At 38.4% G+C, this 144,179-nt stretch overlaps 5 protein-coding genes, 1 long non-coding RNA gene and 1 pseudogene across 12 annotated transcripts in view; 4 read left to right on the forward strand and 3 right to left on the reverse strand.

The window, feature by feature from the left end:
• Nucleotides 1-2,443: 2,443 nt before the first annotated feature.
• LOC104593976 (uncharacterized) lies at nucleotides 2,444-4,899 on the reverse strand. The gene is made up of 3 exons (XM_010254105.3): nucleotides 4,738-4,899; nucleotides 4,571-4,649; nucleotides 2,444-3,869 (listed from the first exon to the last, which is right to left on the reverse strand). The coding sequence occupies exon 3, from the start codon at nucleotides 3,785-3,787 to the stop codon at nucleotides 2,576-2,578; it is 1,212 nt and encodes a 403-aa protein (XP_010252407.1). The 5' UTR covers nucleotides 3,788-3,869; nucleotides 4,571-4,649; nucleotides 4,738-4,899; the 3' UTR covers nucleotides 2,444-2,575.
• Nucleotides 4,900-28,500: 23,601 nt separating this feature from the next.
• On the forward strand, nucleotides 28,501-62,791 carry LOC104593986 (Protein kinase superfamily protein). Of its 3 annotated transcripts, none has more exons than XM_010254111.3 (23): nucleotides 28,501-28,952; nucleotides 38,778-39,032; nucleotides 39,129-39,253; nucleotides 45,145-45,189; nucleotides 46,014-46,095; nucleotides 46,208-46,276; nucleotides 46,531-46,701; nucleotides 46,788-46,853; nucleotides 53,881-53,949; nucleotides 54,069-54,140; nucleotides 54,279-54,340; nucleotides 54,468-54,746; nucleotides 57,592-57,728; nucleotides 57,848-57,942; nucleotides 58,013-58,051; nucleotides 58,129-58,188; nucleotides 58,743-58,844; nucleotides 58,990-59,041; nucleotides 59,147-59,202; nucleotides 60,569-60,633; nucleotides 60,737-60,788; nucleotides 62,095-62,216; nucleotides 62,304-62,791. In XM_010254111.3, exons 1-22 carry the CDS (start codon nucleotides 28,779-28,781, stop codon nucleotides 62,164-62,166), a joined length of 2,199 nt encoding a protein of 732 aa, XP_010252413.1. In that variant the 5' UTR covers nucleotides 28,501-28,778; the 3' UTR covers nucleotides 62,167-62,216; nucleotides 62,304-62,791. The 3 variants fall into 3 exon arrangements, with proteins under 3 accessions (XP_010252413.1, XP_010252417.1, XP_088756841.1); XM_010254115.3 differs by having other exon boundaries at nucleotides 54,471-54,746; XM_088900715.1 differs by lacking the exon at nucleotides 58,013-58,051.
• Nucleotides 62,792-65,514: 2,723 nt separating this feature from the next.
• LOC104594003 (uncharacterized) lies at nucleotides 65,515-67,919 on the reverse strand. The gene is made up of 2 exons (XR_734668.3): nucleotides 67,571-67,919; nucleotides 65,515-66,012 (listed from the first exon to the last, which is right to left on the reverse strand). It is a non-coding gene; the product is annotated as an uncharacterized LOC104594003 (long non-coding RNA).
• Nucleotides 67,920-70,592: 2,673 nt separating this feature from the next.
• Nucleotides 70,593-75,566, forward strand: LOC104594009 (zinc finger matrin-type protein). Its single transcript, XM_010254130.3, has 6 exons — nucleotides 70,593-71,184; nucleotides 71,295-71,498; nucleotides 71,601-71,680; nucleotides 74,632-74,707; nucleotides 74,819-74,941; nucleotides 75,045-75,566. Exons 1-6 carry the CDS (start codon nucleotides 71,035-71,037, stop codon nucleotides 75,177-75,179), a joined length of 768 nt encoding a protein of 255 aa, XP_010252432.1. The 5' UTR covers nucleotides 70,593-71,034; the 3' UTR covers nucleotides 75,180-75,566.
• Nucleotides 75,567-77,840: 2,274 nt separating this feature from the next.
• Nucleotides 77,841-85,332, reverse strand: ERCC1 (nucleotide repair protein). 4 transcript variants are annotated; one of them, XM_010254144.3, is made up of 10 exons: nucleotides 84,898-85,332; nucleotides 84,681-84,789; nucleotides 82,812-82,915; nucleotides 82,092-82,191; nucleotides 81,807-81,883; nucleotides 81,331-81,430; nucleotides 81,083-81,154; nucleotides 80,381-80,449; nucleotides 78,112-78,465; nucleotides 77,841-78,025 (listed from the first exon to the last, which is right to left on the reverse strand). In XM_010254144.3, exons 1-9 carry the CDS (start codon nucleotides 85,179-85,181, stop codon nucleotides 78,136-78,138), a joined length of 1,245 nt encoding a protein of 414 aa, XP_010252446.1. In that variant the 5' UTR covers nucleotides 85,182-85,332; the 3' UTR covers nucleotides 77,841-78,025; nucleotides 78,112-78,135. The 4 variants fall into 4 exon arrangements, with proteins under 4 accessions (XP_010252446.1, XP_010252443.1, XP_010252437.1 ...); XM_010254141.3 differs by having other exon boundaries at nucleotides 77,841-77,883; nucleotides 84,898-85,331; XM_010254135.3 differs by having other exon boundaries at nucleotides 77,841-78,465; nucleotides 84,898-85,331.
• A 31,553-nt stretch (nucleotides 85,333-116,885) lies between these two features.
• On the forward strand, nucleotides 116,886-119,508 carry LOC104594033 (AAA-ATPase At2g46620 pseudogene; annotated as a pseudogene). Its single transcript, XR_016084382.1, has one exon. The product of XR_016084382.1 is annotated as an AAA-ATPase At2g46620 pseudogene (transcript).
• Nucleotides 119,509-126,812: 7,304 nt separating this feature from the next.
• The window catches only part of LOC104594040 (Metal-dependent protein hydrolase), a 23,259-nt gene continuing 5,892 nt past the window's right edge, over nucleotides 126,813-144,179 (forward strand). The window contains exons 1-5 of the mRNA XM_010254159.3: nucleotides 126,813-127,083; nucleotides 127,195-127,341; nucleotides 133,845-133,943; nucleotides 140,832-141,023; nucleotides 141,386-141,505. Of these exons, the coding sequence (XP_010252461.1) occupies nucleotides 126,835-127,083; nucleotides 127,195-127,341; nucleotides 133,845-133,943; nucleotides 140,832-141,023; nucleotides 141,386-141,505 (807 nt within the window). The 5' untranslated portion in view covers nucleotides 126,813-126,834. The remainder of the gene's footprint in view (nucleotides 127,084-127,194; nucleotides 127,342-133,844; nucleotides 133,944-140,831; nucleotides 141,024-141,385; nucleotides 141,506-144,179) is intronic.

The raw sequence follows: 144,179 nt of genomic DNA on the forward strand, positions 1-144,179 counted from the left end.
AAAAGTCAAACAGGGAAAAGTCACCAAACTCAGAGTGGACTGCTAATGCCTACTATGGTACTTAAAAATTCACTACCAGAAAGGGGTCGTACTTCTTAAAGGTTTGTTGAATTGCTGTTATTATTTGTCATTTCTTTCTTGATGTTATGACTGCTTGAAGCACTGTTATAGCAGTATATCAGAACAAACTAGAATTCTATGACGTATTCAAGTTGGATCTTTCAATTCACCTCAAATATCTGTGTTAACTTTTTGCATATTCGCTTTGACTAAAAATGAAAAGTTAAAGTAGTTAAAAAAAATCTATATTTTAATCTAACGATCATTTTCTGGCAAAGTAGACAGGCTTTCTGACATTTAGGTTTATCTGGTTTAGCTTCCAAAATTCTAGGTCCATTACCCTCTTTACATCATGAATAATGAAATGATATATCCTGCTGAACAGCCTGCTGACCAGTGACCACTAGCTACTAAAAGTAAATATGTTCTATTTGTTTTTTGAAAATCCTCTAAATTGGCTGATAATACATATTTGTTTTATTTTTTTCTGATCAAGTGGTGATTGCTTCAAATACGCCCCCAGCTGCATGTAAATCTTGTGACTGTTACAATCATTATAAGGTTCTAAGTATGAGTTTATGACACTAGTAGAAATCTTGATAATTCACCAGTTTTTCTACCACTTGAGTCACATATGCATCTAGACTAGCCTGAGCTTTACCTATGGTCAAATATACAAACAGTCATGATTTTCTTTTCTGCATGTGAAGGGCTTCGTCTGCACAAAACATATTAACAGAGGTGATTGAGTGCACAAAACATATTAACAGAGGTGATTGAGTGCACAAAACATGTGAAGGACTTTGACTGCACAACACAAGGAACCTTATATTCTAATAGCAGTATTCTGAAAAGAGGTGATTGAGTGCCTTGTACTGCTTTGGGCCATCTTCTGCTTTATCAAGTGAGGATGACTACAAATATGAGGATATAGAAAACCTTCAAGCCAACATGAAGAAAGGAATGGGAGTGAATTATTACATAGGGTTCTTACATATTGTATGATATGCACTGATATGTTGTGATGTTTTGAACCTTGATTGCAACCTTGCTTTCTTTTGTTTCATTTATATATCTGTACAAATTTCAGTCCTAAAATGATGGTTCAATAGACTGTTGGTTTAAACTTTTAGGTGATGATATTACTGCTTCAAAGATTCTGAGTTTTAACTGATAGAATGGTCTTCATCTAAACAGTGTTTTTGGTATGACAAAAATGCGGCAAGCACAACCCATAAGTTCTGTTCTATATGCAAATCAAGAGCATCTATGAAAGAAAATCTCAATGATCAGATTGACAAGCATTTCATGTTTATGCAGCTCTGAGGAGGTGGGGAAGGGTCAATTACTGATAAGGTGCACGCATTCAATCCTGGTTCAGTTGGATTTAGCCCTAGTAAGACTATGATCATACCTTGGGGCCCATCAAATATTTTTTTTTTGGATAAATACTCATCAAATGTTGATGATGGAAAATAAAAGAATACCCATCAAATATTTTCCATCATCAACATTCTTGCACCTTCGACATTAGCAACCTAAGTTTAGGTTAAACCAACTGATTTTGTCAGTTTTACTCATAATGAGATAGACTGATGACTGAGAACCCAACGTCACAACTCACAAACAAGCTTGGGGCTTGAAATGTTGCTGGCTACCACTGATTTTCAGACGTCAGTAACAACAGCTTTGGCAAACTTGAATTCATACCTTGAAAGGATATAGATGAGCGTCTTGATGCAAAATGAGGAAATAAACATTGACTATGAAAAGATTACCAAATTGAAGAGGATAAAGAAGCATAGATCTAGCATTTAAGTCAACAAATAGAGGTCAGCATCAGATCAATTTCAATGCTGTTCATTGGAGCCAAAATAACCCCCAAATTTGAAGATTACAGAGGGAAAATCAGGCTTGCGAAATTTGAAGAGTTGTTTTTATTGGGGATACAACTGTACTGTTAGGATTCAGTTTATATTCAGATAATCTTATTTAAGTGCAGACAGGTTTTAGACTTTAAGGTAGCACTAGAAATATAGAAATTGTAAAGAGCTGCATTGAGAAGACAAAAAGAGTAGGAAGAAAACAGAGGTAGGTAAAGCCTCACTAGACTGGAATTCTCATACAATTATAGGCTAGAACAAAAAACCAAAAAAAAAAAAAAAAAAACATAATGAGAGAGATTACTTGGTTGGCTGCAAATTTCAGAACCAATTAAAATTAGATTTCACAATCTAGCAATAGTATGGCATATGGGTTAGAAAAACAAACAGAAATTATTTACATTGGAGAATGATTCCCCAAGATGGGAATGTATAAAAGAAAATCAGAGAGAATGTTGGTGGAGACCAGACCAATTTTTGTGGTGCTTGGAACAACATCATTTGTACATCATTCTTTTATGTATAATTTAATAGAATCTTCACTGTTACAAATTAAAAAAAAAAAAACAGATCTTACATACACCTCAAAATCAGACAAAGTGATTGGGGAAACAAAAAAACTGATTTACAGTCTACATAAAATGAGAAGGCGAATTAGCATCAGATTTTCCAGTATCACCTCCCAAGCTCGCAGGGTGCTGTAAATTCTGCAAAACTTGAGGACCCAGAGCACCGAGACCCCCACCCAACCCATCATTACCTGGCCCAAAAAACTGGCAAACAAGCCGGGCCAATACCCCAAGAATCTGCAATTGGTTATGACAAGCATGGGCATGCATTTGCATCATTTGTTTTTCATGCTCAATTTGAAGACCAACCATCCTCTCCCTCCACTCCATCTCCTCTTCCTCCCTTTTCTCCTCCATTTTCATCCTCCGCCGCCGCTCCTCATCAAATTCCCTCTCAATTCGTAACCTCCGTTCATATTCTCTCCTTGCCCACATTCTATGCCTTTCTTCCCACTCAAATTCTCTGCTCTCCATCCACTCATCCCTCTCTTTCAACCTCTCTTCCCTCTGGCTCTCCCTCTCTCGCTTATCCTCCTCTCTTGTAGCTGCTGCCTCCTCTCTATTGAACTCCCTCTCCCGGTGTTGCTCTTCTCTTTTTTCAATCATTTCCCTCAATTCCAAAACCTGTGCACTTATCAGGCCTAAACTATTACCACCTCCCCAATCTCCAGCAGGACCCGCACCACTCCTCTTCATCTTCTTTACCCGAATCAGACCTGAATCTTCCCCATTTTCTCTCTCAATCCCGAATTCACCATCACTCCCTGCTTCTACAACTCCAGCCTCATCATCATCTCCTTCCAAATCCTCACAATCAAGCCCCAACCCAATCCCTAAAACATCCGACCCATCACCACCATCAACAAAACCATCATAACTGAAAATGCTATCCTCTTCCCCACCACCAGCACCAAGTCCCTTATCCTTCACTTCAAGTTCTACGTCACCAAATACCTCTTTGTACTTCAAGAAGTTCTGCCAGTGGTCCTCCCCATCCTTCCAGTTGAACTCATCATCAGAAACCCTAATTTTCTGCTTCACACCAAGGTACTGATGTCGCATGTTTTGGACCTTGATGGAAACATCTCGCCATGACCATCGAAAGGGGAAGTTCACTGGGTCCTGGAGATGGTGGACAGAGTTCACATGGTCTGCAATTGGCTCAAATTTCTTCACTCTGGTTTTGAGCTTAGCTAGGGTTCCTGAGTTCTGGAGCTCAGCATACTTGTTGATTAAGGTTTCTTCTTCTTCCTCTGTCCATTTCTTGCGCTTCATTTCCTATGATCTTCTTTGCTTTTCTGATTCTGAATTCTTGGATTTAGTGTTCTGGTTTCAAGTGATGCTTTCAGAAAGTGGGCTGCAGAGAAGATAGGTTACACCATGATCAAGAATTAAATGATTGGAAGAGATAGTAAGAACTTGTTGAAGCCTATGATTTAACTTTATTTTTTTATCAGAACGGTTTAACTTTATTTTTTATTCTAACAAACTTAAATATGCAAATTAGATAATATTAGATTTACATCTTTATATTTAAAACTTCCCCTTTGCATGTCGTGTTAACCGGTGTCTCAGGGGCCTAGTTCAAGTTGCAAATAAACACCACTCCCAGCATCTTCCGAGCTCCAAAGAGAGCAAATTTAAATGGAAGACGCCAGAATTGGTGAATCACTTCATTCAAAACCCAAAAGGGTGTGCCAATTGCATCTTAACCAGTGCCCTTAGGGTAGCACTTGTCCAGACGGGCCATATATCTGTTAATACCAAGATGTGTCCATAGATGATGAACTTGGGCTAGAAAAGTGTAGGAGACAAAACACAATGAAATCATTTAATCCCGCATAGCAACCAATCGAGCTCTAAGTGATCACTGAAGTGATTAATTTACTCAGGAAAGAAGTTAACAAATCTAAATCCCATTCTTGACATGTTAAATCAAGAAATCATTTCAACTACTAAAACCTAAGCAGGGTACTGTGTTTCCCAACAATATTGTAGCATAGCTAAAATTATAAGAACACAAGAGAGAAGGAAAAGAAGAATATAAATTGGAAATACCTATAAACGTTGAGAGGGCAAGTCAGTACAGCGAACTGGTCATGGACTTCGAAGTCTCTGCTTTCTTTACCAAATGAGCCTGACAAAAAAAAAAAAAAGAAAAATAAATTGAGATCTCTCCGTCGTGTTGTTTTTGGTAGATTATAAGAGGAGGTACTTATTCATACAGATGAAACATGAGAGAAAGCCATTTCGTCGTCAAATAAGAGGGAAGAAGTGAATCAGAGGAACAAAAAAAAAAGAGAGAGAAGGGTTGAACTCCGGAGGTGCAAATCTCACACATTCGCACTCGGCAATTCCCCCTCTTCCCCTTCGGAGACATTGGTTTATTGGCTGTGTATTATTTAGGATAAAATATAAAACCCTCTCCTGTAGTTTCTGACAATTATAAAAACCTACCCTAAATTTTTAAAAAAATACATACCTCCTCTCAGTCACTACTCACTAATCACATAAAATTATGGTTTTGAAAATCGGACCGAACGGTCAAACCGTTTGACCCGAGAATTAGTCAAATAATTACTTCCGTTTCTTTTTGGTTAAAAATCATTGATTTGGTCAGCATTTCACTGAACCGAAGCATTGAACTATCAATCCAAATAATGGTTTTGGCCATTTTATTTTATTTATTATTTTAATTTTTTATTTCAAGTTAAAATGGGCCATTTGTTCAAACTGAACAGTTAAATCATTTGACCCGGGAACTGGTGGCAAGAATAATTCTATTTTAGGTCCAATTTTTAAATCCTTGCATAAAACGCTCAAATGATGCATTAGTTTTTTCAAAATATCTATTTTACCTTTTTTATATGATTTTACATAAAATTTTGGATAAATTATAAATACGTACCCTATACTTTGGAATAGTAACAGATAGGTACCTCAAACTTTTGGATGCAACACTTAGATACCCTAACTCACATTACATTGTATTGTAAATTTACCGAAATGCCTATATATTTTAAAATCATAAAATTTAAAAAGACCAAAATAACCTTATTTAAAAGTTCTATTTGGTTCGGGCATCACTATTGCTCATTGTGGGGAGAAAAAACCTTTGCCACCGCTTGAGAAGAAAGCAAGGTGCCGCCCCTCCCCCTTTTGTGTTTCCCCTTTTCGTGTTGCTTGGGAAGAAAAAAAAACATCATCATTTGAATCTCTGCCTTCGTATCTCGTAATATTCATGCTCCTTCTCCAGCACTGGGTGAAGTTCTGCCTATGTATTAGCCATGGCCTTGGCTGCGGCCTCGGCATCAACTGCAATGACTCTAATATAAGCTTCCATCCTTCTCATCAGGATACCGAATGGCAACCACGAGACAAATACAGTGATGCATGCAATAATCACTAGCGCTGCCAAAGCATCCCTTGCTGTTGCGCTTCAAGGCACCGAACCCTCGGTGACCTTGGTGGTTACGTGCCCATCAACAATGAACATTGAAGGACGCTTATGTCCAACTCCATCAAAGGTCCTGTCCTTCGATTTTGAATCACTCCAGTCGACTCTGACAAGTCCAATGAAACTATCTCTTTGTTCCAGAAGGACCAGGAAACCAATTTGTAAATTGAAAACCGATGTAAGGGTAATCTTAGACCCTATTTACTCAATAAAATGATCCCACGAAGCCTCAAACGCACGAAGGGGAGGAAACCGTACATATTCTCATAGCTCTCGGATGTACGAAGGCTCTTGATAAATAGGAGCAGAGATTTTGTCTGGACATTATTGATCCCATCGGAAACCAGATCAGAGCGTGAGTTCTCTGTAATAAATCTGACGCTGGTTATTGCCAAAATGACAATGAAAACGAGCACAGAGTAAACTGCTATTGTTCATTTGTTCGTACTCCATTGTTTCTTCACCCATAGTATCTCACATGCATTGATTCTCCACCGTCCACACTCTTGTCCTTGCAACGAAGATAAGAGGGAAGTATGCAGGACTGAAAATGAGAACACTGGAGAGAATTTTCACTACCTGGGTTTTTTGAATCATCAAATGCACCTAGGCAGAGGTAGTTTTGGACGGTTAGATTCAGTTGGGTCTGTTGTGCATGTCTAAAACTATCAAAAAGGTAATTTTGACATTATGAGTACCTAAATATTGCATATGAAAGTTTCAGGTACCTATCTGTTAATACCCCAAATACAGGATGCCTATCTATAATTTACCCTAAAATTTTATTAAAATAACTTTGAAAGAAACTTTAATTTGAATCACCCACTTGTTCTCTCACACCTGAGACTCCATTAAGAAACATTTATCTACTGTAGACTTTCCCACCCCTAAAGCTTCCTTTGGTTCAGAAGGGAGGCAACATTCACCCACCGAGACTTTGCCACTAGGGGTGCCCACGGTTCAGTCGAACCGTGGGGCTGTTTTTGGAACCGAACCAATATTATCAATTTTTGGAAAATCGGTAATTGGAGCTAAATCGAAGCCAGTCAGTTAATAGATTGATCAGTTCAGTTTGTCGGTTTTTCAATTTTTTAATTTTTACAATATATATTATAAAAATATATATAAATATATAATAAAATATTATACATATATATAAAATATTATATTTTAAATAACAAATAATATATCATATACTATAAATATATATTTATATATATCACATATTTATTAATTTATAATATATATAATATACATAAATATATTAAGATATATAGAAATATATGTATATTAGTTGGTTCCGTTAACCGCCGACTTTTTATATTGGTTAACTGAAATCGAACCGATATCTTCAGTTTTTTTTAAAAAACAACGAACTGACCAATTCAATTAATCGATTTTTCAATTCAGTTTCAATCGATTTGATTTTTCGGTTTTTTTTTCCTCACCCCTGTTTACCACCCCTAAAACTTCATCCAATGGAGAAGAGAAGCAATGTTCATAGTTTACCCATTGGAGAACGCAGATAAAGTTCATCTCAACTAAAGATAGAAGCCTTATAATTAAGATTTAACGGAAGTCAAGCGAGTGAACGCACCCCTGAATATGATTTTGTTAGGGTTATAACACGGGAGTTGTTCGATTTTTATATGTGCTTGAATTATTGGCTGCATACGTAAGAAAGATGACACGTTGCCCGGGTAGCTTTCTGTTTTTTTAGGGTAAAATACAAAATTATCCCCTAAGTTTTATGACAATCATATAAACTTCCCTTATATTTTGACTATAACAAAAATCTCCCTTGTAGTTTTGGAAAAAACATACAGTTACTGCCCTTTTCTTATCTTTCCAAACAAATAAGCTAAAATAATACATTTATTTTTTCAGGATAGCAGATTTACCCTTTGTCCTAATCATTCAAAGAGCACCTTGTCGGAGTGTCTCGGTAGTGCCCATTCTCATACGATGTTAGAAACAAAATCGGTTAGGTTTTTATGGGGAACCCTAAGCATCAGCAGTCATCAACAACACCCAAAACTAATTATCGATGACCAACCACTATATAAAAACATCAGGACACACCGCCCAACCAAGACCTAAAAATCTTCATTGCATCAGTTCCATCTTTAGAACCTGATATGGCCAAAACTGACTACCAGTTAAGTGACAATATGTTGGGGGCAAAGTTGTCAATTGATGAGCTAATCTGTCTTGGTGAGCTGACCTAGTTTTGACGAGGTATAAGCTGACCTGGTCCTAACAAGTTGCTCTAACACCAACTCATAACAAGCACAAGCAACATGTGGCTAAGCTGATTAGAACATCAATAACAGTGCACTCCATGCAGGCTCATTGCCTACCATGTGCACATAGCATGTCAACTAATAGTGTGACAATTGGACTAAGTGGATGAAGCCCCTCTCCTATAAATAGGTGAGTCCCCCATTCATTTGGACACAACTGAATTGATAGTACGCTACTATGAACAAGGCACACTGGACACCTTGGCACATGGAGCTCTCAAGCTCCCCCTACGAGCTCTTAAATTCATCACATGGAGCTCTCAAGCTCTCCCTACGAGCTCTTCAACTCATCACGTGGAATTCACTAGCTCTCCCTACGAGCTCTTCAGCTCATTGCATATAGCTCTCCAGTTCTCCTCACGAGCTCTCTAGCTCTCCTCACAAGCTCTCTAGCTCACTTTATTTTCCTTTGGTGATTACTGAGTTAACCATCGGAGTTCACGCCCCTGGGATCACCCGGGACCTCTAACATCTCTTATGGTTGCAAGTCTCTCTTAGTGGCCGAGGTGACACCCTACTCCAACAACTTTCCATCCTTGCCCTTATGGTCAATTTTGATCATCATCAGAAGCCATACATTGGTTTGCGGTTCTGATTACAAGGTCACCCTAGTCACATAAAGATACAAAGAAAGGGAGAGAGGAAAGATTATTTCCGAGGATTGAAAATCTTGGAGAAAACATTGGTTCTCAAAAATCTTCCATTATTGTTTTTTATTATTTGGAGATTTTGATTTTCTCAGAATGCTCGACTATTTCATTAAGGGGGCATTCTTTTTTTGGATTTTGAGAGGGGGAAATTGGTCAATGGGATTTTGGTTCCCATTGACCAAAAATCCCATGTCCTTTTTTCAGATTTATGTGGGCACCAAGGAAAGTTTATTTTCCTAGGTATCACTTACCCCTCCTAGGTGGATAAATAACTTTTCCACCTAGGGGGGAAGTTGCCAACACTTGAATGGGACAAAAATACCCCTTTTAATAATGAATTTTTATGGCTAAAATGGTCATTGTCTTATTTACATGAGAAATAAAAGAACATGGGTAAATGCACTTACCCGTGTAAGTGTTTCCCAAGAAAAACTTACCCAAGTAAGTTCCTGTTTGATGATTAAGTACTCGTTAAAAGAAGTACTTATTTTAACAACCCTTTAGGTTATTTGGTAACCCACTTTTTCAAATCACTTATTATGTTTTTAAGTACTTGTTGGGGTGGGAATGTTTGGTAAGCTACTTTCCCAATAAGTGCTTATATTTATATAAATAACAATTTTAGCCCTCTCCATCTCATACTTCCCAATAAGTCAAATTCCCTTTCTCTTACATTCGGAGCTCAACTCCAGCCAATACTTAATCCATCCATTTCATAGACAAAAATCATTTTTTTCCTTTCATCTCCTTTCCTCTTGATCAGAATTATTGCTTATACTAGTTTTTTTTTTACTGATAATCGTTCGATATTTTATTAAAATGACCCTCTTTTGTTTTCATTTCAGAAATTTCTGTCCACTTTGTTTTCTTTATTGCAGTCAAATATCTGAATCTAAGTCCATATATAGGAAGGAATTACTGGTCTGATGAGCAGGTACACAACAGGATTGACAGGCGCTGATTTGAGAGTTTGTTTTGGGGGTTTGGATTTATGGACCCAATGAACCACTGAAGCAAACTGGTAATACACTTTTCTAAGTTCAAATTTCTAAACTTGGATTTTGATCTTGTTGTTGGGTTTGAGAAACAGCCAAGAGAAGTGCTAAGGAATAATTCAAGTTAGTATTGGAGCCCCTTCCTATAGCCGTTTTACATGTATTGTAAGAACCTCCACCGCTTTTTTATTCCTATACTGAGAACAGTGTTGGGTGTTGCCATATCTCCATCGGTTGTATTATACACCCAACTTCGCCGGCAAGAATGGCTGTATTATATTAAGAACAGTATTGGACCTGCAAGAACGGTTGTATCATACACCCAACTCCGCCGGCTGGCTTTTGCTCACCGTTGAACGTCGCCGGTGGACTTGCAACCAAACGCTGCCGCTGCTTGTTGTTGTAGGGTTTCAAATGGAAGAAGAAGATAATAAACTCGAGTGGGGGTAGTTTTGTCATTAAAGAAAAAAACAGGGACAGGTTTGTCCCATTCAAATGAAGAAGTACTTCTTCAAAAAGTGCTGAAAAATAAGCCACATCCATGTCACTTTTTTAAGAAGTACTTCTTACCATCTTTTTTACCAAACGCCTATAAGTACTTAAAAACCACTTAATGTGTGGTCCAATGTCTTTAAAGAAGTACTTGTTTAAATAAGTACTTCTTTCAAGTGTTCTCAAACAGGGCTTAACTGTATTTACCTGGATAATTAACTTACCGAAAAGCGAATGAGGCCTAAAAAGAAAACAATGCTTGGCTGATTTATTCCCTTTACCAAATGAAAAAAAAAACATGTAATTGATAAATGTGAAAGAAGTAAAGCGTTGAGGTTCTTTTACTATTATCGTTAAGTTTATTCTAAAGGAAACCCAGATTTGATAGAAACTTGTGAAAAGTTTGATTGCCCCACTGGATGCCATTTAGAATTTTAGACCAGCTGACTAAATGGAAATAGGTCCCTTGATCACAGAAATTGGAAGGAAAAGAAAAGCATGATCGTATTCTTGGTTTTTTAGGTGTTCAAAGTTTGATTTGGGCCATGTGATCTAATGAGAATAATGGTGCTCAAGGTGAAGGCAATGTTGAACATTCATATTAAACTTGAAACAGGTTTGATAATGGTAAAATAGAGAGAAGAAAGAAGAAAAGAAGGAAATGCGGGGGAGAAAGGTTGAGGGAGAGAAAAGAGGGGAGGAATAAGCAGGTGTAACTAGTGGTATTTGTACATTTTCAGTGGTTTCGACTGCATGAGAAGTAGAAAAAGGAAATGACATTTTAGTAACTTTGGTGTTTCCTTTACTGGAAAACCTCCCAAGGAAAGTTTTTGTACATTTTTCCAAATATCAGGAGAGGTTTTTGTCAAGATCAAAATATAGTGGAGGTTTATATGATTGTCGAAAACTCAGTGGATTTGTATTTTACCTTTTTTTTATGTAACAAAATCTATAATCACTAATGGCAATAACCAAGAGGCTCCCCCCTTTCCCCATAATGTATGTCCATGCTCTTTTCCCACTTGTTATGCTAAGGTTTACATCAATCTTCATTATAGATTCTTAAAGGCGATACAACGCATCAACATAGTGTGAATCAGTCACCCGAAAGTACTACAACTTAACCAAACACCAGTGTCGTAACTTTTTACACTTTCTAATAAGGTTTTTAAAATCGAATTGGACAGGAACCCTTTTGGACATGGTTTCTGGGTTGAATGGTCTGATTGTCCAATCAAATGAATGACCCATTCTGACAAAAGAATAAAAATAATAAAATTTTAAAAATCCAAAAAATATTTTTAAGTTGAACGGTTTGACTGTTTGACCATCCGAATTAGTGGTTTGTTAATCAAATCAATAATTTTTGGCCAAATAATGGTTTTAAAATAAAATAAAACCTGTTAAATGACCAGTTCCCGGTTATTCGATCAGACCATCCGGTCCGATCCGGTTTTGAAAACATTACTTTCTAATGCTATTGTTGAATGTTGGGTGAGAAACTCAACCCCTATGTTGACTTAGCTAGTGCTGACAAGCAAAAGGCTACAATAGAAGACAAAGACGTAGAAAAGAACATTACAGATGTGTAGCCAAAAATATATGCTAAATGAATTGTATAAACACAATAAAGATGGTAACTATTCAGTGTGACCACACTTATTGAATGAACACCTAAATTTTATATCTAAGTGCTATGCGTGGGGAGACTAGGGGGTGGGTGGTAGTCCATTCATACACAAATCTTCAGCATCTTCATTGAAGTACTTTCTTTGAGTGTTTGTACAAACACAAGAAATACTGTTGTAATTTGTTTGAAGTGTGATTCAAAAGCTTAATAGGGTTAGTTTTGTCATTTTAACATTTGTCTTTTGTCTTTATTTGCACACACCCACACAAGTCACAAGTTCACTTAAGCTATGACCTTTGTTAAAATTTTCAAAATTTTGTCTCTCCACTCTTGAGTCTAACTTTTCAATCTCCTAGTTTGTTTGAATTCCATATTGGAAAATTATAAGGGAAGTGTTAAACTTATTATTAGGATATGGCCTTTTCCTTATGGAGACCCATATAGTCTCATGGCTTGGGGTGGTTGGGGATTCTATTTCACACACGTGAGCCTAGCTGGGCCTGGGCATGGGCTGTAGGTGTGGGTGTGGGTTATCCACTTACTTTTTTGACTGGTTTTCTTTTAATTTGAAGAGTTGTGATTTTTATTTTAAACTTGTTTTATTTTCGAATTCAAGCAAGTGATTGCTCATTTTCTTCTTTCTAATCAAAATTGTCGGTCTTGACTTAGCATCTCTTCATTGCAACCTTTAATGGCGTCTCTCAAAAGAGTCGCCACCTCTTTCTCTTGCATTAAGAGATCCATCACATTCATTCTCTACATACTGCATTCATTTTCCGAGTTGAGAGATTGCTACAGTTCGTGTTACTCAGTATTCCGAGTGAACGGTTACTAAGTGTCTTGAAGACTGTTGAATCCTATTACAGAACGTCAGGTTTCCTGTATTGCACTAGACATTATCCAGAGGAGGCAAAATTCTGCTTAAGAACAGTGCTACAAACACACCTCAGCCGATAAGTCTTCAAACTCCATTTACCTTTATATCATCTACACATCCACAGTAGATCTACTTTCATGCACAACAAATACATCTATCTAAAGAAAAATGAGACTAAAATTTAAACCAACAATATATTCATATCCTAAACCATGTATCAAACAACGCCTATTAACGTTTAAAGAAAAGTCTTATTTCACAACAAATGACAACAACGGAAGCTTTAAAAAAGCAACCTCTTTGAAACACTATAAACCCCATTAAAATATCTTTGAGGATAAAAGCCATTAAAACCAAATAAAACCCATTGAAACACTAACCTTTTAGAGAACAAACCCTTATTTGGAATGATGAAAATGAAACTGTCGTAAAGATACTATTGTTAGTTGATCCAATGAAGAATAGTTGCCGATAAATGAAAATATTGGCTGGAGAACAGAAAATATTCTCTAGCGAACGGAATATTTAGACAAATGTTCGGGTGTTTATGGTTTACAGTTTACTCTATGCAGTTTGGAAAAAAAAAAAGAAGATAGATTAGTATGCTCTTCTAAACTCGAAAGTTGAGTGAATCAATTAAAGGGCATTTTTTATATTTTAAAAATATGTTGAAGATGCCTTGATGATTAGCCAGGGGCAAATTCATAACTCATAATTTGACAATTTTTAGTCTGGGTGAATGGTAGAAGGGAGGTATGTGTTGGGCTTGCCAAAAGTTCAAGGGAGGCTTTTTTAAAGTGAAACATTATGGGATGTTTTTATGATTGTCAAAAACTTTAAGGGAGGATTTTATATTTTATGTACTATTTAAATGGAGAAATTACATATTAGCACATATACTTTGGGTAGTAGCAATTACCTCTAACTCTTATTTGGAACAAAGACCCATGTGCTTTCTAATTTGGACAAAGACCCTTCTTTAGCATTCCATAAGTTAACTTTGAAAAATATTCTATGGTTACTACTCAGAATTTTCTAAATCCCTTAACTATCATTTTCTTATGACTTTTTAACATTTTTTTTTCGATTTCCATTTGTTACAGTTTTAGTTGATATTAATTGCATATTGTGTTTGTTGCAATTCCATGCTTTCATAGAAGTTTATAGGTTTTTTTTGCACTTTCTATTGTATTGAAGTCTCTTGGGAATGTATTTTAGTAAATTAACTTATCCCCTCATTCAACTTAATAGTAATAAAGAGGGGTCAAATGAAAGTTAAGGGGGGTTTAAATAGGGTAATCTATAATTTACCCTATTTAAAATTCTCAATTTACCCAGTAGGCTCAGTTTGGAAAGATTATAAATGCAAATATGTAAAGTGTAAAACCTTGTATTTTGTGTATACATTTGTACTATGCATATTTATATGTGTGCTCCTTCCAAACCAAGCCTTAGCTACGAAATTGGAGGGTATTGATCAAAATACCTAAAAATCAAAAAGGGGCTTGGGATTGAATCCCAACTAGATTCATTCATGGGCTAGGTAGCCCGATGGGTTGACTTGGCTCGGGCTGTTCTTTGTCAAAGTTGGACATGATTTTAGGTCCACCGACTCAGGCTTGGGCCCAAAACACTAGGCTCGACTTTTTTATAGTCAGGCTTAGACTTTCTCAGAACATCCCAACTTGAGTCCAACCTAACCCAATAATATTTTATATAATAAAAATGTATAATATATTTTTTTCTTTGTTTCTCTTCCTTTTTTTTCTAAAGCCATAGTGAGATCTTTCAGTATTTTTGAGTTTTGGGATTGTTTAATATAAATAAATAAGTTTTGTCTTTGATTAGAAAAAATCTTCTTGCCCCAAGGCTTCGGGCTTTAATATGAGAGATGGGTTTGAGTTCAAGATCTAGGCCCGATGGTTGGGCCAGCATAACTAGAACCAGCCCTTAAATATGTCTAATCCCATCTGGCTAGTTGGTAAGGTCTCTAATTGGTTGTAGCAGAGACTTGGGATCAAATCCCGCCTACACTAGGATTGGGGGTTATGGCTTATGGGTTTGAGCCTTTGGCTATTTGGGGGATGCGCTACCCTAGCCCCATGGAGAGAAAAAAATATATATCAAATAGGGTTGTATAACTAAACAACCTACAGTAGGAAGATGTTGGGTTTTGGATCGAAGGCCTTAATCCTAATCCAATTTGTAATTAATTTGGAAGCTCTAACCTAAATTTTTAGAGTTAATTTTATCGGGCTAACCTTACCTAGCTTCACCCTAACAAAAAAAAAAGAAAAAAGAAAAAATGGAGAACAATTACAAATAAAATAAAAAGAAAAGGGCAAAAAGTATCAAAGAATGTTGTGTAACTAAACACGCTACCTAGGAAAACAAAATAAAAAAAAAAACACTAAACAAAGCAATGAGGGTTCCATTAATCAAATTCACATTGCATGATAACCCATAGTCATAGTCACTAGGTGAATTCCACAAGCAAATCTAGCAAACAGGGGTTCACACAGTGGGCCTTTGATCATTACTAATTGCATATATTATTAAGGATCCATTAAATCCATCCTAGACAGTTTTTTGTAAATTTGGTCTTAAAATTAATCTTCACAAGTTAACTATTCACTTTAGCTCAAATACTTCTTGAAAATTCAAAAGAATCATAACTAGAATTCTCAAAATACAAGAAGCTTTAGGAAGCATTAAAAATTTGGACTTGCTACTATAGATAGATAGAGGGAAGCAAGAAGTTTTAAGAACACCCTTGACTGTGCATCTTTGAAGCTCCAAGGGTGGAAAAGATCTCTCCTAAGCCAAGCAGGTCATGAAACCTTAATCAAGTCAGTTTTTCCTACGACTTTGGTCTACACCATGAACCATTTTAGGCTGCCTATCAACATTCATAGCAATATAAATAACAAATGTGTTGTTTTCACGTGGGGAGCAAGAGAAGGATAAGAAGGAATTTCAATGGGTCATATCGAACATTATTTGTGGAAGTAAGAACCAAGGTGGGTTGGGTTTTAAATATTTACTCCTAATAAACAAAGCTTTGCTAGCTAAAGTGGCTCGGACCTTGCCCGAAATTATGATTAATTATGGGGGAATGTTTTGAAGAGACTATACTTTCCTTCCAACTCTATCCTTGAAGTTGTCAACTAGTAGGAAAGAAAATAGTAAACCAAGAAAAAAATAGGAAGAATAAAGAAAGTACCAAGATTTAACGTGGTTCGGCTTAATAGAATACATCCACGGGAAGAGGGCGAAAACATTCACATTTCACTATGAGAATAAGAGATACAAGACTAATCTCTCTATACACTCATAACAAAATGTCAAATCTCACTCAATCATAAACACACACAACGAATGACTTAAATAAGCAAAAGACTAAATTATATCAGAATTTTATACATGCCCCTCTTCCTCCCATTAATACATACAAGTCCCCAAAAATTTATCAACATTACAAATATATCCCTATAATCTCTAACATTCTCTTTAAAAGAAAACTCAAATACAATCAAATACAATATATCTCTCTACACCCCCTCAAATGGAAGGTGAGAAAACCAACTCGAATTTGCAAGCGAGGATGTTGAAATAGCTTCCATGAAAATAAGTGTGTTGTAGATTAGCAAATTTTGATATTAGAAGTTGAATGAACTCGTGTCAGAAAGTTAAAGTAAAATGAAGTCATGATTTAATAATCACCAAATTAAAGTTGGCCAACAGAAAGCTAGCACATATCATGCAAAAGAATGTTTACCACTTAATGAGGCATGGGAAGTGCAAAAGAATCACTAAACTTTTCTTGAACACAAAGGGAACTTCACAGACTTACCAACAATTCACCAATACACCATAAATTACCACACACTTTACCATATTGAAGACTAAACAAAGTTGCACATCTACAAATGGGTTTGGTGTTACCACTATAGCACCCTTTTTTACTTGGGAAAATCACCAAAAACACCATTCTCTTACTTGAAAAACTAGGGTGGATTTACACACCACCAAGATACCACCACACCACATATCACTACACATCAAAAATCAACCACCACAAACTGAGACATCATAAAGTTGCACTCTTTGAAATGCCAAGAAGAAGGACCTAGGAAACACACCACAAACTGAGGCATTGCAACCTCTTACACACTTACTATTAATAGTAGTCGGTTGTTAACAATAGCAGTCGACTATTTTAATGAACAGTCGGCTCTTGGACAAGAGGAAACTTATGTAGAAAAAAACTTTACCTTCTCAACATTTAAAACAATGTTTGTTGCAAGTTCAGATGTACTATATTTGATACAACTACCATCAACTTTTAACACATTCAACTCCAATCCCAATTTCATAAACTTCATCTCCCAATACCCATAATACAAAACCTAGAAAAATCCACTATAAACAACCGAAAAATTTGCCTAAAATGACCACCTTTGAACTTCAAAAACCACACTTATAGCTTCGCTACTAAAGCCACTCTCAAGTTTTTCCCTAACTAGATCACCTTGTAGATTGCTTTAGAGATTCAAGCACGATAGACCTCAAGAGAACAGTAACTCGATTGCTAGTCTTCCTTGGTTTACCAAACTAATTTCCACGCAACACCTGCTTTAATACCATGTCAACCAGTGGTAGGGTTGGCACTGTATGGTCTTAGCTCCAGAAACATAATTACGATGCATAAGGGGAAGAACTACGAAAAGCTTAGAAAGGAATATTTTGACCTCTGATATATCTGTCCACTCCCTATTCATAGACAAGAAAGGGAATCGGTTTCGTGTACACATTTATCAAGAATTCTATAAATCTCACTTGTCTATTATGATGGATTCTTAGCTCTTTAAGATGGTAACACATGTTGGGCTGCGATTAAAGGAGTATATTGGCTATTCCATGCTTGCAAGCTCCTACCACATGTCACATCTGTGGGGACATGGTTTTTCATTCGTAACTATCATCATAGTTGCTTGTACCCCAAATTTTGTCTCTTATGAATATGGTCTGTATATACGCTTTTTACATTTAGTGAATCTCTATTTTGTTTGTCTCTTCTGTCTCATATGTGGTTGTAGTTTTATTTTAAAGGGTTTTCTCTTATTTTGTTAAGTTCGCAGACTTAGTTTGTGAGGCTTTAGTCGTTGGTCTACGGTATTACTTACACCAGCAAGAAAGAGAATAGTAAACCAAGAAAAAAGATAGAAAGCACCAAGATTTATCATGGTTCGCTTAGTAGCCTACTTCCATGGGGGAGAAGAAAAACATTCATTATGAGAATAAAAGATACAAAACTGACCTCTCTATAGACTCACAACAAAATATCTACTCTCACTTAACCTAATCTCACACAATCAATGGTTTAAATAAGCAAAAGACCAGATAATATTAGAATATCATACATGTCCCTCTTCCTCCAATAAATACATAAACTCTCTCAAAATTTATCAACATTACAAATATGTACCTATAGCCTCCAATACTCTCCTTGAAAGAAAACCCAAATACAATATATCTTTTTACAAAAGCTATGTTGGGTTATCATCCATCATGGGGGTGGAAAAGCATTCTAATGAGCCTTAAGCTCCTCCAAGAATGCTTGATATGGAGGGTTCGTGATGGTCAATCTATTAATGCGTGGAATGATAGCCATTTTCCCATGTTACCTTTAGGAAGAACTCAATCAACCAAACTAGAATAGTACAATGTTCTGAAAGTTGTAGACCTAATAATCTTGAATCTTAATAAATGAAATACTCCCTTAATTAGATAACTGTTTAGCCTAGAGGAGGTTCACTCAATTCTGAATGCATCATTGAATAAATCCAATTGTAAATACAAACCAATTTCGAAATACTCAAATCCATAATTTATTCAACTAAGTATTGATATAAGATAGCTTGGAATGCATTGATGGCTGATGAGGGGTAATTTGGCATGACCCAGTAAGTAAAGGTCACATGGATGCAATCTGCCTGTAGAATGACAACTCAGCAACGGGAGCCTAGTCAATAGTTTATAGAGTTCGGATGTTCGGACGCCTCGGCATAATGTCACCTCGGCATAAGGTCACCTCAGCATAATGCCACCTCAGCATAAAGTCACCTCGGCGCCAAATCAAGTTCAAGGCCCAACAACCGAAGTGACATGTAATCGATTTCAAAAGCTTCCCAGCAGACTCCAAATATCACAGGATCATGCCCGTAATGACAGGCCTTATCCTCTCCCCACCCGGATCGGACGGCGACAATAAACTCCATTGACCGGTACGTTACTCCCCGACTAAAGCGGAAAGGGATCTCATCCACTCAGATGCAGATCCCAGAACCGTTTTGGGAGATCCATGATAGCTTAGTTATATAAAGGCATCAATCCCTCCAGGGCCCAGGTATGCACGATTACTTACATTCAAGCTCTCTAGCACTCAAACTTTAGCTCACAACCGAAACAAGAATAATGACTTAAGCATCGGAGTGACCTCCCTAGGTCATCCACCACGGTCTCTCTAATCCTTGTTTTGCAGTTTGATATATCTCACCACGCGAGTACGTCCAAGCAATCCTCCAGCTAGGAGCTCCCAGATCGCACATCATCAATTGGCATCGTTTGTGAGAAAACGATCGAAAGGTCATCCCAATTCTATTTACAGTCTCAAACTCAATTTCAACCCTAATTGCATCATCCAGCCACAATGGAAAGGGTAACATGAACATTATTGGGAGGCAAGAGCAGCAGATAGTCACTCCCCAAGGATCCTCAGTGACTATCGGCCAGTTCACCATTCCTCTAACTGCCTCCAGGGTCCCATCATTGTCTATGCCACACACTACCCAACAGGTGAGTGTCCCGCTCCCCCAAGTGAATGCCGCATTCTCGGAGCCTTTTGTGGTTCCCCATGGGGTCGGGCACTCCTAGTTCAACGACCTTGTCCAGAGCGTTCGAACGATGCAGATCCAAATGCAACAGATCCATCAGTTCCAACAGTTTCAGCAATACTATTTTTATCAACAATATCAGCAGCAGTTCCCACCACTACAACCAAGCCAGCCGAAAAAACCATCATCAAGGGCAAATCCATAACCAAAATCAGCATCGGGCTCACCAGAACGTCCACCAGTCTCTCCCTGTGGGGAGAGAACTTCGCAGGTACCGGTCCCTCCCTCGGGACGGACCCCACCACGGGGTACAGTAGGCGACTGACGTACTCCCCCTAATTCCCGAAGAGAGAGCTCAAAGGATAGGCCTGAACCCAACCAGCCCGAGACGCACAGTCAACAAGTTTCTCATGGAGATCGTCAGCTCGGGGCCCGAGGCGTGGGCTCGAGAAGAGACCCCTCGGTTCCGCGCAATAGCCAGCATCGAGAGTGCAACAAAGAGGAAGCAGTGAGGAGAATCTCTGAACCACCTCGCCCTACTATTCAGAGTAAGCTCATACTTTGCGATATCCATGAAGGTTTATGTGGAGGACACTTGGGGGGTAGGGCCCTCACCCAAACGGCATTAAGGCAGGGCTACTACTGGCCCACAATGAAGGCAGATGCACTCAAGCTCGTCAAGAAATGCGATAGATGTCAAAGGCATGCCAACATCCTTCATTAGCCTGTTGCCGATTTGAAGTATTTTACTAGCCTGTGGCCCTTTGCGCAGTGGGGAATCGATATCCTCAGTCCCTTTTTGCCGGCAACCGAGCAGAGGAAGTTCTTGGTCATGGTAGTAGACTACTTCACGAAGTGGGTGGAAGTTGAATCATTAGTAAGCATTACAGCCCAAAACGTGCAAAATTTCATTTGGAAAAACATCGTGTGCCGTTTCGGACTACCCAAAGTCTTGATTTCGGATAACGGGAAGCAATTTGAAGACATCAAATTCCAAAACTGGTGTGTCGAGATGGGGATTCAGTAGAACTTCACTTTAGTAGCACATCCACAAGCAAACGGGCAGGCCGAAGTGATGAACAGGGCTATCCTCCGTGGACTGAAACGCGAGCTAAAGGGTTATGAGTGGACGAGCTGCCTAGTGTTCTCTGGGCCTACCAAACTACCATCAAGACCACGATGGGTGAGACCTCCTTCAACCTCACATATGGTACAGAGGTGGTGATCCCGACAGAGATCGAAGTACTCACATTGCGACTTGAGGCTTATGATGAGGAAGCAAACAATGACGAGCTCCGTACCAACCTGGACCTGGTAGAGGAGGTGCGAGACCTGGCCTACATTTGGACTACGGCATACCAGTAGAGAGTAGCTCGGTACTATAACGCCCGGGTCAAGAAGCAGCAGTTTCGTGTCGGCAATCTAGTCCTCCGGAAAGTTATGGTACCTGAGCCCGACGTGGGTAAGCTCAGACCGAATTGGGAAGGTCTGTACCATATAAGACGGATGTACGGGGAAGGCACGCATGAGCTCGAGACTTTGGAAGGGAAGTAGGTACCTCGAGCATGGAACATCAACAACCTAAGAAGGTACTACGTATGGGTCCACAACTCCAAGTATAGATTACTCCATGGGACCACCGAACTGGTCAAAAAGACGACGAACTGGAGAGAGGACTACGAGTCACTCCTAGAAGCCTAAGGGCTATGGTGTCGAGTTGACAAGAGACCTCGGCATGATAGAAGTCCCAGTCGCCTCCTCGGCATAGGCAGCTTAAGACTCGATCGCCTCTTCAGTACGGGCTCATTAAAACCCAGTCACTTTGACATGGGCAAGGCGAAGTAACCAAAGCACAAACAGGTCGGGCATGTACCCTGCAGTTTCTGTTCACCCTGGCATACAATGACGATTAGATTATTCCTATTTGTATCGAGCTTGCCATCTCAGGAGTAATCTACACTTAGAAAAAAAATTGCTCCTATTTGGTTTAGCTCGCCAACTCGGGAGTAATCTATACTTAGAAAAGCTTTTGCACGTAGAGGGTTTTGCAAAATACTTGTATTCCATTGATAAAGAACTTTAAGTACATAGTAAAAATAAAAGGAAAGAGAGAAAGATTACAACTGTTTAAAGCCGAGCTTGGAGGCTCAGAACATCAAGTATTACAAGGGGGGTCCAAGAAAAGAGGCATCAGTCAGTTTGGGGCTCCTCATCCTTAACAGAGACTTCAGTAGGCGGATTTGTCTCCATACGGTCCTCGGCGGCATCAACCTCCTCTCCCTCGTCATTGAGCAGGTTGTCATCACTCTCTACCTCGGAGTCGGATCCTTGGCGGTTTCAATGGCCATCTTCTTGGTGATCTTGGACGTGGTGATGGCACTGAGGTCAAGGTGGGGAAATTCATGCCGGGTCAACCACCTACTGAGCTTAAACCCCTTGCGGCAGCCCGCTGTCCCAGCCTCGGCCAATCTTTTTCGAAGCTCCGCTGAAGACTTATACTCCTCGACCGCCTTGACCTTGGCCTCCATCACCTGAAGCAGGATTTCAGTCCATTCCTTCACGTGCTCCTCGAGCTCCTTCTTCTCCGTCATCAGCAGAGTCAACAACTCATTCTTAGATCACGCGTCATTTTTTAGCTGGTTGATCTCGTTGTGAGCTAAGTTAAGTTCGGAGTGGGCACTTCGGGAAGATTCCTCGGCTTCGAGAGCTCGCTTTAAGTTCACCTCGGACTGGTAGGCCAAGGTGTGGATAGAGAAGTTCACCTGCCAAAAGAAGAAAACAAGCATCAATATGCAGAAAAATCTAAGTATAAGGCAACTTGAAGGCTAAGTTTAAGTACATACCACCATATAGTGCGTGGCCGCTCGGGCCCTGAGCTGAGCAACCGGCAAGTCAGCCCAATGAGCGACCTCCTCGGCAAACACCGCGTCCTTGCTCTTAAGAAGGCCAAACTTTGGAGTCAAAATTCTCCAGACTAAAGTATCGTTGCCCGAAGAGGTGGCGGTCGTTGGTACGGGCTTTGAAGACGTGGTCTCCTCGGGTATACAGGGTGGAGTGGCCTTGCTCGGGTCCTCCTCAACCAAATCAATTACGGGAGGCTGTTCAGAGACGAGTGGGTGTTCGGGCGCAGAGGCGGCGACCTCGGTGGTGGTAGTCTTAGTATGGAAGCGAGCCTTCTTGGAGGCCCTCTTCTTCTTCTTCCCCTTGTGCATGCTCCCGAAGAGCTCATCGGCAGGGATGTCATCCATGGCAACTGCGGAAAGTAACGAACTAAGTCAGATACAACACCGAAGTAAAACAGACGAAAAAAGTACAACAATTAGTGACCTACCAGGAGGGCTTAGGCCGGCTTGCACGAATTTCTCCTCGGTCACAAACTTTTCAAACTTTAGACCGAGCTGCGTCCAAGATCGGACCTCCTCCCTTGTCTTCGGGTCCAATCTGACACCAGGGTCTTGGATGACTGCCCTCTAGTGAGTCAGGAAAGGCCACCCATCGGTGTTGCGGACCATGAAGTAGCACCTCTTCCAGGTCGGGACCTTGTTAGGGAGCTCATGCAACAGTTGTACTCGGGGGCGAGGAGACAAGTAGTAACTTCGCCTGTGCTCGGGTAGAACACAGGATGAGTTCTTCTTGATGGAAATGATCGAAAAGAAGATGTCGAGGTCTAGGGGACGATTGTAATCATGGAAAAGGGAAATGGTACCTGCGATGTTACGGATGGAGTTTGGGTGTAGCTGGTCTATGGCAATGTTAAAGAATTTAACGACTTCAACTATAAAAGGGTGGAATGAAAGACTCAGACCGACTACGAGCTGCTCCTCAAAGACTATGATCCCAAGGAAAGTTGCCTAAGGGAATGCTATATACGAAGTCATTGGGGAGTCTGTACCAAGATACTAAGGATAGGAGCCTATCCACTGTCATTATTGATGGGCCAAAGCTGTCCGGCAGGCAACCACGATGTGGAGGCCGATTTGCCAGAAGCTTTCTCGCTCTCGTCGAGGTGAGTCCGCCTCGAACGGATTGGGGTTCACATCCTGTGCCGAAGTGCCCACCTCGGCAGGATGAGGCTCCGCGGTCTATGCCGAGGTACCCACCTCGGCCTCAGTGGACTCGCCGCTCCCATCTAGAAGACTATCTAAGCTAAGGCTAGACATGTTAACAGAAAGGACAATGGAATCAAAAAGTAAAGGGAGATGGACTCACCAAAAGAAGACCGAAGAAAACGAGACGAACTTAGACCTAGAAATAGCTGACACCGAACTGGGATACTTGAACGCGACCTCAAGGATTTTGGATTCGTAGATTTGTGGCGAAGAAAATGGGCCCTTTGGCTATTTATAACCAATATATCCATGAATCAATGGTCAAGATCAACACGATCCAACAACTCCTAGGAAAACCGGTTGTATGCCCCCCAAGTTTGAAATTAGTTTAGCGCGCGTTTTGACGTCCGCGGAGAGTATAATCTGGGTCACTTTCTGGTTGAGCCAAACGGTCGAACAAGTCCGACCAACGATCCGCCCTCCACATCACCTAGACTTTGTGCCAAATCCACGTAGGCTCGTCATGAACTCCCTGCACCGGGTCAAGACCCCTGGCATGAGGAGTAGGGGCAATTGATGAAGGGTAATTTGGCATGACCTAGTAAGTAAAGGTCACGTGGACGCGATATGCCTGTAGAATGACAACTCAGCAAGGGGTCCTAGTTAGCAGTTTACAGAGTTCGGATGTTTGGCCACCTTGGCATAAGGTCACCTCGGCATAACGCCACATCGGCATAAAGTCACCTCGGCATAACGCCACATCGGCATAAAGTCACCTCGGCGCCTAATCAAGTTCGGGGCCCAAGAACCGAAGTGACACGTAATCGATTCCATAAGCTTTCCTGCAGACTCTGAATATCACGGGATCACGTCACGTAACAGCAGGCCTTATCCTCTCCCCGCCCGGATCGGGCGACGACGATAAACTCCATTGATTGATACGTTACTCCCCGACTAAAGCGGAAACATATCTCTTCCACTCAGGCTGCAGATCCCGGAACCGTTTCGGGAGATCCATGATAGCTCAGCTATATAAGGGCATCAATCCCTCCATGGCCCAGGTACGCGTGATAACTTACATTCAAGCTCTCTAGCAATCAAACTTTAGCTCGCAACCGTAACAAGAATACTGACTTAAGCATCGGAGCGACCTCCCCGGGTCATCCACCCTAGTCTCTCTGATCCCTGTTTTGCAATTTGATCCAGCTCACCATGCGAGTATGTCCAAGCAATCCTCCAGATAGGAGCTCCCAAATCGCGCATCATCAATGGCTAATTCGGGAGACTGTAGACATCAACCTAATCCAAAGGTGTGGTGTAGAATCTAGAGATTAGAAGCTCCTCCTAAAATTATTTCCTTTCTCTAGCATTGCTGTTAGGGGGCATTGCAACGAAGAATGAATTGTTCAAAATATGGTTAGTTGATAATCCTTTTTGCCCAAGATTTGGAGACAAAGAAGAATAAATCGCTCATATTCTGCTCCATTGTAAGTTTAGAACTGGATTAGTTCTTGGGATATCTTACAGGAGTGCATTGACCCAACTTTCGTGGCAATCACGTGTTGAAACATGTGGAAAGCTATGAATCCTTTTGTTTCTAAGGTTATGTTTGGTTTGAAGAAAAAGGTAGAGAAAGGTAGGAAAACCTTTACGATCCTTGTATAAGTTTCCCCGTCTTTTCCTTTCTTTCTCTACTTTTTTTCTTTCAAACCAAACATAGCCTAAAGGTGAAGAAAACTCGGCTTCATGAGATTGCAACAAGTTGTAGGATGATGCATGAGATCACCCAACTCTCACTACCCTATACCTATTCAAATTTGCAACCCCCCTAGCAGGCTAGCATGCGAGTTGGGAGTGCCCTCCTTTAGGTGGTTTTAAAGCTACGTATGATGCCAGTTTTCATGGACATGATTACAAGGTTGGAATTGCTTGTATAGAACTCAGAAGGTTGTTTGGAGGCAGTGACCGAGGAATCAATGCTGTGTGAATCGGTTCTTGATGCTGGATTGCTGGGTGTTGGGCCTCCAAGTTCTGACCATTTGGGTATTAAGCGTTTATGGCTGGAATTTGATGCTCTGGAAGCCATTCCGCTCGTCAAGAACTATGAGACTTATGGTTTTCATTGTCTCGACCTTGTTGTGAATGATTGCCACAACTTGAAGAACCTCTTCCAAGAGCTTAATATCTCATTTGTCCCTTGAAATACCTAATTGGGGATGGGGTGTATAGCCTCTTTCTCGCCCCACCTTGTTGTTACTTAAGGGATATTAATGGACTCGGAAAGTCCAATATCCGATTTGGCTTTAACTCTGATTATCCTGAATTTAGATGTTAGAAGGTGCATCGGAGTAATAATTGGATTTAATGCTGATTTAACCTCACCCAATCAATTAGATTAAAATCCCAATGAGAAAGAGAGAATAACTGATACGTGTATAAGTTAAAAGGGTTCGATTATGATATGGGATAGATATGATATCTGAAAATTTTTTGACTAATTAAATGAAATCATAAATATTATAGCCAATCAGGTGTTACTTATCGATTAATTTTTAAGACTTAATTTTTTTTGTTATTTTGAATATAATAAATCAGATCCAAATCCAATCAAAGGCCAATGCATAGGAATTCGGCTCGAATTCAGATGAAATGGTTCTATAATTGTAGTGCATACGAGTATACAGATTCTATCTGAACCTTGTCTATATATTTATACATCTGGATTAGGGGTATCAAGAGTATTCGAAAATCTAATTTTAAATTCAAAATTTAACTATCGAATAATTCGAATATCTAATTGATTGAATTCAAATATAATCTGATTGGATTCAATAAATATCCAAATTTGATTGATTATTTAATTATTATATATAATATATAATATCGAATCGAATTACTCGCGTTGCCCATGCTTGATGCTTATTAACATGTAAGAGTGATGTTAGGTCGCAGGTGAGATGGATGATAATGAACATTAACTATTTAACTAAGAGAAATACGATTTTCACGTGCTCCTTCTCAGGTTGGGAACTGCTTGTATTCATAATTAATTGTATCCGTACACGTGGCACATGTCATGATTTGTGTTTGTGGTCTACAATCGTCGTGAACCTTCACTCTCTCTATTCTATCGTCAACAAGCATGCAAGCATATGATACGACTTACGACTCACAAGAGCTGTGAAGCATTAAACAAAGCTGTGATTCGACCTCGACGTGTGCGGGCTTACTCTTTGGTAAAGCAACAGAGGTAGAATAACACCTACACCAAAAAACAAAGGTAGAAGAACATGCGATAAATTGTTTGAATTTGAAAACGACGATAAAGTAATTAGGTAAGAATAGAAAATACTAGTCGTGTTGGAGGTTTTTTGGACTGTAAAAAAACCTCGGGATGAATTTGAATTTTGCCAATTTGGAGGGCAGGGGGGATCTCGTGCGTGCAGCACTGCAGCGTGTTCAACGGCTCGGGTCTGGATCGGCTTCAGTGGAATCAGTCCCGAACCGTTTATTAATCGAGATAAAATCGTAGTCTGTAGACATCCGAATAATTTAAAATTTAAATTTTGATAATGTAATTTTAATAAAATTGATAAGAAATATTAATTTATTTATATATTAATAAATTAAACATTTTTAACTAATATTATCTTATATATTTATTCAAACATAAAATGTAATAAAATTATAAAAGATAAAAGATATTATATATATTTAATAAAATAATCAATTATGGATCTGAACCACAACAGACAAGAGCAGGAACCGATCCAAGTATTAATTGGAACAAAATTATAAAATGAGAGCCATTATAATTGGTTCGGTCATTCAAATGCATCGGATAAACCCGACCCATTGTGCTCATGGAGAGGAGGCGTGAAGTGTGAACTCGATCTTGTCTGTTCTCTTTCCACTTTACTTGCCGTTGTCGCCGTCGTCGGAGGTGCAACACCTTCGAAGTTCGAATGCTAACAAAGAAAACTAGGCTGGATGATCGCCCTTCCAATTTGCAAAATAAACAAATGCGAAATATCACGTGACGCGATTTATTTTAGTCTAATTCAAAACTAGTAGTAGAGCTGAAAGAAAATATATAATATCTTCGCAGTGTTTCGTTTTCAGGGTTACATTGTCATTACATACTTGCAGAGTTGCAGTCTCGCAGTTTGAGATGAAAGAGGCCAAAAATAACCCAGTCCTAAATTTATCCCTGTGTTGGACGGGAGCGACCTTGAGTCTGTAGAGAAAGTATGGCAGTGGATGGTGAAAAGTGAAAACTGCCATTTTCCTGTTTGTGATTCCGTGTGCTTTTCGCGCACGTTAGCAATCTTTACGGTTCCGTATAACCGTAAACTTTTCTGCCACATCCAACGTTTTGGCGCCGATACGTACATACATACTAAGCCAGAACGAGAGATGAGGTATCCTCCCTCCTGGAATCCCGACTACAGACCCGCAAAAAACCAACGACAAATTTATGTCTTTCTGAGGAGAAAGTGATTCCTAACTTGTGGGTCCAGCCGTCCAGGCGTCTCGGATCGGTACAGTCGACACGTGGCAAACATCCAATCACGGAGCACCTCTGCCATGTTTGCAATCGGCATCTCCTTACCCAACTTCCTTTCGCTCTCTCTGTCCTCTCCCCGTTTTTGATGGTAGTCAACGGAAAGATAAAAATGTTAAAAGAATCAAAGAACCCAAAAAGAAAAAATAGGGGAAATTAAGGACATCGGGTCATCGAGATTTTATTTTATTTTTTTTATGGATAGACACCGAGATCGTCGTTGCAGCTAAAAGGGACAATAAAAAGGGGAAAAAAAAGGAAAACTGGAGGAGCGGTTTCCGACTGTTTTTTCGCGGTTTTCCGATCTTTTGTTCCGTGGCTTTCTCAACTTCTTTTAAGGCGGTTGTCAGGATATGGGGAGGATGGGAAACGGCCGGAAAAGCTATTCTGCCAACAAGGACGATTACAAGCTCCTCGAAGAGGTCGGCTATGGCGCCAGTGCCGTTGTTTATAGGGCGATCTGTCTTCCTTTTAATGAAGTTGTCGCCGTTAAGTGTTTGGATCTTGAACGATGTAACAGCAATCTGGTTTGTCTCTTCACTTCCTTTTACCGACTTCATTACTCCGTATACTGATTTGATTACTACTTACTACTATCCAAGCTGGATTACTTGGTATTGAGGTTCGATTTTGGTGCTTAGTTTCTCAGCTAATTGGGAACTATGCTTCAATTGCTTTAGTTTAGCCGTAGAGCTAGATTCGACTGTCTTCAGTTTCGTGTTTGCGTGTCCTCAATTTTATTTATCAATTTAAAGTGATGAGATCTGAGATCACGGGGCCAGGGTTTACTTTCTGGAGTGAATACCATTAGGGAGGATTCGAACTGCCGAATTTTGATTCCGTCACTGAGTGTGGTTGATGAACTGAAGGCTCTAGATTCAATTTTTTTTTCTCTCTCCTTGGTGGATCCGACTCTCGCTTTCCATGGGACCTGCAGGCATTAGTGAAATTAGTAACATCCGCTTATTTATTAGATAAAGCAGATGGACAAAAGGCTCTAGAGTTCATATGCCAATACCTAAAGCTTGACCGAAAGGGAAGCATATGCTAAAGAGCAAGCAACTTACTTTTAATTGAATGAGATACAGATAAATGAACCATAACCATAACCATTTGCTTTTGCTCCTCTGTGCAGATTTCTTTCTAATTCAGGCTTCTGCAGGCTATCCAAGAGATGCACTTTGTTGCTCTGTGCTTTACAAAATGCATGCTTACAATCTTTTCCACTTGGTTGGATATATTAGGGTTTTACATCCATCTGTAAAATTACTGTCAATTGGACTTCTGCCTTCAGTTAAAAGCTGTTTTTTTAGCTGTATTGAAAGATTGTGTGTATAAATAAATCAGAATGGCTGCTTAGGTTAGGTTTTCTTTGCTTATTAAGTGTGTCTCTCTTCTAAGTTGCAAGTGAATGTAAGAAATCTCGGCATATCACAGGTTTGTCATGCACAAAAATCGTTTGATGTTATAGAACTTGCTGAAACAGTGAGCAGATCAGAATCAAAAGATTAAAAAGTTATCCAGGAAAGAAATATTTTTATAAGATCCAGAAAGTTTTACCTACATTGATATTTCTCCCTTCTTTTTTCATCTTGAGTGTTTGGAAAGAAATATTGCTAATAAAAGGATAAAAGAATACCAAAGGGTTATAAACCTCAGATTTATCAAATATTATATAAAAAGTGGTTATAAATCTTATAAACCTCAGCAGGAGAGGATCAAGATGCCCGCGGGGGGGGTTGGTGAGTGGGTAGTTCTTATCTCATAACATCCCTCTTAAACAGATCTGTCCTTAACAAGTGAGTTAGACAACTTATTGGCCGAGGCAACCATGAGAACTAGATTTTTAAGCATAAAAAAAATCTCTTATAAGGTGGGAAAGGCTCTAAGACTTACTTTTACATGATAGATGCTTGTCTATGAGATTTCGTGCCATCCTGGATTCAATTCTGAGGTTCAAACTGTATCTTTAAATCCTGCATTCATTTTAGCCGCTGAAAAATTACATCTGCTGCAGCTAACTGGGTCATCCATGTGTCCTAAGTCTGGCTGCTGTTGGTTACCTTCTAGGTTGACGTCAATGGTAATATCTATCTGATTTCTCTATATTAATTCACATGCAACTTTGCATGTTTGCTGGGACCATGGTCTGATACCTCTTGTTTAACTGTATGTGAGAAAGATAATGCCATTATGATGAATCAGAAATCTTGTATCCTTTGACATGTACTCTGTCTCTTTAATTTCTTTTACTGGGGTAGATTGGATGGAAGCAAGATTATTTTAATGTTGTAGGTGGTATGTCTTTCAAAACGGCCACAGAATAGATTTATCTTACTTTATAGAGACTAGAGAGGAAAGTTGATATAGAAGCAGTGAGGAGGATGGCAGCTCATAGCAAGATATGATGTGCATGCTAACTTTGTTCTTCTCGATTGTTTTATAGAAATCAGTAGTTCATTTAGATTAACCTTTTCATACATTTGCTCTTGTATTAAATGAATTGGTTGAGTTGCAAAACATGTATCTTGATGTAACATATGAAGTGACAGTGTCTTCATTTTGTATAATTAAATAGAAATTCCATTACAGAGCAAAAGAGGCAGAGGCACTTCAATACAAAGATACAACATAAGAGAATAGCCAGTCAAAGAATCCAGTTATAAAGGTAACTCCAACTAAAAATAAAAGCCAAGAGGGCTGTGAAATCTCTGGGAATAATTTCTAATCTCAATTCTCAAATTAAGAAAAGGTAGCTAATACTTAGTTCCAAAGTATTAGAACTTTGAAAAGAAAAAAAAAGAGGATAATCATTTGGAGCTCTGATAAAAAAACAATGAGCCCACTATGACATGGGATAGGATTTATAACTTTATCCTGGTAAAGTTACTAACCCCTCTACCTAAAAACAACTGGCTAGTGAATCATCATCAACAACTAAAAGTGAGAAAATAGATATCCTAAAACCAATTCAAACTCTTTTCTGCTATTCTCTTCTATTTTTTAGATGGAGTAATTGAATCATATATTGATGGAGGAAGATGAGCGGATCTACAGATTGGCAGTCAGTCCTGATTTGGTAAGCTTATCAACCATGGACTGCTACCCGCCTATTGGCACCACTTGATTGCACTCTTGGAATCACCCTCAATTACTAAGGAAGAAATTTGGGTTCTCTCAGTTTATGTTCTTCTGACCTCTTAAATACATAATTATCTAAAACTCCTATTTAAACCATAAAACCTCTATGGACTGCTGCCTACCTTTTGGCACCACTTGATTGCAATCTTGGAATCACCCTAAAATCAATTACTAAGGAAGAGATTTGGAATCTCTCAGTCTATGTTCTTTTAACCTCTAAAGCACATAATTATATAAAACTCCTATTTAAACCATGAAAGTTCTGGGTAAGGTTTAAAGTATTGGAAACACAAAGCGTATTAGAAAGGCAATTTTAAGAGACATGTCAAGATACGCTTTGAATACACATGGATACAGACGAAAAATCAAGATATGCATGAATATGCTAGGAAACTTAAATAAATCCTAAAATGTATATTAATAACAATAAATACAAGCAACATAAGACTATAAATACGTTATTTAAACATAAAAAAACATACTTCAATGGTTTATATAAAGTGTGAGATATCAAGACACAATTGGTAACCGTTAAAAAATGATGGAAGAACTAAAATGTGTTATGTCTATACCTTGATTTTCAGAAAATCAATATAATTTGTCTTAATATTTATTAATATATAAGTTTTTAATATTCATTTTTAGCATTTATTTGACAAACATCTACTAAGAAGAGAAAATTTATTTAGGAATCAAAATGCATACAATTATAACAAGCAAATAGAATAGGGCGTAGTGATGGACTTAAAGCTAATGAGCAGGGTTTAAACCTTTTCTATTGCCTACTTCTAGTTTTTATACCCAAAATTATAGGTATTGGGCGCTAGAATGGTGTGCCAAATTTGAAATCGAAAATTTGTCTCAAGTGTAGAAGTAATAAACAAGAAAGATTAATGAGGGAGAGAGTAATTAATGAGAAAGATTAGGAATAAGAGAAAGACTAATGGTAGAGACAAATTTGAATTTGGGAAGGAGGGAGAGAGGCCCGTGTCATAATGTATTGGCCGATACACTTGTATTGGCCTGTAACGGTCAATACAGACCTGAAATGGTCCGATATGGGCCTGTATTGCCCCAATACAGACAAAAAAAGAGTAGAATGAGTAATTTCTACATGTTTTGTGTATCAGACCTTTGTCAGAATGATATGTATACGGGCTGATACATTGCGAAATTTTGAACCTTGGTTCTGGGTTCCTGGGATGAGCTACCTTGTGTACTCAGATCATGCTACACATTTTGTGGCTTTCCCAAAATGATAAATGCAATCTCTACTGATAAGAAAAGCCCAACATATGTTAGTATCCAACATTGCTTGTGGGGCAAATTCAAGATTAGACTTGGTCCCCATGCATGGTCTAGATGTTTTTGTTATTAGTAACTTTGAAAATTTATTAGATTGAAACAAAGTATATATGTACATCTGCCAAACAACTATCACCTAGGGAGACAATATTTGTGTACTGTCATGTTCGTTGGCTGCCATTTTTTGACCAAACCACAATAACTTTTGAGTCCCCTTTTACTGTCAAGGTTCCGATACTAAGTAGCATCTCCAATTGTAGACCTTGTAAAACTGCCATTAGTTCAGCTATTGTGAAGTTCCCATTACCTATTAGTACTGAAAGACCCATGGAAATCCCTAATAACTCCTCTTATGCCCAGCAGTTCAGGATTGCTCAAGCTGCACGTATCAAAGCTTAGTTTGATCTCTGTGTCATGCGGTGGAGACAATTGCAAGGATGTATTTTGGGTGGTCAAGGGCCTGCTGGGATTGGTGGCCTCATTGGTAAATTGGATGGTGCTGCCTTATGGGCTTTTAGTGTGCCAATTGGTATTACTGATGTTGCTGAAGCCAAACATAGAGCTCTCTTGATGGGGCTAAGAGCAGCTAGATCAATTCAAGTTAACCCTTTAGTTGTGGAGGGTGAATCTAGAATTGTTATTGGGTGGGCTTCTAAACAGGAGGTAGGACCTTGGAGATTGGATTACTTACTCAGTGAAATCAAAGAGCTCTCCCCTTTTTCTTTCGTGTTCCTTCAGATGGATTCCTAGAGATCAAAATGTCTTGGTTGACTCCTTAGCTAAATCTGGGGTGGATGGGACTTTTCTGTATAGTGCTATCATTTTTCCATTGTAATTCTGTTATGGGGCTTTTGGTTTTGTAGAGCCTCCTTTTATATCCCCTCTCTCTTTTTGCCTTTGCTTAATGAAAGTAATGAAAGTCTCTTTTTCAAAAAAAAAAAAAAAAATGCAAGGATGTATTTGATTTGGAGGTTGATGAAGCAGTCACCTTGTGCCAATTTCTAGGAATGGCGTCTATAGAGAAGGGATCAAACTTCGTTGTCTTGAGAGGAGATCATGGAAAACATATTAGTGAAAGTGGTTCATACACTACTTTCCTCCCTTCCCACATTGTCCAAAGAACTGCCTTTCTAGTATGTCTCCATAGTGTTTTCCCTCTCTTCCTTTGTGGAGAAAAGAAAGAGGGTTTAAACAAACTCTCTATCTCAATTCCTATAACAAAGGTCTCTATCTCAAGGGGAGGAGACCACCTACACCAAAAAAGAGAAAAGAAACCCTCCCAAATTCAAGCCACAAAAGAACATGATATTAGTAGATGATAAACAGACTCTCCAGTCTCCACTAGCAAAACAAAAGAAAGAGAAGACCTTGCTGGTGCATGGTTTAGATGCTTTAATGGAAAAGAGATCCTAGAGTATGACTTGCTGGGGGGATGCTGTGTTTTATCAGGCAACTTAGGGTGGATTTCAACTAGATCCTATTATTTATTTTCTTGGTGTATATATATAGCTGCATATAGCTGCTATCAAACTTGAACCCATATTTTCATGCTTGTCATCTCAAGATTTTGCCCTTACACAAAGCAATGCCCCCTACCTTATATGTGAAATAAATAAAAAAGATCAATTAAGTTTTCTTTATCTTTACTATCAAAAAAGATCAAAAACTTCTTCTTCTTTTCCATCTCAGTCACTGCAAAGGTGGAAGGTATAATCTTTTCTTGGGCTTCCACCTTGCAGATTTTGAAGGGCTGAAATTTGTTAGTGTTTTCTGTTTTTTTTTTTTTTTTTGGGGGGGGGGGTGTATAATATATATGAGGTGCAAAGGCTATACTACATGTAATTGTTTAGGCTGTAGGACCCCTTTTTAAGGAATGAAACAGGTCTCATCTGGATTGGGTGCCGCCAAATCCAGATCTGGATCCAGGTGGGGAAAATGAATCCAGATGTGATTTTGGATCCTGTAGGGTGGATCCATTCTAGTTCATTTGATTTATGTCTTTTGGTTGGACCCTAAGGCTGCATTTGGTAAGACTGCAAGAAGTGAATGCAAATTTGTTCAAATAGAAGGATGCAAACCAAGTTTGGTTTTGCACAGAGAAATTTACAGTGTTTTGTTTGGTTGTAATGAGTGCAAACATGAATTTCAAGGCTGGAACCAACCTATTTTACATTGACCAACTTTGAGTACAAAGTGGAAAATTTGCTCCCATTTTGAATGTAGAAACAGTTAAAAAACAAATTTACTACATTTTCAGTATGAAATGCATTCTTACCAAACAGCTGCAAAAACTGAACCAGAGTGCAAATTTGCTTTGGTTCTGCATTTGCACTTTTACTAAAAGCAGCCTAAAGGAATATACATACATGATAGGGTCCATATTCCATTACCTTGTCTACATTTTTCTTGAATCCTTTCAGATTTGCACTGGCTTTGTTTTAGAATATAGATCTTTATGAGAATCCAAACCTGCTAAATACAAATCTGGATCTGGATAGGATTTGGGTACCACCCACTTCATCATATTACCATACCCCTTCTTTGTTTTATGCCATCAAATAATAGTTCAGTCCTTGCTAAGGAAGTTGAAGGTGTCTTTCAAGAAATGAAATGAAGACCCAACCAAGCCTAGGAAATTTTTGGATTGTTGGGTTCTTCTCTCTTGGTAAGTTGGTAGATCTGGTATAGGTATAGGAATGGGTGCATAGGGAGTGAGACCTTTTCTTCTGATGCCAAAACAAAAGGGTAAATCCTCCTACAGGTGCAGATCATAAAGGATTAAACCTTACTTAACAGAGGAGGAAATTTTGTTATTCAATCAATGGAAACTGTCTAGTTAGGGTTTTCTTTAGTGTGATCTCAAGGTTTTTAGAGTTGTTAAATATAGGAGAAATTGGTATTGATATTTTTTATTAAGATATGTACCTTGGTTAGGGTTTTAGGTCATAGAAGCAAATAAAAAAGATTTGGGATGTGGGTTCTGTGGTTCAATTATATGGACTTAAAAAAGATCAAAGAAGAACTACCTAATATTTTCTTCTTTTTGGTAAGTAACTACCAAATTTCTTTGAAGAACGAGGCATCGACACCTTATTTTGGATGTTCAACAGTTGTACACTGTTTAATTTTAGTCTTTGAAAAGTAACCATTTTCAATAAAAACATTCTTTGAAGTTCAACCAACAAAAACATTCTCTTCCATCATAATTAATAAAAGTTTTAACAGTTATTGATCAAAAAACAACAACAATGTGCTCCCTAAGTTGAAAAATCATACATTTTGTTCTGAATTCCTCTTGTGTGAGCTCCTTTCATTATTAAGAAATTGCCAGAAGAATATAAAGTATTACTTCTGAACAATCAATTCAATTCCTATTAGAAAATTAATACCCTGTTAAGTCGGTCATAATTCTTGAAGTTCATATCAGATCCATAAAATCCTGGGGTTGTTTTGAAGATAATTGAATTGTAATGATGTCTAATTAAGTTAAGCAGTTAAAATTTGATCTCTGAAATAATGGTCAGAAGGGAAGTGATGAACCTATAGTTTTCTTACCTAAAATAGTTGACTTCAATGAGAGTCTGGAGTCCTAAGCGAAAACAAAACTTAAAAAGTCAGAATAAAACTTTTAAGTTACTTAGTCATAAAGGTAATGAACAATGTTTTAAAACGCAGAGGCGTGACACGAGGCGTTCCACTACCTAGAGGCATGAGGTGTAAGCCTCCTGAACACAAGGAGGCGTAAGCGCCCTAACTCAAAAAAAAAACAAATTGGGCTGCATCGAAAAGGGGGGCGAAGCCCCCCAGTCGAAGGGGCAGGGGGCAAACCACTTTCTTTCCCCTTATCTTTTCTTCCCTTCCCTTCCCTTCCCTTTCCTTTTCTTTTCTTTCCTTTTCTCTTTTTTTCTTCTCTTTCTTTTTCTTTCCCTCCCCTTTCTTTTCATTTCCTTTCCTTTTTTTTCTGTCTTTTTATATAAAAAGAAGGCCAAACTACTGCTTTTCACCCCACGTGTGTAGCCTCTGCTTGGCCTGTGGCGAAACCATTACACACTTATTTATATCCTGTCCTTTTGTATCCTTTGTTTGGAATTGGTTTTCCTCTCTCTTTGGATGCAAGTGGACCCCTCCTTCGGATGTAGTAAGACTCTTTGATCCGAACTTCTTTAGAACTCCAAAGAAGGGGAGAGCAATGTGGAGAGCAACAAGAGCAGCTGTTTTGTGGTCAATCTGGGAAGAAAGAAACAATAGGATCTTCCAGGGTTCTGAAAGATCTAAGGAGCAAATCATTGACTGCATATCTACCAAGGTCATTCATTGGCTTAAAGCATCCCCTTTATTTAAAGATTATTCAGCTGATGATTTGTTTAGAGGATGGTACACTGTGGCAAACTCTTCTTCATTGAGGTCTGTGTTAAAGGAGCAATGGATCCCTCCTGCACATCAATGGGTGAAGCTGAACTTCGATGGGAGCTCCTTAGGAAACCCGGGTCCCTCTGGGGTGGGAGGAGCCTTCAAAGACAGGGAGGGCAGACTGGTTGCACTATATTCAGGTCCGATAGGTGATGGAGACTCTTTGAGAGCAGAGATTATGGCCTTGCTACAAGGTCTAAGGCTGGCTAAACAATGGGGCTTACACCAGATTGCGGGCTTGGGTACATCGACAATTCATGAGGGAAATAAACTGCTTAACAAGGGAAGTTGGGGCACTGTTCAAGTGGACAAGGAGGTCAGCGAATGGACTAGCCGACACCCTTGCAAAGCAAGGAACTTTCAGGGAAAACTTGTTTTGGGATGTTCTGTAATTAGAAAGTGCTTTTCTTGGGGTAAACACCCTTAACTGGGTGGTGACAGTGTATTCTCTTAATCTGTCTAATGAAAGTTACCGTTTATGATAAAAAAATATAAGATGTGCACGAGGTACATGAGGCGTATGCCTCTAGCACGCCTCATGAAAAAAGCGCATGAGGCGTACGCCTCTTGCACCTGTGTCAGCGCCTCTGGCATATGCCTCAGGGCGTTTTGGGAGCGCCTCGCCTGGAGGTGTGCCTCCAGGCGTACGCCTCCCATGCCTTTTAAAACACTGGTAATGAATTATTAATTCTGTTGAGCCAAATGGAGAGATAAAATATTGAAGTCTCTGAATCACCTTATGAGTGGTTTAAGGATGTGAATATTCATATTTCTGATTTGTCACCCTTTGTTCACTATTTTCATTGATGGATCTGTGCAAGAGCAATAATTTTGGAGGACTGGATTTAGATGGTGAATGTGTCAAGGGTCAGAAATGAAAATGTGTGGTTTTGGACCAATTTTGTCAGAAATGGACAGGACACAGAACCATTTTAGTGACTAGTCACAGGTCTATCTGGTTCAACCGTTTGACGCATTCAAATAAAAAATGTAAAAAAAGAAAAATTTTAAAAACAGAAAGCAATTCTAGAATATCTTTTGAAGCTATTTTCTATCAGAATAAACTTGAAACAATAAATATTTTGGGGTATGAGAAAGTTTATCCTCCTCTCTGTAATTCTTTTGTGATTAAGTAATGAAATGTTATTGATAAAAAAAGAAAAAAAAATGGGGTATGAGAGGCATTTGAACATGTATTTGATCAAGCCAGCATTCCTGAGAACTAGGCAGCCCAAAAACCATTTTGGCTGCTGGTTCTCATTTCTGGTGGTCCAACTGTCTGGTCCAGTTTAAATCTGACAATACTGGTTTTGACCCTTTTTTGATCAAAAAAAGAAATTTTATTAGATGATGATTTTTGATTTAGTACAATACATGTTGGTGTATTCCAACAGCCTAAATTTTATTATAGCCCAAAACAAGTGCTGGTTTTGACCTTGTTATGCACTATATTTCTTTTGGATGATTCATCTGAAGGGGATTTTCCTTTGTTGTAGGATGATATACGTAGGGAGGCCCAAACAATGAGTTTAATAGATCATCCAAATGTAATAAGGGCATATTGTTCATTCGTTGTTGACCGGAATCTCTGGGTGGTCATGCCATTCATGGCCGAGGGTTCTTGCCTGCACCTTATGAAGGTAGCATATCCAGATGGGTTTGAAGAGTCTTTAATTGGTTCTATCCTTAAAGAAACCCTTAAGGCATTGGAGTACCTCCATCGACATGGACATATCCATCGTGATGTCAAGGTTAGTTAATTGCAATTGACATAACATCTTCAGCAGCCTTATTTATTTCCTGGACGATCCGCATAAGAAAAGTTTTGGTAACATTTGTCTTTTCAGGCTGGCAATATCCTTCTTGATCGTAATGGGGTGGTCAAGCTTGGCGATTTTGGTGTTTCAGCTTGCATGTTTGATAAAGGTGATAGGCAACGCTCAAGAAACACATTTGTGGGAACTCCATGTTGGTGAGATATTACCTTTCCTTAATACTAATCCATTTCCAATTAAATCTTTTCTTCTCAATGTGATTCTTATAGCTTCTAGTCCAACTAATTATAAAGTCATGCTAATCAGCAACAAGAGTGTTTGCCTCCCTGAAGAAACAAAAATCTAAACCTGAAACCAGCTTCCATGATTTTCGTTCCTCTGGTAATCTGGTTTGACAATTAAAACACAGTTAATCAGAAGATACATCTAGACCCACAATATACCTAACAAGTTTAGATTAAGTTGACATTCTATTTGTTAAAAGGTAGATTGTAATGTGGAAGGAAGAACTTTAGTAACAGTTCTAACAAAGGATATGAATGTAGCAATCTTGGTAATGCTGGATCAACCTCCTGGAGATTGATGTAGATCAAGGACCTAAAGGGAAGTTGGACCTGCAAAATCTGCTAAAAAACTTTTCTTCACAAATGATGATGCATTTCAACTCAAATCAACTCAACTAAGCCTTATCCCAACTATATGGGTTCAGTTACATGAGTCCTGTTTTATAATTCTGCTCTGTTCAGTGCCATGTCTATTGTTAAATTATTGGGCCCTTAATCATTTCTTACTACATCAATCCTTGTCCTTTTTGGTCTGCATGTAGCTCTTCTAGATCCTTCAACTTGTAATATAGATCACTTCTTCTCATTAGTGCTGTGGATGGTCTTCTCTGCATGTGACTGAACCATTTAAGTCTACTTTCCTTTGTTTTTTTTGATAAATGAAAATGCTTTTATTAAAGAACAGATCAAGAAGTTAGGTCATTACAGGATACCCATGGAGAGGCACGAGCTGTTACCTCTCCTAACAAAGTAATACATCAAGCTAAAACAAAAAAAATTACTGTGCTGCCCAAAATAATTGTTCCCTTGAGGCCCCTTGCCTAGCTAACCCATCCGCTAAGGTATTTGCTGTTCTGTCCACCCAAAGAGGGGTAATAGTCATACTCCTTGAGATCCAATTAACTTTCCTCAACTGGTCCCTGTATCGCCATATAACTGAGTCTGGATTTGTCAACCATCCCACAACAACTTTGGAGTCTCCTTCAATTACCAGATTCTGAACTCCTAATCGGTCTGCAGTCTGAATTCCTTGTACTGCCGCTAATAACTCAGCTCTGTTAGAGTCTCATATTCCCACGGGGCCTGAGAACAAGGCTAAAATGTTGCTGTCCTTATCTCTCAGCACCAATCTTATCCCCGATGGGCCTGGATTTCTTTGGCTACTGCCATCGAAATTCAGCTTTACCCAACCTTCAGAAGGAGGCACCCACACTGCTGGTATGCTGTCCTGTCCAGTATGATTGTTTGCCACAACTATCCAGTTCCTCTAGATATCATCAAAAGAAAAGGTGTGAAAGGAGTCCAGAGTTCTCAACCAGTGGATTGCCATAGTCAAAATGCAATCCTCTACAGACTAAATGCTTCTTTCCTTCTCTTGGAATAATCTCAGGTTTATTTCTTCTCAAATTGTCCACAAGGCAGCTGCTCGAATGCATCTCCACATAGTTCTACCTTTTCTTGTAGGCCGCACAAAAAAGGAAGGATCAAATAGCTGACTTACCTCTATGGTCAGATTCCTCCTGCACCCAAACAAAGCAAAGATCCAATGCTAAATAGCAACAGAAAAAGAACAGGATAAAAGTAAGTGGGAGCAAATCCTCACCACTAGCCCTGCAAATTACACACCAGTTAGGGGACAAACACATGAAAGGCCTGTTCTTTTGCAAGCAGTCCAAGGTATTGATCTTTCTATAAAACACCTCCCAGCAGAAAATAATAATTTTAGGTGGAACAGGTCTAGACCAATTCTCCTTAGTCGAAAAACCCAACTGTCCCAGGAAGAGCAAAGGGTCTTAAAAAAGGAGGCGCATATGGAGTAACCTTTTTGGATGAGGGGACCATAATCTCACATTCAACCTAAGAGGGTCCAAAAAAACTGCACCAAGAATTGACAAAAGGTCTGAAACACAAATAAGTTCATGATCCCTCAAGCCCCTACGAAATCCAAAGTCCCAACTCAAGGAGGAAGGTGAGACAAGTGTTGGAAGAAAATGAGAGATAGCTTTTTCCTTGTAGAGTGAAAGGGAATAGAGGAAAGGAAATCGATCCTTAAGAGCAGAGCTACCCACCCAAATGTCTTCCCAAAATAAAACAGAGTTACTAGAGCAGACATCATACCTGGCAAAATTGAGGAAATTAGGGAGGACACTCTGAATTGTTTTCCAAGGAGTTACCAATGTAGCTCGACGCGATACACCGACATCCCATCCATTTTCCAACCTACCATGTATACTAGTTATCACTTCATGCCACAATCTCTCCCTTTCTATGGGCCACCTCCACAACCATTTTCCTAAGAGAGCTTTATTCTTGAGAACTAGCCTTCCTAAACCCAAGGTAGTGGTGAGCATACATGGGCTAGTGGCAAATGGCCAGGACACTGGAATTAGAGCAAGGACTACAAAAGCATCTCTGTGGAAATTCATCCAAGCTATTCTTCCTTTGTTCTTGCCTTGGATCAGGTATAATGTATATTCTGGAAACTCTATTAAGTTTTGGGAACAAGTATGGGTAGGGGACACCCCCTTGAGGGATCAATTTCCTTCGTTGTTTGCATTATCTTCGTACAAAAATGAGCCTATTTCTACCTTGTTGGTTCCCTCTAATTCTAGGATGGGGTTTAATTGGGATCTAGGTTTTAGGAAGGCTATTAGGGATTCCGAATTAATTTGTACCTTGTCTTTGATGGGCATCCTTGATGGGGCGTATTTGGACCCTTCTGATAAAAGAATCTAGACTCCTACTCCTCATGGGTTGTTTACTTGCTCTTCCTTTTTCAATGCCCTAACCCTTTCGGTAGCTAGTGGGGGTCCATCCTTCCCTATTAAAGAGGTGAGGAGTAAACCTATCTTGCCTAAGATTGGAAGTTTCTGTTGGGAAGCATACCTGGAAAGAATCAACACTTGTGACTTAAAAAGAAAAGACCAGAGAGTTGTTTGTCCCCTTTTGCTGGTGCTATCTTTGTAAGGTCGATGGTGAGAATTGCTACAATTTACTAATCTCATGTACTTTTGTTAAAGGTTTATGTGAATGGTTTTCTTTGTTGTTTGGATGTAGGTGGAACTCGCCACCAGATGTGAAAAGGTTGTTTGCACCTTCGTTTTTCAAACTGCCAAAGAAAAGGGAAAGAATGATGTGGTGTTGTGTAAGGGCTGCTATCATTTGGACCATTTGGGAAGAAAGAACTTCCAGAATAATCTTTGGTAAGGAGAGGAGCAAGGAACCTATTCTAGAGGTAATTTGTATCAGGGTAATACATTGGCTTAAATCTATGGAGCTATTCAATAGTGCGTCATCGGATGACCTATTAAGAAAGTGGAGAGAAGTTGCTTTTTTAGCCCCGAGTCAAGAAGTAGTAGTTCCAGTCCCCCCCCCCCCCCCCCTTTGATGGGAGCAGTTTTGGCAACCCAGGGCCATCGGGTATTGGGGGTGTTCTAAGAGATGAGAAAGGGACAATAATTGTCTTGTTCTCGGGTCCAATTGAACCTGGTGACTCTCTTAGAGCTGACATCTTGGCGGCATTGGAAGGTGTTCAAAGAGCTAAGGAGTTAAATTTACAAAAGTTGATCATTGAAGGGGACTCCAAGCTGGTGGTGGAGTGGCTGAAGACAAAAATGGGGTGTGGAGGTGCAACAATGAAAAGAAGAGATTCAAGTGGTTAACCAAAAACATGGAAATTGAAGTAAATTGGGTCAAGAGGTGTGCTAACTCCTTTGCTGATGGGTTAGCAAAACAAGGGGTAAACAAGGATACATTGTTTTGGGAACAACTGTAATGTTTTAGCTTGTTTTGTTTCTTGTTAGGGGAGATAACCTTGTATCTTTATTTGTTTCTTAATGAAATCTTTGTTATCGATAAAAAAAATGATTCTTTTTTTCCTCCTCCGTCTCCCAAAGAAAATTTCTCATTAATCTTTCTAACTTCTTAGCCTCCCTAACAGGAATCCTAAAAACAGAGAAGTAATACACCAACAAGTTTGCTAGGTGCAAGTATGGTGGTAAGGCTAGGTATTGGTGGTCTCCTTGAAGGACGAAGAAAGGTTTGGGTAGCAGAGGTTAACGGAGTTGTCAAGGTTGATGGAATTGTGCCCCCATTACACTTTATTCCCCTTTTTATAAGGGGAGGCTCCGAGGCCCTAAAGAGGAGCCAAAAAGGGGTTTGATTCCTACTTGGAAAGGGAATCCTTGATTCGATGTCGATTGCTAGGAGGACACTACCAGGGTTTCACCACGTGTCGAGTGAGATCTTCCTAGGATGAAGTTTCCTTTCATTCGAGGATTCTCATGACACATGTGCGTACTTCCTCTTATGGGTCTCCCGTATTTACATGGCGCGGATGACGTCAAAGCTAGTCTGACGTGTTTGCTTAATTGCTCCGTCATCTGCCGGATGTCTCATCACAAGTAACTTCGGCTTGTTGCAGGTCCACGATGGCTTTGAGCTCATCGCAAGCCTGTGATGAGTTATGGATGGGTTCACCACAAGCCCTTGGTGGCTTCCATGTCGCCACAGGTGTTTCTGCTGTTTTGGTTTGATACCTTCATTGCATTCATAGACACGGGGAACCACATGTACTTACACTAGGGTGGCTCTCAGTAAGGTTACTCTACCCCTAATGAGATATAGTTTACAAGAAACTAATCTTTTCTCAAACTTTTCCAAAACTGGGGTCCAAAAACTACTCTCCTTTGGGTTGGCACCTAAAAGGAGACCTAGGTACTGCAAGGTCTACTTTCCTTTATTTTATCATCTATTGGAATGAATCATCCTAGGTTCCTTCAAAACTGATCCTATCCTTTCTAGTTTTCCCACTCATTCATGTCAACATTTGCATTTCTACTACACTTATTATTATTTATTTTGACATGTTTCTTTGACTGCCCACCATTAAGCTCCATACAAAATTGCTGGCCTTGTAACCATTTTATAAGATTTTCCTTTAGCCTAAGTGGTAATCCCATATCTTGTAGGACTTTGGGTGCATGCTTCCATTTGATTTCCCAAAATCTTATTATAGATTCAGCTTAGTAATTTAAATTTTTTGATAGGAGCTTAGTGATTTCAGTTAGTTCCCTATAATCTGGAATGGAAATAGAGGAAAAGAGGACCTTGGATTTAGCATACTCTAAACCACTACAAGTTGATATTACTAGCATGCTACATTATGTATTCTACTTCTTGGTTGCTTTATTAGACTCCATGTTATCATTATCTTTTTTTGTGTGATTTGTGGATTAGAAGGCAAGATGCTATGCTATCTTGCCTTGCCTAGTTTCCTTGATAATATGCTTTGTGTGTGTGTGCGTAGTAGTAGTAGTAGTAGAAGTAAATACTAGAAAAGATTATCAAAATGTGCATTGTTAGGGTGTCTAATGCCGAACTAAATATGCACTAGAAATCCCATCCCTCAAACAAAAACTTTAGTAGGTGAACAGTTATTACCGTACTAATAAGTTGTTCCTCAACCTCACCAAGTTACTAGTTGTTGGAGTTCCAGGCATTCTTTCTAAAAAGCAAAATTCCAAATATTATAAGAAAACTTAGTTTTAAAAATAACACTGTTTTGTTTCAATCTTTTAGGTTCATCTTAAGCAACCATCTCTGTTTTTGGAGATGGTTTGCTTTGAGACTTCAACTTAGAAACTCAATACATGATACACCCTATTGTAGAAACTTTTTGTGAAACTGTGTGGGATGGTTATGGTTTTTTTTTTTTTTCTTTTGATTGGATGTTTTAGTTGTTCTCTATCATACATCATCCATTATTTACCTGATTTGCTTTCCAAATTATCTTTATTCTGCAGGATGGCTCCAGAAGTGTTGCAGCCCGGAAGCGGATATGACTTCAAGTGAGTATTGTACCATCTACAAAATAAATAGCATAGCTGGAGAACTTGGAGTCATGCCGCAGATACCTGTAGAAAGCCTTACAGCTCATGAAGCAAAGTTCTTATTTTTTGGCAACTTTAGAGAAATAATTATAATTATAAAACATTTTTTATCAGTAATGTATATTCTATTAGTCTGATAAAGAATGGTGGTTATATACAGTGTACCAAGTAGGGCTGTCAATGGATTCCAAAAGACCAAGACCCAATCTGATTTTTTCAGATTTGGATACTTCACATTTTATGTTTCTGTAGAATTATTCTATATGTATGGTTAAAGATAATTAATTTTTGGTTTTTATTTATTTTAAAAATAAAGAAATAAGCTCAGATCGAATCCAAATCTAACCTGAGACCCCTAGATTTGACCAGATTTTGGATTGGCTTCAGATGTGGCCGGATCCAATCCGAATCTGACCCTGTTATTGTGCCAGTGCCAAGCACCTCTCATGGGCTAGTTTCAACTGCCCCCTTGGGAAATTGACCCCCGCCCCAAGGTTGATTTCTATTCATCCTGTCTTGCCAACACACAACCATGCTGTTGGCAGATCTCTCTCTCTTTCTCTCTCTCTAAAGTTTGCCCCTAGTTCCCCTCTTCCACCTCTATGTTCTAGTAATTATCATTCCAAATAATTAGTACTTTATTATGATTTTTGATATTTTCCAAATGATTTTACATACACAATATGTGGTTTTTGTTAATATGATGTCAAAATCAAATTATTTACTACAGTTTTGTACTATGATTTTTTATAAATAATTATCATTGTATAAATATTTTGCAGAGCTGACATCTGGTCATTTGGGATAACAGCTCTGGAATTGGCTCACGGTCATGCTCCTTTTTCAAAATACCCTCCGATGAAGGTATATACATCCAATGTGGAAATTGCAGACTGTAATACATTTTAAGCATGTATTTTGGAAAGCTTTTACATAAATGAGCAAAACATCTAATTCTTTTCTACTCTCCTGCCAGGTTCTCCTCATGACCATCCAGAATGCCCCTCCTGGACTTGATTATGATCGAGATAAAAGGTTCTCCAAGGTATCAGTGGTCTTTTTGGCTAGTTAATGATTTTGTGTTAACTTTGCCCTTCACACGAGCAAAATTTTCATCTTTATAACTTTTGCTTCACGTGAATGCATGGCAAAGATTAAGATATAGATCAACAAATTTATGTCATAACTCATAATATGTTTTATAAGTTAGGTTACTTAAAGCATATTTTCAATTGGCTGTTATAGTTCTCTTTTAGCAGTGAATAATATTCTAATTAAAGGATTTCCAGTTGTGACCAGTCTTTCAAAGAAATGGTTGCTATGTGCTTGGTAAAAGATCAAACAAAGAGACCTACGGCAGAAAAATTACTGAAGCATTCTTTTTTCAAGCATGCAAAGCCCCCAGAGCTTTCTGTGAAGAATTTATTAACCGACTTGCCTCCACTTTGGGACCGTGTAAAAGCCCTCCAGGTTAGCCACCTAAGCAATGTGCTGCAAAGTTCTTTCTTATTCTCTTCCTAAAGTTTTGCTATATTGAACTTACGACCTTCTTGCAGCTCAAGGATGCAGCACAACTGGCTCTCAAGAAAATGCCTTCAGCAGAACAAGAAGCATTATCACAGGTTGGAAATACCTAGTCATAGTTATGGATATACTTGTTTTGAAATTTGTTTTCCCCAAATAATCAAGGAATTTATCTCGTCTTTTTTGATAAGTGATCAGGGGATGTATCTAGCAACCTAACATGTGAAAACATGTATTTTTATTCATTTTAGTTGGGAAAATTTTCCTTGTCCGAATTGTCAAAAACAAAAAAAAAAACCTTGTCGGTCTATAAAACTGATAGGGATACTTATCTGTATTTATTTCTTAACTATACATCCATAATTTAATATATTATCAGCATATAAAAAATATATCCCAATTTAACCCATCTCAAAAATATTGAGATTATGATTTAAAATGCATCTCTATAGTGTCCTTCCTATTGGCAACATCTTGCATCTAGGTTACCACATGGGGAAGTTTCTAGATGTTCCTGTTGGCAACAGGTTGCATTTTTCTTTAAGAACCTCTGACTTGCACCAAGTCACTCATTTTCATTGGTACATTGATCATCACTAAACCATTTCAATCAACTTTCTCACATTGTCTACAAGTAGCGCTATCTTTGTCTTTCCTTAGATTCAGTTTTAGTTTAATTCCCCTCATTACTCCACCCGATTTTGTCATCCATATGTCCCTTCATCCTTATTTCTGTGAACTCTATACATACTTTTTCTTGATTGCACAACCTTCAGTTCCTTGAAGCACATTGAATATTGTAGGTTCCTTATAAAAATTTCCCTTCAGTTTTTCCTTTTCCATAGGTAGCTCATAGTTTTATATTCTCCACCCAATTTTCCTTTGGTTTTATTGGTAGGTGTCATTCATATTACAATCCAAAAGCATATTTCTACTTCATATTTGTAGTATGCTTAAAACAAGTTCTGTGAGTAGCATCTTCAACCCTCCCCAGTTTGGATAATTTTTTTGATAAGTAATTCATTATATTAAATTAATAAACTGATACAAGTATTCTTGGAGAGCTGCGAGCTGCGAGCTGCATACACTGTAAGGCAACAACAAACTACAACTGTGCCCAAAATAAATGATCCCTGGCTACCCCTTGCTTAGCTAGACGATCAGCCAAAGCATTGGTTGATCGCCCAACATTGTACTCTTACAATCAGACCCCTTGTTAACCACTTGAGCCTCTTGGTTTCATTCTTATAACACCACACTACAGACTCTGGATTCTGTAGCCATCCCACTACCACCTTGGAATCTCCTTCACTTAAAAACTATACCATGCCTAACTGAATTGAACTGTACACCTTGAATTGCAGCTAACAACCTTGGAATTACATTTCCAGCTTCATCGCTTGTAACCCCTCCCAATCCAGAAGGATCTGGATTATCTTGACTACTTCCATTGAAATTCAGCTTCAAGACACCTACAGGAGGAGGTACCCAGCTTGCACTTATTCTAGCCTTTAGGGAAGAGCTACTTAACACTGCAGCCTAATTTCTCCAAAAATCATTAAAGGGGAAATGATGGAAAAGCTCCAGTATTTCAACCACTGGACAGCCCTGTTCAAGATACAGTCCTTTAGTTTTTGTATATTTCTCTCATTCTCTTGAAACACTGTAGCGTTCATTTCTTCCCAAACAGTCCAAATCAATGCTGCTCTTGTGCATCTCCACATTAATCTCCCTCTTCTTCGGTGCCAGGCAAAAGTAGAAGGATCAAAATGTAAGCTTACTTCAGCTGGCCTGTTCCACCTGCACCCAAACAACAAAAAGAGTCAATACCACAACTCCGAAGTAAAAGATCATGAAATTAGTAAATGGTAGCAGTCTTCACCATGGGACCTGCAAAGGATACACCAGTTAGGAGAGAGAAAATGAAAGGTCTTATCTTTTGTAAATTATCCGAGGTGTTTATTTTCTCATAGTACACTTCTCAACAAAAGGCCATAACCTTAGGGAGAATGGCCTGCACCAAACTTCCTTAATAGGAAAAGACTATTGAGAGGGAGATTGACAGAGAGACCTGAAGAAAGAACACAAGTGAAGGACCCTTTAGGCTGTGGTGACCAAAACAGTTTATCTGGTTCAGAGGGATCCAAACATATTTCAGCAAGAAGACTCAACAGCCTAGTGAGACACTCAGGCCATGTTTGGTTCATTGCTCTGGGCCTCATTCTTTTAATTCTTTCTCATTCTAGGCAAGAATGGGCAAGAATGAATGACATTAGTGTTTGGTTACAACATTCTTGCCATGGGCCACATTCTTTTTAGAATGAAAAATCAGCCCCATAGCATAAAAATTGAGTAGCCTGCAGCATGAAAAATAGTCATGCCCCATCTTGCTCATTTTCATTCTTTGAGGAAACTCTGCCTACAAAACTACTGCATAGATGTTTACTCTTGCAAAGCACTTTTACAAAAGTACTTTTACATGAATGCGCTTTTATGAAAACACTTTAGTATAAGTACTTTTATACAAAAGCACTTTTATAAAAGTAAATTTATGAAAGTACTTTTGCAAAAGTAAAGTACTTTTATGAAAGCACTTTTATAAAAGCACTTTTATGAAAGCACTTTTATAAAAGCACTTTTATGAAAGCACTTTTATAAAAGTACTTTTACTAGAGCACTTTTACGAAAGTACTTTTATGAAAGCACTTTTATAGTAGTACTTTTACGAAAGTACTTTTATAAAAACACTTTTATGGAAGTACTTTTAGAAAACATCTATGCCAATTGGTAAACATTGATTGCCGGCCATCCATCACTAAACATCTATGCCAACAGTTTTGGAGACCTAGGCTAGCGGTTTATGAATACCGACAATTTTTTATTTTTTGAAGAATGAAAATGAGCAACGTAGGACACTTGTCAATCTGAAAAGAATTTGATGAGGGGTAATTTGGTCCTCCAATGATATCATGACACGTGGCATTGCAAAACAGCAGAGTGACACCTCGGCACCACCCCGGTAGGCCGAACTGTGAACAGCTAGGCCAGATCTCAGGTCGGCATAAGAGGCAACTTGCTTCCACCGATCTGACCTGACTTTGGTTAGCGACTTAAGCATCGGAGCGCCCACACCAAGTAAAGCAGCCCGAGGACTCTGATCTTTTCTCTCTTTCTTTACAGCTCGACCAAGCAACCTACCTAGTCTGACGTCCGAGCTGTCCGCCAATTGGGAGCGTCAGATCGCACACCATCAAAATTTATTCTTAGGAAAAAAGTGTTAGGTTCATAGCAATATTTTCTCATTCTGCCTATTTTTACCCATTCTTGTCCATTTTAGAATTTCGTCTTGGGTAAGAATGAGAAAGAATGGGAATTGAACCAAACATGGGCCTTAGTCTCTTGTAGCAAGACAATGTCAGGATTTTCCCTTTTCAGCATATCCTTGATTACCCTTCTTTTTCTTGCACTCCCCAAACCTCTTACATTCCAACTAATTATTTTTTCATGACTTCAACTTTTAACCTAAGCCCTCCTCCTTATATCAACCTCCCTACTTAAGGTGTTTCCTTCTATCTCCTTTCCCACTAAACTCAATGTCACTTTCAGCATCGAAGATAAGCCTCTCTACCTCTGTCTTTTTTTCTTCTTTCTTTTTTCTTTCTTCCTTTGCTCTTCCTGGAGTACACTCTGATCTGTTGATTCCCTTCCTCATTTTGGGCCCCTTGATTTTGCCTAATGACCCCTAAATTTGGATCCATCTTATCCTTCTCCAACAATTCCTCCATTGTACTGTCCACACCTTGACTCTTAATTCCTTCATCAGCTATTCGTTCCTTTCGTTTAAGGTCCTTGACCATTCACAGATTAACACCAATCTTCTTTCTACCTCATTTCCATCCCCCTCCTTCTGTCTTCTTACTTCCACTTCTTCATCACCGTCCCCTTCACCTCCTTTGAACTGGGTAGCTGGTGTACTTGTTACAAGCAAAGCGCACACACATCAGTAACCAAAACTGAAAGGACACATGTACCTGGAGTGGAAGGACCTGGAAAGTGAACAAGGGGAATGGAAGACTCAAGGTTGGAAGTCAGCAGCATCAGCCCTCTCTGGCACCCCAACGTAATCCTTCATGGTGATTGATATCTTGTCCCACTGCCCGTACACCTTGTGGTTGCTGAGAGGTTGGATGAAATTTCTCTACAAAAGGAGGGGATGCAACCTGCTCAATTTTGGTTGTCTGCAGCCTGCTCAACTTCCTTTGTTTCCTTTCCTTGAGTTAAATCTTCTTCCTTTTCTTCTAGGAGCAACTATTCCGTTCATCTCATTCAAATTAATCTTCTAATTTGGATCCACACTGCCAAAGCTCGAGGATTCAAAGGAGGAAGAATCACTTTCATCATTGCCAAACATTGAGTCTTCATCTAAAACTACCTCCTTCCCTTTGCTATTATACTTGTTGAACTTCAAATTGTGCCTCTCAGGAGAAACAATCAACTTCCCTTTGCTAGGAATTGATTGCATCAAAGTTTTTGTCGTCCTCTTCTCGCTGCAGCCTCCAAGGAGCCTTACTCTGATCATGGAAGAAGATGATGGACAAAGGTTATCGTCTATCATCAGACCTCCAATACTAGTCATGTGCCCCTTAACTTGGTCATGTGTATCTCTGGTGTAGGACGGGAAGGGGTCCTAACCAACTTAGGATCTGGTGGTGGGTTCTGTGAGGGTAAATGAGGGCTGTGGGTGATTAGAGGTGAAGGATATGAATGGAGAAACAATCAGAATGCTTGCTGTTACCAAAGAATGAGAAAGAAATTAGAAGAAAGAAAAATTCTTGCTGTTAAGGTAAACAGCAAAGAGGCAGATTGCTTCAAAGAAGAAATAAGGGTTCGGGGGGGAGAGAAACTTCTGGCAACAACCAGAATTCACTAAACCAATCTTTATTTCATCATATCACTCTCCTTCAACTCCAATTACAAGGTCTCTATCTATAAACTCAACTTACTAACTTGGATGTCCCCTTTCAGAGTCCAATTTGGACTAGGAAATTGAGCCAATGCAACATTTTTTTAATATAGAGCCAACACAACTTGTAGTTCTTTAAAACAAATCCATAACTAATCCATTAGGACACTTAAATAAGGACTCCAACTTCTAAAAAACTCTAATAACACTTTCCTATCCCACTAAACTAACTTACTTTAAGACACCAGAAATTACTAAGAATAGTAAACCGCGAGTTTACTAAAAACAGTAATTACATGAATTACTATAAATAGTAACATCGAAAGTTACCATAAATAGTACCTTCAAAAAAAATAAAAATATATTGTTAAGCCACCCACAAGTAGAAAATAAATAAAAAACTGAAATAGTGCCAATATCCTATAACCCAAAAATTCTGAAATTGGTACAGTAATTGGAAAACTAACTTAATTCTCCATTGCTTCTTTCCTTGCTTCTGTCCACATCAGTAGTTGTGGCATTTGAAAATTTTTCACAGATAATAATACCCTTCTCTATAAGATACACAATTTAAATGTCAAGTTTGTGATCTATTGCAGCAAACTTCTGCTCAAACTTGTCATCTATTGCAGCATTTTTCTGCTCCAAACCATGAAGTTGATCCTTCTTTTCTTCATGGCTACGAACCAAATCATCAATCTTATCATTGACTTCTTTCATTGTAAGGTCCATCATGTTTTTTCATGACACCTTTGGATATGGCTCTGATTCTTCTTGATATGAGACTTATCATCTTCAGGTTTGGCTCTATTACCAAACTGATGGACAGGAAGGGGTCTTATCAACTTAGGGTCTGGTGGGTGGGTTCTGTGGGGGTAAATGAGGGGTGTGGGTGATTAGAGATGAAGGATATGTATGAAGAAACAATTAGAATGCTTTCCATAACCAAAAATGAGAAAGAAATAAGAAAAAAGAGAAGAACACTTGCTGTTAGGGTAAACAGCAAAGAGAAAGATTGCTCAAAAGTAGAAATGAGAGAGAGGAGGGACAGAGAAAAACTTCTGGCAACAGCCAGAATTCATCAAATCGTTCTCCTTTAACTCCAATTACAATGACTCTATTTATAGACTCAATTTATTAACTCGGATGTCCCTTTTCAGACTCTAATTTGGACCCGGAAATTGACCCAGCACAACTCCTAATTGCTTTAGAACTAAGACAAATCCATAGCTAACCCATTAAGACTCTTAAATAAGGACTCCAACTCCTAAACAACTCTAATAACACTTTACTAATCTCACTAAATTAACTTAGTTTAAAGACACTGGAAATTACAAAAAATAGTAAACCATGAGTTGACTAAAAATTTTAATTATGAGAATTATTTTAAATAGCAAGTCCAAAACTAACCATAAATAGGAATTTTTTTAAAAAATAAAAATCTATTGTTAAGACACCCACAAGTAGAAAATAAATAAAAAAACTGAAACAGTGTCAATATCCTATAACCCAAAAATTCTGAAATTGGTATAGGAATTGGAAAAGTAACTTGATTCTCCATTGCTTCTTCCCTTGCTACCATATCTGCAATTCCGCATTACTCTCCCTCCTCGGGCCTAATAAGGCTATTTGACTGATTGCCTGAAGGCCTCTCTCTTGTGGGTCTTGAGAAAACATGCCCATCTCTATATAACATTTTTTCAGCTTCCGAGTGATCATTTGAAATGTCACTCGATGGTTTTAGTCCACTCAGTCCAAAAACTTTGGTTTGATTTATAACTGAAACCTCAACAGGCTGATCCAACCTCTCTTCTGATGAGTATTTATTTATTTATTGTTGATTTATGTTATAAACTGTTTGCATTTTTCACACTGTACTAGTATTTATGTGCTTGCATTTCTGCTGTGGACATTTACCTTGGTTTTTCTCTACTCAATAATTTTTTAGTTATGACAATAAAGTAAGTACCTGGATAATATTTTTATGCACTTTAAAACTGCATGATCTATATTTTTGGGGAAATAGCAATAATTGATCATGTTTCCATTAATTAAGAAATTCTGTTGCATTTGGAAGTGCTTAATCTTACAACCTTTTTTCTTTATTGTGTTTGTATGTTCACCTGCATGTGCCCTTGTGTTCTCATTTTTCTTTTTATCAGAGTGAATACAAACGAGGTGTTAGTGCATGGAACTTTGATGTTGAGGATTTGAAAGCCCAGGCAGCACTGGTATGGCAGATTTATCTCATCACAACTACCAAGTACCATTCTATTCTATAATTAGAAAAAAACTGAACTGAATACCCAGGTTGAATTGTTTTTATGGATTTCTCCTATCATTCCGGTAGATTCAGGATGATGATGATGTTCCAGGAATAAAGGAAGAATGTGAAAGCATGAGGTTGTTTGTTGATGATAAGGTTAGATGATTTAATAGCTTCCTCAGATTTCAAAAATATTCTTTGTGCTTCTATAATGAGCATCATTTTATTGTCATTACTTTCTTAACTTAATTTTATATAAAATAAGGTATTGATAGACTTGGTTACTATTGGCAGGATACCTCTGCTTCTGCATCTAGTTTGGGAAAATCAATTTCTACAAATGACAATGATTGCAGGTGTGCCTTGTTGGACCTAAATTTGTTAGTCCTAAATATCTTGTATGATTTTTAATTATGCCAAATGAACCTATCGTGATGATGATAATGATGAAATCAATCACGTCCTAGCACATTTTTATTACAGTAGAAGTATAAGAGGTGCTGAATTATCACAATCTCAATACTTGGGCACAAGAGAAGTTTCAGAAAGTGGTTTGCTTGGCTCCAACAATCAACATAAAACCGAAGGGAATAATATAGAAGAATCGAGCAGTGAACCACTAGCATCGACCTCTCAAAAGGACATGGTGAATTCTCATTCTAAAAGTCAAACAGGGAAAGGCCGTCAAACTCAGAGTGGACCACTAATGCCTGCTATGGTGCTTAATAATTCACTACCAGAAAGGTGTCGTGCTTCTGAAAGGTTTGTTGTGATTGCTATTATTATTTCTGTCATCTGCTTGAAGCACTGTTACAGCAATTTATCAGAATAACATAGAATTCTATGATGTATTCAAGTTCAATCTTTCAATTCACTTCATATTATTGCTCCAGGGTTTGCATACCCACTTTGGCTAAAAAGGAGAAGTTGGAGGAGTTAAAAGAGCTATATTTTAGTCTAGAATCATCTTTATGACATTTTTATTGCTAGGTTTATCTGATCTAGCTTCCAAAATTTTAGGTCCATTACCCTCTTTACAACATGAATAATTGATGTATCCTGCTATACAGCCTGCTGACCAGTGACCACTAGATACTGATGATGCACATTTCTTTTATTTTTCTGATCAAGTGGTGATTACTTTGAATATGCCTCCAGCTGTATGTAAAATAGACACCAATCTTGTGACTGTTCGGTTATTATAAGGTTCTAATTATGATACTAATAGAAAGCTTGATAATTCACTAATTTTTTCAGATCACTGGTTTATCCCTACCTCTTGAGTCACATATGCATCTAGACTGGCTTGAGCTTTACCTATGGTCAAATATGCAAAAAGTCATGATTTTCTTTTTTGCACATGAAGGACTTTGTCTGCACAAAAACATATTTAATAGAGGTAATTGAGTGCACAAAATATGTGAAGGACTTTGATTGCACTAATAACCTTATAATCTAATGACAGTATGTTAAAATAGGTGATTGAGTGCCTCTCTCTTTTACTGCTTTGGGCCATCTTCTGTTATCAAGTGAGGTTGACTCTAGGAATAGAGGGAGGATGTAGTGAGAATGGGCCGAATGGGCCTTAGTGTTTTTATTTCTTTTAAGTAGTATTTAAAAGTTATGTTTCTTTTATTTTCTTTAATTGTTTCTTTAGTGCTGGCCACCCCATTAAGGGCATCCAAGTAGTTGTACTTTGACTTAGAATTATTAATAAAAGTGATGAAAGTGGGCTAGAGAGAGAGGTTTGAATTCTTCTTTCCTCTCTTCCCTTCTTTTCTTCTTCCACAACCTATTGCTGAAACTTCTTTCTTCTTCTTTCTCTTTCCCTCTTTTCTTCTTTTCTTGCACTATCTGAATTACTGTAGGTGTAATTTTCAACTGAGGATATAGAAAATCTTCATACCAACATGAAGAAAGGAATTGGAGTGAATTATTTTTGGGTCTTATCACTTAATTAGTAATTGGGAAACATAAACAGCATGAAGAAAGGAAGGGTAGGACCGTAGGAGTGGGGCTATCACCTTTTGTTCTTTAGATTGGAAGAAAAATTAAAAGAACTGCTATCCCAGTCTGATGTGGTTCTCATGGTTGTCACTTCTCTAATAAGAACACAAATTGGAAGAAAACCTAAAATAATTCTTCCACTTTTCCTCTTTGATTTTTATATCTTGTTTTGTTTTCTATATTCTCACTATGTACCTATCACATACACATTTATGCAACAACATAAAGGCATAATAGTACTATCTTATATTTTATATATTGTATTGTTTTATAAAAGAGGGGAGAACTGCCCCAAGATTTAAAATGTCGGTGTCAATGGAAAGGTTGATCGTCCAAATATAGGAATATGTCGAAAATGTTAGAAATATTATAAAAATTATAGACATTGTGGAAACATTGTAAAATATGCAAAAATATAAAATGGTATTTTGTGAAATGATAAAAGAAGCACACCTTTTTAAATAGTTATCTTGTTCTAAATCATTAAACAAAGATAAGAAACTAAGGTTATAAACAAAAAAAAAGTGTTTTGAAGTTGTCCTGTAAACCTTAAGATTCAAAACTACATGATATAATGAGTTAAAGAAAAACTCATAAAAAATGCAAATCGTTCTAATAGGTGGGCAATAACATTGCAACTCTACATATCTACAATATTCACCAACTTATATTATAATACTATCTCTTGTATTCCACATAGTGCTAGTATTGTTCACTGGGGAATATGTCAACTCCGGTAAAATTTCGTATCACTACCCATGGAAATGGAAATATGTTGTCGAAACTATCTCATGTACTCCACATTGTGCTGGTAGTGTTCACTGGGGAATATGTTGATTCCAGTAGAGTTTCCTGTCGCTACCCATGGAAATGAAAATATGTTGTGGAAATATTAGGAAATTTAGGGGCATTTTAAACCATGAACTGCCCCAAGTTATGGGGATTTGCATGGTTATTGGGTTATTACATGTAAACTCCCTTTTACACATCAAAAAGAGAATTGAGATAGTGAAATCTTTTCAATACTGCCAAAAGTGATCTTGGCTGGTTGAAGCCTACAAAACCCCTTAAGGGTCAGTACTTAGCAAACCAATATTCTCTCTGGTTTCCCAATTAAGATTTCCACTAAAGAGATTTTATCAAAAACTCTGCTTCTCTCTTTCCATACAAACCCAACATAGAGCAAATAGTAGCAAATCCATAGGATGACACCCCTTCTTTTTTTTTTTTTTTTGATCAGCCATAGGATGGCGATGGCACCCCTTGCACAAAAATCTTTCGCCGCCAGAGTCAAATCAGCATATGGCCAACAATATAGCTTTAGCAATTGCAGCAAGTGGTCCAAAATCTCATAACTTGCAACTTGGTAGATATGTGGGACTGTTTCTTTTTCTGTCCACACAAATTACAAATATTATTAGTGGGCCCCTACCTATGGATACTAGACAGTTGAGGATAAGCATATTATGTAAAGTTGCAGTATGGCCAACTACTACGAGTTTGTCAACATGTTATTCACAAGTTAATGCATTGATAACACTATCTGATTTTTTTTCTCTTGGTTGTACAAAACTGAGATTTCTAGATTCATTATTATCAGGTGTGAGATTGAGAGTCAACCAGCAAATGAGAAGGGTAAGCACGAAGTACGGAGAGCACCCAGCTTTAGTGGTCCATTAATGCTTCCAAACCGAGCTTCTGCAAACAGTTTGTCAGCTCCTATAAGATCATCAGGAGGTGCTATATTTTAGATGATTTCACAGGAAAAGCTAATATATTTCCATGCTATTTCATAATATGCAGCAGTATATAGCTTATGCAAATATTCTGCTACTTATTCTTTTTCTCTCCTATAGGATTCAGGGATTCCTTTGAGGAGAAGCCAAAGGCAAACGTGGTTCAAATAAAAGGTCGCTTCTCAGTAACATCTGAAAATTTGGACCTTGTAAAGGTATCCATCATTCTTATGATGTCTTTTCCCTATATTAAATTACTGCCACTGAATTAAAATATGCATGTAGGATATTCCATTATGTACTGTTTCAAGAAGGACTTCACCGGTGAGTAGATCAATCTTTGTAAACTTTTTTTCTCAATTGTAGCGACATTTCTGTTTTTCATATTTTGTGGCTTCCAGGGATCACCTCTGAGGAAGTCTGCTAGTGTTGGTGACTGGCAAGCTGATGCTAAAAAGTTGGTTAGTGTACCTGCACCATTTCTTGTTTATCAATCTTATTAAGGCTTTGATTAAGATGGTGTTTTATTGGTTGAGAAAACCTATGCTATGGTTAAAAGTTGGTTACCACTGTTCTTAAACTAGTTGTTCTGTGAAGTTATCTTCTCGGTGTGGCTTATGCTTTGTAACCCTTCTATGTCTGAACGTGTATTTTAGTGGTGTATGATTGTTTCCTTGAAGAGTTTGTTTGGGTCAGGCTTTTCCTCACAGGAAACGTTTTTTTCTGATTTTCCCACTGTAAACATGGAAAAATAGAAGGTTGAACAAAAAGAAACTAATCCATCAACCATGAAAAATGTACAGTACTTATTAACAAAAATGAAAAAAAAATGCAGTCATGAACATGTGTGTCTACTGTAAAGAGAATATTGATTATATGTTATTGAATGTGGATATTTGAAATCTTTAACAATAATCAATTTTACCAAAACGTATTGCATTTGGAATTTTTTTGTGTCTTAGAACCTTAACCTTTGTTCAATCTTATTAATATTGATTTTTTCCTGTTTTGTCAGCCTGTCAATTCATCACCTAAAGAAGTAACCAACAGTACTGTACCTGCATCAGTTCTCATGCCTTATCTTCAGAATCTTTTCCAGCAGACCTCATTCCAACAGGTAAAAGAAAAAAAAAAATTATTTGATTTTCTACATGATAGCTTTGAGGGTTTTTTTTTTGGTAGACAATTTAATTTCTTCAAAAAAACTTTGCCTTTCCATAATGCTGATCTTCCTTTTCAATATTATTTTGTTAATTTGCCAGGATCTTATTATGAATCTTCTGAATAGCTTGCAACAAGCTGAGGTAGTAGATGGTAAGTAAAACAAATCTGCCTCTGTATGTGGTCAGTTGTATTATTCTAAGGTAGAAATTAGAAGTGTTTGACAAGTTCCATTAAAGTGCTTCAATTATGTTTCAGCTTTTCAAACTGGGAAGATGCCCCCACTACCTCGCAATTTGGATAATGATGCAAATGTGAGTATATTTTGATGCCTTCATCTGCAATGTTGAAATGGGCCCAATGTGCTGGAAGGGGCTGTCTCATGTTATTTGACAAGTTTGAATTGGCTTGCTTTGGTTCTAATAGAAGTGCTTAGTCTAATTCTCATTAATTTGGCCAGCGGAAAATATTGGATGAAGTTAATTGGCAACTGAATCATAACAAAATGGCAAAGCAACATTTCAAATGTAAACAGTAAAGCTTGGCTTGGTTCTTGGATGAAGGGATAATCTCCATCCAAAAGATGATAAGATTTACATGATTTGGCTTTAGTTCTTAAATAAGATGATAAGATAAAACCTTTTTGGATGGGACTTTTAGAACTTTCAACCTGATCAATGTCACTAGATGACTAGTCCATTGAAAGATGCTACATTATGACAGTGACAGAGTAGAGAGCTTTGGGGAGAGGAGACCAGAGGTGGTAAACTCTTATTGGATTAGTTCAAGAGAAAGGACAGGCAGCCATTTTATTCCTCATCTCTCTCTCTTTTTCCCTTCCTGTATTTATAGACTTTCTTTTCTCCTTTGCTCAAAAGTGACCACATCTCACCAACTAATGTTGGACCAAGGAAGCATGCGAATGAGTCTTGAAGTGAAAATGCACCTTGTAAGGTGGCATGATTGTGAACATGCTTCTCAAGGCACCATAAGATTGGGTTCCAAATGACCTGATCCATTGGTCAACTGGATCCCAGAGATCAAACTTGACTCTGCATACCCCTTTATTGTGGAAAAGACTACTGCTGATTTGTTGTTCTAGGGTTCCACATGCTGTACATGTGTCTCCTCACTAAAAACACACACCAAGGGAGAATAATACACATTTTTTGTGTCTAATTCCCAATTACTGTGGAATGGTGATGGTACTGCTTCTACCACTCATTCTTTCATGTAGAGTAGTTTTAATGCTTTTCCATGGGATGAACTGAAAATGGAATTTTTGTACTTCTTTTCTTCCAATTTGATTTCTCTATCTTCAGAATGCTCTTTGTTTCCCTCTTGTATATATTTTTTAAGGTAATTTATTCAAAATAAGAAAAAAGAAATAACAGAAGCCCCAAATCAACTAGAACCCATCACCTGTCACCTGGTTCTCCTTGATGCTTCATTATTCAAGAAATTATTTTTTTTACAAACCCGCAATTCTTTTGATAGTTAACAAGTAATTTTATTGCATAATTTAAGGATGAAATACAAATACCCAACACCCCAAAGAAAGAGAGGTAAGTAACTTAAATTTAGACAGTCATAGCTGACAACGTTGCACAGTTTCTGTTCCACACTAGAACAGTTGCTGACTGTGTTCTTTTATTAAGTCTATGGCTGCTGTTTCGACAGGTGGAAACAGCTGCTTCTGAAAGGGAGCGGTTATTACTTACCAAAATTTCAGAACTGCAGACTAGGTCAGGCATTATTAGCCTCTCTCTCTCTCTCTCTATATATATATATATATTATTATCTTTCTCTATCTATCTATCTATCTTATTACTTAATTATTCTGTGTAGGATGATTAATCTGACTGATGAGCTGACTGCTGCAAAGTTGAAACACATGCAGGTAAATCATCAATGATCATTTTCATCTAGGCGATTTACATTTTTAGTAAGAAACTATCCCGATATTTTATAAAACCAGTTTCTGTAGTTTATCTTGAAGACTGTAGCACCAGTGAGAAAAAGTGTTACAAGTTGAAGGATCTAGAAGTAGGGGAAGACCAAAAAGGACATGTGTTGAAGTAGTGAGAAATGATTTAAGGGCACATAACTGACCTGACTATTTCTTATGCATGCTGTAAGCATGTCTTTCTAAGGTCTACTATAAATGTGTAGTTCAGTCACCAATGCTAGAAGCAACACAAGGTATGAAAGCATATAAAGCTTTATTCACATAATGCCTATAAATCATTACCTCCCCTTGCTCCTAGTTCCCAAGATAGATATGAGGCTCAACTGTGTTAAGTAATTTTTTTTTTATCAATAACTACGTTAAGTAAATTACATTCAGCTGATCTTTAGTTGAGTGCTGGAGAATTAATTTGCAGGTTGGATGAGGTAAAATTTTGCACCTTAGGTTCCTTGAGTTGGATTTAGATTGGTTTTAGAAATCCAACTCATAGTTATATTGAACCCATAGTTGTCAAGGTGATGCCTGGGCGGGCGCCTAGGTGACAAGGTGCCCTTGGAGGCTCGCCTCGCCCAGTCACCAAGCAGTTTTGCACAGTGTAATAAAATACTTTTATATTGTTTTTTTTTAGATTATAATTATAAAATAGACATTATTAAAGAAAAATATTCATTTTTTGTGTTTATAAACTAATTTCTTTTTATTATTTTCTTATTTGTTAGGGTTTAATCAACACAAACATTGCTAACTGCTGTATTGAACCCTCAATGACTTCAAACACTGCCACCTTTTCTTTTCTTCTTTTCCTATAACAAAAATAGGGGTTCAGCCCCTATATTTTTTGAATTTTCTTTCCTTTCTTCTTTTTCTTCTCATAAATATGTTGATTTTCTAGACTTAAACATGAAGTTTATAATTTTCTTATGAAAATTATGGATAGCTATTAAAGAAAGTTGGTTATGGAACCTAAGGAACTACCCTAGGATATGTGATTTTTACTTTAAAAAGTCCATCGCCTAGGTGACTAGGCAACAAGGCACCCCCCTGTTGCCTAGCTCGCCTTAGCGTCTTGAATACTATGATTGAACCTGGTGATTTGTGGGGCCATAGCCACTGTATATTCTCCACATGTACTAGGAGAGTGAACTAGTGCCTTGGATGACTCGTTTAATTATCACAAGAAGAATTTCATTGTAGTAAGATGTTTGGTTTCACACATGGATTAATCTGTCATTTACAGTTACAACAGCAGTTAAATGCTGCATATGGTCGGGAAGAAGATAGAAGCAGAAGGGGCGAAAAGGACTCCTGAAAAACTGAAGCCTGAAACTGTAGAAAAGAGCAAGCACCATGTAGATTCAGGTACTACTGGGTCTTCTAATGGATAATCACTTGTTAATATTGACATTCTTCTTTCTGCTAAGCAGCTACCTATTTGCTTCTTAGCAGCACTTTTAAGAAGCAGATGCAGGCATCATGGTTTATCATATCATGCTTCCCAACCATTTATCAGAGGAAGTCCTTTTAAGGATTCACGGCCTCAGATGAAAAATAAGGAAAATCAGATCCTTCAGAAAATGTGCATTGCTTTTCATTCATTCAAATGGAGAAATGAGCCCTTCCTTTAGCCGCGAGTGCCATTTGTTTCACTAATTGGCCAATTATTTTGAATAAATCGCCACTGAAGAATCCGCAGTTGTGATGGTGGTGGTGGTGGTGGTGGTGGTGGCAGGAATGATAGTGTATTTTGTGGAGATTGCAATTGTCGTGATCTTGAATATGTCAATATTAGGTTTTTTGGCCCTGGTCCCCCTTTTTAATTTGCTTATTTTTCTCTTTAATCATCTAAGTTGAAAATCTGTATTTCTGACGCAAGTGATTGTTCTGGAAACCAGAGCCTTGGACCCCCAGTTATCATATTGGTTTTTGTTAGTCAATTTCGGTTCTTAGGGGCCAAGCCAGAGAGGTTGGATTGCTCAGGCATTGGGGTTGACGTATTTGGCGAGGTGATCATCTACCTATAGAACATGAGTTTAAAATATATCTAGCGTGCGTGTAATGGATGTGCAATTTGGGGAGGATGAGCTCTATCTGTCCTGGCCCAATCCTAAGCATCGGGCTCAGGACCCGAGTCTTAGGCCGAGGTTGAGCACTATCTGTCCAGCCTTGGCCCAGCCTGAACTGAAATTTGACATGCTCGGTCTGGGCCCAGGCCTCGACCAGGTTCATACGAGTCATTCAGGCTTAGGCGGGTCTGTAAGTCCCAATGTATTAAAAAATTGCAATGTTACGTGAATCTACTTTGTATCAATTGTTTAAACTTTTTAAGTAGGAAATTTTGGCTCAGTTTGGAAGGAGTACAAATACAAAATTGTGCAGTCTAAATACGAGATCAAATAAGTCCCCCACAAGAATGCGCCTCACAACGTCTTACAGCACATCCCCACCATGTGTTGGTAACATCTCCTGATGATAATACCAGAAATGATGATATCATCATTGGGAGATGCTCCCAATACACACGGAGATGTACTGTGGAATGTTGTGGGGCGCAGTCTTGTGGGGGACTTATTTGTACCTTAATAATACAAAAATACAATATTTAGCACTCTACATATTTGTACTCTTTCCAAACTAAGCCTTGTAGATTTTCCATATATGCATGTACGAATTTATCTGTATATTTGTACAGAAGGGGTTATGTGCTAAGGGCTAGTTTGGGCCCAGCTTGAAAAATATAAAAAGTCGGGTTTTGATCCTTCCAATACAAGGACTAGGTGTGGCAATTTCTCACCCAACCTGCCCATTTACTTGGTGGGTTGGAAATGGGCTGAAATCAACACAACCCGAATCCTGATCAGATTAGCCTGGTTCAAATATGAACAAACCCGCTCACCTTGGGTTGATCCGTTTGGATCGGTCAGAATGAAACAATCTGAACCAACCCAGATTCAGATCAGTTTAGGACAACCCAACCCGTCTCAACCTGAATTACGTGGCCCACTCACTTTGACCAGTTTGGATTGGTTGAATCGTCCCCAAATCCGTGCACAATCCTGATATGGATCAGTTCAAGTCAATTTGCCATTTGCCTAAACCAGTTTGGTCTAGTCTGACCGAATTGATCCAAATCCAAATGGTTCAACCTCAACCGCTCTTGATGTGATTAGCTCGAAGATAAATCCGGTTAGATAGTTCAAATCGGTTTGACCAGTTTGAACCTAAGTGGTTTGGTCAAACCCGAACATAATCAAATGGCTTCAAGTGATTAATTGCCTTTTATTCTCTTTATAAAAACAATATGCATGTAATGTGATTTAAACTTTTACCAATTGTGTATATAACAATTACTATTACCACCAAGCTATGACCAATTTATTTGTCAAAAGGGAGTTAGTTTTTAGTTTTAAGTACATATAAATATAAGATTAATGGGTTGGGCGGGCTGGATTGGACCAAGGTGGATTTGGGTTGAACCTAACCCATTTAATTTTATATAAATGGGTCATTAATGGATTAACACGTTAGATGGGTTGGGTTGAAACTCACCCCAAACCACCCAATTACCACTGCTAATGAGTAAGGGTGTATAATCGGTCAATTCAGTTCAAATCAAGGTGGATTTGGGTTGAACCTAACCCATTTAATTTTATATAATTGGGTCATTAATGGATTAGCATGTTAGATGGGTTGGGTTGAAGCTCACCCGAAACCGCCCAATTGCCACTGCTAATGAGTAAGGGTGTATAATCAGTCAATTCAGTTCAAATCAAGGACCTAATTGATCATTTGGTTTTACCATTTCCTCTAACCAAATCATATTTTAGAACCGAAACGACCCTAACCGACTTTGGTTCAATTTTCGGTTCAGTTGGACCTTGGTTCCACATAAATGACAAGCATTTAATAAGTATTATTAATGAAAAGTTAAAATGGCCCCAAAACCCAATGGTTTTAATTAATTAACTATTATTAATTAAAATTTAAAATGACCCCAAAGCCCAACGGTTTTAATTAATTATCCATTATTAATTAAAAGATAAAATAGGCCCAAAGCCCTATGCCAATGGGGAATTGGCATATTGGTGAATTGGCCATTTTCAAAAATAATTAATGTTTAATGAACAATTAATGACTAACAAACAATTAATAATGAGTATAGATTTGGGAAATATAATAACTAATTAGCATAAAGTATTAAATAAAGCATTAATGTTTAATATACTTAACTAAGGAGCCATTTGGCAAGTCTTTTTTAAAAGATCTTTCAAAAACACAAGACCTCAAAAGACCTATGAACTTTCGCAAATAGATCTTTAAAGACCAAAAACCGTTTGGTTGTAGATTTTTCCAAAGATCTCAAAAGCTAAAAAGATCGAAAGACAGTTTGATAAACATACTTGTGAGTCCCTCTTACATGCATGCCAAATGTCATGTGTGGAACTAACATTCAAACATACAAATAGTACTTATGGGTCCCACTTACATATTTACCTATGCAAAATATTAAAGGGCCTCACTCATACATTTTCCTATACAAGATATCAATGTAGTCCCCATCTATGCATTGACATATGTGATCATCACCTATGTGGCCCACTCACACATTCACCTATACAAAAAATCAATGTGGGCCTGATATAATACATCACATAATAAGTAATTATTTCAATACAAGAAATTAGTTTAATATGAATACTTATTTTAACAATTAATTCAATACAAACAATCCAATACATGTTATTACAAAAAAAAGGAAATTTATGGTTTGTTCCCCTTCAGAAAATTTATTGGTTTTTTGAATGTATTGTCCCAAACCCCCCATTGAATTGTGATAGATTCTCCCCACTTGTCCTTGTTCCTAACCGTACATACTCATAAAATTTTCTGAGGTGGAGAAAAACACGCAAATTGAATAAAATGGTTATTCAATTAAAACCATAAGTGTTGGCAGCCAAGTACAGATGATCAATGTTGAATCTGGAACACGATCCGTAGATTGAATCAACACTGCCCAAGAGGCCCCATAATCATTTCATAGCCACCAAGAATGATGAATGTTTTGTTTTGGTTTCTTCACATTGCAGCTAATGATTGCAGAATGGAAGGGTGATGACTGATGGCAAATTGCTTTGGGTCTTACTTTATTTCATTTGTACTGCAATAAAACAAAATAAGCTAAAATTTGAATTAAACAAAAATAATTCAGAATTTTCACCCAAATCATTTGTACTACCATAGTTTTACAAAGCAATAGATTTTGTAGAAGAAGATGTTACATATATCATAGGAGAATCATAAATAGTAGTATATCATATGCACAAAAAGAAGGTTCAGGCCATAACAAAGCAAAATGGTAGATTTCAGGTCTGGAAATTTAACTCGTAGTAGCAAATTCTTTATGGAATCACATGAGAAATTTTAGATATGAAAGGTAATTAATAGTAATATTTCTTAAATGCGAATAAAGCAAGACACAGACCATGTTATAGAGCAAAACAGGATATTTTAGGTCTGAAAAAAGTAATTCATAGTACCAAATTCATGAGGAAATTACATGAAAATTTTCAGATTTGAACACACACACACACTTCAAGAGCATTCCTTTCCTTTCTTCTCCTTTTGTATAAACTTGCATGGTTTATCACAATCCATAGTTAAGGCTGCAAGTTTTTAAGTTTTCAAAATGCACAAAGCACCAATTATAAATTATAAGAGAAAAGCATATAAAGGATTTATCACTTTCATTATCTCTCTTCTAGCTAAACATACTTACAATATCTCATTTTAAAAGGTTGTTTGTCTGCATAGGAAGCCTCTAGTTTATCACATCCATAGGTTCACCGATTTAAAGAATGATGAGTATTAAGCCTAGATATAGTTACAATCTCTTAGACAGATTATTAGTTTCATTATGGACTCAATAATTAAGACATGGAATTAACTATTAGCCAAAACTAATAGGTAAATAGGTAAATAGATAAATAGAAACAAATTTAAGCCTTTAAAGGAAACCAAAAACTCTTGGAGTTTCAAACCACCAAAATTTTAACAATTAAATCCTATATATCAAAGATGAACATAATATTTGAATCCCATGAGATAATAGGTAAAAGTGGTTATTCTTTGCTCCAACTTCATGGATTCCATTTCAAAATAGGCTATGCAAACTCTTATTATGGATACCAGTCCAGAAGTTGTTTAAATCCAAGAAAAGTTTACATACTCAAGTAGAATAGAAAAACATTTAATGCAACGTTCAAAATGACATACACCGGGTTCAATATTATAATGCAAATAAATTAAAAGGTTCCAGATATCAATTTGGATTGGTCCGAGCTGCATGTTGATTCATTTGGAAAAAGTGGAAACAAGTTCTGTGAGCTAGTCTGATACGGTGGAAACAAGTCCTGTGAGCTAGTCTGATACGGTGGAAACAAGTTTCACCAAAATTTTAAAGCTTGAATTTTAAAGAGAAGCATGGTTTTGGACGGTGGAAATAAGTTTAAAATGGAATTTCAAGATGAAGATTCATTCTGTCATTCTAAATATTGTACTACTCGACAACCCTAAAGGGTATCTAACAATAGTTGTTAACTAACGTGGTAATCGGAAGATCATTTTGATAAAATTCAACTAAAAATAAGAAGCAAACTAAAAATTGTTCCACAAGCAAATTAGGATATCATATCACTATCAAATGATGGAGATCATACCTGGTTTTGAATCAGATTTCTTGACTTCGGACAGAGAAAGTGAGAAATCAGATCTGAACGGAATCAAGGTACGAGTGGAGATTTGGATCGAAGAAGAAAGAGAAAACTGAAGGAAGAAAAAGGAAGAACGAAGAAGAAGGACTCAATACCTGGTCCAGATTCGTTTAGCCAAAACACAGAGGAAACGAGGGTTTTTCGAATGCCCTTCCTCAAACGAAAAGATTCATATGCTCAAAAAGACCTAAAGCTTCAAATGAAGCACTCAGGTCTTCTAAGCTTTGAAAAGCTTGAAAGACTATTATAAAGACTTGTCAAACGCCACCTAAATAACAATATTAATAATTTATTCGATTTGGTCCAGTTCGATTTTTGATTTATCAATTGAATTTGAACATCCTTAATCTGTGTAAAATTGTGGGTTGAATTGGTTCATATTAAGGTTGGGCCCACCAAAGTTTCATTCCTTGTGTGTAATTATGGTTTCTGAGTTTGGACCTAACCGATCTTTTAATTGGGTTGGGTTAGGGTGGAATGCGGATTAAAGATTGAGTTGGGGTTGATCCAGTAGGATTGATGGTTCAGGAAATTGGATCAGGGTAAAAGTAACACCACTGTGCAAACCTTCGAAAATGCAACTGTAGTGAATTGCAGGGTCTTCAATAAGGGGTAATCTTTGACCGGTCCAAGCCAGGCTTTTGGAATTATTATTTGCTAAATAAAAAACTGGATAGGTCAAACCTCTTACCCTACCCACATCTTTCAAAATTGCCTAAAACTAATTGTATGCAGATATAGTTTTCAGGCTGGGCTGTGCCGGATTGAAAGTATTGGACTCAGTCCTGGTTCATAATTTTTGTGTCGATATAGATCCGGGCCCGACTAAGAATTATCACTCCTAATGTTATCTAGGAGCGCAAATGGATCGGATCATGATTTGATCTGATCTAGAATCCAATCCTGTTTTGTCATATTCAGATTTTTTTTTTTTGGATTTTCGGATCAGATAAGGAACCAATTAATAGTTAAATCAAATTCACATTTTATAATATATATTTATATATGTTATTTATTTATTTATAAATATGTTTACATTGAATTTTTGTACATTTTTATATTATTCATTTCTAGAAAAAAAAACACATATATATATATGATGAAAATAGTTGAAAAAACACTTGTATTTTTATATAAACTATTATATTTTATTTTCCTTTTAATAACTTATTGAATTTTTTAAAATTAAATCAGATTGGATATATAGCATCCTTAATTGAGTCAAATTTGGATCAATGTTTATGAGATCCGATCAAATCAGATTTATGATTTATAGTATCAAATTGGAGTTGGATATAATTTGGTTCGAATCCAAACCGATCCATTTGCATCCCTAATGTTATGCAACCTTGTCTAACGAAATAAGAATGTACATTGGACCAAAAGGAGTTCATATTATCCTTTCTACATATGGAACTCTTTCATCCTTATCTAAACCAACTCCAGATACTAGGGGTGATTATGGGCCGCGCCGGACTGGGCTTTGCACTTATAATAAGGGCTATAGCTTATGCCTGGCCCCAGCCCGGCCCGGGGTTCTAGGCCTGAAACATAAGCCCTAGCCCAGGTCTACATGGGCCTAGGCCAGGCCTGATTTTGGGCCAATGTCTTCCATATATAACACATATATCCATAATATTTTATATTAAATGACATAACATGCATATAAACTTATTTTATACATTATATAATATAAAATATTACATATAATATAAATTATACATGTCATGTTATAATATTTATATATAAAATATGTAATCTAATGTAAAATAATATGTATACATTATACACAAAATGTGTAAGTTTAAATACATGCAGGCCGAGCTTAAAATATTAAGACCAAGCCCGGCCCTAAAATTTGTGGGCCTAGGCCCAGGCCGGGCCTGAACACAAAACTTAAGCCCAAGCCTAGAATTTCTGGGCCAGGCTGAAATGATCACCCCTACTCAGTACTCACTTATAATGGGCTACATATTCAATTACAAATGAATATGCTAGTGCTTCATACACATGGGAATCACACCAAGTAACTAGTGTACTCACTTGTTATTAGAGGTGTAAAGTGGGTTGTGTCGGCCCGGCACAGCACGATGCAGGTGTAAAGTGGGTTGTGTCGAGCTAGCACGGCACGGCCCGCGCAAAGTGCGGGATGGCACGTACTGGCCCGTGTGTTGTTACGAGTCGTGTTGCCCTCCCCAATGAAAAATTTCGGGGTCAGTTCGACATGGCCCAGGGCCCAGGCCCGTATGGGCCCGTATCGTGGGCCATGCATCGGGCCAAAGCTATTTATTTAGAAAAATGACAAAAAACTTAAAATTTTAATTTTATATGAATTTTGTGTATACAATAATTAAATAAATTAATATAATAAAATTAAAATATTATTTATTTTATTAATATATTATTATATAGATATATAAAAATATATATATAAATAATATATAAACCATACCGCAGGCCATACTGAACCGGGCTGCGAACTGGGCCGTGCCGGGCCCGATTTACACCACTAGTTGTGATCGATTAAATAGCGAGTTATACAATTTTGCAAGCAGCAAAACTTGATTGCTTAAACCACTTGCCTCCATAATTCAATCCCAGTCCGAATCTTTTATCCGAATTGGAATCACCTGCAAACAAAACAAGTTCCAACAACATCTGACACGGCACATTTTGAGGCCCACCAAATGAGATCCGCCATGTATGAGATGTACAGTGTCAGATGTTGTGGGTAGGGTGTTGGAACTTATTTTATTGACAGGCGATCCTGACTCAAAGCTGATTACCATTTGATAATTGAAAATATAAATTCAAATATATTGATTGCAAAACCTTATATTTTATATTATTTTGTATGTATTTACGCTGCATTTGTACTCGTTCCAAACTGACCTTAAGAGTTCACATCGGCGTCGCACAGGGCGCAAATGTGCATATAGGGCGCTGATGTGATATCATTCGCTAAAACCTTTTGCAGATCAAAGTATTCACTTCTTGTTGGAACCTGCAACCCGTCATTATTATCATTGAGAGTCTTGAGACGTGAGGTGAGAGTCTCATTCAGACTGGTTTGTGCCGATGTCTTCTTCGGGGATGGCAACAGTGGAAATCAAATTGTTTATTTTATTGAGCATTCAGCAATACTAACACGTTTCAAGATTTCCTTTGTACTATTTACAACCGCATCATGTACCACTGGATCATCTGTCCTCTGTGCTCTGTTGCATAATGATCTAAATGTGTGGTTAAGATGCAATTTTAAACAGTACAGAGTAAAAGGTTGTGTCCTATACAGTCGATCTGTAAGAACGAAATGAACATTAGCCGGTCTCTCTCTCTCTCAACGCGTTGAAGTTGAGACTTGAGCTTGAAAGTTGAGATGTCTCCAACTTAGCTCCTCTCTTAGAACCATGATTTGCGTCGGTCTGGGTATCAGTCTTACCTCACCCTCTACTGCCCTGGCCTTGCTTTCGAGCAAGCCCCCGCTTCTTCGACTTCGTCGCTTCCCATCTCCGTTATCGAATGTTAGGCCTCTAGATTTTAAGAAGAGGACGAACCAGGTAAGGTTAAGACCTCTTCTCTCTCCCTCTCCCTCTCCCTCTCTCTTTCTCTTTCTCTTTCTGTTTCTCTGTTTTAAATTCTCAAAACCCTAGTTTTGTTGTCGATGCAGGGGAGGTTCAGAAGTTTGAAATGCAGAGCGGAGTTTTCCCAGGACGCACCTTTCGCCATTGCAATCGGAGCTTGCATCCTCAACTCACTGGCTTTCCCAATCGCTAATGGTCCGGACGACGATAGCAGCTCTGCTATCGATTCCACTGATGCGAGGTTTGCAGTCATGGGGATCATAAGCTTCATTCCTTATTTCAATTGGCTGGTCTGTGATTCAGTTCCTTTTCCTTTCGAAGTTTTTAACCCTAAAATGCATTCTTCAATTTGCATCTCTTTGATTCTCTTTTGAAACTCTTCCCTTCGGCAGAGTTGGGTTTTCGCGTGGATGGATACTGGCAGTCGGCGCTACGTCGTGTATTCCCTCGTTTATCTGGCCCCCTACCTGAGGTTCGAGTTTTTCTTCTTTTACAGTTCACATGTTTCAAGTTGTTCATTGCTTCTCTCAACACTAATTTTTCTTAGTGTTACTCTCACAATAAATCCTGCCGTGATAGTGAGCTGTTTATCCCATCTTTAGTGCATTAACTTCAAGTCTGATCGTTTGTGGCTGTATAGAATTGGATAGTTTCACATTGCATGCATTTCTCATAGAAGTTGCCTGTTTAATTCCTTGACTCCTACCCGTGTAATCACTCTAGAAGACTTCATTGTTGAATCTATATTAGGGCATTTTGCCGTTTCAAGGTTAAGCCTAAAAATGCCGTGAGAGGTAGATCCATCGGTCCGTCCTTAGGGCCGATGGAGGATGCTGGAGAAAGCTTGCCTCATCAGTCATCAACCCAAGTGAATGACCTACTAAAATCTGTTAGCCCTTCTGGTGATTTATTGGGGACAACTTTATGCATTCAACACTAAGTGGTTCCATCCTTTATAAATTTCTATCAAAGGAAATCATGGTTGACAGAGACGTATTCAAGTTTGTCTGTTTGTGGAAAGCCACTTTTATTTTTATCAAACCAAGAGGTCGAAATTCGAAAAGATCCAGATGTCATGGTGGTGGATGTCACGGCAACTAATGAGCCAAAACCAAACTGCTCTTGCAAATAGACATGAAGACACTAAATGCTGTGTTGATTCAGTTTGTTCTTCACATTCCAGATGGTTAGGGATTTCCTTCTACTGACATTGCTTGGACTCCAATTGCTCACAAGAAGCTTAGCATTTTCATTAGAGCTTTGATCTTCCCCAGCCCTTTTCAGAGTTTCTCAAGCAAACTGAAATGCTCTTCCAAACTAACATGCTGTCCTGCCAACTGCCAAGTCTGTTTTCTAGTTTAACAGAGGTCATATTAATATAAGGGATAATTACTTATATACCCTGATGTTTAATGAAACTACGTATATATACCCTGTAGTTTCAAAATTACTTATATACTTTGGTCCTTAGTTTTATCTTTTAGACACTTAGACTTAACGTTTGAAAGGTCAACAAGGTATATATAAGTAGGTTTTGAATCTACAGGGTATGTATAAGTATTAAGTAGTTTACTCAAACCTCAGGGTATATAAGTAATATAACTATAGTTTTTTACATTATGGATACAATGCATATACACCTATATACACAGTCACACACGCAGCATGCAATAGGTAATCTAACGTTCTGGTACTCATGGATAAAAATGACCTTTAGGAAACTGTTAAAGTTTAAGAAAATAGGGGCAGGTTTTTCCTGAAAAAATAAAAATAAAAAAATAATCTCCTCTGAATTCATTTGTTACTACTTCCCTTCTAACTTCTTTTAAAAGCTCCTCTTTATTCCTAGACTTCCGATTTTACCTGATCTGTTGCTGACAACAGAATTGGTTATTTTTCTTAAACTTAAGTCTAACGTTCTCTCTCCACTTAAGTTTCATATTCCTGATTTTATTAAGGGCCCAAGATTTACTTGGTCTGTTGCTGTCAATGGGATTGTTCTTTTTATTGAACTCAGGGTTTCTCTCTCTGCTTAAATTTCATAGTCTCCCTTTTGTTGAGGGCCCAAGAGGTGGACCTAGGAAAAATTTGCTTATGCCGATTCATCTATCAAAAAGAAAATTGCTAATGCTGATTCTTGTGGTTTTCTCTCCCTTTTCATTTGGAAACTCAAGAGATTACCCTTGACAAGCATAACAAAGAATTCCTTTCAACTCTCATTAGATGAATATTCAATTGATTTTGATCCAAACCGTCTCTCAAGTAACCAAACAACTTCGAAGTCTTTTTTCAATGCAAATAATATTGAAACTCATCCGATGAGGATTAATGGTATTGCTGTCAATAGATAGACCCAGACCCAACTAACTGCGCAGAACCATTTCTGAACCAGACCCTATAGGGTCTGCAATCGAGATTATCAGGTCTGACCTCATAAGACCCAATTATAATTGACAGCTATACTTTTAAGCTGTAATTTGACAAAAGACCGACTTTTTTCTTTTGGTAAACACGAATTAATTCATTGAAAGCACAGGCCCATGGCCTATTGAGTTCGGATACAAACACCAATTACTACAAACAGAGCATGCTCATTTTGGCAAGGAAAACCATGAACCAGGGGTACATCTCTCACTGGCAAGGAAGTGTGCATAGGAGTTAAGCCTGCGGAATGTGAGAAAATAACACTTGATCAAAAAGCTTGGATACACTTTTGATATCTTGATAAAGGAACCAGATTTCTTCCGCAGGAAGAGATTTTCCTTTCAGAATGTTCACCAGTTCGACACAATCCGACTCAATTGCAATGCTTTTGAGCCCCAAAGACGAAGCTGTCTTCATGCTTTTAAGCACGGCTTAAGCTTCTGAAAAGAGAGGGGACAACTTGCGTGGGTAGCCCGTGGAACCTGACCCAGATCAATTTGGATTGGACTTGGCTCCATGGCAGGGGACAGAGATCATCTCCATAGCTAGCCTGGAAACATGATCAACCATATCAGTTGGATGAGAGTTCACTTCGTTGAAAATAAGATCATTTCTACCTTTCCAATTAACCACAATAAAGCAAAGAACAGATAACACATCTGGGTACAATCTTGTGAACCCGGAAGTCTTGCCACTAAAATTCTTTTAAAAAGATATTCATACATCATGGATGACAATATACAACTATGTGACACATGTGAGTAATACATATAGGAGTGATCATGGGAGTAATACATATAAAATTTTATTTATATAATATAAAAATTTATAAAGTATTTTGTATTATTGTATGTGTCATATAATACATGCTCATATAATATACAACTATATAAAGTATTTTGTATTATATGTAATATAATATAATACATGCATATGCATCGGTATATACTTCTGTTGAGACATCTATTTATGCTCATATCTTCGTTTGTGATTTAATAGGACAAATTTGTCGTTGTCACCCGAGGAGAGCTGGCTGCCTATTGCTGGCATTATCTTCTGCATCATTCATGTTCAGGTAAGCTGTTTTATTTCCGGTCAAGAGTCCCCGAGCTCTACCAACACCAAAAAGAGGTATGTGTTTGTACGTAAACATACACGTGAATTTTCTGGAACTTATCCATGGCAGCTGGAAGCAAGCATCAGAAATGCGGACATAAAGGGCTTCCAATTATTCACTGAATCTCGAAAGTATCTTTCTCCAAGAACCAAAAGCACTCAACCCGAGGATCACGAAGGAATTCTTAGCAAGGTAGTTTACCCTCATTGGAGATATTTGGTTTCTTTCATGTTTTATAAACGGTGATTAGCTTTCAATCAGTTTTTTATTTGGGATTCTTGAAATCATTGTCTAGGAGAAGAAAGAGCACAGGAAGCCACCATCTACACAAGAAAAAGCAAGAATCGAGATACAAGACTGGGGGATTGAGAGCCCATTGGATGATCGCCAGCACTTGAGCGAAGATGAAAGAAGGAAACATAAAGACTAGGGTTATTTAGCCTTAAAGGAGATAAAAGCTAATATTTATTAAATGGTCTTCATCGCAAAAACGGCATGGGAGTAGGGGGAGTTGTCTGTTTCATTGTGAGCTCTTAAAATATAAGGAGTTGTCGAGCACTGGTATTGGAAAGATTTCATTTTTGGCGTTCTTAGCAGCTTCTCATTCTTCAATGGTTCAAAGTATCGATTACGTATCTGGGCGTTTGACCCACACTTTTTTTCTTCAGTTTCTAGCAAGGCGTATCCCGTGAAAATAGCTAATATTTATCACATCGGGGTGGGGTCGATATATGCCTTATATATTTCAGTAAGTGATGAAATTTTGAACCTTAGTCTATATGTTTGGTTAATGTAAGAAATGCAATTTTTTGTTTAATTTTGTTTTGGATTTTATTTTATTCTGATTCATGTCTTAATTTAATCAAACAAAATAAGGTAAAATTTGAAACAGGTCAGTATTTACATTCAAATCATTTGCACTGTCATGGTTTTGTAATCAAACAAAGTTCAGACGCTCAGTTTGGAAGGAAGGAGTATATATACAAAATATGTATGGTATGAATATATATAAACTAATATAAAATACAAAGTTTTATACTACATATTTATATTTATATTTATATTTATAATTGTATTTGTACTTCCAAATGGAACCTTATGGGTTTATCAGAGATGAAAAACTTTGAAAGATTTGCCGTAATTTCAAAAGAAAAGAAAAATAGGTAATTACGCTTATTCTACTACTTAAAAGAGATGCAAGAGCATTTTATAGTTCTTCCTCGTCCTGGAGGCATATTCGTTAGGGTATCCAGTGATTGCAGGTAAACGTGTTCCTAGGCCAATTCGGGTTTGGATTTTGTCAAAATTTTAATGCGCTCAGCCCAAAGCCCAAGCCTGAAACAATGTAAAATTAGGCCCAAAGCCTGGAAACAGGTCTAATTGCAGGTGCATGAGCTTCAAACAGTAATCTGTTGATTTCATGATTAGATACACCTCATAAGCTCCTCTTTGTGGTTAATACAGGTAGAGATTTTATTTGGTTCAAGTGCTCTGCTGGTCGAAATTGTAACGAGTCTGTCTGAGCTTCAATGGTACCCTAGAAGTTATTGGGGTTTACACCTTCAATCCTAAAATGTAGATGTAACAGTTCATTTGAAACAAGGTTCAAAGTATCGACACATATTGGCCCGTATCAGTTAATACGTATCATTCTGGGACCCCTCTGATACGCCCCTACAATAGGTGTATTGGGGGTCTGACTGGTTAAGGGGGTGGAGCCCTAAACCGGCCCCCTTGAACCGGTTGTGAAAAAAAAAAAAGGCATAAAAAGCTATATCGATTTGCCCGATATGCCCATACCGGCGTATCGGGCGTATCGATATTTTGAACCTTGATTTGAAAGACTTGTATTTTGTAAAATGTAAAACAAATTCAGAATTTCTTTTATGAGTAAACAAATTCAGAATATTCACGTCAAGCTTTATTTATTTATTTATTTTGTGAAAGAGGGAAAACCTAAAAAGATAAGAAACTAAAGCTATGTTTGGTTTGAAGGAAAAGGTAGGGAAACCTATGCAAATGTTGTATAGGTTTCCGCTTTCCCTACCTTTTCCTTCAAACCAAACATAGCCTAATGGATCATACCATTCTTTGAAAGTGGAAAGTGAAAATCCTTGAATGGAGTACAAGGAAAGTTGATCATTTGTGTTTGTTTCCTCCTATTATTATTATTTTTTTTTGATAAATTGTTTCCTCCTATTATTTTGCAATTTAGATTATAACAAAAGTAATAACCAAACATAAATGCTCTTTAAATTTCTTTGTTTAGACTGCAATTTTTCCTTTTTCTTTTTTTACTTGGTGCCGGAATGTACTTTTTTTTTTATTTTTATCATTTTTTCATATTTTCTGCATTTTCCTTGTGTTTTTCAATAATATGAGTGCTGTTTTCATATATTAAGGGATTAAAAGACCAGGTTTTTCTGCATTTTGATCAATAACATGAGTGTTGTTTTCATGTATTTCTGTTTTATGATTATCTTAATTTTTGTATGTTTTCTGCAATATTTGCTTTTTATTTTTATTTTTAGCAGTTATTTTCATGGTTTTCAAAACCAGACCGGACTGGATGGTCGGTCCAGAAAAACTGGGAACCGGTCACCTAACCAGTTTCATTTTCCCCAAAAACTAGATTTTCCCCCAAAACTGTTGATTTTGGTCAGCAAACCGCTGAACCGGGCAATTAACTATTAAACCATTCAAATGGTTTTGACCGTTTTTTATTTTTTTTTATTTTTGTCAGAACAGGCCAAACATTTGATTCAAACGGTTGGACCATTTCAACCCGATAACCGGATTCCTGACCAGTTCGGTTTTAAAAACCATGATTTTTTGTTTGGTTAATTTTGGATAAAGCAGGTTAACCTGACCTGATTATGCCACGTGACAAGCGACAAAGCTCTTTACAATGTAATATTTTTTTAAACGAGTTGACCCGATTCAGTTCTGCCACTATACCGATCAGGTTGTGGCATTTGAATTAGCACAACATATATATAGAGAGAGAGAGAGAGAATTAAAACAATGTTACGTACTAGATAAGTGGGTCATGATGGGCGGTTTCAACCCACTAGCAAGCAATCAGAATGGGTGGCAAATGGACATGGTCATTAATCGGTGGGATGGCACTCAACCTGCACCAAGTCCAACACGTTGCAACCACATATCAGGAACATCTCCCGTAATTACATATTGACATATTGTCATTCAGGGTGCTGACGTTGATATGGCGGTAACCGGAAATGACGCCATTTTTTGTTTTTGGAAGCAACATTGCTACAAATTTTCGAAAACGTTTTTAATGCAATATTGCAAAATTGCAATGGATCATAGAAGAAATATGGTATCAGCTCTAACCGTACCTGTACTCAAGATCGTGTCTGGAACTATTTCTCAGGTTCTTCATTGGATGTTTTTTCAGCTTTTGCTTCTAATGATGCATTTGTCTCTTCACCGTTTTCAGTCTGCGATTTATCTTTCCTTCCACGTACTTTATACGAGTACTTGGCAAAAGCAGCAGTAAGGGCCGTTTTAACTGTCAGACTGGGTTCCCTTTTCTTGCGTTTCGTCACACCTACTGCCTCCTTATCTTGCATCTCATTCTCCACTGGACAAGGTGCAGCATCCTCCTGTGCAGGAGCTTCTGGGACATCTACAGGTTGGCTGGACAGTACACGCTTGAATGGTTCATGAAACGTTTCATACAAACGTCTTACCTGACAAATTGTACCAATAGTAGGAAAATAAGGTCTGAACGAGATCATTGTCCATCTATGGAAGATACCAGAATGGCAAGGAGATTAAAGATCAAATATAAGACCTCAACGGTGCCTATGCAACAAGAAAATCAACGAACCCCAGGCATAAAAAATACACGAGGTTCGGATCTTTGATAGAATTGGAAATCCTCTACATGACCACGATTTGCCAACCAGTCAGCTGCCATGTTGGCCTCCCAATACTCATGATTATATGAAATGGTGAGACTGTTTAGCTCAGCAATCTCATAACATTCCCTTATAAAGTGGTTTGTCACTACTAGCCCTTTTTTCTTCAATTTGCCATGTGCTTCTATATCTAAATGTTTTCTTTCCTTTTTTTTTCTCTGTGTTAACTTGGCCTTCTTTTAAAAGTTTCCTAACAACTTTAAGAGAATAATTCACCATAATGAACTTGATGCACTAACATTAACATTACATTGCACAGAAGCCCAACGTGTTTAAAAGAAAAAGATAATACATAAAACATAACATGTAGTATCTCCTTGGTCGTCTGTGTGTCTTCTTTGTTGTCACTTAGCCATCCTCCAAGATGCATTGCCTGCTCAGGGCATATTCTAATCTAGGCAATTACAAAACCTATCCCTCAGTTTCATTGGTTTGAGATCCTATTTATACAGGTGATTGCTGACGTGACAGACCAAAACAATTCCATGCTTGCATCCACATCGCCTTTTCTATATAGCAAATTTCAGGCAATAACACCACCTAAGAATGGCATAGGCCACTCCTCAGTTTCATTGGTTCGAAATCCTATTTATACAGGCGATTGCTGACGTGACAGACAAAACAATTCCATGTTTACATCCACCTCACCTTTTCTATATAGCAACTTTCAGGCAATAACAACACCTAAAGAATGGCAAGGCAATGCCTCAGTTTCATTGGCGTGAAATCCTATTTATACAGGTAATTGCTGACGTGACAAGCCAAAGCAATCCATGTTTATATCCACGTCACTTTTTTCTACATAGTAAATTTCAGACAAACATGCCTTCCCAACATGGCAAAAAAAAGGAAATTTTCAATTAGAATTCAGCAAAACCCAAGGGCATCATTGACATTGAGAAAGGTGTCATGACAAGGCTATCAAGGATAATAAGAATAGTTAAGTAGCACAAAACTCTCTCCCAATAGACTCAAAGTCCATGATAACAGAGCAACAAAGTTTTTCATAAGAACACCTTTACCATATAATGCCTATTCTTGCCTTGCTTCACATCCAGACCACACAGAAAAATCTAATCCATTTATTTTCCTCTCTCCCCATCCTCTGTCTCTCACTATATTTTCCTCTCTTTACAGTCTGTTCATCCATCTTTCTTCCTCTCTCTTATCTTGCACATCCACATGCCATTCATTTAGTGTATTTAATGAATTAAGGAATTATAGTTTTAAAAGCATAGACAGGACAGCCATGATTGATAATACCTAGACATAACTGTTAGCACTCACCATCAATATCTCCCAGCCTTGAAAATAAATACAACATGGTTTTCTCATAATTGTAGCAAGATAGCGACAATATGACGAGTTACAATAATCATATAATTTAATGATTTCTCTAGCTGGCAGAGCATACTCTTTTAAGACATGTATGAAATACAAGATGGAATGATGACACAACAAGAAGATATTTCTTTTTAGATCATATGAAAGTGCAAGAAATCAGATAGCCAGAACTTTCATTTTTCTTGCATTCCTAGGCCCTTGCCCTAGGAATGATTATTTCACAGAATCCAGAGTTCCGCTTATAGAATTTATTACTAATATACAACAAAAAGAGTATTCCACACTCAAATGAAAGTCAAATTTTAATTAGCTTGAAGGAATGATTACGTTGCAACATTACCTTGCGCTCACCTATGCCAGGACATCGAGCTAGTTCTTCCATGGATGCATCCATAATTCGAGAAAGAGACTGCAGAGCACATCCATGTGAACTTAAAAAACTGAGGACAAAAATGAAACTCTTATGACCATTATTTAGGACCCTTCTTACCCCTTTGCCAAAAAGATCAAATCATCAAAATAGTAAATTGGGAGAGAGTAAAAACAAAACCATGTTATCACAAAAGACTGAAACGAACAAAGGGATTTGACCTAAATATGATGGAAATAAGATAACAAGTTTCTTTAAATAGGATAAGTCTCTTTGCCAAAAAAAGAAGTCATATTCTAGTAAAAGCTTAAAAAAATCCAGTCAAAAATACAAAGACAAAGAAATGACAAAGTATAACACTAGGTTTCATTCAAATTAATTGGAATTATATAATTGGATGGATCATAAGATTTGTGATTCGTGAATGAAATTGTAAGGTTTAAGCAGTAGTCATGAAATTTATCCATAAAAGGATCAATCATAATATTTGAAATGGAGCCTTTAGGATTCCCTATTTGAATCATAAACCATATCATAAATCATGAGATTTTAACTACATCTGCAATCATCGTCCAAAGTGGAAAAAAGCATCTCAGATTCATGGTAATAAATGGTAGCAAATAAAGATAGGGGCACCAACTATGAATATCTTACTGAAGACATTAAACTTACTCCAAAAGCCGACCCAAGGGTGACTACATCAGTTTTGTTAATATGCCGAACTGTTGTAAGGGCATGAGTCAGCTATTAAAAAAAAGAAAACAAAAACTTCAGTTGAAGCAAGCTGGAAAGAATACTTTGTGCTAAATATTTTATATCTAAAGGGAAAGCACAATATTCTATGTCCTGAAAATTGGCATTAAGAAGTGTCAGCTGAAAATATCTAACCACTACAACAAAGATTGTACAATGATATATACCCTTGACATGTAGTCTGTATCCATCTGCCCTTGAATGATATCTGCCGGCTTGTTTTCGTAAACTTTTATTGTCTCCAAATATCGGCCACATTCCTCCAAGCTAGAGAATAAATGAAAGATTGTCAAGCGAAACAAATTGAAGATGTTTTATCAGGATATTGGACATCATATCTTTTTTTTTTTCTTTTGAAGGGCTACACAGCAGGGGTAGCCCATCCCTCAACCTATAACCCCCCCAACCCAGGTGCAGGCGGGATTCGATCCCAAGTCTCCACTACGACCACAGGAGACCTTACTAACCTGCTGGTTGGCACCTTGCTTATTGGACATCATATCTTAACATATTGTTCACAAGATTGTAATGAACAAAATTTTATCAAATATCCAGGTAGTAATGAACAGAAAATACTGTCATTTGGTACATTAGCCTTGAAAAAAAAATATCACAACAAGAAAGAAAAATAATGGTGCAGCACCTCCATCCACAAAGAAGGGTACAATCATGAAGTAAAGCTGTCCTTGTCACTTCAAGTAAAGGCTTAACTACATCCTCCTGCAATACACGAAAATTTTCAAACTATTCATGTCCTTAACTAAAAATAACATGAAAAAATAGAAATCAGGAAAAAGAACATTTATTGAATAAGAATTTCTTTCTAGTAAGCATTCTATATAAAATCTCAACCAGTATCACAAAAAAAAAGAAAGGAAAATAGACAGAGAAGTACTGCTCAAGTAAATAAAAGAGCAGGATGGCTTACAATATCAACATGGCACAAAACAACACGGAGCTTGAAGTTCTTATTTAATTCCCTTATTCGATAATATAGGTAGTCTGGATGAAGCAGATGATATCGAAGACTGCATCAACAATCAATTTAATCCAAGAAAATATATAAAAGTTAGTATTAGCAGACAATTCAAACAAAATAATCATGGGTCCCTCCAGTTTAGAATAAATTATCAATTCAAAGTTCAACGGAAGCTATGTATGCCAGCCAATATTGGGAAATCAAGATGGTTAAGAAACAAAAATAATCAAGTTGGTTAAAGAATGAGATTCATGAAAGCATAATCAAATTTTGTACCATATTTCCTTTGTGAAATATCTAGTCAAATTCACTGAGATTTCAAGTTTCACCTTTCACTGTTGAAATATTATTTCCAAGTAATTTGGCAAAAGGAGGAAAGGGTGAAAATAAAAGCAACAACTTCTCATCAACAATAGCAAGTATAGAGTAATTTTTTATTTTTATTTATTTATTTGGGGGGGGGATGCCTACATGAGTAGTTCTCTTAATGTGGCTATTTGGCTAAGCCAAACAACATGTGTTGGTCTCTCTGCCAGCTTAAGTTATGGAAGGAAATTTATTCTTTAGTTCTTGGTAAAAGGGACTAGCATACAAATGTACAGCATCCAAAGATTCACTTTTACATCCAAACAGGAAGTAAAAGTTAATAAATGGCATGGGAATCCAAACCTTAAATATAGAGCACATGAATTCTGCCCCAGCAAGTAGTCACAAACAACATCTGCAAACATCCATCTAACATTCCGAATATGTTTGAGCAAAGGATTTCCTTTCTGGAGAAGTCAGGCAAGTCACAGGAAGGTCAGATTGTTGAGATGGCAATGAAAGAAAACTAAAGCTAATATCATGAACAAATTTGGTGGTTGCAAGGGGCTCCCAAGAAATAAGAAGTTAGAATATATCAAATTCCAAAAATACTAAAACCTAAAAAGAAATTCAAGTATATTGAAATCTTTGAAGTGCAACTTGAGAACTTAGGCATATTTGACATGGTCTTGAGGACCATTACCTTGTGATATCCCCAGCCATTTGGGATCTTGGGAGGGGTAGACTGGATATGGACCTAATCTTTGGCATTTCTTTTGCACAAAGCAGCCACTCTCATTATTACCAATAATAAAAAGGCGGCCAACCTCAGGCTCAAACCAACATTCCCATGCTTGTCATCCCTAATTTTACCATTACATCAACTAATAGCCCCTGTTTTCCATTTGTTTTGTTATTGTTCAATTGCTACTTGCTAGGGCTGTGTATTACTCTCCAGAAAAGCCAATTTGTGTCTATTTTGGAGTTTTTGTTATATTTTGTTGAGGTTTTAGATGACAAAGCTGAAAGTGATAGTTTTTTATTATATTTGGTGTGCTAGAAACGAGATTGTCTTTAATCATAATAAAAAAAATCTTGTTATTGGATTTTGAGAAGTATTGATCAAATCATACTTCATACATAATGGTGTTGGGTTGGAAACTTCTCAGCCTTCTGTTAGTATGTCTGGTGATCATCTTGGTAAGGCTCCTAATCTTAGAGATTCTGAGTATAGTAAGTATTTCTTAATCTTCTGTGATGGGGGTTAGTAAAGAATCTACAAAAGGTTCTTGTGGTTTTTATGTTCTCCTAATAATAGTTTTATTGTTGCTGTAGGTGGATCCTTAAACCTATTGGATGACAGTATTTAGGCTGAACAATGGGTGATATTTAAAGCTTATCTTTCACTTGTGATCAAAAGTATAGAAATATCTTCTTATGTTCTGATTTTCTGAATGCTATTTTGGCTTGTAAAGGATTGGAAATGAGAGTCCCGTGGTCCATTTTGGTGTGTTTTTTATCTTCTTTTGAAAAGGTTATCTTTTATCATGTCCCTAGAACTTCTAAGAGGATTGCTTATTATTTGGCTCAATGAGCCAAAAATATTTCTTCTCGAACTGTTTGGTGGAATAGGCCACCAAGATGGTCGGAACACCTTGTATCTTTCCATTTTAATTTGGTTTGATATATAGTTTTCTTTGTCTATAAAAAAGGAATAATAGGCCCTACTTGAAATGGCCTAAAGGAAGTAAAGAAAGGATTAAGCAAACAAAGACACTGTAAGTAACTTCTACAGCCAAAAACTGGGTACCAAATTTTTTTCCAGTACTAAACAGAACGGAATGGTAAAACAGGATTCATTTACCCGACCCCATATAGTTGGGATAAGGCTTTGATGATGATAGTGATTATAAACTATACGGATACCATCGAGTCTGATAAGTATACTTTCAACATTTATCAAGCAATGCACCTTATCCGGGCAACCATCCTTGGTAGATACTGATACATATTTTGACATGCAAGGACAATGCAAGTATGAAATAGGTAATTCACTAAAACAGTAGGACAAAAAAGGTGCAAACGAATGGAGACAATTCAAGAATGTACCACATACCGCTAATAGTGCGGAACAATCACAAAGCAAATTAATTTCATTAATATACGAAATAAATACTTTGAATACTAGATTAATGTCTTTACCAACAGACAAACCGAAAGAGATGGACTAACCTGTCTATGGCTTACAAGGATTGCATTACGATTATGAACGGAAAGAGACGGCGCCGAAGAAGGAACAGAAGCAGAAGCAGAAGATGAAGAACAAGAAGCCTCTGACGGCCTTTAATAGTAGAAATATCAGTTCCATACAAGCCTAAAAACCTAATTTTTTAAAATTTCTATTGTAAAGGAATGCAGGCAGATAGAGAGGAGAGAATCAAATACAGACCTCGAAGCCGAGTTAACCTGCGATGGCACGGACTGCGATGACGAAGTGGGAGGAGGAGGAGGAGTGGAGTAGAATTCGGAGTTTTTAATGAAGGAGAAGGCTTCAGCAAAGGAGGAAGAGGGACGGAAGAGAGAAGGTGGGGGTTTTGCTTGAGACGTCTCAAAGACTTCTTGATATGAGGGGATCTTTATAACTACAGACTTCTTCCTCTCGTTCTCTCTCTCCTCCTCCACCTCCCCCTCCCCTGCTGATTGCTTCTGCCGCTCCTCGTCATCCACCTCCATTTTCCTTTCTTTCTCTCTCTCGCGTCTGACTGAGCGAGCCCGGATTAGTTTAACTTGAGCCAGTGTGTCGAAACGAATTCACATCTGCGCCCCCACAAACGCCCGAAAGGCCCAAAGCACAGTTGAATCTCTCTCAATGATAAGCACGGGTGATGTTCTCAATGCACGCTGAGATTTGCATATGACGCGATGTGAAATCTGTAGAAACAGTTTTATGAAATAACAGTTTAACATGAAAAGAAAAGCACTATGAATTTGTAAGGTTGAAAATTTTGTATGAAATTGTGGATAGTTGTTCTATTCTAAATCGAGTCCGGATCTTTACTCACATAACCTTATTCATACATGGAAAATATCTCATCCTCCAATATAGAATTATGCATGAGAGATGTTAGTAGTGTTGTATTATGAGTAGACGGGGGCAGGAAATTCAAAGTCTTCTAAACCTAATGATACCCATTTATCAAAATCGGGTTTGGGTTTTGAGGTATACTTGAACCAAGAATAGATGAGGGGGAGTGTGGATCTACTCCTCGCAACGATCTCACAGCATGTTTCAGCTGTACATCGGGAATAAATAGCTCCACCTAGGGTGAACTGAATGGTAAAATCCCCTTATTATTAATGGGAAATATCTCCAATACATGGTGGGATATAGCTATAAGATTGGTGTGATGAGTCCTGTATGAGGAGCAGATCCCAATTTGAAGAGGGGTTGATTCGATGTACATCTCTTCCATAAAATATACATAGGAAAGACTTGAAGCCACCAATGGTTTTTTTACTCATAATTGTCTTATGACTTATGTTACTTGAACTCAACTTTATTTATTTTTTGATTTACATTATTTTGTGTGTTTTTCTTTTTTGTTAGGGAAGAATTTGTGTAATGTCAAATGTTGTAGTTTATGCTAGTTTTTGTTGAATGTTGTTGATTGTAGTGGTGTTCTCGGTTCAGTTAACGAGATTGTGGGCTTTTTTTTTGAAATCACCCACTAGTTTTTTCAACTCCCCAAGCCAAAACCAAATTGATATTACCAATTAACTATTGAGTTGTCCTCCTCATGACGTGGGACCTATAAATAAAAGAGACAAAAAATGAAATAAAGTGAAAAAAACGAAAGGGAAAATCAACAAAAAGGAGCCTTTTGTATTATTAGCAAGGGCTATCAACGAATTGGGAGAACTCACTCTCCACTTTCTCAACTTTAGCAGTTCTTTAAGAGATAGCAGATAATAGAAAAGGGGTTTTGAGAAAAAGGGTTTAGAAGAATAAGGAGATTTACAAGTGCTGAAACGAAAAAGACAAGTTCGTTTTCAACATCTCTTCTTGCTTCCATTGTTGTATTTCCACCTCTGGTGAGAGATTTCTTATTTACTGTTTTGTTTTATTGATGTTTTGTTGTTGGAACCCAAGAGCTTTCTTGATGTTCATCATCTAGTTCTCACTAGATAGAAAAACTTTGTATCCCATTTTCATTGCTGATAGTGGATGATTTGGATTTTGGTCCCATAGTTTTTATCCTCACATTAAGGGGTTTTTCGCATTAAAAACTTGGTGTCTACTATTGCTTGCTCTGTTTTTGGTTATTCATTTTCATTACTACATACTTGTTCTTTGTTGGTTCAGATATCCCTGATTTGCACAAAGAAAAATATAGGGTTTATTCCCAACATTAACCGGCTGATCGGTGTTGATTCTTTGATTTTCAATTTTTATATATTATATGTGTAATATATATACAATGGGCAAAATTTCAATATGATACAACCCATATCGGACATTTCATATCATATCGGTGACTAAATGATACACAGAGGTGTATTGATACCTTGAACTACATAATGCATATATATTTATATATATAATATATAAATATATGATATATATTTTTAATATATCATATATACACCCATCAATTAGGTTTTCTCAGTTCAATTTTGATGGAGGACGATTTGGCCCGACCCCGTAGCACGGGAACAGGAGGGCGTGATTTTGCTCAAACAATAACTCAACACGACAGCACAACAGGCACAACCGCAACTCGGAGGGAAGATCCCACTGAGCTCATCCCAACAACTCGACAGAATAGACTACTCGCCGGGAGCCGCCCGGACTGCACTGGCACCCTGGGGGGTAAGGCACCCCGAGCTACCTCCGAGCTCGAGGCCCCCTGAGCTCCTCCTAGTGGATCTCGGACCATTCTCAGACAGGAACACACCGATCCGCCTATAGATACCCCGAGGTAAAGACACCTCGGGCCAGACAGCTCTGTTTAGCTTGCCACAGGTAGCTCGCCGCTTACGAGATAGCCCGGCACAGGGTAACTCGCAGAAGGGTAGCTCGGCGTATCGCAAGAAGATCTCCTGCCCGACCACCGTACCCGACAAGCTTGAAGACAGCAGCCATATCCCTCGTTAGACAACGTCGTGCCTGCCACCTTTAGAGGGTGCCTTACACCTGACAGGCACGTACCCTGCGGTGACAGCCCAGCCAGTAATGGCTGCTGCAAACTGACAATGGCGGTTATACCCACCCTATCAGAGGCCGGTGGACCTAATACAATGGATTTCTGTTATAAGGAGCTAATATCAGGGGACAGAGGTAAGATTTTCTACTCTCGCGCTATCTGCACTCTTAGCCTTCATCTTCTCCTTGCTTCTCCTACAGAATACTAACTTAAGCATCAGAGTGTTCTTGCCAGGCAAGCCCCCGGGGATTCTTCTTCTTCTCCATCTCAGGTACCTTCCAGGAGTCACGTAAGTGCCAGCTAGGAGTGACCGAATTGCGCACCATCATTTGGCGCCGTCTATGGGAAACACTTCTAAAAGCCTTCCTCTAAACCTTCACAGTTCTGCCTTCTCTGAAAACTCAACACTCATGGCTTCCTCAAGCAACGTTGGACGAAGCATGGAGATAGGTAACTCCAGGGAACAACCCAGGTTCCCACAGTTTGCATAGGACAGTTCACCATTCCTCTTTCGGTGGACGGAGTCCCCAGACTAAGCGTGTCGCGAGCAATGGCGCCTGTGGGTGTTCCCCTCCCTTCCTCTGTAGAAACGACCTTTGCTGAACCGACTGTCGTTCCTCTGGCGACCAGCCAGAGCCAGCTCGACGACCTGATGCAATGCATGCGGGCCATGCAAGCCCAAGTGCAGCAGCTCCAGCAACACCAAATTTACCAGCAGCAAGTGCTGCACCACGTCTCCTAGTACCACTACCAGCAACAATTCCCTCAGCTGCCCTAACCTTAGCTTCAACAGCCGCAACTCCCCCCGCGGGCTAGGTCTCACCGCCAGGAGGAGCACCATTCTCGCCAAGGGGAGGCCCCCCAAAACCCTCCTAAGAGCCAGGCCTCCTTCTGCGGCAGACAAGAAAGACCGGCCACTCTGGTCTCACCGCGGGCAGTCAGGTCGGGATGACCTCAGCTCGCCAAGTCCACGTCGCCTCAACCCTCGAAACCTGATACCTCGTTCCTAGAGAACTGGTTCGAGATCCTGGCCGCAAGCTCCAAGCAGGATCCCTCTGTCCGCAACCATCACTAGCGGCCTGAGCTACTTCCTACACACACCATTCCTGACAGCACAGAGGTGAGCAGCACGAATGCTGAGCCCACCAAGAAGTAGAGACGCCACCGCCGAGCTCGCCGATTTGTCACTCACAACCTACCCGAGCTCGGAGGCAGAGAAGAGGTAAGCTCGGGCGAAGCTAAGGCTCCCCTCCTTTCAGTTCCATCCCCCTGTCTTCCGAACTCCTGGCAGTCCCAATGCCTAAAGACTTCAAGCTCCCCCCTCATGACAAATATGACGGGTCGTTTGACCCAAATGACCACGTAGATGCCTTCCAGTCGCAGATGCACCTGGCAAGAGCCAGTGAGTCGTGCATGTGCGTGGCATTCTCCACCACTTTCAGAGGAGTAGCCCGTACGTGGTACCGAAACCTGGCGCCTGGATCGATAAGAAGTTGGGCGCAATTCGCACAAGCCTTCACGTCCCACTTCGTCACCAGCAAACGGTGCCCGCAAACTAAAGAAAGCCTCCTCAACATAGTGCAGAGAGAAGGAGAGTCCATCCGAGACTATATCAAACGGTTCAATGATGCATGCATGCAGATACCACGCCTGGACCCCGTCGTGCGCCTCGCAGCAGCCAAGAAAGGCGTGACGCATAAAGAGTTCAAATGGCACATGGTCGTCAACCAACCAACGACCATAACCGAATTCCTTAAGCTCACGAACAGGTTTATAGCCACGGAGGAAGAGATCAACCAGAAGGGCGAAGGTGCGCCCAAGAAGAGAAAAAGGGAAGGACAGCCTTCCAGTCAAGGGAACAGCCGAAAGAAAAAAGATGCAACTCGGGGGGAAAAGCCGAGTCAGTCGTTCCGAGCTCCTGTAGCGGACCAAACTGATTACACCCCACTAAAAGTGGCCACCCCGTTTCAGAGGGAATCCCAATGAGAGAAATATGAACTTGTACTATAGTTTTCACAGAAATCACGGTCATAGTACCGAAAATTGTAAGAACCTCCGCGACGAGATAGAAGAGCCCATCCGTCGTGGATATCTAAGGAACTTTGTACAAAATAATAATAATGATAAAAATAAAACAAGTCGGTGAGGGGAGCATTGTAAAAACGCTCCCAAGTCCAGCAACAGGTCGGCCGAACGGTTGCAGAAGCAGCCTCCGGAAGAGAGGCCAGTTCGGGGCACCATCCACGTGATGGTGGGAGGCTCGATCGTCGCGGGTTGTACTTCAGTGACAGCTCGGACGTCAGTTCGTGAAGCTGCTCGGGAAGAACAAAATCCTCTGAAGCGGCCAAAGACAGAAGAGCCAATTTTCTTCACAGAAGACGATGCGCGAGGGGTCCACTACCCTCACGACGACGCGCTTGTGATAAAGCTGAGGATCAACGACTTCGAGGTCAGGCGTGTACTCGTTAACTTGGGCAGCTCGACAGATATTCTCTTCAAAACCGCGTTCGACCAGCTTCAGTTGCAGGGAAGTGACTTGAAGCCCGCGAACACTCCTTTGGTGGGCTTCAGCGGAGAAGAAGTCAGGCCCCTTGGAAAAGTGACAGTACCTGTGGAAGTCGGCGCATGGCCCTGCGTAGTCAGACTCAACCACGACTTCCCGGTGGTCGCGACCCCCTCCCCATACAATGCCATAATAGGTCGGTCGATCACCCATGTCCTATGGGCGGTGGTCTCCACTTATCATTTGGCAATAAAGTTCCCTACAGACTTCGGGGTGGGGGTAGCGCGGGGCAACCAGCTCGAGTCCCGCAAGTGCTATGTCGCCGCCCTAAAGGGAAAGACCAAGGTGACCGACGACCTCAAACTGGAGCGGCCTACAGAGCAAGGAGAAGAACGAGCTGCACCCACGGAAGAAACAGTCGTTGTTCCGACCTCAGCCGCAGACCCAACCCGGACGCTTCAGATCGGTGCTTCCATCCAGAAACCTCTACGATCCAAATTGGTAAGTTTCTTACTTCAAAATTTAGATGTTTTTGCATGGTTTGCGGCAGAGATGCCCGGTATAGACCCTAACCTTATAACTCACAAGCTTAATATTGATCCTGTAGTTAGGCCCGTTAGACAGAAGAAACGCAACCTAGCCCCGGAGCGGTGGAAAGCGGTCGACGAGGAGGTCGAGAAGCTCCTCGCAGCTGACTTCATAAGAGAAGTCCACTACCCGAGTTGGGTAGCCAACCCCATTTTGGTAAATAAAGCTAACGGCAAGTGGCGCATGTGTGTCGACTACACCGACCTAAACCGAGCCTGCCCGAAAGACTGCTTCCCGCTCCCCAGAATTGACCGTTTGGTGGATGCGACCTCAGGGCACGAGTTGCCGAGTTTCTTAGACGCCTATTCGAGCTATAACCAAATCAAGATGGACCCGGCGGACGAAGAAAAGGCTGCCTTCATCACGGAGTTCGGTCTATACTGTTACAAGGTTATGCCCTTCGGGTTGAAAAACGCAGGGGCAACCTTTCAAAGGCTTGTAAATAAGTTGTTTGCGCCATTAAATGGTAGAAAAGTAGAATGCTATGTAGATGACATGGTTGTCAAAAATCAATTTTCGCATGAATTAATACAAGACTTGCATTCTGTTTTTGAAATTTTGCGTAAGTTTAATATGAGATTGAACCCAAACAAGTGTATATTCGGTGTGACCTCAGGTAAATTCCTAGAGTACATCGTTAACCGGCGCGACATTGAGGCCAACCCGGATAAGATTAAGGCCATCTTAGATATGAGACAACATCGGAAGTTGAAGGAGGTTCAGAGGTTAAATGGCCGCATAGCCGCCCTGAGCTGCTTCATGTCCAAGTTGGCGGACCACTGTCTGCCATTCTTTAAGGCTATAAAGAGCAAAGGATTCGAATAGACCCAAGACTTCCAGCTCGCATTTGATGAATTCAAGAGATACCTCGCTAGCGTACCGATCTTAACCCGGCCCGAGGAGGGCGATGTTTTAGAACTGTACCTCTCGGCGAGCGACGAAGTGGTCAGTTCGGTACTAATAAAGAAAGTAGATCGGGTCCAGCGACCCATCTATTATGTTAGTAAAGCATTGTAGGGAGCAGAGACGAGATATCCAGAGATATATCGAAACTAGCATATGCCCTGGTAATTGCAGCTCGGAAGCTCCGCCTGTACTTCCAGGCCCACACCGTTATCGTCCTCACCGACAAACCTCTGAGGCAAGTCTTACTTAAGCCCGAGGTCTCTGGTTGGTTGACGAAATGGGCCGTTGAGCTCAGCGAGTACGACCTCCAGTACAAGTCGCGAACTGCCATTAAGGCTCAAGCCTTAGCAGATTTCATCGCCGAATGCACATTCAACTCCAAAATTCCCGGGCCGGTTGAGCACGAGGTCCCCAGTTTGGGTGAGCCCGAAGCTCCCAGGCCGGTTGAGTCCAAGCCCCGTGAGATAGCAACCAGTGTGGCATCTCTCCTAGTTCGGCCAAGCGCGAGCTGGAATGAGGAGCCCTGGATCCTTCACGTAGACGGCTCCTTGAACCAATAGGGCAACGGAGCCGAAATAGTCTTGCATGGCCCAAGTGGCCCGAAACTGGAATACGCGCTACGCTTCGATTTCGCGGCATCAAACAATGAAGCGGAGTACGAGGCGTTGATAGCTGGACTAGCCTTAGCCAGGGAAGTAAAAGCCAAGCACATCGTTATCTGCAACGACTCCCAGCTCGTGGTCAACCAGGTCACTGGCGAGTATGAAGCTCGCGAGCCAACCATGGTCGCCTACTTAGCCAAAGTCAGAGAGGCCCTACTCAACTTCCAGTCACACTTCATCAGACAAATCCCTAGGTCGGAGAACGCTGAGGCCGACGCCCTGTCTAGGTTAGATGGCACCAGCGACATCACCATGAGAACCGTGTACATAGAGAACCTGCCTCGGCTTAGCATTCTCAGGGGGCAGAGGAGGTCGCTCCCGTAGTTCAAGCAGAGCTGAGCTGGATTGACCCGCTCGCGAGCTTCTTGTTACACGGGACCCTCCCTGTAGATCGCAATGCAGCCAGAAGGGTGCAACGCCAGGCAACCAAATATGTCATGATAGACGAACGACTATACCGAAGATCCTACACGCTCCCCTACCTGCGTTGCTTGCGACCTATCGAAGTCGAGCTCATACTCCGTGACACTCATGAGGGTCTGTGCGGCGGACACGTGGGGGGTAGGGCCCTCGCCCAAAAGGCACTTCGATAGGGGTATTATTGGCCAATAATGAAGGTAGATGCCATTGAACTCGTTAAAAAATGTGACAAATGCCAGAAGCATGCCAATATTCACCACCAACCTGCTGCCGATCTCAAGTATCTCACCAGCCCATGGCCCTTCGCACAATGGGGCATCGATCTACTCGAGCCATTCCCACCAGCAATGGGTGGGAGGAAGTTCTTAGTAGTAGCAATAGATTACTTCAACAAGTGGGTAGAGGCTGAACTCCTTGTAACGATCACAGCCCGAAACGTCCAAAACTTCTTCTGGAAAAACATCGTGTGCCGCTTCGGGTTACCTCGGGTACTGATTTCTGACAACGGCAAGTAGTTCGAAGACATCAAATTTCAAGGCTGGTGCCAAGACATGGGGATCCGACAGAACTTTACCTCAGTCGCACACCCTCAAGCAAATAGTCAGGCAGAAGTCACAAACAGAGTCATCCTCCGCGGACTGAAGGCACGGTTAGACCGAGTTAAAGGGTTGTGGGTAGATGAGCTACCCAGTGTCCTATGGGCCTACCGGACCACGGAGAAGACCGCCACAGGGGAAACCCCCTTCAACCTCACCTACGGCACCGAAGCAATTATCCCCGCAGAGATTGAAGTACCTATGCTGCGACTAGAAGCATACAGTGATCAAACGAACGAAGATGAGTTGTGTACCAACCTCGATCTACTCGACGAAGTAAGGGACCTCGCGTACATTAGGACCGCAGCCTACCAGCAAAGAGTAGCTCGGTACTATAACACTAGGGTCAAGAAGCGGAACCTCCGCGTTGGCGACCTGGTCCTTCGTAAAGTTATGGTACCTGAGCCTGACGCTGGCAAGCTCGCGTCCAACTGGGAAGAACCTTACCGAGTGAAATGAGTGCTCGGGGAATGAATGTACGAGCTCGAGACCCTCGAAGGGAAACAAGTACCTCGAGCATAGAATATTGTCAACTTAAGACAATACTATTTGTAACAACTGAGTAGGCCACAAGCCACTCTCCGAGCCTAAGGGCCAAAATACCGAGCTAATATGACCTCGGCGCAACAAGACCCAGTCGTCTTCATGACGTGGGCAAACTTCAAGAAGGACTTAGCCAGTTCGACGATGGGAGTAAAGTATGAAAAGCGTAAGCAGATCGGGTTTAAACACCGACAAGCATAGCTCGTTCCTGTACGGTGATCGAACTAAAGAATAACCGACGAGTATATGGTTTGGACACGCATGGTAATCACTTCGTCGTGTACCATAGAGATGCCTTGAATGATTTAAGGGACAGTTCAAAATAATGGTTATTGAGAAGTCCTACTTCGGGTATGTAGCTCTAATAGCTCGGGTGTTGAGACCGTCTTAGCAAAGATAAAGAGTGCACACCATACTTAGAAGAAAAAGAAGAACATTCATTACCGTTTCAAAAAGAGAGAGAGAGAGAGAGAGAGAGAAATTGCAAGGCAATATCCAAGCTAAGCAGCTCAGGAAAGTCTAACAATCACAGGAAATAACCGCCCAAACGAAGATCTTTGAAAGACCGGGTTTATGGCACCCAGGAGCCACTAGAAGTCTAGGAGAAACACCGCCTCAGGGATCCACCTCCTCATCCTCATTCTCCGGGGAGTCAAGCTCCTCTTCCTCCACTTGATCCGCCGTCTCGGGAGACAGGCCCTTCATAGTGATGCCGTCGAGGTTGAGCCCGGAGAACTTCTTCCGAACCAACCACCGGCAGAGCTTAAACCTAGAGCGGTACGAACTCGAGCCATATTCCACCTGGAGGTTGTGGTATTCCTGGGAGGTCTTTGAAATCCCAGACCGCCTTCTCTCGTTCGGCCTCCACCATCTGGTCGAAATTTCGAGTCCGATCTAGAAGAGTGGACTCCGAGTCCCGTACCTACTGCCGAAGGAGCTCCCTCTCCGCCGCCACCCTCGATGACTCCTTCCTGTAATGCGTGCTCTCTTCAGAAAACCAGGTAATTTGAGCCTCCTGGTCGCGGACAGGCAGCTACTGAGATTCACTCCCCTTGCGAGTGTGATGGAGCTCGCCCCGAATCCGGTCGAGCTCACCCTGGAGCTTCTTATTAGTAGCCCGCGGGTCGAGGGCATCAACGTGGTGGATGCGCATCTAGAGAGCCATGGCATGGATGGCGGTATTCACCTGCCAGCAGAAAGAAGATCAAAGGACAGCAAAAGGAAGCGAAGTGAGAGAAGAAGGGAAAGAATCACTTACCACCATGCAGTGGGAGGAGGCAAACGCGGCGAGGTCCCCGGGCTCCGTATTCCCCCAATGGGTGACCTCGTCGTTGTTAATTGCCTTCCAGCTCCTCTGGCGAGCCACGGCGTAGTCGTTCACCACTTCCCAGTTCCCCACTGGGAACGGAGGGTAAGGGGATGGCTGGAAAGGGTTACGGGGAGTAGCCCCCTGTTGTGGGAGCTCGCCCCCTCTGAGACCAGCCCCACTAGTTCTCTCGGATGGAGGTGGCAGGATCTCGGGCGGAGGGGAGGATAAAGTTGGCTCGGTAGATCCGAACTCAGCACCCCCCGAGGTGGGAGTTTGGTCGGGGCGCGACCTCTTCACCTTGCGCCCCTGGTTGCTTGAAAGAAGGCGGCGTGAGTTGATACCAGACATGATGGCTGCCAAGAAGAAATAACAGTATCAGTTCGGTAAGAACGAGATATATGTAGGCATATGAACACAATGTCGTAACAAAAACCGCGCGACCTAAAAGGACAACCTACCCGGGCTCAGGCCGGCCTGTGCGAGCTTCTCCTTGGCCAAGTAGTCCGAGCAGAGGAAGCCTACTGATGCCCAGAACAACATCGTTTTCTGAGTTTCGGGGTCCAGCTCGGCCCTGGAGTCCTGGATAGCGCCCCTCCAAGAAGTAGGGAAGGGCCACCCTTCGGGGTTGCGAACCAGAAAATAATCCTGCTTCTAGGCGGGGATTTTCTTCGGGAGCTCGTGCAAGAGCTTGTAGCCATGGCGGGGAGAGAAGTAGTAGAGACGCCTCTCCGACGGGGCCCCGGGAGTGGCATTCTTTATACAGAGGATAGTAGAGAGGATGTCTAGACTCAAGGGAAGACAGTATTCCCAACACAAGGATATCGTCCCAGCCAAGTTTCTGATGGCATTGGGATGGAGCTGGTCAATAGTGACATTGAAGTGGTTTAACACCTCCACTATCAAGGGGTGCAGGGGGAGACGTAGGCTAGCCTCGAGCTACTCCTGGTAAATGACTATATCGTTGGGGCCATGCTCCCAAGGAAAATTAACAGTGGGGATGCAGTAGAATGCTCTCAGCTCTAGGGAGGTGAAAATAGCTAATTAGAGACCTAAGTCTCCCCTTTGTCATGAAGGAAGGGCCAAAAGTATCGGGCTCCCTTCCCCGCGAAGTAGAAACTCCTTCGCCGTAGACCTCCCTGGCCCCCGGAACCTGCTCCCAAGCTCCCCCCCGAGCTCGAGGGAGCATCATCATCTTGGTCACCGCCCTGGTAACGGGCATGGTACGGGTATCTCGACATGACCGACAATAAGTAAGACTCACCGAAAGAGGACGGGATGAAATAAGTTGAGGAATTCGAGTAGACTTGACAGGTGCGCGACCTCAGAATCCGAAGACAGCAAGATGGCGTGAGGGGAAACGAGGCCCAGAGGGCCCTCCTATTTATAGCCCCTACGTTTCCGAATCGATGGCCCAAATCAAAGCGAATCCAACGGCTCGCAGGTGCATTGACCACATGCCTTCTGAAAACTGAAGATGATTGGCGGCACGTCTTCCTCAATTAAGGCAATGACGGCTGCACGACGTTCGAAATTAGGAGTTACTTCAGCACGTTTTGGGAATCCGAAGTCAGGAAATCTGTTGATTCCCGCAGGTGCCTTTAATGTGAGTAGTTAATCAAGTTTGAATTTCGGTCAAATCAGTCCATCACGCTTCATGAACTCCTCGCGCTAAGGCAATGCTCTCAGCTCAAGGAGTGGGGGGCAATTGATGGAGGACGATTTGGCCCGACCTCGTAGCACGGGAACACGTGGGCGTGACCTTGCTCAAACGATGACTCAGCGACAGCACAACAGGTGCAACTGCAACTCGAAGGGAAGATCCCACCGAGCTCATCCCGGCAACTCGACAGAATAGACTACTCGCCGGGAGCTGCCTGGCCTCCACCGCCACCCCGGGGGGTAAGGCACCCCAAGCTACCTCCGAGCTCGGGGCCCCCTGACCTTTCCTAATACCCGAGCTCCTCCCAGTGGACCTCGAACCATTCCCAAACAGGAACACACCGATCCGCCTATAGATACCCCGAGGTAAAGACACCTCGGGCCAAACAACTCGGTTTAGTTTGCCACAGGCAGCTCGCTGCTTACGAGATAGCCCGGCACAGGGTAACTCGCAGAAGGGTAGCTTGGCGTATTGCAGGAAGATCTCTTGCCCGACCATCGTACCCGACAAATCTGAGGATAACAGCCATATCCCTCGTTAGACAGCGACGTGCCTGCCACCTTTAGAGGGTGCCTTACACCTAACAGGCACGTACCCTGCGGTGACGGCCCCGCGCGTGCCACCTCAGCCCAGCCAGTAACGGCTGCGGCAGACTGACAGTGGCGGTTATACCTCTCTGTTAGAGGCCGGTGGACCTGATACAACGGATTTCTGTTATAAGGGGCTAATATCAGGGGACAGAGGTATGATCTTCTACTCTCGCGCTATCTGCACTCTTAGCCTTCATCTTCTCCTTGCTTCTCCTACAGAATACTAACTTAAGCATCGAAGTGTTCCCGCCGGGCGCCCCCGGGGATTCTTCTTCTTCTCCATCTCAAGTACCTACCAGGAGTCACGTAAGTACCAGCTAGGAATGACCGGATTGCGCACCATCAAATTTGATTTTCAGTTTTTTATGAACATCCCTAATTGATTGCCAGTAATTTTGAAAAAAAAAATCATGTTCTTTAATATTGAGCTTCAATCTTTTTTTACATATATTGAAGCCTTGTTATATATAAGTTGGATGTAGAATATTAAACCTATTCATGAACTGGGGTATGGGCCTGATTTACAATGTCCCGCTTGAGCTTCGCGCTGGGTCCATTAGAATTTTGAGAAGAGCCAAATCCAAACCCAACCCATTACCCATGAACGTGACAGTTTTAACATGATTAGATGATAATTGAATGAAATAGGTTTAATAGATTTGGGGCATGAGTTGGTACTGGATACAGGATAAATGATGATTAGGGAGACTCCATTCAAATTTTCGGAAGTACAAAACTAATTACCATACCAAAATTTTGGTGAGTAGACTCCATTCACGAACGAACGGATGGACCGATGGACCAGTACTTTTGGTAGTGATAAGGTATTCATTTGGTTTTGTATTGGACCTTGCGGTTGAATCCATGAACCTGTCTGTGACCAATGAGCTTTTTGGGGTCCAAATTTTTATTATGGCTTTTCAATGTTTAAACTTTAAACCAGTGAACGGTCCGTATTGATGCAGTCCGAATCTGACAAGATAGATCCCAGGCCACGGCAGGAGATGCAAAAATCTAGAATGCAGAAATATACTATCGTTCATGGACAATTCCTGTCCTGAACGGTTGGCCATAGTAATTGATCTCATTTGTTGGACTCTAAATGATCTCATCATGTAGACAGATTTAGATTTCAACTTTCAAATGCGCAAGTTTTGTGTGAATTAAAAGTCTAGAGAAAGGCAGTGACTTATTTGGATACAGATTCGTTTTTGTGGGTTTTAGGGCTATGTCTCTGATTTGTTTTTTTAGGTTTTTCTCAAGCTTGCACCCTCCATAGTTGAATTGACTGCAACACCAATAATCACTCCCGATCTGTTATTCACAAATTATTCCTACATCTCTACCAATATAATAGTACCCTTGTGTATCGGAAATATCTCCATATCTCCCCATGTCCGAATGAGGAAATAAGTCATGGGCAGCATACCAGCTACACTATAAATAATGGGGTGTTTCACGTCTCCCTACTTAACCCATTAACAGTTTAATATATTAACCTCGTCTCTAACAACTAACAAGTTCCATTTCCTTTCCAATTTGGGTGATTTAATGATGCAATCATTTTTTTTTTTGTGAAATATGAAGGGACATCAACGGGTCAAGTTCAATACGAGTTTGCATCAATCCTAACCAACGTTTTAAAGAACGATCTGGAAATGGAATTGTTGTGGTCATCGGTTTTCGGGTTAACGGTCCGATCGTCCAGTTTGAATGGACGACTTGTTCTGACAGTAAAATTAAAAATAATTAAAAAAATAAAAAACAGTCAAAAACCATTGAACGGATCAATGGTTCGACTGTCTGAATCAACAATTTGTTATTGTTTTCAACGGTTTTTGACCAGATTTCGGGTTTTGGATAAAACGGAACCGGTTGCCTAGACGGTTCCCGAGCCAAATAGTCCGACTGTCTGGGTCAACGGTGATTCGAAAACGTTAATCCTAACCCAACCCTCCAATGCTCTGACCTGAATCCAATCCCCTCTCAGCTTAAAAAATTGCATAACTTCTGAATTCGATACCATCCTATAGGGTCTAATTCAATACCAACCTGACCCAACCCCATGGCATTTCGATTATATTTTTTAACACATTTTGAAGACCCAAAATCTATTAATTCAAGTTAAGAATTTGTTTTACAGATATTAAGTTATTACTTTTTTATTAAAAAAGAAAAAAACCAAAATTAACATGTAAATAAATCTTAAACTTTAAGGTTATAGAATTAAAAGTAAAAAAAAAAGGTTATAAGAATACTTTGCATATATGCAGGTATAATGATCTGGTGGGACGGATCAAGTAAAACCCAAATCTGACTCCGGTCAAATAATTAAAACCCTAACCCAGCTCTAAAGTCGAATATGCCTGACCCTAACCCGACCTATAAGCTAAGTCAAGCCGGATTTACCATTTTACCTGACCCATTGATATCCCTAAAAGAATAAATGCAAAATTAATTAAAAAAAAAAGTGGAGAAAATCTGAGCACGTCAAATTTAGTTTTGGCTGGACCTGGACTAGAAAGATCGGGTCTTAGGCCCAATATTTAGGGTTGGGCCCAACCCACCCAACTTACAATCCTTCTTCTCTCGTTATGTTTGGTTTGAAAGAAAGAAAGAAAAAAAAAAAAAAAAAAGAAAAAGAGAAAAACTTTTTCTATTCATCTTTGATCCTTCTTTTCCTTTCTTTTCTTTCAAACGAAACACAGCGTAGTAAGGAATGTCTTAAAAACGGAAACGATGGCGGAAAAGAAAGCTGTAGGGAGCCCTACTTTGTCACGTCTGTGTTGGAAGTCCTTGACTTCAACCTTTATCGGCTACAACTTAGTAGACAATTGTCATATAAGATCCCGTGGGACGGCCTGATTGAAATTTTTGTCAAACTTTTTTTGGCTCTATAAAATAGTCAAATTTATGGACGCTACAACATGTCCATTGAATTCTGCACAGACTCATAAAAGATACCGAATAGGAAAGAAGAGATTTACAGGAATGCTTTCCTTTTTTCCCGGATCTGCGGTGTATAAAGACTAGAGTAATTTTGGTGATTTTTTTTTCTGATAATCCAAATATTTATTAAAACAAGCACGGAAGGAACAAAAGACAACACCACCGATAAAAACATAAAGGAAACAAAAGAAAAGAAAAGGTTAAAATAATAAATACTAGTAATAATTATCGGATAGGATTTATTAAGGTAAAGATAAACAATAGAAATATATAACAGTATATAATTGTTTTATATAAATTAATAATCATTTATATTTTATATATTATTTTACAATATATAAATAATAATATTTAATTTTAGATAGGGATGTTTACCAAATTTATGGATGGCAATTCCCTATTTCCCTGGCCCCAATGGGGATTTGCCCCGAATGGAGTAGGGATGGAGATGATTTTCCCCCCTGTAGGGACAGAGATGGGAAAATTTTCATCCCTTTTGGCGGGGATGGGGAGATCACTCCCTGCCCCACGTGGACCCCAATCCTTGCCCCATGGGATATTCACTAATATATATGTATATATACACATACATTTATATATGTATATATGTACACATACGTCTATATGATAATATTTTTAAAATATAGTTGACTATGTTGGAATCTTTTCTAATAGGATTGTAAATTTTAATTATTTTATTTTTAATTTTTAAATAAAATAAAAAACAAAAAACATAATGGTTAGCATTATAAAGAATCACGGGAAGTGGGGATCCCCGTGGAGACGGGTAGGGCTGTACATGGGTCGGGTTGGGTCGGTTTACCGGGGTTTTCCCAACCGACCCGACCTGGTCGGGTTACCTGAGGTGGAAACCGAAACCAACCCACTGATAGGCAAAACCGACCTGGTCGGTTTGAGTCGGGTTGGGTCAGTTTTGGTCAATTTCGGTTTTGCTCCTATAGTCAAACCTTATTTCTGAAACTTGTCTCACCTTTGGTCCAATGTCAACCTTACTAACCCCTATTCCACTCAAAAAGTTTTTGTATTCAATAAGACAAAAGACAAAACTGTTTTATAGAAGACAAAAGTTATCAGTATTCAATATTCAATAAGACAAAAGTTAGAAGATAAAAGACAAAAGTTATCAATATTCAATAAGACAATAAAATAGAAAGTCAAGCTGTTTTATAGAAAGAAGGCTGAAACATTTATATTTAAAGAAACTTTCTAAATTCTAATCTAGGTAAAAGATGACACCTAATTCTAATTGTAATTGCCTAATGGGTTGCCTATTTGGTGTAAAAGACTATAGAAACTAGGATAGACATAATTTAGTTAAGTAGGAACTAGAAGATAGGGTTGTTCTACTTCTAGTAGAAGATTAGTTAAGTAGGAAACTAGGAACTACAGAACTAATAGAAGATTAGTTAAGTAGGAACACTAGTTCGGTTCGGTTTCGGGTCGTTTCGATTTTTACACAAGAAAACCGAAACCGACCCAATATTTGGTTTATAAATTTGCCCAACCCGAAACCGACCGTTGATGATGAAAACCCGGCCGACTCGGGTTGGGTCAGTCCAGGTTGGTCGGTTTGGTCGGGTTGGGCCTTCTTATGAACAGCCCTAGAGACGGGGATGGGGATAACCTTGTCTCCATTAGTAGGGATGGGGACGAAGATGTGGATGGGGATTTTTGCAAGGATAGGGATGGGGAGAGGCTCCCCGTCCCCACCCCGCCCCGCCCTGTTGCCATTCTGAATCAAACTATGAAACTCACCAATCTGACTTCTAGTATTTCCTGTTAGCTTTGGTTCAACAATTTCCCAATCCAACTGGGTTGGATCAGTTTCGCTCTGGCCATTTGTAAACTAATTAAAATTGAACGACCAAACCATGGATATAAATTAATATTTTATATTTTAAATATATTTTTTAATATGAGAAAGTGGGAAATTCCAATATTTCTTAGGCTAAAATAGTTTATATCATAAATTTATTTTTAAATAATACCATTTTATTTTTTTTAATTTAAACTTAATATTTAAATTTAATTTTTCAAGTTTAAATCCTATGAATCGACTGACCAAACAGAAAATTGGCCTAAACCATTATAACCAGAGTGACCAACCCCCCAACCTGACCATGTCGAATTGGTTGACCAAGCAACCTACAACCCCCCAACTGAACCGAATCAACCCGTGAACAATAGTTTAATCTCTAATAATTATTAAAAATTTATGGCAAAAATATCAATAAATTAAATTTAAAAAGCTAAATAATAGTAGTTTAAACTCTAATAATTATTGAAAATTTTATATTAAATAACAAAACAAAAATAGATTTATGCATAATTATTGAAAACATGTTTATCACAAAAGAATAATAAATAATTACTAAAATACAATATATTCATTAACCATTTAAAATATATTATTAATTTATATAAAATATTAATTTTAATATTTTGTCATTTAAGATATTTAGTTATTAAAATATTTAAATAATATTTCATTTTTAATGTTAGATTTTTATTATTTGAATAGCATTTAGATTGAATAATCTAGAAAATCATAATTTATATAGTTTTTACATAATTTCATGATGAATTTTGTAAAAATATGTAATTATTAATAATATGAATATTATTAAATTGATTATAATTATTTTTTATATTTTTAATAAATATTTTAAAGTTATTATATAATTTTGTTAGAATATTTAAATAATTCTTAAAATTTTTAATTCAAACTTTCTTTAGATAGATGTAGATAAAAAGTGGGAGAGAAGATAAATAAGAAATATGGATAACTTAGGAGAGAAAATCTCTAATAAATTTCTAGACTTACTTGTTATATATATATATATATATATAAAAGAGAGAGAGAGAGAGAGAGATTAGAGGGTATAGTATCTATATCTTTGAGCACATTATTAGGGATCTCAATAGGAAGGGTTTGGTATGGATTTTGCTTGACTCAACCCAAACCCCGATGAAACCCGAATAAATGCAACCCAGACCTTGACCTTGAACCCAATAAAAGCATTAGAGAGACAGGTTTTCTGCAAGGACCTGAAATCCTGAAATTTGCTAATTAACAGTATTTTTTAAAAAATGAATTTACTTAAAATAAAATAAAAGTTAAAATATAAATAAATTTATTTTATTTTGATATATAAATAAAATAACATATATTTAATATGAATGTTATATATATATATATATATATATATATATATATATATATATATATATATATATAATTGGGGTGACTTCATTTTCCATCCCGACCCAATGGAGTTGGAAAGTCAGGTATCCGAAGGAGATGGGGAAAATTGCTATCCCGAAGAGTATTGGAATTCAATTTCATTATATCCCTATTCGATGAGGATCCATATAGGCAAATAATGCGGAAATCTGGTCCAAACACCAATGGATGGAGTTTAACTTGACAATAGACCGGCTGATTTGATTGCTACAACATTAATGAGGTAGAAAATAATTTCTCCCACAGTTTTTACTTTTTAAAACAAATAATAAAATATGTATTTATTGGTTAATATAAAAAATTGATTATACTTAAAATTAAGAGTTCAACCCAACGTTAAATCTAGATGTCAATCAATCACATTAAAATTGATTTATATTTCACGGAATATATTTATCATCACGGTTCAAAGTATCGACACGTATCGGCTAGTATCAATCAATACGTATCGTTTTAAGACCTCTCCAATACGCTCCTACAGAGGGTATATCAGGAGTCTGACCGGTTCAAATGGTGGAGGGGCTCTAAACCAACCCCCCTGAACCGATTTTAAAAAAATAATAAAATAATAAAAAAAAAAAAGATATCGATTCACCTAATATGCTCTACCGGCATATCGGAAGTATCAATATTTTGAACGTTAATTGCCATTACAATCAACCAATCACATCTTTTAATAGGAATGTATCATACTCGAGATTTTGCCTAAAATTAAACTATATTATGCATAATAATATCCTTAAAAGTAATTAATTTTGCGATCCAAAGGACTTGTTATATCAAAGCTTATAACATCGTGGAGTGCTGTACTGACGTGGTCACCTAAAGCTGTAGCCTGTAAGAAGAAATTCCGCGTGGTTGATGTAATAGAGATCAGACCCATTGATTTTCTAATACCATAAGGCCATCACTATAGTAGTTTAGTCATGGATGACAAATGCGAAGTTATTACTTTTGATGATGCAAATTGACAATTGACTGCAGAAGGTGTAATCCAGGTCATTCTGATCCTTCCCAACTAAAGTTTGTTGATGATGTTGAAACAAAAGAATGAGGGTGGCACCTTGTGGGTTAAGGAAAATAATTATATCAACATATGGGCAATGACAACTAGGATTAGGATTAATTAAGGGATTCATATCGCACCAAAGCTTTTTTCTTTACTATATATACACATTGAATCAAAGTCAGAACCAATGGATGAGAAGCCTATTAGAGCAAGGATTGACCTCAGTATTATATACATGCAAGAATAAGAAAAAAAACATCATATGTCGAAAACTGAAAATCTAAACAACCAGTCTCACTTGGAGTCCTGGAGTGGGTGATGGGTGTTCACATGGGGATCCAGAGTTTCCAGACGGAACAGACCCTTTTGTGCGAGATTGAGACGATATATTGACAATTAGGAAAGCTGGGCAAAGCTAAATTAATTAGAGGGCAAAAAAGGATAAATCAAAAACTGCTATTTTGTACTTAGGGTAAAGGAGAATAAATACAAATACATAGAGTGCAATTATTTTATACGTATTTATATTGTACATATTTGTCTTTATATTCTTTTCAAGCTGTGCCTAAATACATAGAGTGCAAAGTCTTGTATTTTTGTATTATTTTGTATATGTTTGTAATACATGTATTCTTTTCAAACTCAACCTTTTGGGTACAAATACAAATATGTATAATACAAAATCTTCTATTTTGTATTTCTAAATTCCATATTCTCATTATATATATTTATATCTATATTATTTCCAAACTGAGCCTAAGGGAGGGTGACATATAGCATGTGATAAAGGCGAATCTATAAAATTGCCCATTTGAGATTTGATGGGTCATGGGAAAATGGCCTTTCCAAACCTTTGCTTAAGAAGAAAAAAAGTTCATGGTTGAAATTCTGAAGCCGAGATGGGGGTGTTCAATAATGTAGATGAGAAATGTGGGTAGTGTGTTTTCATCCATACCACGGGTGTAGTGTGGATGAAAACAATAAACCACACTCCAACAAAGTAGTTGTTCTACACCGTGGTAAAAAATGTGTGGATTGATCCACACCTCCATGGGTGTTCTGCAAAGTGTGGCATATTTAAGTTTGCACATTGCATTTGATTCCATGCATCTCAACTATAGCATTTAAGATAATCCATGTCGTTAATCATTAAAAAACAATATATTATTTTTTTGTAATATACACAATAGAAGAATATTAGTAAATTGCTAAGGATTTTAATAGTTAATAAAAATAATATTAGTAATAATTAATAATATTAAATAACAAATAATGATATTAATATTAATTAAAAATGAGTAGTAATATTAATGATAATTGATAATATTAACAAAATTTTTAATAATATTTAATAATATCAATAACAATTAATATTAATTATTTGAAACTTAATAATTAATAAAATAATATTAATATAATTAATAAACATGAGTAACAGTGGCGAGTGGTTCAAATAGAGAAGAGTGATATAGCATGAGAATAAACAAAGGATGAATACTTACTAGTTACCACTGACGATCTGATCCGATTATCTCATATTCAAATGATGTATTTATTTAATCGGATCATATTCGGATGTTACAATCTACATCCGATTAATAATCAGATTGGATTCGGATTTGACCCCATCCGATCCGATTAAAATATGAAACCAATTATTATAATATTTATTAATTTTAATATATAAATTTTAGATATATGTATTTAAAATTTTAAGAATATATTCTATATATTATATTATATATGAATTTGTATATAATAATTTAGTATGCTATATTTATATTAATTTATTATATATAAAAGTTAAAAAATAAATAAATTTTATTTTTCTGGTATTTTAGAAAATTTATAGCAAAGTCAAATTAAATTTGGATCCGATCCGAGTCCATTAGGATTTGAATTCGAATCCAAGCCAATTGGATTCAGATGTAGGTTATCAATAATCAAATTGAATGTGGGTTTTGTTGCATCTGATCTGAGTCCGATCCGATTACAGCCATAGTTCAAATAAAGAAGAATAGCAATAACGAGTAGAGAAGAATAGGGGTGCTCACGGTTCAGGGGCTTTTTCTTGGACCGAACCGGTAATTGAAACCAGTCGGTTAACTGGTTGACCGGTTCGGTTCATCGGTTTTTTGGTTTTTTAATTTTTATAATATATATTATAAAAGTATATATAAATATATAATAAAAATTATAAATATATATAAAATATTATATTTTAGTTAATAAATAATATATCATATTATATATAATGCATATTTATTAATTTATAATATATAAAATATATAGAAATATATGTATACCAATCGGTTCAGTTAACCACCGATTTTCTATATTGGTTAACCAAAACCGAACTGGTACCTTCGATTTTTTAAAAACACTGAACTAATCGATTCGGTTTTTTAATTTTTATAATATATATTATAAAAGTATATATAAATATATATATAATATTATATTTTAATTAGTAAATAATATATCATATTATATATAATGCATATTTATTAATTTATAATATATAAAATATATAGAAATATATGTATATCGATCGGTTCGGTTAACCACCGATTTTCTATATTGGTTAATCGAAACCGAACCGGTACCTTCGATTATTTAAAAACACTGAACTAATCGATTCGGTTTACCGATTTTTTAGTTCGGTTTTGATTGGTTCAATTTTTTGATTTTTTTTGCTCACCCCTAGAGAAGAATAACAATGGCGAGCTCACAAAAAAGTGTTGTAACGATAAAAAGAAAAGAGGTCTTATACTAGGGTTAAACATCCATGCGAAGTATGGGATCGTTATTCTATATGCAAAACGATATGGTGTAGATGATTCCACGAAATAAATATGTGGATGAGAAAATGGACTATGGTTGAACCAATCTACGAGATAGTGTGGATCAATCCACACTACAGCCAACCAAACACATGGCATAGAGGTGGTGTGGATTGAAATTGAATATATCGTGACAAATCCATACCACCTAGAGGAGATAGAGATGGATATGGCGATTTAGGATGCTTGTTTTTTTTTTTTTTTTGGTTGCCATTTTGACAGCTTTTTCTTTCAAATTTCAAATGGATATTTTTTGTAATTTTACCTTCACAACCAACCATATTATTTATGAGAATAGGGATAAAGTACTACAATTTAAAAACTCAAGGAGTCTTTATCATAAAAAAAGCTCACATGGTGACAGTCTGTAATTTACTCAAGTGTATAGATAGAAAAAGAAAAAAAAATCCACAGTGAAATGATGGCAAGTACAAATACCCGACACATGTGTAGAAAAGCATTGATCATGTTGATGGAGTGGTGGCAAAAATAATTAATTTGGAATGGGAGCTTCCATCAATAACTGGGTTGTATACAGGAGAAAAGGTGAAATAATTGAGGATCCACATCCACTTGCACTTTAAAGAAAGAAAAATGGGTGTTGCACAATTCAATTTATGGTTGTTGTTGTTGCTGTACTGTTAAAAAATGGTGTCTGCGACAGATTAAAAGCCAACAAAACAGCGTCCAAACGCCGGCCCGTGCAGTTGGGCTCCATAATGCTGTTACGTATGTCCTGTAACCATAAAAAGTTACACAGACTATGCATGTATTGTAGCTTTGGAGCTGCTGAACCTGCACCCTTTTATTATTATTATGTTCATCGTTTGTAACTTCGTTTGTTGGGGACTGCACCACGGGATGATATGCTAAAAGCAGCTATCCCCGATTTTCTGAAAAGCTCCAGCCCCAAAAATATAACCCCATTACTTTTTTTTTTTTTTTTTTTGCACGTTATTCAACACAAATCTAATACGAAAAACGAAAAGGTAGGGTGTGGGCACATTGGCAGAGCACCATCATTCAATGATCTTGACATGGAATTGGGCTTTGGGGTTGTTAATTGGAATGTTAAGCTGTGGAAATCTTAGCTAGGTCAATCGTCAAACTCTTAAAACTGTAGCATCAAAACGTGGATAGGTGTGGGTAGGGGAGTTGAGATCTTCTGCCAACAAAACTTAATCTAACATCGTACATCTCAGCATGCGTCATGGTCTAATAGATAGGTGTGGGACTTGCCATGTATGAAATATGTGGTGTAAGATCATATTGGTAGAGGGTTTGTTGGGAGGTTATTTAGAATTTTTGTGGGTAGGAGATCAACACTGTCAAGCAAAATGGTTTTGGAGGGAGAAGGAACGTCTGAGATTTAATAGATTTTAATTAATGCACTGCTTTAACAAAAAATAATAAACTCTAAGGCTATGTTTGGTTTAAAGGAAAAGGTAGGGAAAGAAAGGGAAAGACGGAAAAACCTATACAAGGCTTGTAAAAGTTTTCCTACATTTTCCTTCTTTTCCCTATCTTTTCCTTCAAATCAAGTACAACCTAAATGAGTGAAATGGTAGGAAATTATAGTACAGTTGGTATTGTGCGCCAAATGACTTATACATACCATAATCAAAAAATACATGCCAAACGGGCCCTAAGAGAATAGAATAAGAAATAAAATGCTATATTGAAGAAAACACAACTATGCCCATGAGAGATCTTTGTAAAATTCATTATACCCCTTTTTTTTTTGTTCATGGGGCTACAAAACAGGTTTAGCCCATCCCTCCACTCATAGCCTACTACAACCACTGAAAGACCTTAACAACCAAGGCCGCATTTGACAAGTCTTTCCGTGCGGGCTTCGAGTTGTTTAAAAGCCCGAAAGCCTAAATTCTAGGCTTTTCCCGTTTGGCAATGGAAAGATCTATTGGAAAAAAGCCCCAGTCCATAAAAGACATCAGCAGCCCGAATTTGGGCTTTTTCAAGAAGCTTCAAATGAAGCCTTTACAATCTTTTAGTGCTCTGTCTTCTTTGAACGTGTGGCACAATGCACATGCTTGGGATAAAATGGATTATCTTCCCACAGAAAAACTATTTGAACGTGTAAGTGGGACTTACCAATGGTATGTGGGGTCCATCTTGAAAAATGTATGTGGGCCTATACATGTCCAAACATGGACCCACATGCATATCCACCAATGGTTTGTGGGGCCCACCTTAAAAAATGTATGTGGGCCCATACATGTCCAAACATGGACCCACATGCATGTCCACAAATGACATGTGGGGCCCACCTTATAAAATGTATGTGGAACCACATACACGTCCACTAATGGTATGTGGGGCCCTCCTTGAAAAATGTATGTGAGCCCCACATGCATGTCCACCAATGGTATGTCAGACCCACCTTGTAAAATGTACATGGCCCCACATACATGTTCACACATGGACCCCACATGCATGTCTACCAATGGTATGTCAGACCCACCTTATAAAATGTATGTGGACCCCACATACATGCCCACCAATGGTATGTGGGGCCCACCTTGAAAAATGTATGTGGGCCCCACATGCATGTCCACCAATGGTATGTCAAGCCTACCTTGTAAAATGTATGTGGACCCCACATAAATATCCACCAATGGTATATGGGGCCCACCTTGAAAAATGTATGTGGGCCCCACATGCATGTCCACACATGGACCCCACATGCATGTCCACCAATGGTATGTCAGGCCCACCTTATAAAATGCATGTGAGCCCCACATACATGTCCACCAATGGTATGTGGGGTCTACCTTAGAAAATGTATGTGGGTCCCATGTGTTAAATGAAATATTTGTTGACCCACACACAAGACATTCATATATACATAACACACATATTTTCAAAACATTACCAAACGGTCTTCTATCTGTTATGGTCTTCCATGAGATTTATGAAAAATATTTCAATCAAACATTCTTTGATCTTCCACGATCTATTTACAAAACCTCACCCTGTTTTTTAACTATCAGATCTTGTTACAGATATTCTGGAAAAGACTTGTTAAGCAGGCACTAATTTAGTTGACAATTAGGTTTAATAATAAGTAAACTTACATAATCATGAGAGTGAGCAATTAAGCCCATTTAGCTTTCAAAATCCTTACGGGGTTATTCTTAATTTATGTTAGATTTAAACTTTTTTATCAAAATTGACTCCAAACAAATAAAAATTGTGAGGTCAATTCAAAATATATAAAGATTTAATTCTATCAAAAGTAAAGTTACCAAACTCCATTAAAATCATAGGATACTTCTTGTAATTTTAAGAGTTAATATATAATTATTAAAATAAAATAAACAATTTCATTAAAAGATTAAACAAAAGTTGGCTTTGGTATAAAAGCAGTTCAAAATCTATAATAAATGCAATAGAGAGTGAGAAGAGAAAGAAAACAAGAAAACAAATAAATAAATTTGAGAAAGGGAAATGATTAATAATAAATATTTATATATTGATACATTTTATTTTCTTTTTTTGTGTGTTCTTATTGCTTTAACTTTGGTTGTACCGAGTGACAAAAATTCCTTGCTCCGCCACTAGTTTAGTAAATATACAACCCTGAGGAATAAACTAATTCTTATGCCACTATATTAGATTTCTCAATGGTTTTTTTTTGTTTTTTTTAATTTGAATATAACTATGGATATATGTGGTAAAATAAATATTAAAAACACCCGTTATAAATGATGTTTCAGACAAAGATCAAAATTTTGCGCACATATTGGCTCATATAGGCCAATACATAGGCAGGCCTTATATTGACCCCTCTAACTAATTTTTGAAAATAAAAACTAAGGAAAGAGAAAACTAAAGAGTGTGATCGAAACACCCAATTTGTAAAATGGAGCATATTAGGGTATCTCGGTTTATTGTCACATGGAAAGACATGCCATAGTCAAATCAGCTTTAGACTGGCTCAGATCTTAATGCAAAAGCTCAATGTGTCTTTTGACTGTCAGAGCTACCTGAATATCTTCCCAAAAGACTTGTCAAACGACCCCTTAGTTATCCACGGTAAAAGACATAGAGAAAAATGGTGGAGTTCAAAATTTAAAGAAAAAAAGATAAGAAAAATCATAAATATTAAAAATATTAAGTATAATATTTATTATAGAGTATTAACAAATTTATGAATATATAAAACTATACTATTAAATTGGATGAACACATTTGTGTGCCAGAAATCAGACCAACCAATTGGCCCATATATGTTTGCTTACTTAATTAGGCTGTGTTTTGGTACCATTATTGTTTCCACCTAAAATGCATCTTTTGAATTGATCAATACAGATTGGTGAGAGATATGATATTGCTACATTACATACGACTATTTCTAACTGATTACAGATAGACTCCCACACATGCATCGGTCGACCCAAACACACATTTTTTTCATAAAGGCAAACAGTCAATCAATTGGGTGGTGATCAAAGTACGTACAAAAGTTGAAATTCAATTCCAGCATTGTCCTCTTGCTAAGGCATGTTCTTATGGATCTCACATTGCATTTTCATGTGCCATTGAATGTGGATGTATGTGTCTTGTATGGAGTGGTTGCAGTTTCTGCTTCAGTAATTGCAGACTTGCAGTAGTCAAAGATTCATGTTGGGCTGAATCTTTTATCCATGTTGGGTTCTATTACTGTGGTGTTATATTTCATATATATATTCACGTACCCATTGGCTGTTATGAATGCTGTGAACAGAGCAGTTTTGAATGCTGTGAACAGAGCAGAGACGACAGAATTAAAGTGGGAAGAAATGGTCCCCTCCTCCTCCTGTAAATTGGCTAGATCAAATTAAATTGTGATGGGGGTATTTCTAACAAGATTTACTTCCTTTGAATGTCTTGTTCACCCTGACAAGGGGATCTTTATTGCAGCAAGATGGGGTGCCCTGTCCATATCTATAGGCTTTCTCGGAGCAGAACTTGTTGCCCTGAAAGGTGGCAATGGAGCTAACCGAAGCTTTAGGAGTGGAGACAGATTTTCCATTAGCAGTGAAAGTGTTACAGCCAACGATGGGCGTATTGTATATCGATATGTCCGGATAAATTCACCGATATATAAATATTTTAAAAACTTTATAGGGTCTTATATTTCTTTGAGACCCTCTCCTTATAAAAAAAAAAAGATTTGGCCATAACAATATGCCAATTCTCAATATGGGTATCGATGCATATTGATGAGGGGTAATTTGGCCCAACCTTCGAACACGTGAAAGCGATTTATTGATCGGACAATGACTCGACATTTCCTACCACCTCAGCAAGTCAAGTCAGTTCGGGTATCTCGGGCACCTCGGCCAAGACTGAGGTTTAAGCAGCTCACGATGGCCTGACTTGCTGAGGTGACACGTAGCCAACTTTTAGAAGTCAGTTGTCTCCGACCTCTCCGGGATTACGTCGCACGACTGCCAGCCTTATCCTCATCCCGCCCGAATCGGACGGACTCGATAAGCCTTATCAGCTAGTAGACCTGTTCATGGGCTGGGTGGCCCGACGGACCGGCCCGGCTCGGCCCCCGGACGGGCTTGAACAGGCTTTTTGGCCCGCGGGCTTAACCTCGGGCCAAAAAGCTCGGCCCACATAAAATTCGAGTTGGGCTCGGGCTTTGCCAAAATAGCCCGGCCCGAGCCCGACCCGAGCCCGACCCGGCCTGACCTATAGTTAAATCTAAGTAAAAACCCTATGTGATGTCCATTTCAATAATTTTTTTGATTTAAGAAGGTTGTTGATTCACTTGTAGGCCCATTGTTCATTTAAATAGGGGGAAAAAACATCTAAATTAAAATAGATAATGTTCATTTGAATAGGGAAAATTTCGAATTTCTTTTATTAGGTCGGGTTTCGGGCTTCGGGCTTTTTATCAGGGTCGGGATCGGGCCCAAGTTGTAGGCCCATTGGTCGGGCCGGGATCGGGCTCGGGCCTAACATTTTTCTGTTAATAAAGAGTAAAAGCCCGGCCGGAGCCCGGCCCGGCCCAACCCATGAACAGGTCTATCAGTTAGCACAAAGTTCACCTCCTGGTGCAGAACGGATTCTTAGTAGCATGGGCCAAAGATCTCGGAAGAGTTTCATGAGACTTACAACAACTCACTTATATAAGGACACCAACGTCAATGATTTAAGGTACGTGCGATTAATTGCTCACTAGTTTACTTGCAATTAAGCTTTCAGCTCGACATTAAGAGTACTGACTTAAGCATCGGAGCGCCCACACCGGATAAACCACCCTAGGTCTTCTGAGCATTGTTTCCTTGCAGTTCGACCGGCCAGTTAAGCATCCATCGTCCAAACTGCCCTCCAAATAAGAGCATCAAGATCACACACTATCACATATCAATATTTTAATCCTTGTTTATACAGCAACTTCATTGAGTGAATCATATTTGATAGATCCAAGGTGGTTTGATGAACGCTCTCCATGACTGATTGGAGATCTATATATATATATATATATATATATATATATATATATATATATATATGGACTCACCTATTCATATTCTATTAAATTAATATTTGTTATATTAACAAATAAAAATAAGAAAAAAAAAACTTTTTTGTTGGTAGGAAGGTAAAAAAAAGTTGAAAGCATGAAAACAAAGATGGTTTCGCATGCATGACCATTGGGGTTTGTACGCGGCTTATACACGGGTGTAGATTTTTAGAAAATTTTCAAGAGGAGTTTTCGTCAGCAATTGCATTTTTATTTTTGAAAATATCTTTCTTTTCGTTATTTATTTATTTTTTTGATGAGTATCTTTTCGTTAATTATTTTTGTTTTTTAAGAGATTGATGACCGAGTGCCGGCCGGCCGCCCACCATTTCCTTCACTTATTTACAAATAAACATGTAAGGCCCAAGCCCAAACCCAAAAGGATATACCTTCTCATTCATTTACAAAAAATGCTACAGGAGCAAATAAGCAAAACCTTCTATTTTATATTATTTTGTATGTATTTATGCGAACCTAAGTAAAGGTTAAGGATTGAATTCCCAACTTGTAAGAACATTTATCTCCGTAATGTGGGCGCCATTGCAATAGTAATTTTAGACCAGGCAATCGGGTCAGGCTGGGTCAAGGCGATTTTGGGTTGGGTGGGCAAAAGGTTAGATTCTAACCCTAAGTATTCATGTTAAGGTTGATCCATGAGTCAACGATTCAACCAGCCAAACCAGCTGGTCTTTGACCAAATAATTTTTTAATAAAAAATATGTCTGTTTGAATGGTTCAAATAATCGACCATCTGAATCAACGCCAATTTGAAAGCATTGGTTTGAAAAGAGGTGATCCATAGCCCAAACCGGGTTAACACAATGGCGGATCTATTTAAAAGCCGGTGTGTGCAATTGCCCCCACTGAAATTTGAAACTGCTTTATATGTATAAAGAAAATTAATTTTTTTTTGACAATTGCCCCATTCAAATAAAATAGTAGGAGGTCAAATTTTCTTAATGAGATTTTTTTCATAATTTTAAAAGGCGTCAGAGGTGAATCCGCAGGTGTGTCCCCACGGTCAAAGGTCCTGGATCCAACACTGGGTTAAGGTGCCTTCTAATTTGCGTCACTAGATAGGGGGCCTTAGCCCACCTTTTTTGAGTTGGGTGATTTCAGGTCTAAATACTAACCAAACAAAAAGAACAGGTACAATATTGACTTATAATTTTTATGATGTGCATGCATCAAGATTTACAGTTCTAAGACTCCTGATTTTTGTGTGTGTGTGTGTTTCAAGCATAAGGCAAATCCATTCAAAAATCATTTCAGGGATACAGAGATAAAATCGCCAACAAGGCTCGTGAATTGTAAGGACCATATCTTCCATGCGAGACTCTTATTTTATTTTTTTGGTAATCCCATGTGATACTCCTAAAATAGCTTATTCATTGTGGTCATCTCACTTAATTCTGGACACAGGTTGTTTGATGTGGCGTGGCTTCATTTAACCTCGAATCCCCAAAAAAAAAATAAAATAAAACAAACCACACAGATCGAATTGATCCAACTCAATTAAACAAAATTGAATACTGAATTCCAAGGTTTTTTAAAATCCGACGGGACAGCAAACCGTTTTGGAGTCTGGTTCCTGGATCAAACGGTCTGGATGGCTCATTCTGACAAAAAAATAAAAAAAAAATCAAAAAATGGCCAAAACCATTTCTGGATCGAACTGTTCGATGGTTTGTTAATCAAATCAACGATTTTTTTTTTCCAAATATTGATTTTGGGGTAAAAACAAAACCGGTTCTTGGTTTTTCCGGTCTGACAATCCGGTCCAGTTCGAATTTAAAAACATTGCTGAATTTGACCCCCAACACATCCCGCAAACGATAATGGGCCCGGCTTAATATCCTATGTGAAGGATTTATACCTTGAATCCGGGCCAAATTACAATTGATCACCCCTACCCCTAGTTTGACAACCCGAATTTGATTAACACTAAGCCCAATCTACTGACCTAACCTGATAGGATTAGGTCCAAGTAGGTTTACCAGTTACCACTTAAGCCAACCCACTGATGACATCTGAGTCATGGGCTCCCCACGGAATGCACCCCACTTGCTGGGTTCACATGTTCTCACATTCTTACCCATCGGACATTACAGCTGGACGTTGAGAATATTTCCTTGTCTTCATGAAGAGATATTCCCAAATTAGGTGGGTAGAGGTGTGGGAACAGTTCTGGTGGGTAGCCGATCGAAGTGCACTTGCCACATAGCACATTTTAATGTGCATTAGAAACATGTGAACCCATGTGAGGAGCCAATGCAATCTGACAACCCCTAGTTTTATATCTTTGTTCTTATAAAATTACTTAATAGAGATTTTCTTGCTTTTTTTCTCCCATACATTAGAGATGTTTACAACTCGAGGTCGTTTACCACAAAAGTTAGTTAAGTTAACAAGTCGATACTATAGAAAGTTAGAAACCCCTCAAGTCCTTTTAGATTGGCTTATAAAGAAAAACGTCCTTTCGCTTTGGTTACATGCAACATTTGGCTTAGGAAATACCAAACTAATGTCATCTCAATTTCACTTTCCAAAAAGAGTGAAATTGAGTTTTTTTTTTTTTTTTTTCAAATGCTTGAAGTCTTGAATAAAATGGAATAACCTTAAAATTGCAAGATTTTTTTTGGTAGATAAAATTGCAAGATTTCACTCCTTACTTTTTTTTTGATAGATTAAAAAAAAATATTTCACTCCTTACTTTTTGACCTTCCGGACGCCCAATCACAAATTCTTACTGTATTCCCATTTATTTTCAATTCATAGTACAACTATTTCGTTAAGGCTTATTTTAATGCTTTCTATTATTATTTCCGTACGAAAAAGATTAACCTCAACCTCAAGGTTAAATGGATTAACAGTGTCCGACAATTGTTACAACCTTCCACCCAATGATGTCACCTTACATTGGCATCCCATCTGTCCAATCGAGCTCCTATAGCATCCAACCGTCCTCAATTCAATAGTAAATTCATTATGTCCAGCCCAGATGGCCAAGTATTCATCAACCGTCAATCCTAGGCTTATGGTATTTTAGTAATTGGCTCACGTTATCACGGCATTATAGTAATTTTTCGCCCAAGCAAGTCCAAACCAGCCGTGAGTAAAGAGGGCTCCAAGCTTAGAAGTTAGAACTCGTCGTAAGTTGGGAATTAAGATCATAGAAGTAGAATTCCTCTCGACCCTCTGGTTTCTCTCTCTCTTTCTCACATTTTTCTCTGTTCCCTCTTCATCTTTGACCAAGTGGAATTACCGGCAAGAGCAGTCTTGAAACGGCGTTAAAAGCATTGGTGGTTCGTTCATGATCAATCTCTTACTCTGACACGTCTCTGAAACTTCTTGACTTCAAACCTTTAATTGGTGTTCTCGCCCAATAATAAAAGATGAGAGTGAGACGAATTCCTTACTCATTTCCTTACAAAACCAAATTTCTCAACAACCAATCAATCGAAACTTTTCTGTCTCCTCGAACTTCTAGCTGTTGCGAGGATGGTTTTTGGTTTTAAGAGGAAAAAAAAGGCAATAAAATAGAGCCTTTGGTTTCGTAGAAGTTCTTGTTTGAAAGAAGCTCCGACGACCCGGGAGATATCGGTTTCTAATTCAGGAAATCATGGTTCTAACTAATCCGTTTATTCTCCTGCTAGTGGTCGCCGGTGTCTTCTTGGTTTTTCGTATAATTTTGTCTGGTACAGCCCTGTGGTTTCTTTTCAAGAAATGGTGCAGAACGATCGATGATTGGTGTCACGTCTATCAGTTCTATAAAATTCCCGAATTCAACCGAAACTTTCAGGAGAATCAGCTTTACAGAAAAGTTTCTACCTATGTAAGCTCGTTAGCCTCAATAGAAGACTCCGACTACGCGAATCTCTTTTCCGGGAAAAAGTTGAACGAGATTACCCTCGAACTCGATACCAATCAGCTTGTATACGATACTTTTCTCGGCGCCAGAGTCTCATGGATGAGCGAAGAGAAACGCGAAGGAAACAGCAGGTGCAAAACTTTTGTTTTGAAGATCAAAAAGAAAGACAAGCGTCGAATTCTCCGTCCTTACCTCCAACACATCCACTCTGTCTTCGACGAGATCGAGCAAAGAAGAAAAGAGGTGAAGCTCTACACAAACACGGAAACGGTGCATCGCAATGGGCGGTGGAGTTCGATCCCTTTTACTCATCCGTCGACTCTTGACACCGTCGCCATGGATCCCGATATCAAAAATAAGGTGAAGTCCGATCTTGAATCATTCCTCAAATCGAAGCAGTACTATCACCGACTCGGCCGAGCCTGGAAGCGAAGCTACCTATTGTACGGACCCTCGGGTACGGGAAAATCGAGCTTCGTTGCCGCCATGGCGAAATTTCTCTGCTACGACGTGTACGACGTCGACCTCTCCAAAGTCTCCGACGATTCCGATCTGAAAATACTCCTATTACAGACGACAAGCAGATCGGTCATTGTTATCGAAGATCTCGATCGATTTCTCGGCGAGAAATCAAAGACGGTGAGTTTATCTGGGGTTATGAACTTCATGGACGGGATCTTCTCGTGTTGCGGCGAGGAGCGGGTAATGGTCTTCACAATGACCAGTAAAGATCACATCGATCCTGCAATCCTGAGGCCCGGAAGAATTGATGTTCACATCCATTTTCCTCTGTGCGATTTTTCTGCGTTCAAGACTCTGGCCAATAGTTATTTAGGCCTCAAGGATCACAAGCTCTTCCCTCAAGTGGAGGAGATCTTCCAAGGTGGAGCTACTCTGAGTCCAGCGGAGATCGGAGAGATCATGATCGTGAACCGGAGCTCACCAAGTCGGGCGTTGAAGTCGGTGATGACAGCGTTGCAAACGAACAGTGACGGAAAAGGGTACGGGAAGATTGGGCAGCAGTTGAGCGAGAGCAGATCGGTAAACGGACGGATTCAGAGTGTGGATGAATTGGGGGAATCGGGTGGGGTAATCTGCAGGGAGAGCGTTCACACGGTGAGAGAGTTCCGTAATTTGTACGGTTTCCTGAGACTGAAGAGCAGTAGGAAGTCGGGCCCCTTCGATCTAGGCTCGGGCGAGAACGAAGGTTGACACTTTGAAGCAGTCACAAGACTCACAACTCACAACAATGCTTAGGCACGTGTTGAATAAAACCCAATCAACAAGTAGGTACAGACAGGCACGTTTTACGACTAAATGACAGAAGGGTTTTCTTCTTCTAATTGGGATTTGGAATGCAACAATGCACGAGATACAAGTCCCATTTGATATTTTAAATTAAAGAACTCCCGCCGGTTTTTTAAATTATTATGTTTCTCCTCCGGCGGGTTTTAAACTCGCGGAATTTGTCAACTTGTTCCCTTTAAATATTACGGCCTTATGGCCTGTAAATGACAACATTACCATTTAGACCGTTTCCGTAACTGGAACTATGAAACTTGTGTTGTTCAATTAGAAAGAATACTTCTGAGTTCTGCCAATGAATCTTGGGGCTTGTTCGTTTTTGTTTATCTAGGTAATTATATTTTGGATCCCTTATATTTTCCGTTCAAAGTGTTTTCTTTGATAAAATTTGTCAGAATTAGGGACAAATGATTCGGATTAATCGAACACAATGGCTGTTCAATGAGTTGTAGAACCAACGAAAAGGTTTCACGCCAGTGACGTAGATTCAATGTATTTTATTACTGGCGTGAAACATTACCACTGTTTTCATAACATGTTGAATTATCATTACATTCAGTTAATCTTTATTGCAAAGAGTTCAAATCTGCGCCTCATTACGTCCTACAGCACATCTCCGCTGTGTAATGATATTATCATTTTTTGTATATTATCAAGAGATGTTTTCAATACATGGCAGAGATGTGCTGTGGAACGTTGTGGGGCACCCCCTTGTGGGGGTGACGGGATCTGCTCCTCAAGAACGGGCGCTTCACAGGCACATCCACCATACATTGGGAACATCTCCCATGAATGATAACCAATAAATATGAAAGATGTTTTCAATGCATGATAGGATGTGAGTGTGAAGTGCCAGGTGTGAGGAACAGATCCGGTCTCCTTGTAAAACGCAGATGTGAACTCTATTGCAAAGGATAATAATAGCAAATTAACTGGGCCCAAGCAGAAAAGTGAGAAAAAAACACCTTTGCAAAATCCTCAATGAAAATCAATCATGATAGTCAGCCGAATGTCCTAGGAACAATAGAATCGTAGAATGTAGACTACTTGAAAATTCAAGGTAACGACTAACCGTGGGTGTGAGGCAAGGAAAAAAGGGTGGAGCATTTGGTTAGGCTCCAATGGTTCAAATGTCCAATCCTTTTTCTTTATTTGATATATAAATATTGGGGTCTATATTTTCGAAGATTTACATCTTTTTTTCATATAATATATTTTATAAAACAGAATTCATTGAACTCGAGGTAGCTAGCTATAATTGCATGTAACTGTTTGACGGGTAAGATGTTCCTAAATGGGAGAACGATGTCTGTAAGTGGAATCCAATTATTACAAAAATGATAACGGGCTAATGAGTAATGAAGATCATCGTCCTGTTGGACAAGAGAGATTGACAATTGTGAATTAATGGGTTGGCTCAAAATTGATTTGAGATTGCGCTTTTTTGACTTTTTACTTTCGGAACTGTCAGAATGACTGCTTTGTACGACTTCGGATTCGGATGTGGGCAGGAGGAGATCCGGACTCGCTTTTTACGTTTAGAAGTGAAAACAGAGGGGCAGCTGTTGCTCATTTTGGATGAAACGCTCGCTCAGGCTCAGCTCCTCAACTGCATTAATGCATGGTCCACACCACACCATCTGTGGTGACGATTGTGGGCCTTGCATCAATCAAAATTCCTTTTCTCAGTCTCATCACAGGGGGATGAGATATTATTTAAGAAGATGGGAAATTGGGATGCTTCCATTTTGGCCTTCTCTTCGAAATGGTGATCGATATATGCGTCATGTGTGCATAACGTTTAGCAAAAATCCACTTTGGCCCTGTCATCCTTCGTCAGAACCAAACCGGGACATACATGCTCTGCATTTTTCTTTCTGGAAATTAGAAAATGTTTATTTGGGAGTTGGGATCCTCTCTCTTGAGCCTCGACTGTCACCGGAATTCTCTACAGCATCAATGAGGATGTTCGATGGGCACAGGCACAGAGAGCATAATTTACTAAATACAACGTATAAGGGGAATTTGTGGGTCCATGTAATGCTTATTTTACACGTATTAGAGTGAGATTTGATGTGTGAAAAAACAAACAAACAAAAAAAAAATAGAGCGAGAGCTGAATTGTATGCCATTTGGTTAATAGGGTCTAGGAATTGGCTTAATATATATAAATGGTTAATGGTCCATTTATTAGGCCAAGATTGGCATACGACTCAAGCAAGGATAACATTATTGTTTAGATTGCAGGATAAGAAAAAATAAGACTCGGTTTTCAAATCCTTATTCCATCATCATCCTTCTATCCCCGCCCAAATGGCAAAACTCAAATTTCAACCTGAGAAAGAAAAAAAAAAAAAACTGCCTAGGGTAAAAGGACTAAGCAAATTTCTATACGGTTTTTGGCATCACACTACTATTCGTCAATCTTTCAATTTGAACATATATAATGTTCAACTATGATATGGAAAAGATATAATATCTGAAAAATATCTAATCAATCAACTAGAATCATAAACTCGGTAGCGAATCAAGTGTTATTTATTAAAAATTTATGAATGGGTTATGATTGGTCAAGTGTTAGTTATCAAAATTTTGGGCAACTTATATATCATAAATGTGTTTGGTAGAGATAGGTAATGAAATGACTGTATTGTATTGGTGCCTTGAGTTTTAGTTGTGAATCTGTTTTATGATCTAATCCAAATTTGAGAAAAAAAAAACTGGAGGCAAAATTTCATGATGGTCTATAGTGGAAGTGGAACCACATAAATCTCTAGATGTACTTTTGTGTTGCTCTATTTTATACTTTTTTTTCCTAGTTCTTTGCTTGTCAATCATTTTTCTTGTTCCTAGGTTTGTTAGCCTCTTAACAACCTGAGAAAGAAATGTCATGTTTGTTGTGGATTAAATTGATTTTTTTCAACAAAAAAAATGCCTAGGGGTAAAAGGACTAGACAGATTTTATACTCCTAGATGGTTTTTGGCATAACACTACTATTCTTTTACCTTTTAATTTGAACATATATAATTAGCAACATAATTCCTCTACGTTGATTCTCTGAACAATTTAGACTCTGTTTGATTTCATTTTTATTAAATACTTTTTTATAAGTACTTAAAATAAGCATTGGGACCACACATTAAGTGGAAAATAACCACTTATCCATGTTTGATAAAAAAGTGAGGAAAATGTGTTTATTTGAATAAAGAAGTGCTTACTGAAAAAGCAAATTGAGAGTGGCTTTTTCTAAGCACTTATTAAATAAGAACATTTTCGAAATTTTTGGAACAATTCATTCCCTCCTTAAATTTTTATATCCGCAAAATACTCTTATGCATTAGAAAAACCTTCTTTTCCCTCATTCGAACAGACTCGAGTACACTAATAGTAACACCTCTACTAGGAGTGACCGACAACCACATGACAACCTGAAAACTCACCAGCAATCAGGTCATGTTCGCTCTTGGAACCATTTTTTCCATGTTTTCATGAATATTTGTTGTATTTTTTTTGAGGTATTTAAAATCCGAAACCCTTTTAGCGTTGTTGTTTACCAGATTTGTTTTTTTAGGGGGATTTCATGCCATTCTCATTATACAATCGCCAAATAGGGGTGAGCATTATCCGGTTAAAACCGAATTACCGAACCAAAAATTCCGATTCTGGTTTTTTAGTTTGATTTTTTGGGTAATTCGGTTTAGTTATTTTGGTTTTTAGGAATTTTGGCTTTTAGAATTATAAATTCGGTTAACCGAAAAAACGAATTAGCTGAAATTCATTATATAATATGTAATATATATATATATATATATATATTAAATTTGATTTTTAACCGAAATAGCCAAAAACCAAATCGGAAATTTTGGTTTTGGTTTGTTTTCATCTTTTTTATTTTGGTTTTTTAATTTTAACCAAATAAACCGAATGCTCACCCCTATTGCCAATGACATTAGGTTGGTTATGAATAATTGATGATTGTTCTTATTGCAAAACTGTGTTTTATTCCAATTTATGAATAATTGATGATTGTTCTTTGGTGATGTTTTTCCAAAAATTTTTTCCTTAATCCGAATGTTGATTGTTTTTTTATTAATACGATTTTTTTGTGATACTATATGTATATTTTTTAATTTTTATTGCACATTGTCCATGTAGTGCTCAATGTGTGGGTCCACATGGACTCCCATGTGTCACGGCGTGGTGATATGGCGAACTTCAAATGTATGATAAAATATTGAAAACCATAGTTTGGCAAATGAGTCACCAAATAACATCCCCATTCCAATTGTGGGGACTAAAATTGTTATTTATGCTAAAATAAACACTTGTGGGGAAAGTAGCTCACCAAACCTCCCCACTCCAATAAGTACTTACAATACCTAATAAATGATTTGGCAAATGAGTCACCAAATAACATTAAGGGATTATTAAAATAAACACTTTTTGCTTGTTTATCAAACCACTTAATCACCAAACATATCCTTATATATCATAAATTTATTTGGTAGAGATGGGTAATGAAAGAGTTATATTGTATTGGTAACTTGAATTCTAATTGTGTATCTGTTCCATGATTCAATCCACACTTGAGATCCCTAAGGCAAAATTTTATGATGATCTATGGTGGAAGTGGAGGGACATAGCCCACCACTAACCACCCCTCGGGATGAGTATAGATTAGCAATGTCAAGGAAATCATACACTTGAGACTTGCAAGATTGCAAGACACTATACTTGCTGGACTCTAGGCTTGTAGTTTGGAATCACATGCTAGATTTGCAAGTAGAATTGCAGGACTTTGGACTCGCAATAAGGATTTCGTGGCCTGTGAATCTATTACTTAGTAGTTTATGGTGTTGATCCAGTTTGGGATTTCTCATATATAGTGGGAACTTTCAGGTGTATTGGGAGATAGGGTTTTGGTGGGTAGGCTATGAATACCATAATTGTAATATCTACTATTAGATAGTGGATTTGTTCACATCTGACACATGTGGACATAGGCTGTAAGTTAAATCACAAATCTCTAAATGCATTTTTTGTGTTGCTATGTTTTATATTTTTTATTCATGTTTATTTGATTGTCAATTGTTATTCTTGTTCTCGAGTTTGTTAGCCTCCTAACAAATTGGATTAGGGCAACTAAGGGAGTGGGTGATGTTCGACAATGTGAATGGTTTCGCTTTCTAAAATAAAATCAACTACAATGTCAATACAAAGAAAACATTTTTTATGGGGTTCAACTATGTTATTGGAAACTTTACCAAAAAAAACTTGTAATGAATCAACTGGTATCATAAAAGTGGTGACCATTAGGTGATATTTTTTGAAATTCAAGGGGGGTTGATTGGTCAAAACTCTTCTGGTATTATGTCTTTATGATGAGTTTGGGTTTGGTCCTAACGCCCATTTTATCTGTACATCAAGAATAATTCCCCTTGTCCTTCATTGTGAGATGTTTTTAATGTATGATTGCAATGGGTGTTAGGATTTTGGGGGGCTAAGTTAAACAAGAAAATGAAATAACTAGAGAGGAGAAGTAGGGTTTGGGGAAAATGGTCCAAGAAGGTTTGGGTCTATTATAGATTTTTTAAATAAAAAACAAATAAGTATTTTTTTAAATTTTGGAAATTGGAGGAGCCTTAAAGAGTGATCCTTTACGATTTTAGGTCAATTTATTTATTTATTTATTTATTTTTTTTTGGGGGGGGGGGGAAGGGTCCACAACCATATAAATAATGGTTTTATAAAAAAATTTGGGGGATCAAGGACCTCCCACCAATATGCTTGGCTCCGCCCTGGATCATATTCAATTCCTTTCCGGCAGTATAGATTTTCTCTTTTCCATGATGTGGTAGTTGTTTTTATTTTAGAAAGCAAAACTATATTCACGCTAACAAAAACTTGCTGAGGATGCATCAATACGAATGATTTTCTGCTTTTTTTTTTTAACACTGCTTCAAATTAAAAAAAAAAAGATAACAAAAACAACTCATGATATCATTGTTAATGGCCAATGAAATAACAGCTAATTCCAGAAAATTTCTGACCAATCAAAACCCCGTTATTTTTTATGAATACCTTAAGTTAAATGAGCTGAACACTTTACAAGATTTTTTTTTTCTCCTTTACACTTTCGTTACATTATTGGGGCAATGAAGCACTGTTCAATTACCCACATAAGTACCAATCGAGGGCTGGCTCGTTGATGTATTAGTTCGTTCGATTATTCCAGCGGAAAAAAAAGGGTCTGGAGAAGTTATTAATGATGCATAACACCGAAGACCAAAACGAAAATACCCACATAAAAATGTCAAAATAATATCATTTTGACATAAATGATCATAAACAAAAATGATTTTTTTTTGCTTGTTCTGAAATACTAATATGGCAAATTATTTGAATGCAACGGCCAAGAAAAACCAGCTATGCGGAACATCCTCTTATTACCTTCGCTGCATGTAGGAGCTAATTTTTTACAAGGATCCTAAAATGTAGTCAGACATGGTTGATGTGGCAAATTTTGATTGGCCGGAGAAGCAGAGTCTGCAAGTCGCTGCAGTCAAAGTAAATTCCTATATAATTAAGGCCCCGTTTGGTTTGCGGGAATAGGGATTTGGAATCGAAATTGCCCATTCCGATTCTAACTGTTTGGTTGGGTGGAATTGGAATCCTATTTCCATTCCCGTTGGAATGGCATTCCCCCATTTGAGAGAATGGCCATTCCTTGCCCCTCCCTTGGGAATGAAATCCCATTCCTATTGATTTTAATTCCCATTTCCATTCCTGTATGAATCAAACAAATTATGGGAATGGACCATTCTGATTCCGATTTCAGAGGATTTAAATTCCGATTCCGACTGCAAACCAAACAAACCCTAAAAAATGGGAAGTTGTCTAAAACTCACCACGAATTTTTAGCATTTCTCTTAAATTCACCACAACTTTTCAAAATGTCTAAAACTCACCATGTCACTAACTTGATGTTAAAGAGACTAACATATATTAATATATTACCATTTTAACCTTTATAGAAAAAAATAAAATATATACAAAATAAATTAACTGGTGTTAATATATTACCATTTTGATATTTAGACATGAAAAAAGGAAAAAGTTCAAAAAAATATTTTCAAATATAAAATACATAAAAATATAGAAATTATAAAAACTGCAAACAAAATAAAAAAAAATATTTTCAAATTATAAAAACTATAGAAAATATAGGAAAATTTATAGATTATAGAAAATAGAAATATGTGAAAAAACAGAAATTATAAAAAACATTGGAAATTATAACAAAACACTACAAAAGCAAAAAAAAAAAAAAAAACATCAACGGTGCATTAACAGAAGTTGAGTTTTGGAAAATAAAAATTTATCAACAGAATGACTTTTAGACATTTTAAAAAGTTGCGGTGAATTTAAGAGAAATGTTGAAAACTTATGGTAAATTTTAGACAATTTCCCTTAAAAAATAAATAGAAACAAAAGTACCCACAGTAGCCCGTAGAGTAGACAGTAGCGACCAGCGAGCAGACACGACCCGGTTCCGAGTCTAAAGCCTAAAGGCTCGCCTTGTGTTTTATAAGAAAGTGTAAGGGCTAAATCCAAACGAGGCATGCTTTCGTTTAGAGGTTTTAGCCAGAAAGTCTTCTTGTTTCAGAGATACACCAGTGTTCCTCTCATGGCGACTCTGGGTGGTTCTAGGGTTTCTGCTTTCACCACCGGTTCTCCCATTAATCCTCCTCCTAAGCGAGTAGGTACTCACAACGGTAGCTTTCACTGCGACGAAGCTCTCGGCTGCTTCATGATGCGCCTCACCGAGAAATTCTCCGGTGCCGAAATAGTGCGAACTAGGGATCCTCAGGTGTGCTTTCTAAAAGCTCTTTTTTTTTCCTTCCCAATAAATATCTCAAGTTTTTAGAGTATTGCTCGTGTCTCGTATTCACTTCTTAGTCGAATTGCTTTGATAATGCAGGTATTGGACACGCTTGATGCCGTACTTGATGTTGGTGGCGTGTATGATCCTAACCGAGATCGTTATGATCACCATCAGAAAGGTTTTGGTGAAGTTTTTGGCCATGGGTTCACTACCAAGCTCAGTAGTGCTGGGCTTGTCTACAAGGTAGGCAATCCGACATTTCAAGTATATCCAGTTAAAGGAATTGCATAAATGCATATTCGTCATATTAAATATGAACCAGGGAAAGGGATGGCGTTTGCAAACAGTTAGATTTTTTCTTTTCGTTAGCTCGATGTTCTTGGCCTTCCAATCCATATTCTGCATATTGTTTATTTGTTTTTCATTTTCCTGATTTCTTATCCATCACATTTGTTTATCCTGATAATAAATTAGCCGTCATTTGACCATTTATATTCTCTAAATACTATTGCTCTTCTCGTTTGCGTGCTCCTTCTAGTTATTCCAAAATAAATTTAAGAACAGCAGGGGCTTCAATGCTCAAACCATGCCGGAGTGCCTGACAGAGGAAATATTGAAATAATTAATATATGGTTTGATAGCCTATATTTCTATGCCATTTCTTTTGCATCTCCGCTTTGCCAATTTCTAAATTCCTGGTCTAAATTGGTGAAAGAAAGCCAAACCTAAAGTTGCCTACTTACTATATTTCAGAGTATACAGTATGGCAGTTAAGTGTTGAAAACTTGAAATTAGAAAGTTTTGAGGGATTTTATTAGTTGTTGATTGGGCTAGTGACTAGGATTCAATGGGGTTACATTGGGGCTGTAGGCCAGAACCAGGATTAAGCTCATGGAATTTACAATAAGAAAGGTTGAGTATGAATTGCTCAAAATTTAAGAAATTAATTAGAAATAAAATTCAGAAGTCTGAAGTTAAGAAAAGAATTGGGGTTCCACATTTGGGAATTTAGGGTTCAAATTCAAGATGAAAGACCGTTGAAGGATCCAATCCTATTTTACATTTTTTTACAAGAATTAGCACAATAACTGTCCTGAAAAATGTATTACATGGCATCAGAATAAATCTTCATGCTAGAAATCATGGCGAAACACCAAAGCACAAACTTGAATGGTTAGGGGTGACCACTGGATCAGGTTTTGTATGGGTTGGGTTGTTATGAACCCATTTCTGCCAACTTGCAACCAATGAGGTCTCTTGCATGAAAGAGAAGGGTTGGAATGGATAGTATGGTGGGTTGCATCTCTTTAAAGGTTGGGAGGTGGGAAGGAATAGTGTGGTGGTTTTCCATCTCTAGTTTGCAAATGACATTTTGATCATTTGTGATAGGGAAAATACAAATGGGGTTGAAAACTTGAAGCTAGTGGTTAGCCTCTTTGAAAGAATGTGTAACTTAAAAATCAATTGGAATAAGAATGTGGTGGTGGATATAAATGTTTTTGAAGAGGAGTTGGGCCCATTTGCAGAGATTCTGGGGTGTGAGAGAGGTGTGTGGCCTTTAAAATATTTAGGCTTACCTCTTGGTGGCAATCTGAGGTCTATCAACTTTTGGAACCCTGTGGTGGAGAGAATTGAGAAAAGGCTTGCAGGTTGGAAAAGGAATTACATCTCTTTAGGGGGAAGAATTACATTGATCAAATCCACCTTGGCTAACCTCCCTGTCTATTTTATGTCTATCTTTAGGATGCCTCAAGTAGTTGTGAAGAGAATAGAAAAATTGATGAGAGACTTATAGTGGGAGCCAGGAGATGGAAAAAAAAGAGATCATTTGGTTAGGTGGGAGAAGGTGGTCAAAAGGAAGGAAAGGGGTGGGTTGGGTCTAGGCAACATTAGGAAGAAAAACATTGCTCTTTTAAGTAAGTGTTTGTGGTGCTTCCCCTTGGAGAATGATAAATTGTGGCATAAAGTGGTGTCAAGTATTCATGGGCTTTTTAGGAACAGTTAGGATGCCGGTATTCTGCAAAGAGCTAACCATGCTACACCGTGGAAAGAATGCATTGTATTCTTCCTTAATTCCTTGAGCACATTAGGTATGACTCGTCCTTTGGTAATAGGATCAAATTCTACGAAGATGTGTGGGTTGGGGATCTTCCCTTGAAAGTGGTGTTCCCTTATTTGCGCATGCTCTTTCAAGCCTTAAAGAAAATCCTATGTCTGATTTCTTTGGGTCTTCTTCTTCCCCTAATGAGGGTTGGAACTTGGGGGTTCGTGAGAAACCTAAGAGAGCCTAAAATCCCTTCAATGTCTAACCTTTTGAATATCTTGGACAAATTGGTTTTTAATGAGTATGGGGAAGATAGATGGATGTGGAATCTCAGTCCCTCTGGGTTTTTCACTTGCAAATCCTTTTTCTCTTCACTAGTGGTCTCTACCCCATCCCATTCCTTCCCTGTTAAAGAAGTCTGGTGTGCCCCTATCCCCCCAAAAATTAGTGCCTTCTGTTGGGAAGCTTATCATGAGAGTGTCAACATGAGTGATTTGTTGCAAAAGAAAAGAAAAGGCCAAATTGGTGTTTGTCTCCCAATCGATGCATTTTTTGTGTAATTTGAATGGTGAGAATGCTTTCCATTTCTTTATTTCCCGCCCTTTTGTTTGTTGTATTTGGGAATGGTTGTGCTCTCTCTTTGGTTGCAGGTGGATCCCTTCTCTTAGTTTAGAAAGTCTCTTTAGCCCATCCTTCCTAAGATGCACAAAAAGAAGAGGCAGAATTTTGTGGAAGTGTGCTACAACAATCGTGTGGACTATTTGGGAGAAAAGGAACTTAAGAATCTTTGAGGATAAAGAAACAAGTAATTTTGGAGACTTTTACAATTAGAGTTTCTCATTGCGTGAGGACTTTTCTGAAATTGGACTATTCTCTGATTTCAGACCCTAACATAGACTTGTTTGAGCTTGCCTCGAGGGGCGTGGTACAAAGGCGACTCATAAAATCAAGAATGCAATATGTTTTACATCACATTAGCTACTTGAAGCAATGCAATTAAGGAGAATAAGAGATTGTGGGTTTTACACAAGGTTCAGAGTATCGATACGTATCGGCCCATATTGGCCGATACATATCGTGCTAATGGGTTCCCAATGCGCCCCTCCAAGGGTTGTATCGGGTTAGACACTGGTTCAGAGGGTAGCCGGGCCTTAAACTGAACCCTCTGAACTGGTTTCGAAAAAAATAAATAAAACTTAAATATTTGTTTTGAATTTTTAGTTTTTTTTTGGTTATTTTGCGCCTTGCTTAAAAAGGCGTGCGCCTCGCCTTGTGCCTCGGGAGCAAATTGGCCCTTGCGCTTTTTTTGCGCCTTGCGCTTTTAAAACATTGGGGTGATTAAGTGAGCGCTTTTCTCTTGCGGCTATTGTTGGGGTGCAAAAAGCCAAGGAAATGGGGATTACAAGATTGATAATAGAAGGAGATTCAAAAGTAGTCATTGACTGGCTGAAAAAAAGAGAAGGGGTATTATGGCAATTCAGAAATGAACTCAGACAGTTCAAGATGCTGTCAAGACATATGCAAATTCAGTTAAGATGGGTTAGGAGGTTTGCTAATGGTTTGGCAGATGGATTAGCTAAACAAGGAGTGAATAGACATCATTTGTTTTGGGCGCAATGTTAGTTGGGTGGTGGGATTCTTTGCTGTATTGGGTGTTATTTCTAACAATTTCTTGTTGTACTATTCTCTTTTAAATTTCGTTATGTGCTGATCAAAAAGAAGGGTTGGAATGAGTGAGAAAGGCTACAAAAGAGGAACAAGAGATAAGACAAAGACTGTATTGTCATGCTGTTGAGTAGAATAACGACTGAGGGGGAATCTATACCAAGCAGACTAGTCAGTTTGGGCCTGCTTCAACCAAAGTACCTGATTTAGGAATTAAGGTAGTGATTGGGGTTCCTGCCCTGACATTTCCCTGCCAAAACCATCCTATCAAGTTTAGGCTAGAGTTGGTTGTCTAATTAATCTGCTGCATTGCCATTCCTACCTAAACTTATGGCCAAAAATCACTAGAAATAAACTCAAGTGAAGTTGGTTACAATATTTTAACAAAACCCTAGAAATTATGGTGCACTTGACACGCTTAAGTGGGCTTTTGGTCTTGCTAACAAACTTTAGGGGCTGCTCCTTCCCCCTACATCTCGGATATAACATTATGCTTATTTATAGGATTAGTTAATGGAATGGTTTTTTTTTTTTTTGATGAATGAGTAAGTAATTTTACTAAAGAGAATAAAGAAGAGTACAAACAGCCTTAGAGGAGGCATGGGATGCTACCTCCCCTTGAGGATGAGTACAAATGGAAGTTAACTGATCTGCTTGGAGGAGGCACAAATGGAACGGATTTTCTGATCTGCTAATCCACTGGAAGTTAACTGACATATTCCTTGTGATCCATTTTACTTTTTTCAAGAGATCACTGTAGCCCCAAATAGCACTGTTCGGATTCAGCAGCCAACCCACTACCACCTTGGAGTCTCCTTCTACTAGTAGGTTCTGCACCCCAAGTTGGTTAATGGAATGGATTGACATATAAGCTCATAACTCTATATCTTTATCTTGTCCTGTTTTTTTTTTTTATATATATTTTTGATTGGTAACTATGTCTCTATTTAGTGTTCCCTATGTATATATTTTAAATTTAACAAGGTCCTTGCATAAAGAAATATTTGTCTGATAATAAAATAAAAATTGCATTAAAGAAAAAAGTGAGTGCAAGAAAAGGTGACCAGAAGTCACCTTGAGAAACAGAAACCGACCCTTCTCTCAAAGAACTCCCTGATCAAACCCTCAATACCTCAACCAAAAAAAGAAAACAAACTCTTCAACATCAACAAGAACTACAACCACCCAACCAATAAAAGCATGAAAATCCCATTAAATTGACACACAACCCTCACTAAACTTAATCAGGAACTATATACTTGATTATCCAACAACTTCATAATCTTGCAAATGATCCCCTTTATTTTTCTTACCTACTTTCTTCACCTTTTTGATATGTCCAACCCCAAATAAGTCTTCAGGCAAAAACTAAACCCGAACAGTTCGGTTATTTTTCTGACTTCTGAAACGCCCAACAGCATTGGGAAGCTTCTCAGAAATCTTTGACTCCTTAAAACTAGCATTGATCCTCTTTAACTCCAAGATTGAATCCTTCTTAAAGGTCTGATCTGCACCTGACACTCCAACATCAGGATTAGGATCCCCACTGCCACTGAAAGAGTTACTCTGTCCTGACCATTTTCAGAACTTGAATTAAAGCCAGCCACAACAGGATCAAGTTTATCTATTTTTCTGTCCTTAGAAGGCACACTATACTTTTACTCCAGTTACTTATTTTTCTTGCAAATTCCTCCCCCCAAGGAAAAACAAACCCGGAGATTTGCTTACCTCCTCTTCAGTATCCACCACTGTCTCCAAATCAATTAATCTTTCAATCACATGAGTCTCGTCAATAACTACAACTTCCTCATACGAATCAAAACCTTCATCTGCTTCATCTCCGACCTCGGCAACTTTGAACTGGCTTAGTTCTATACCTTCTATTTCTTCTATAAATATTTGAACTCGGAGTTTCGCGTTCAGATTTCATGTCATGGCCCTCTCTTACTTCATCACTAACACCTTCTGCAGTCTTGAACCCCCTTTGTGTATCAATCTCAAATTCACCACAATCTTTTATTTCAAGCCCAATTCTTTTCTCAGCCATACCTTCCTTGAGACAATTGACTTCTTCTCCTACACCCTTAGTCTTACTTCCCTCTGGTTCTTTCCGACTCCCAACAGTTAAAACCCCATCCCCAACAACACACACCGACCTCCCTCTCTCAACTCCAACACCCAACCCTTCTGAATTTGCATGAAACCTACCATTTAGATCTCCTTCCTTCACAAAACTCTCATCCTTTTCTTGTCCAGCTGTACTGATCCTCCTCCCATCCTCTCCAAATCTTCCTGGTTCACTTAACACCCCTCTTTCCCCTCCTTGCTTATTCTCACAACCTTCTGAAGAACCTCTTACCTCTGTGGTCACAACATTGAAGTCAATGGGCTTGACTAGGGTTTCAGAATGAACAACACCACCTTTATCTCCTCCCCCTCATCCTTTTCCTGAAGCTGAAAATTCACAGTCACAGCATAGAATGGAGCTTGACCACCCTCTTCAACTTGATCAGTTTGCTCTTTAATGTTAGAAACCTTTGCATCCTCCTCATCTACATCAGGATATGTCTCCACATGGTTGTACCTCATTACAATCCAGATCCACTCATCTGTGTTAGGCAAAAACTAAGTTTTTCAATGTTTCGAAAATATTGGGTCAGTTTTTATAATTAATTTGTTATGTGATCACTTTCTATTGATTCTATTTGAGGATATTGTTGTAATAAGATTGACCACATTCTAAGTGGCCTGTGGTTTTGTACAAAAGGGATGTAGGCTAAAGCATAGGCAGACATGATTTTATTGGGGAGAAAGGATCCCATGGTCTTGGACTCTCATATGCGGTTAAGTTGACATGGTAGATTTGTTTCCTAGCTTTTATGCTGCTTAAGTTAACACAACAACCTTCATTATGTCCAACTATTCAGGAACTTGAACACATAACTCTAGTTTGTGCTTCATGTTTAACTTTCAGTCTAGTCAAAATGTCATTGGTCTTTCTTTTCCAGAAAATCCAACATGATTTTTTCTTATCCAGCATTTTGGGATGGAGATAATTGCAAAGGAGCTTCAGCTTGATAAAGGACATCCTGATGTGCATCGGTTATTTCAGGCTATCTACAAAAGCTTTATGGAGGTGATAAATTCTGCAATTCTGTCAATATACTGCTATTTTATTTTTTTATTGTTAATATATTGTTATCTTCTGAATATCCATGTACCATGTGATATTATCATATATCATTGAATCTGGTGTTTGTGTCTTATCCGTAAATTTTAGTATTGTATTACTTTATTTGCTTACAACTTTTTCTAATAATACATGCTATTTTTTAATCTATTTGATTTCTGCTCCAAATGGTATCAAGGTGGTTCACGTTCATAGTGGTCATATCTGTCCTGTATAGCTGTTTATATTATAGGTTTCAGTGTCCACATGGACACTTGTCACATATATATGTAGGTAAAATTGCCCTTCCATCATTTGTTCTCTTGATGCAGCTGACCCCATATATTTGGGACAAGGTTCATATGATGATGATGTCATACATTTCTTTTCCCATTTTCTTTTAATTTAGGAGCTTGTTTCATCTTAATTCTTTATTTAATACTATTTATGCATGTTTTCCAGATATCCATAATGGTTTATCATATTAATTATTTTAGGCCTCACCAAGTCTGCTGTTGTTAAAATTCAGCTTTCCTGCTTAGTATTACAAGATTGACATCAAATAGTGGCATGATTAGTTGGGTCTTTAGTTGGATGTATTTATTTTTTTGCCTGGTCTCTTGGCACAGGGATCAGATCCCAATATGCATGAAATTTGGTTAAGCATAGTTAGTAGGCTTTCCCTTTGGGATGAAATTTAAATCTATCATATTTGGGTGGACTTAGAAAAGCATATTTATTGACCGTCTTTGCCAAAACTACTGTAACCTATTCTACTCTTTGTTTCTTGGGGTTATCATATTGAATGGTTTAATTAATGAAGTAGGATGATAGCCTGATAACAAGAAAATAGGATGGGAGAAAGAGTGAAAATTAGTTGGTGGCATTGTCAGAGAAGCTGAACAGTGTCTAAGGTTAGGTTACAAAAGGGAGTGCTAACTATTTGTGAATGGTGACAAAGATGGAAGGCATAACGATGGGGGGGGGGTATGATCCAAAATGGTCAAGTTTGGGAGGACAATTGATAAAGGGCATCTTTGAAGATTCCAAACCATACAAGGGAAATAAGGCAGTTGGCAAGGAACTTGGTAAATAATCTACAAACAAGATCAAAGATCATTAGATTCAATGGGACCTAGGTTTTAGAAGAGGCCTAAGACAAAGTGAATATGCTTCTCTTATTCACTTACTTGGGCGATGTTCGGCATTGCGTTCATCTCGTGGACAAGACTGAACCACGGGATGAAGACCCGCTCGATTGGGTGTGGACGGAGCCGGTCCCATCCACACCCCAATATAGCGTGGACTGGTCCCGTCCACACCCCAATATAGCGTGGACTGGTCCCGTCCACACCCCAATGTATCATCAACAGGAAAAACTCGTGGATATGTCCCCTCCACGGTTTATTTTTGATCCCATGCTTAAGGAGCAGGGGTTAGAGGCTGTGTGATCTAAGACAGACTACAGATACATAGAGATACACCTTCAGTTTTATCTCTGAAATTCTTACAGTTGCATTTCGGTTGTATGATCTAAAATATTAATTATTTTACTTAATTTTTTAATTTTTATAAAATTTTAATGTTTTTATCAATAAAATAATTTTTTAAAATATTTAAAATATTTTTTAATTATTTTACTATTGTTTTATAAAAAAATTAATATTTATTGGTTAATATTAATTTATTGATGCATTTTTTAAACTATTTATCATATAAAATGCGAAAGTTAGATATTTATGATTAACTATGTATATCATTCATAAAATGTGTATGAGATACATGGAATAAAAAAAGTGTGGTGTGGACCAGTCTACACAGTTTGTCCACAGTTCAGAACAGCTGTGGACTGTCGTGTGGTGTGGATTGGTCCCTGCCACAGGGCGTGGTGTGGACCAATCCACACCCACCAATTTCTCATTCACACTATAGAACACCCCCTTGGTCTTTTGGAGATAGTGTTCTTGAATCAAAATATTGAGGACACTAGGATCTGGTCAACCTCTCCTGGTGGTCTTTTCATTTGCTCCTCTTTTATCAGAAACCCCACCCTCCTTATTTCTTCAGGATTTGACTTCCCGGTGAAAGAAATTTGGAGTAAGCCTATTCCACCTAAGATTTAAGTTTTCGACTAGGGAATTTTCCTTGGAAGGATTAATAGTTGTAATATTCTATAGAGAAGAAGGCCTAACTCTTGCCTTTCTTCTCATATATACTTTTTATGCAAGGCTAGTGGCGAAACTAGGCTGTTCTTTAGTGCATTGCATTTGGAAGTATTTCTGTTCTCTTTTAGGTTGCAGGTGAGATCCTCCTCAAGATGTAGTTGGTATTTTCAATTCTAACTTCTTGAGGCAACCAAAGAAAAGAGGGAGGATTTTGTGGAGGGTTGCAAAGACAGCAATCGTTTGAGTTGTTTGGGAAGAAAGAAATGGAAGACTCTCTGAGAGCTGAAATTTTGGCTCTCCTACAAGGCCTGAGATTTTCCGAGCAATGGGGATTTCAGAACTTTGAGGTGGAGGGGAACTGTTAATAGGGTGTCTGCAGACAAAAAGGTTGGGTGTATGGACTTTTAGACAACAAATAAGGGAAATAATCTGCTTGGCAAGGGATGTTGGAGTAACTTTCAAATGGGTAAGGAGGTCAGCCAACTCTGTGGCAGATAGTTTGGCAAAGCAGGGGACCTTCAGGGAAAACTTTTTTTTTTTTTTTTGATCAATCCTTCAGGGAAAACTTCTATTGGGCTGTATTGTAATTCTTGAAGTTGATTGGAGTCAACACTCATATTCTGAGTGTTTGACAGTGTATGTTGTTTACTTGATATCTTCAATGAAAGTTATTGTTTCCAATCAAAAAGAAAAAAAGAAAGAAAGAAAGAAATGGAAGACTTTTCAATGGGAAGAGTAGATCATTGGAGAAGGTAATAGACAACATAAAGATAAGGGTTACATATTGGTTAAAAACCTTGGAAAGTTTTCAAAAGTTCTCTGTAAATGTGATAATAAGAGCCTTGACTGATGTGGCACAATCTTCTAGAGTAAAAGATATGATAAAGATGGATCGGAAACTTCTAGAAGGCAACAGAGTAAAACTCAACTTTGATGGAAGCTCTTTTTGGAAATCTGGGCATGGTAGGAATAGGAGGTGTATACAGGGACTAGGAAAGCTGGATATTAGCCTTGTATTCAGGGCCTATTGGAATGGGAAACTCTTTGAAAGCTGAACTGATGGCTTTGCTTCAGGGTCTAAGATTAGCAAAACACTTGGGCTATAGACAGGTGGAGGTGGAAGGGGACTCAAAACTAATTATTTCCTGGGCATGCTGCAATAGACACATCCCCTGGACTCTCAGACATGTTTTTAGGGAAGTGGAAAGTATTGCAAAGGAGTTAAATACTGACTTCAGTTGGGTGAGAAGGACAGCAAATGAGATAGCTAATTCCCTTGCTAAGCAAGGGGCTTTGAGGCAGCAACTGTTTTGGGTTTCTATGTTCCAGCTCTTGTATTGACAGTCCTGTTAATTGAATGTTACTTTTAACTCCATTTTTTCATCATTTTTAATAAAATACCTTTTCTGCTGATTAAAAAAAACCTATTTTGGCGGCACTTGTAAGGTGGTTATTTGCATCATTGTATGTAAAAAAACATAATGTGTGCACAGTTTTTAAGAGCTGCAAACTAACTGAGGCTTCGAGTTATGGTTTATTTAGTTTTTTTTCACTGCTAAATTGTGTTGATCTGTTACAACTTGTGGGGATACGTAATAGAAGTATCTTTGAAGATTCAAAACCATCAAGGAATGCTGAAAGTTGATATCAGATAATTATGCTTGTTGTATAAAATACTTGTTTAGAATGCAAATTAATTGATCAGATATGTATGTTGATTGTTAAATTGGTTAGTTTTCCTCCACTAAAATGCACAAATTTGTTTATCCTAATATATAATAATTTTATTAAGCAAGAAAAAAATGTGAGAATGTGTCTTAGAAATGTAAAGAAAAAAGAAGCCAATTATATTGGGGAAATGTCTTCTGGAAATACACGGTAAATGTGAATAAAAAAAACAAACCGGTGGGACCACCCTTTATCTCAAATAAGGGGTGGTCAGAAAGTCTACTATTAATAAATTCTGATTAATTACCAATCAAAAAAGTGAGATGCAATGAAAAGTTGTACCAGCATTCCCTTGTATGTCCTGAGGGTTGAGGCTAGTTTTAACATGCTACCTCCTTTCAAACAACACTATACCCAATACAGCATCACTATTGTCCTTTAACCTGGTGGACATTAACCCTAGTATAGGATATATGTATCACCACTTGAGCAAGTTTGTTGCTCTCTGAATTCATCTAAATGAGGCATACATACAATTGGCTAAAGATCCAGCTCCTCTATGAAATGTCTCAAGTGTAATGGACCTATCTAATCTCCTTGTATCCATTCAATTATTACCAGTTAATCCCCTTCCAGGAGAATCATTTTCTGTAAATTTCCTTGGGTATGTTAACCAGCTCAAAATGCAAGGATGATTGAGCCCATCTAACAAAATGGAGCATTTATTATTTATTGTATTGTTCTAGTATTTATTTTCATTCTTCTTATTGACCTTTTTCCTATTTGTGGCAACATTCAAAAGCATAATGTCTAAGCTTTTAATTGAAAATTACACTTACAGTAATTCAAATAATGCAAAAAAAGAAGAAAAGAGAGAAAGAGAAAGAAGTTTCAGCAATAGGTTGTAGAAGAAGAGAAGGGAAGAGAGAAAAGAAGAATTCGAACCTCTCTCTCTAGCCCTCTTTCATCACTTTTATTAATAATTTTAAGTCTGAGTACAATTACTTGGATGTCCTTAATGGAGCGGCCAACACTAAAATAATTAAAGAAAATAAAAGAAGGCCCATAACTAATAAATATAACTTTTAAATAATACTTAAAAGAAATAAAGAACACTAAGACCCATTCCGCCCATTCTCACTACACTCCCCTTGGAGCTGAGCATAGATGTCAATCATGCCTAGCTTGCTTTCATAATGTTGAAGCTTTGCCTTTGGGACTCCCTTAGTTAGAAAATCTGCTAGCTGCTCTTCTAGTGCAATGAAAGGTAGGCACACCTCTCCTGAAGCCACTCTCTCCCTATCGTGTCTATCTATCTAAATGTGCTTAGTTCTATCATGCTGAACTGGGTTGTGAGCAATGTTAATAGCAGCTTGGTTATCACAATACAACATTAGTGGCTCGTCACAAAGACATGCCTCCTAGATATGGGATTAATCAGCATCAATGGTTCGTCACAATAGGATTATTAACATATCTGGGAGGCTGAACTAAGTAGACAGACAATGAATTGTCTTTTGCTCTCTTCACTGCTCACCATAGCATATGCCTAGGACAAAGTCACCTCATCCTTTGCTAAAACATTTTGCCTCACAATATCATACTCCAAATTGAGTCCAATGAGGAACTCAAAGACCTGATTTCTCTCCACCAACCTCCTATACGTTTCTGCATCCTTTTTGCAACCCCAAACAACAGTCTCCATCAGATCAATCTCTTGCCAAAGAGATTTCCGCATAGAGAAGTAGACTGCTAAGGGCTTCTCCCTCTGTTTTAAGATTATTCACATCATGCTTCAATTTGTAGGCCCGAGCAACATTAAGCTTTTGGGAATAGGTCTCTGTGACACTATCCCACACTTCTTTTGCAGTTTCCATCCACAGGTAATGTTGACTAATGTGTGGTTGCTTAGAATTCACTAATCAACCCACTACTGTGTAGTTTTCCTGCATCCACCTTTCATAGGTAGGATCATCCTCCGCCGTTTTCTTCTTGCTCCTGATGGTATAACCCCATTTTCCTCTACTACACACATGTATCTTAATAGATTGAGACTAAGCTAAATAATTGGTCCCATCTAGCTTCATAGTAGTCACTGCCCCAACAAGATTCTCCATTGACCCCCCATGTCCAAATCTGGAATCTGTAGAATATTTGGTCTCTCCTATTGTTCTAAGCAAAGTACAACCTTTCAACCCCCCAAAATTAGGGTTTCACAGGGTCCTGCGGGATGGGGAGAAAGAAAGAAACTTCAACTGCCCCTTCTAGAGGTTCCAGAAATCAATCCAACCAAAACCGCCCCTAATAGAAATCAAAAGGCTTACATTTAATTCCCAAGCGCCTGGTTCAAACTGTCTCTACGACCTGTAACAAGGTCTCTCTAGTTATCTAGGGTTTTCGGGAAAAATCTCCAAGAACCTGCCATGGGCTTCAACTAAGGATGAAAAACCTCTACAAAACTTTCCAAAAACCTTCCTAACTGGGCTGCATAAGTAGCTGATTGATTAACCGATCAGTTCTCCATACACACTATGTATGGGCAAAGAAAGGAGAAAAAAGTTGAAAGTGAGAACCTACTCTGATACCAAGTTGAAAATTACACCCTACATTAATTCAAATAATGCAAGAAAAGAAGAAAAGAGAGAAAGAGAAAGAAGAAAGAAGTTTCAGCAATAGGTTGTGGAAGAAGAAAAGAAGGGAAGAGAGAAAAGAAGAATTCGGACCTCTCTCTAGCCCCCTTTTATCACTTTTATTAATAATTCAAAGTCTGAGTTCAATTACTTGGATGCCCTTAATGGGGCGGCCAGCACTAAAGAAATAATTAAAGAAAATAAAAGAAGGCCCATAACTAAGAAACATAACTTTTAAATACTACTTAAAAGAAATAAAGAACACTAAGGCCCATTCGGCCCATTCTCACTACACTTTTCTATGCATTGGTATTTAGATGCTAATTTGATAGAATATAATCTTTTTACTATGTAGAACCAATTGATTTGACATTTTTATTCCTTCATAACAGGCAATTGATGCTATTGACAATGGGATTAATCAATATGACACAGATCAGCCTCCCAGATATGTTAATAATACACACTTGTCTTCAAGAGTTGGAAGACTTAATTTGGATTGGATGGATCCTGACCAGTCAGCCGAGAAGGAAAATGAAGCGTTCCAGCATGCAATGAACCTGGCTGGAAGTGAATTTTTAGAGGTTTTTCCTCTACTTTTTATACAGTTGCTTATTTTCATCGTTTTATTTTTCTGTACCAAAATGTCTTCTTGGTTCGTTGATGTTAATCCTTTTAGTCTAGCCTCAAATAACAATGTATAATCTAAGCATCAACTATAGATTACTTCAGGGAGAGTATATACCTGTGATTTATGGGCATGGGTATGAGTTTGTGTTTTGACACTAATATGACATAGCAAACATGGGAAGCCCCCAAAATCTTGAAACTGGAATATCCAACCTTGTTCTTGACATGTAACTTCATGTCAATATATGTCTGACATTCTATATATGCATTTTTATAAATTAAGTCTCATAAAGTTAACACAGTTTTCTATTTTCAGAGTGTTAGGTTTCATGTAAAATCATGGTTACCAGCACGATCTATTGTTATTGAGTGTCTTGCTGCAAGAGGAGATGTCGACTCCAGTGGAGAAATCATGGTGTTGAATAAATTTTGCCCTGTAAGTAGGAAATATATGTCTAAGCACTTTCACAATTTTGCCATATATATGGTTAAAAGCTAGTTTCTTAATGAAAGAACTTCATTTTCTTCTCACAATTTTCAGTTTCATGTTTGTGCTGGTGGTATTTTAAACTTTTGAGAAGGATCTTTTTTCATGAAAGAATATCATTTCTCTTAGTGAAGCTTGAACTTGTTACAGAAATTGTATGTATTCTATAATAATAGATTTCATTCCAGCCACAGCTAGCCTTTTTCTAAAGTTAGATGAAGTTATCTTTTGAAAAATTTCCAGATAAAATTGATAAACTGATAAATGCCCATTTTGAGCACCAGAGCATCTTCAAGATGGTCATACAGAGATATAGATTTCTAAACATAAAAGGGAAGATTCACCATCTATTTGTTAGGTCACTACTCAGTATAGAACTCTTTAATCAAAAACATATTCAGGATGAACTGAAAGGTATTTGTGCTCTAGTTGTTCCATAGGAATGGTAAAATCTTGTGTAAATAACACCATCCACATTCTCAGGAATCTATTGCTGGATTTAAATTCTTATGAAAATATCTTGTCTAGAAAGGGATAGACCCTTCATACAGAGATACTTTTGTCTTCTTATTTCCCCTAAGATGCATCTAAATTCTAAAATCTGAGACATATTTTAGATATATGTAAATCTCTATGATATGCATTTTGGGGATGATTTTCAAAATTGCATCTCTTGAAATTCTGCTTTCTTAGCCCTGTTTTGGTTCCCTCTCCATGTTATGGTTATTTAGGTCTAATCCACCCTTCTGCTGCAAATTCTAACTACAAATATGCTTTTTTTTTATTGATTTTCGTTTAGATCTGAAATTTTCCTTAGCAATAGTTGTGTTAATTTTTGTATTTAAGCTGGGTATGCATTTTTCATTTTCTATTTCTCCTTTTACTGTAGATATAACTAAATTAGGGAGAGTGCAGAAGTGCTAGGGTGTGAGGTCTCAGGATGGCCATTGAATTACTTGGGGCTGCCATTGGGTGATAATCCAAAGAGGGAGAGTTTCTGGAATCCGGTGGTGGAAAGATTTGAGAAGAGACTTGTTTCTTGAAAAAAGAATTACCTCTCTCTTGGAGGTAGGATGACACTGATTAAGGCTACTCTAGTAAATTTACCCATTTATTTCCTTTCATTGTTTAAAATCCTAGTAAAGGTTGCTAACAGATTGGAAAAGATGATGAGAGAGACTTCTTTTGGGACTCAGGAGAGGAGAAGAGGGACCATATGGTAAGATGGAAGGTGGTGACCAAGAGTAAAAACAGTGGTGGGTTAGGGCTTGGGAACATTAGAGAAAGGAATTTGTCTCTTCTAGGGAAATGGTTGTGGAGATTCCCATTATAGAAGGAGAAATTATGGGCTAAAATAGTGGTAAGCATACATGGGCTGGAACTAAACGGATGGGATGCTGGAATCCGGGTTAGGACCACAAGCGCTTCGCCTTGGAAAGCCACTCATGATCTATTACCAGCCTTTTCCCCTTTTATCAGGTATGATGTGAATTCAGGTAATTCCGTAAAATTTTGGGAACAAACTTGGGCGGGGAATGCCCCTCTAAAGGACTAGTTTCCTTCTTTCTATGTCCTATCTGTTTTGAAAAATGAGCCAGCTTCCTTCCCCACCACAACCCAGGTAACTGTGTCCTTTTGTTTTGTGATACTAACTGTTGCTCTTTGACTTCTGTGCCAAATACAGATCCCAACCCAGAGGCTGCAGCCCTTGAAGGAGGGGATGGGGTGAGAGAAAATAGAAGCGATAGGGAGGGTCAAGAGAGAGAAGTAGGGAATGAAGGAGAAACAGAAAAAAAGAAAAGAATCCTGGAAATCCTAGAGTGTCTGTTAAATGAAGCAGTGGTGGAAAACAATCAAAAGGGTTAGAGGGTTTTGAGGAGGAAGGAGATAGAAGGGGGGAGACAAAAACAGGGGAGGGAAGTAGAAAGTCAGGTGTAAGAGATGTAATCAGTGAGGATTCTGTGGCGGGTTTTGTACAGAAATTGGGGTGCAATTTGAAAGATCCAAATGCTCTCAAAGTATTTTTGAAAACAAAGAAAGAAGAAGCAAAATCTAAAAGGAGAAGAGTGAGTGAGGCTGAAAGGCTGCTAAAGGAGGTGGGAGGAGATAGAGGTTTGAAGATCAAAGGAGAAAGAAGGAAGAGGAATAACTGAGGGCAGGAGGGTCTAAGGGGGAAAGAAGTTAGTTAGATGAGGATCTTAAACTGGAATGTTAGAGGTTTGGGAAGTGCTAGGAAGAGAGCAGTAATAAAAGAGGCCATCAAGAAAACATACCCGGATGTGGTATTTTTTGCAGGAGACCAAGAGAGCAGATTTTGACATTAGGTGGGCAAGGAGTGTCTGGAGAGGCAAATAGTCCAAGGTGGAGATCGACCTTGAGTATGAGGAAATTCAATCAATTTGTGGATGTTTACGAGCTTAAAGAGATTCCACTATCACACAACTGTTTTACTTGGTCCAATCTCCAAGTGAACACGATTTGCTCTAAGCTGGATAGATTTCTATTCTCAAATGACTGGGAAGAACATTAATTATAAAAAAAAGACTGGGAAGAACATTAATTATAAAAAAAAAGACTGGGAAGAACATTGGGGGAATCTAAACTCTAGAGCATATCCAAGGGT

Source organism: Nelumbo nucifera, chromosome 3, assembly GCF_055504915.1.
Source record: "Nelumbo nucifera cultivar China Antique chromosome 3, China Antique-T2T, whole genome shotgun sequence".
Classification (NCBI taxonomy): domain Eukaryota; kingdom Viridiplantae; phylum Streptophyta; class Magnoliopsida; order Proteales; family Nelumbonaceae; genus Nelumbo; species Nelumbo nucifera.

Excerpts from the sequence above, each read along its gene's own strand:
- LOC104593976 (XM_010254105.3), bottom strand. The coding sequence starts at position 3,787 with ATGAAGCGCAAGAAATGGACAGAGGAAGAAGAAGAAACCTTAATCAAC.
- LOC104593986 (XM_010254111.3), top strand. The coding sequence starts at position 28,779 with ATGGGGAGGATGGGAAACGGCCGGAAAAGCTATTCTGCCAACAAGGAC. Across the intron at positions 39,254-45,144 it reads TTTGTGGGAACTCCATGTTG|GATGGCTCCAGAAGTGTTGC; the intron begins GTGAGATATTAC and ends TTTATTCTGCAG. Across the intron at positions 46,702-46,787 it reads ACCGTGTAAAAGCCCTCCAG|CTCAAGGATGCAGCACAACT; the intron begins GTTAGCCACCTA and ends ACCTTCTTGCAG.
- LOC104594009 (XM_010254130.3), top strand. The coding sequence starts at position 71,035 with ATGATTTGCGTCGGTCTGGGTATCAGTCTTACCTCACCCTCTACTGCC. Across the intron at positions 71,185-71,294 it reads TTAAGAAGAGGACGAACCAG|GGGAGGTTCAGAAGTTTGAA; the intron begins GTAAGGTTAAGA and ends TTGTCGATGCAG. Across the intron at positions 74,708-74,818 it reads TCTGCATCATTCATGTTCAG|CTGGAAGCAAGCATCAGAAA; the intron begins GTAAGCTGTTTT and ends TATCCATGGCAG.
- ERCC1 (XM_010254144.3), bottom strand. The coding sequence starts at position 85,181 with ATGGAGGTGGATGACGAGGAGCGGCAGAAGCAATCAGCAGGGGAGGGG. Across the intron at positions 81,884-82,091 it reads TTTTGTGCCATGTTGATATT|GAGGATGTAGTTAAGCCTTT; the intron begins GTAAGCCATCCT and ends CGTGTATTGCAG. Across the intron at positions 78,466-80,380 it reads CTGGCATAGGTGAGCGCAAG|GTAAGACGTTTGTATGAAAC; the intron begins GTAATGTTGCAA and ends ACAATTTGTCAG.